General features: G+C 43.6%; 11 protein-coding genes across 20 annotated transcripts in view; 6 read left to right on the top strand and 5 right to left on the bottom strand.

Moving 5' to 3' along the window:
* Window positions 1–27657: 27657 nt before the first annotated feature.
* LOC143528401 (C2 calcium-dependent domain-containing protein 4C) lies at window positions 27658–30127 on the bottom strand. Of its 2 annotated transcripts, none has more exons than XM_077024116.1 (2): window positions 30004–30127; window positions 27658–28957 (listed from the first exon to the last, which is right to left on the bottom strand). In XM_077024116.1, exon 2 carries the CDS (start codon window positions 28915–28917, stop codon window positions 27658–27660), a length of 1260 nt encoding a protein of 419 aa, XP_076880231.1. In that variant the 5' UTR covers window positions 28918–28957; window positions 30004–30127. The 2 variants fall into 2 exon arrangements, with proteins under 2 accessions (XP_076880231.1, XP_076880230.1); XM_077024115.1 differs by lacking the exon at window positions 30004–30127 and adding an exon at window positions 29952–29989.
* Window positions 30128–33789: 3662 nt separating this feature from the next.
* On the bottom strand, window positions 33790–42824 carry cdc34a (cell division cycle 34 homolog (S. cerevisiae) a). Its single transcript, XM_077024503.1, has 5 exons — window positions 41895–42824; window positions 36609–36695; window positions 36278–36375; window positions 35786–35920; window positions 33790–35586 (listed from the first exon to the last, which is right to left on the bottom strand). The coding sequence occupies exons 1-5, from the start codon at window positions 42072–42074 to the stop codon at window positions 35367–35369; spliced, it is 720 nt and encodes a 239-aa protein (XP_076880618.1). The 5' UTR covers window positions 42075–42824; the 3' UTR covers window positions 33790–35366.
* Window positions 42825–44301: 1477 nt separating this feature from the next.
* Window positions 44302–64688, bottom strand: ap3d1 (adaptor related protein complex 3 subunit delta 1). 3 transcript variants are annotated; one of them, XM_077024500.1, is made up of 33 exons: window positions 64368–64686; window positions 60409–60504; window positions 59952–60032; window positions 59769–59849; window positions 59485–59592; window positions 59244–59373; window positions 58949–59088; window positions 57338–57411; window positions 56617–56666; window positions 56432–56481; window positions 55989–56037; window positions 54401–54546; window positions 53890–54038; window positions 53544–53774; window positions 53186–53417; window positions 52877–53022; window positions 52520–52661; window positions 52165–52236; window positions 51998–52073; window positions 51578–51774; window positions 51399–51472; window positions 50645–50801; window positions 50342–50488; window positions 49498–49551; window positions 48626–48748; window positions 48183–48356; window positions 48036–48083; window positions 47196–47385; window positions 46613–46701; window positions 46428–46513; window positions 46190–46311; window positions 45879–45958; window positions 44302–45654 (listed from the first exon to the last, which is right to left on the bottom strand). In XM_077024500.1, exons 1-33 carry the CDS (start codon window positions 64461–64463, stop codon window positions 45559–45561), a joined length of 3786 nt encoding a protein of 1261 aa, XP_076880615.1. In that variant the 5' UTR covers window positions 64464–64686; the 3' UTR covers window positions 44302–45558. The 3 variants fall into 3 exon arrangements, with proteins under 3 accessions (XP_076880615.1, XP_076880614.1, XP_076880616.1); XM_077024499.1 differs by lacking the exon at window positions 49498–49551 and having other exon boundaries at window positions 64368–64688; XM_077024501.1 differs by lacking the exons at window positions 44302–45654; window positions 45879–45958; window positions 46190–46311; ... (1 more) ...; window positions 46613–46701; window positions 47196–47385 and adding an exon at window positions 47392–47776 and having other exon boundaries at window positions 64368–64688.
* Window positions 64689–64816: 128 nt separating this feature from the next.
* Window positions 64817–72086, bottom strand: hdgfl2 (HDGF like 2). Its single transcript, XM_077024502.1, has 16 exons — window positions 71867–72086; window positions 71039–71115; window positions 70625–70763; window positions 70067–70237; window positions 69818–69940; window positions 69317–69385; window positions 69050–69230; window positions 68813–68894; window positions 68261–68552; window positions 68042–68157; window positions 67885–67952; window positions 67689–67759; window positions 67454–67555; window positions 66968–67118; window positions 66423–66546; window positions 64817–65888 (listed from the first exon to the last, which is right to left on the bottom strand). Exons 1-16 carry the CDS (start codon window positions 71936–71938, stop codon window positions 65792–65794), a joined length of 1935 nt encoding a protein of 644 aa, XP_076880617.1. The 5' UTR covers window positions 71939–72086; the 3' UTR covers window positions 64817–65791.
* A 648-nt stretch (window positions 72087–72734) lies between these two features.
* ubxn6 (UBX domain protein 6) lies at window positions 72735–80365 on the top strand. The gene is made up of 11 exons (XM_077024498.1): window positions 72735–72920; window positions 73314–73468; window positions 73561–73625; window positions 73722–73850; window positions 73929–74026; window positions 74107–74182; window positions 74264–74348; window positions 78053–78272; window positions 78791–78921; window positions 79264–79412; window positions 79555–80365. Exons 1-11 carry the CDS (start codon window positions 72838–72840, stop codon window positions 79678–79680), a joined length of 1317 nt encoding a protein of 438 aa, XP_076880613.1. The 5' UTR covers window positions 72735–72837; the 3' UTR covers window positions 79681–80365.
* A 61-nt stretch (window positions 80366–80426) lies between these two features.
* chaf1a (chromatin assembly factor 1, subunit A (p150)) lies at window positions 80427–103624 on the bottom strand. Its single transcript, XM_077024495.1, has 17 exons — window positions 103470–103624; window positions 103248–103340; window positions 102465–102515; window positions 101361–101974; window positions 100695–100745; window positions 100266–100507; window positions 100115–100175; window positions 99838–99906; window positions 99417–99646; window positions 86874–87045; window positions 84834–84914; window positions 84492–84590; window positions 83969–84209; window positions 83319–83457; window positions 82603–82918; window positions 82356–82437; window positions 80427–81665 (listed from the first exon to the last, which is right to left on the bottom strand). Exons 2-17 carry the CDS (start codon window positions 103315–103317, stop codon window positions 81547–81549), a joined length of 2637 nt encoding a protein of 878 aa, XP_076880610.1. The 5' UTR covers window positions 103318–103340; window positions 103470–103624; the 3' UTR covers window positions 80427–81546.
* On the top strand, window positions 89696–96238 carry LOC143528675 (uncharacterized). Of its 2 annotated transcripts, none has more exons than XM_077024497.1 (11): window positions 89696–89887; window positions 90819–90907; window positions 91064–91213; window positions 91374–91528; window positions 91616–91752; window positions 91864–91957; window positions 92304–92415; window positions 92511–92734; window positions 92828–92999; window positions 93143–93270; window positions 93366–96238. In XM_077024497.1, exons 2-11 carry the CDS (start codon window positions 90826–90828, stop codon window positions 93681–93683), a joined length of 1572 nt encoding a protein of 523 aa, XP_076880612.1. In that variant the 5' UTR covers window positions 89696–89887; window positions 90819–90825; the 3' UTR covers window positions 93684–96238. The 2 variants fall into 2 exon arrangements, with proteins under 2 accessions (XP_076880612.1, XP_076880611.1); XM_077024496.1 differs by having other exon boundaries at window positions 93140–93270.
* Window positions 103625–106314: 2690 nt separating the features above from the next.
* Window positions 106315–113601, top strand: scamp4 (secretory carrier membrane protein 4). 3 transcript variants are annotated; one of them, XM_077024493.1, is made up of 7 exons: window positions 106315–106435; window positions 108459–108475; window positions 108610–108738; window positions 108943–109099; window positions 109190–109291; window positions 111942–112059; window positions 112295–113601. In XM_077024493.1, exons 2-7 carry the CDS (start codon window positions 108469–108471, stop codon window positions 112469–112471), a joined length of 690 nt encoding a protein of 229 aa, XP_076880608.1. In that variant the 5' UTR covers window positions 106315–106435; window positions 108459–108468; the 3' UTR covers window positions 112472–113601. The 3 variants fall into 3 exon arrangements, with proteins under 3 accessions (XP_076880608.1, XP_076880609.1, XP_076880607.1); XM_077024494.1 differs by lacking the exon at window positions 106315–106435 and adding an exon at window positions 106493–108056 and having other exon boundaries at window positions 108463–108475; XM_077024492.1 differs by lacking the exon at window positions 106315–106435 and adding an exon at window positions 106495–108056.
* Window positions 113602–113856: 255 nt separating this feature from the next.
* Window positions 113857–123121, top strand: pias4a (protein inhibitor of activated STAT, 4a). Its single transcript, XM_077024491.1, has 12 exons — window positions 113857–113996; window positions 115005–115159; window positions 116180–116564; window positions 116682–116766; window positions 116933–116974; window positions 117062–117152; window positions 117736–117864; window positions 118456–118561; window positions 118733–118806; window positions 119159–119319; window positions 119431–119579; window positions 119702–123121. The coding sequence occupies exons 2-12, from the start codon at window positions 115133–115135 to the stop codon at window positions 119971–119973; spliced, it is 1521 nt and encodes a 506-aa protein (XP_076880606.1). The 5' UTR covers window positions 113857–113996; window positions 115005–115132; the 3' UTR covers window positions 119974–123121.
* Window positions 123122–124156: 1035 nt separating this feature from the next.
* On the top strand, window positions 124157–133546 carry map2k2a (mitogen-activated protein kinase kinase 2a). Its single transcript, XM_077024490.1, has 11 exons — window positions 124157–124865; window positions 124951–125161; window positions 125254–125400; window positions 125745–125822; window positions 127026–127077; window positions 129731–129855; window positions 130046–130259; window positions 130706–130770; window positions 130906–130967; window positions 131176–131221; window positions 131455–133546. Exons 1-11 carry the CDS (start codon window positions 124780–124782, stop codon window positions 131563–131565), a joined length of 1197 nt encoding a protein of 398 aa, XP_076880605.1. The 5' UTR covers window positions 124157–124779; the 3' UTR covers window positions 131566–133546.
* A 1848-nt stretch (window positions 133547–135394) lies between these two features.
* The window catches only part of zbtb7a (zinc finger and BTB domain containing 7a), a 15069-nt gene continuing 13111 nt past the window's right edge, over window positions 135395–137352 (top strand). Inside the window, exons 1-2 of one of the 4 annotated variants that reach the window (XM_077024488.1) lie at window positions 135395–135601; window positions 135845–135953. The gene's annotated coding sequence lies outside the window, so the exon portion shown is untranslated. Of the gene's footprint in view, window positions 135602–135817; window positions 135954–136644; window positions 136787–137352 lie in introns of those variants that run through there. The other 3 variants (XM_077024487.1, XM_077024486.1, XM_077024489.1) reach the window with 3 other exon arrangements.

Genomic DNA, 137352 nt, shown 5'->3' with positions numbered 1-137352 from the left:
GGCACCACACGCGTCTCAACCTCCCACCAAGCAACAGCCGGCTGTGGCAGTAGTATTCATCCCCACCAGTGGCCCCGTCACCAGTGGCCCCGTCACCAGTGGCCCCGTCACTGCGCCTGTCGTCTAGTTAGAGGTGTGTGCCATCCTGCTCTGCAAACTCAGCTACCCTTCAGCGTTTTCATTTGATAGCAAATCAAAGTTAAGATAATTGTGTTAACAGACGGACAGGAAGAAAACAGAATCGAAGTTAAAATAATAGTGGAAAAAAAAACTGCACAGTTACAAATCATAATGACAATGGTCTTATGGTGAAAGTCCTGTTTTAGTGATGCATAACATTTCTAACCAGGCAATGCAGACATTATTTTTTAATTAAGGAAATTGTTTCACGTTGTTTTTTCAAAATTGGACTTGCAAAATTTTCCGACCCTGATATAGACTGAAGAATATTCACGGCAGACAGATGTCTGACATTTGGAAAGATGGATTTGCTTTCCTCTTTGCATGAGAGGCATGATTATTGTTGCGACTCCGAAGCTAGCCCAAAGTCACACAACTCATAACCATGCGTCCATCCACATCTATCGACTTCTCACCAAACACCGTGCTTACCAAATATCCTTGCACAGACATAAAATGCATGAAATGTTCGCTTTATCAATGCTAATCAAGGCTATTGAAGTAGCCTGCATGTAGTTATGGGGCCCAGATCCTGTGGAGATGGTACCAATGTGTTCAAAGAAGCTAGACGTCCATTTTCTTTACCCCACCGCCTTTACGTGTAAACAGTTGGTAAAACTACAGTAGGTAAAAGACCACTGCACAGTAAAGCCCCAATATTCAAGCACAGAAACCCAACTGTCAATGAACAACATAATTAAGGAACGAGATCCTAAAGACGGTTCAGCAACAGTCTGTTGTGGTGTACAGCATTAATAATCAGCTTTTGTAGTGCAAGGGACGACAGTCAGGTGGCTGTGCTGATGAAGGCATTACACAGGCCTGTAGTGGACCTAAGACAGCAGGCTGCCCCGCGCGTATTGAGCCGCATACACGCATTGACGAGGTGAGAGTCTTTGTCCACTTCAGCTGGGACACAAGAAGGAAGCAGCTACCCTGCAGAGTCCCGGGGAAGGAGCGAGTGTTCAGAACACCTAGATGAACATGGATTATCGATAATTCGACTGACAGCTCTACCCAGTGAAGGGGAAGTGGAGGAGGGGTCTTCAGATAGTCCAACCTGGTCAGATAGTCCAACCTGGTCAGTCTATGCTGACAAAAAACACAAAATGATCCTCTTTGATAAAAAAAATAATAATACTAATGCACTGTGATATTTCCACAAAAAACATATTTGTTTTAGGTCTTGTGTATTTATCACAGTTGAGACCTCTCTCTATCTCTCTCTCTCTCTCTCTCTCTCTCTCTCCTCTCTCTCTCTCTCTCTCTCTCTCTCTCTCTCTCTCTCTCTCTCTCTCTCTCTCTCTGAAACACCTGGTTCTGTATCCATTTATTAGATTTAGTCGAAACTCCTCAGAGCTTTTGGTTTATTAATGCTGATAAACACTGAACATAAAATGTTTGCAGTTAAAATGAAGATTAATAGCAGAGTTTTGGCCTGATGATCCACAGCGTCTGAATTATTACCATGTAGACAACATTAAGCACTGTCTCTCTCTGCCTGTCTCTCTCACTTTCCCATTTATCTATGTGGTTGGCAAGGCGGAAAAAAGTAAAAAGCAACAGACAGTAACCCAAATAAGACACACTCCTCTAGAGTATTCAACAGTTTTTAATTATCAGTGCCTATCACCTCATCAACTGCTCTATGACATCTGCATAGTGGGAGTGTGAACAAATATTACATGTGCTATTTTTGTTCAAATAATGAAGCAGTTCATTTGCTTGCAGAGCAGTTTGATTGAGAAGTCAAGTCACATCCACTCAGAAACCAGAACCTGTCAGGTGCCGTACCTTGAAAACGCACTTCTGGCCCAGAGATGTCAGATCAACCAAAGCTCACTGACCGAGCCGAGGCACAGATGGCTGCTGAGAAGAGCCCGGTGGCCAGGACAGAGCTGAGCTGGACCTCACGCTGGCCGGCGGCCCAGACGACACTCTATCTGGCTCTAGAACAGCGAGGCGAGACCAGGCGGGTGGAGAACGAGATTTTATCTGCAGCACTGTTGCCCCGAGGGGAAAGTGTCTGTTTCTGCGATATTAGTCCTAACATAACACTATTGCTCCCCTAATGTGGGTGTGGACAAAACTGAAGGCAAAGAAAAAGGCTGAGTCACTCCACTGTTTAATGTTTCCCAGACACGGAGGTGTTGGTCCGTTTCAGTTTGCAACCTCTAGGTGAACGAATTTTCACATTTGGCCATGCGGGCCGGACACGTTAATAAGTCCCATGGACCTGCAGAGGAACTGTGGCATCAAATGTAGAAGCATGTGAAAATGTGTGCATCTCTCCCTGTGTGTGTGTGTGTGTGTGTGTGTGTGTGTGTGTGGGTGTGTGTGTGTGTGTGTGTGTGTGTGTGTGCATTTGGGCGATAGCATGTTGTTATTGTGTCTGTACATCTGTGTCAGTAACATTTGACAAGAGAACGTTTTGGTTTGTGAAAGCCCAGTGAATGGTAACCGTGGAATACTACATACAGTATTATGGCAGGAGGGGACACAAACCAGCCTCCAGAGATCAATAACAGATTTAGATTCAGTTCCCATCCATACACGAAGGGTTTTCATTGTGTCCAAAAGGAATGTACTCAAAATAAGTGTAGATAAGAGTAACAACGCTGCATGCGACGACGTGGAATTCAGTACAGCCTCTTTCATCCTTACAGGTAAGCTAAATTGCAAAGAAAGTTATTTCACAATGGGATTTTTCTCGGTTCAGCGAAGCTCCATTTGATGGTGGCTGTAAGCAAATGGGATGAAGGCTGGGCCGTGAGTCCTGGCACGTCATTGGCTGGAGAGATTCACCTCTTTGTTTCCATATTGCATGTTAATGAGAAGTTGATTTGAAGGGCTGAATGAGTCTGCCCTTTTCCACCGTGCTAAAGCTGTCACAAGATTCACAAGAAGTGCACACTTGTTGATTGTGTTGGAGGCATCCAGTCACACACACACACGCACACGCACACACACACACACACACACACACACACACACACACACACACACACACACACACACACACACACGACATGCAAGCATGTCCAAAATGCACTTTAATCACACACAAACAGGAGAGCTACCAAATGTACTCATAAATGCACAAAACACACATTACTTAACCAGGCCAGAAGAAAACTGGTCAAATCTACAGATTAGAAATAAGTTCAGAAAGTATTTTTCTCCTTGACGGAGCTGGAGTGGATAGTGACGTTTCTTTAACATATTTCATAAACTCATGGCTTTGTCCACCATTGGTGTAGCAATGACTGATAACAACCTGCCTGACCTTTCCTATGAGATATTAGCCAGCACTTAGCACGTTATGCTATAATATTAGAGTCCTTTATAGACAGAGAAGCAAGATATCTCTGTTAGCCTTGGGGAAGAGGAGCATGTGACCTGGACAGAGTGGACTGTGTGTGCTTGGCTCATGCAGGGAGATGACTGTTGTCTTTTCTAAATGTTAGCAAACACATTTGCATTCTGCTGCTGGACGGTCTAGGGGTTCCAGAGGTCAGGGTTGTCTATCCTCATGATATGAGCAGCATGAGATTGCTTTGGGCGGAACGTGAGCCCTGATCTAAAGGACAATGGCACAGCACAGAGTCACAGGCGCTTCCCATGAGACGGTCGAACTCAGGTCTCCTAGCAAAAGGTCGTTTTACCAAACGTCATCCTCTCCCTGGGATTTCACCCTTCCTTTGACCACTTCCATTTCATGGCTTGCAATTAGACATAGAAAAGCATTAGTATTCGGGCAGTATGACTGTGTGCGTGTGAAACAAACATGTCTGGTATTACATAGGATTACGGGGGGGGGGGGGGGGGGGGGGGGGGTCGTTCTGGAGGCACAGTGGGTTTTGTTCACTACTAACTGCCATCTTGGCAGAATTCTGATGTGCATTGTGCAAAAAGAAATTGTTCTAAATAAAGATGCAACTTTTGGCAAGCATTTCTTCTCAAAGTCTAGAAGTTCTATGATATGAACACTTTAATAAATTGTAACTCAGAATTGATAGCTTTATTTGGGGCACAACCCGAAGCATAATGGTGCCGATTTTCAAGAATAAGGGTGACGTTCGGAGCTGTAGTAATTACAGGGGAATAAAGTTGATCAGTCACAGCCTGAAAATCTGGGAAAGAGTAGTGGAAGCTAGGCTTAGAGGAGAGGTAGAGATCTGTGAGCAGCAGTATGGTTTCATGCCAGCTAAGTGCACCACAGATGTTATGTTTGCTTTGAGAGTGTTAATGGAGAAGTATAGGGAAGGACAAAAGGAGTTACATTGTGTGTTTGTTGACTTAGATAAAGCTTATGATAGAGTACCGAGACAGGAGCTGTGGTATTGTATGAGGAAGTCAGGAGTAGCAGAAAAGTATGTGAGGGTGGTGCAGGATATGTATGAGAACAGTGTGACAGCAGTGAGATGTGCGGTAGGAATGACAGATGGGATTAAAGTTGGGGTAGGACTACATCAGGGATCAGCCCTGAGTCCCTTCCTGTTCGCAATTGTCATGGACAGATTTGAATACCCCTCTTGAAAGTGTGCGTTGAAAGAACGTGAATATGCACAATTGAGATTTTAATGATCACTAAACCTGCTATAGCAAATCAAATGTAACAAACATAATAAAAAAACCCAGATGAGATTCATGGTGGACCGAACGTGGCTAACTAAATTAAAAAAAAAAAGAACAGTGGAAGAAAGAAAAGAAGAGAAAAAGAAAACTGTTGTTTACATTACCTGTAAGAGTGAGCCGGACAGATCGGACTGCTTATCAAACCAAACACAACAAACAAAAGTACAAAATGATCATTAACCAAACTTGATTGATGGTGAAATGAGTATGACTATAAGCATAACAGGAAGACTTAACGACTTGTGAGGCATCCTGGGGGAATTAATAGGACCAAGTAGGCTTCATAGCAGATGGAAGGAAGGGAGGAAATAACTGATATAGTTTTGATGTATCATTTAAATTAACTATTAATACTAGCTGGTAATGTCAATTCAAAAGAACATGCCCGTCCTTGTCCATGTTAAACATGGATGGTACAGAGAGTCCATTTTCCATCGTGTTGCTGGTTCATAATGGATCACAAGTTTTTTTTCTGATAAGCGGGAATGGTTTAGCTGAAATAAATATATGCATACATATGTGAAAAATAGCTATCTCTGGGATAAGAAAAGTTTGCTGTCCTGGAAAGTTTTGGAGTCTGATGGAATTTAGGGTGATAGTTCCTTAGGGTAAGAACAGACTATTAGAGGGCTAATGCATTTCCAATCTGTGGATTCTTGACAGTCTTAAAAGAAAAGCAGGGAGGGCCCAATTGGTTGGCAAGACTGATAAGCCGATCAACTACACCATTTTTATGGATTTGTTGCTAGGCATCATGGTGTCATAGTGGTCCTGGTTCTCACCCTGACCAGACCGAAGTTTTATTTGAGAAAAGAGCTGTAGACTATCTTCACTACAAAGGATTTTAAAGTATGAGAAATTGACTAGAGAAAGGGAAGAGGTGCACATATCACCCAAATGAAAAAAGGGTTATATGATCTTAAGAAGACTGTGCTTCAAAGCCAGCCATATTGAACAGGGACCCCCCTGTCTATTGTATTAACGTTTCTCTCTGGCTTCGACAGCAGACAGGCATCAAGGAGTTGGGCAAGACTAGAGCAATAAATCAATATTTTGTTCACAAATACCTCCTTGTTCATATCTGCCCATAGCCCACATAGCAGCAAACTAGAACTGTAATGCCCATAATGCAGTTAATTATACATCAAATTAGATTCATGCCATTTCTGTGGTGAAGACAATTGCCTATAAAAATTTGTCAACGTTCATTTTTTTTTTAAATCTAATTTTCTCTTGTTAGTCTTCTTATTTTCCACAATGATTAAGGTGAACACGCATGCATGCACACACACACACACACACACACACATACACACACACATTCTCATAACCACTAGACTAATTAGTTAAAAGCCGTTGAGCTTTTCCCCTTTCCTTGCAAAGGTTTCTTCACTGTGTAAATGCTGCACTGTCTGGACTAGAGGTGAAAACAAGGCTGGAGAATGAACATTTCCACTTTAATTGTTGAACAGAGAGACCCACTGTACCAAGAAGAGACCCACTGTACCACGAAGAGCCTTCAGCAGCAGTTCAGCAGTTCAGATCACTGCTGCAAACTAGCTGTGCATCCTTGACCAGCTTCTGTGTCTATTTAACATGAACTGTCTTTTTTCCACTCTCTCAGCAGACAGCTTGACTGAAGTAGGTAGAGCTGTCAACATACAGAATTTGCAGGGTATACTGCAAACTACGCCATTAAGAATCTGCATAATAATAAAAGTAAAAAGACATTTTTATTCCTTTCTATACTTCCAAAGTCAAACAAGGGGATGTAAGAAAGTTACGTGACCCTAACCAATACTGTAAGATTATCTAAATGATAATGGTAATGAAACTAAATTGGCTGTTACTTCAATAATCTAAATACTCTTCTCTGATCTAGAACCCCTGGGTCCTTATTCTTCTCCGATCTAGAACCCCTGGGTCCTTACTCTTCTCCGATCTAGAACCCCTGGGTCCTTACTCTTCTCTGATCTAGAACCCCTGGGTCCTTACTCTTCTCTGATCTAGAACCCCTGTGTCCTTACTCTTCTGATCTAGAACCCCTGGGTCCTTACTTTTCTCCGATCTAGAACCCCTGGGTCTCTGCTCCCCTCTGCTGGTTATTAGGCACAGAGGGAAGTTGAAGATAGAGACATGGGGCTAGACAAGCCAGCCCACCCAGTAATTCAATTATAAAGACCCACTGACCTGCACTAACACATGTCCAGCACAAACATGCCAGCCTGCAATGGTGCACACTGGGAAATGTAGTCAGATGCCCTTCCTCTCTCGCTGTTGGTAATGCTGCTTTCATCAGAGCACTATGACGGTTAGTTCGGAGAGGGAGAAGGAGAAGGAGAAGGAGAGAGGGTGAGAGGAATTTCATGCTGCACTGACTATTGACTCTCCTCTTCCTTACACAGCTCAACTTTTCAGTCATGGCGAAGTCGCTGCCACTTAGCGTGCGGTGCAGGAGGGGATCAGGAAGGAGAGAGAGGGAGCAAATGAAGAGGAGAGGGAGAAGGTGTGGAGGGATGAGAGAGAGGGGGTGAAGAAGTAACGGTTAAACAAGATCTGAATCTATCCCAGCGTGATATTAGACATCTCCAAGCATAGTCAGATTATACGTTCATGTTATACGTGGTAGATTTGTTATAAGTTAATAATATAGATTACATTTCTTTATAATGTAATCTCTGGCTCAATTATTATTAGGTTATTTGACTTAACTAATGAAGACTGAAGCTGATCCTGAGGCATATAAAGTGCATCACTCTGCTTTCATTCTCTGCTCTCCTGTCTCCAGTCTTGAGAGACATTGCTTTTTAATCGTTCTTTTCTGCTCCTCCACACCTGACCAATCCAATTGGATAATTAGCAAGCGGTTGTCTTTGGGTGCCGTGAGATGTGTTGCGTCAGAAACTTTCCAGAACTGTTGACTGTTTACTTTGATTTTCAGGTGACTAAACACGTTCCAGAATACCCCTCTGGCACCTACAGCGCTGGATTACTGTACCGTGCCACAGTGGGTCTCCTTTTTGTGATGTCGGGGTGGGAGAGAAAGCAGGGGGGTTAGTGACTGAGAAGGTGATGGAGACTCTGAGATAGAGAAAGATTAAATGGCTTAGTGAGTGAAAAGCACAAAGAGGATTTAGGTGCCAACCATGAGAACCTTCATTTAATCAGAGAACGGATTAATACAGTATCTGTAACTAAACAGCGAGTAATTTGCCCTACAGTAATCAGGTTTACCCGACAGTAATCAGGTTGCCCCACAGTAATCAGGTTTGCCCTACACTATTCAAGTTTACTCCACAGTAATCAGACTAACCCCACAGTAAACATATTTAACCTACTGTAATCAGATTTACCCTATATTCAGGTGTACCCCACAGTAATCAGATTTACCAAGACCATAAACCTTAATCTTCTGCCCAGCCATCTGATTTTGTTTTAGGCGTACTGAAAATTCCAGGCCATTATTGGCCGTTATCACGTCACAGAATGAAATGGAAATCAATACAGTGTCTCTGGGGATCTCCAGATGCCAGTAGATGAGGAGTGAAGTGAGGCTAATCTGCTCATAGCCTTCCCAATGTTGCTAATGCTAGCCAGGAGATTTGGGGGTGAGATTTCGGCTAACACAAGAGAAAGCCGAGATAAGAGAGGAAAATTAAAAGGAGAAAAGCAAACAAGCGAAGGCAGCTTGTGACTGGGAGAATTATCTCCGAACTTTAGAAGATAAAAATATTTCTAAAAAGCAATACAGCGACAGGACACATTCAATAAGACATTTCCACAACACAGATGAATTCCTTCATATTTCTTTCATGTTCAAAGCAAATCTGAAATGATTGATATATAATAAGTTCATCATAAAAGGCAAAAGATATCATCTTAATCCTGTTTAGCGAATAGCTGTAAAGCGCCTTTAGACATTACGACAAGAGCTACAAAAGAGCTTGATCACTGCAGGACTCTTGGAGTAAGCGAAGGAATGAGCTGGACTCGTATCGCTAGTTTATCTTGAGTGGCAAGTGGCACGGAGAGTTGTGTCTGGTGACAGCAGGCCTCGACCCTGCACTAGCCAGTCGATTGCAGATTGAGTAGACTACATACATCTGACTACAGCATACAGGGGGTCGCATAGACATAGAGGTAGAGAGACAAACCTGTGACCAGTGATGTCAGTAACGCGTTACTCTAATCTTACCACTTTTTTCAGTAACGAGTAATATAACGCGTCACTATTTCCAGTCCAGTAATCAGATTAAAGTTACTTATCCAAGTAACTGTGCGTTACTATTTTTATTTTCCTTAGTAAAAATATATATTCTTGGCTCAGTTCTACTTTTGCGTCTGACCGTAGCGCTCGACTCCGCACGCTGCGCGTGACCCTGTGAGAGCGCAGGCGCGTTTCTCACGTCATTCTTTGCAGTGTTCTCCGTAACAATCAGTGGCGGAGCCAAAGGGGGGGCAGGGGTGGCAATTGCCACCCCCAACAGAGCCCTTGCTACCCCTAGTGCCACCCCACTGGAAATGGTCATTTTAAGAGAAAATATGTGTTTCTTTTCATTCATCATTTTTATATGGACCCCTCTGATAAAGCCTTGGTCACCCTTTGGCCACCCCTTGAAAAGTCTAGCTCCGCCACTGGTAACGATATGTGGTAGTGTAAAGAAATACCCATCAAAAACAGGGGAAGGAACATTTACAACATTTGACGAATTTTAATGTTGCATTGTGTTTCAGGTTTGAAAAGTGCTGGAATTTAAATGAACTTAAAATGCTTGAAATTGTAATGGTATTTCGTTTCACAACAAATAGCTGTCTGACTGAATAGTTAGCTTGTATTACGTTTACCGCGCAGCAACACAAACGTAATGTCAGGAGATATATTATTTAAATGTCAGGAAGTACATTGTTACTGTTAAAAATGCACTTCCAATAAAGTGAGCATTGGAAAAACTCATTTTGCTGCTGAATGTAACTACTAAAGTAACTTGTAATCTAACGTAGTTACTTTTAAAATCAAGTAATATGCAACTTAACTAAGTTACTTTTAAAAGGAGTAATCAGCAGTGTTAGGAACGTTACTTTAAAAAAGTAATTAGTTGTAGTTACTCACTACTTGTTCAAAAAAGTAGCTCAGTTAGTAACTGAATTACTCTATAATAAAAGTAACTCGTTACCAGGGAAAGTAACTATTTGCATTACAGTTAAAAAAAAAGTTATATGCCAATGAATAAGGATTTTTTGAAAAAGCAGTTTTCACAGTCAGTTGAAATGAGTAGATCAGAAAGGTGTTTAACTTTTGATATTTATTGCACATCAACAGACCAGTGCAGGATAAAATCCTTTAAAATCCCAAATCTTTGTAAAAAAAAAAAAAAAAAAAAAAGTAAACAGTTACACTATATAAAGTGCATTTACATCTATCAAATTAAATTAAATTCTCTCAACCTGAGACAACTGGTTTGTTCACAACAGAAGTAAACTTAAAAATAAAACCTCTATTCTTAATTAAATAAATCAAATACCTTTTAAGTATTTTCTTAAATAATGTTTATATCGCCACCTTGAAAATGCTAATTTTTCTTCGGCTTGCTCTTGACTTGCCTTTTCTGCCTCTTCTCCGTTTGGTGTGTCACTGGTGTGCTTCGGCACGCGTGTAAAAACACTGGCTCTGATTGGCTACCATAACGCTGCCTTAGCCAATCTCTTACTGACTTGTTAAGTTAAACAGGTGTTACACCGAGAACTGTGACCTATCGAGATCTGTTACTCCTCACTAGCCTGGGCAGCGGTCCGCTCGCATTAGTATATCAATATATAGTAACGCACCGCTTTTAATGACCAGTAACGCCAACGGCATTGTAATGACAGGAAAAGTAATTAATTATATTAGCCCGTTACTGACAAAATGACATCGTTACCTAACGCCGTTATTTTTAACGGCGTTATTCGCAACACTGGTAATCAGTAATCCGATTACTTTTTCAAGGTAACTAAGCCATCACTGCCTGTGACTCTGGGAGCGACTAAGAGCAGAAAATGTTCCAAACAGTCGCTCCTCTGTCCTTCCTGCATTAAGTGTATGGATGGCTGGTTGGTGTCTGCAATGCATTTATTTTTATAACATATCATAATAAGGAATGCGACGGCTATATGCAGTCCTGCGATGCAGAAATATTGCCTTAGTTGGTAGGAACCGTTTAAGAAATAAAACAGAAAAACCCAATAGGATTATAAGAGTCATCTGTCTGATTCATAGAAGGCGAGGTTTATGCACAAGTAGGGAAATGAGTTACCAGTTTTAACGCTGCAAATGACTAATTTATTTCTGAACATGTCTTGTTCAGAGGAGGATTGGAAAGCTTTCAGATATGGAAAATATGTATTTCAAGTTTTCTATAAACAGCAAAACCAATTTTTTTTTTGCATCATGGCACTGTGGGTGCTTTCAATGACCTGGTACCTCTCAACAGTCCATCATTATTTTAATCTAAGAGCTACAGCCAGAGAGTCTCTGACATTGTAATGAAAAATGCACCTGTGGCTTCAGGCAGAGAGAAGTACAGAGCATTTGATATTGCATGTCAGTTGCTATGGAAAGCATTCATTACCCACTTCTTGAATGTTTGTCCCTTTCTTCAACTAGAAATGCTGCTCGGTCTTGTATGTGGGTCACGAGTTGGGTGTAAAGAGGTGTTGTGAATGAACACCTAGAGAAAACGTCTGATGTCTTTGTCAATCAGCATTCTCTTTGTTGTGTTAATCATTCTCTGACTGCAGACAACAACCTCTCTCTCTCTCTCTCTCTCTCTCTCTTTCACATACACACTCACACAAAATATACGTACACACACCCCCCTGCCATGTTATAACCAAGCAGAAAAGAAATTTGAGGCTGAATGCTGTAGAAATAATTTCATTTATAAACGGTCATGGAGTGCTTTGTGTTGCCTGTCCTCATGCTGATGTAAGATTGCTTCCACAGCGTCGCTTTTCTGTTTAAATCTGATGTTGAGGAAAATGTTCATATAAAAGGACACTTTTTCATGCACTCAGACATAATAAAGCCTTAAAGCATGTACATTTAGACTGATGTTACTTTCATCTTACTGGTGTCATTAATGTCATTTCAGGTTCAGTCGCACCGCATGGGTGCTTTGGGTCATTTTTGGAAAAATTAAATATCTAATTTATGTTTGGGTGACTTGCCAGCGTGTGCATGCACAAAGGAAAAAGGTTTGTGACATGATTTTCTTTCTGTCTGGGATTTATAATCACTTTGATTTGCATTCTGGACACTCGTTTCCAGTGATGAGTAAGAGCTCTGGGTTATCACCAACCAAGTGATCACATTTTAAATGTCACACCACTTCATCATCTCCAAAACCTTTATGTTTATGTTAGGAGCTTTCAAACTCCAGATAAGCAAAAACATTCAAATACATTTTGTAAAATGAATTTCACAGGATATTTATATAAATAAAATGGTTTGTCGAGAGACTTGAGATCATTTAAGATAAAACAAATCTTATTGGCTTTTTTATACAATAATTAGATAACCTTTTTTAATGCAACATGTACTTTGTTTGTGAAATAAGAATATTTTGTCAATTATGTTTCTCTCATTCAAAATGCGGTGGTTTAATGGAGATATATGAGACCGTGAGTTTTTCATGAGTTACATTTCCTGTATAGTGTAAGTAAAGTAAATAACCTTGTAAAAAGCTCTTAGGTGGTGTGTGTGTGGGGAGGGTGGAGGTCAGGTGTGAGGGTGTCTGAATATAAAGAGCAAAGCCATCTTCCGGTTACTCACTCAAAGACACCATGCAGGCAAACAGCAGTGAAGTAAATTCACTTAAGAAATGAACCTCTACATGAAGAAGAGAGGATAGTTAAAGGAATCCAATAAGAAATAAAAATGTAATGAATGCAGAAAGGGCAGCATTGTAGTCCGGTTATCATAGCCAGTGATGTGGCACATTGCGCTACCTGTAGTCTGAGAGGCTTAATAACAGCTAATGATGGTACATGTTTGTGCTGCTCAGCCAGATATCTGGGTTTGGACTATCTGAGAATGGTGTTCCTCTGCCCGCTCAGCAGGACGAAACAGCCCGAAGACACAGAGCAGAGCCACGACAACCCGATTACTCAAGGCATCAATCATAGAAGAGGAAGTGGTACCTCAGAACCCAATTCTTCAATTCCCGGCAGTAATTCAGGGATGTTGGTTTGCTAGTATGCATAAAGCTACCTTTCCCTTCCCACCAGCCCAGTGAGTTAAACACCTGTTGCTGATGCATGTGCAGGGTGATTACATGTGGTGGCTGCCATGGGAAGGTGGGTCGCTTACACTCTTTTGAATTGAACCTTGGGAGTTGCCACTGCAGTAAAGCTTCCTGGGCCTGTGTTAATGCATACCTGACAACCTGCTCCGCTGAAACGGTGATCTTTTCGAAAGGTTATGGATGGTCTTGATGTTCAGAATGACATTTATTTAATAAACACGGACCCTGATGGTAATGAACTCTCGTCGGAAGCAGCAGAGATCAGAAACCCAGCAAAAGGGGGACAAAGGCAGCCTGTCCCCCCGCAGATTGCCTCCCAATCCCTTAATCTTGCGGCAGAATGGACACTGAAGACCAAAAAACCCACCTACACTCAGAAAGGCTGAGCAGAAATGGCCTCTGGTGTCTCAGGTCCAGCTCTTCCCCCTTAGACACCTGTTCAATTGTGCGATAATTCTCTTTGATTTTATGGAAGCAGTGCATTAAAAAGGATGTGAAACTGGATTACTGTGCACATTGTACTCCTCGCCCTCTCTCCCTCTCCTCTCTGACTCTAATTAAAGCTGTGCTTGGTGCCGCTCTGCGGCCAGACTAATGTTAATTCACAGGTGTCCGCATCGGCCGTGTCTCCATAGCGACGGCAAGGTATCCCATTAATCCCCAGGCATTTTATTGATGCTGATTAATCTGGGCCTGCAAACAATGTCTTCCAAAAAAGATCTCATTGTAGTTTTAACATAAATCAACGGAAACTGTTCCAGGTCTAAAAGCGTGTTCCTCTGTTTGGATCCCGTGACTGGTTACAATCCGAGTCGAGACCCGAATTGAATGGCGTGGTTTTTGTCGAGCGGGGGATTCCAGCAGACTGCGGAGGGGAAAAACATCGAAACGAGTCAAGACGGAACAGTAAGACACATGGAACAGTAAGACACGTGGAACAGTAAGACACGTGGAACAGTAAGACACATGGAACAGTAAAACACGTGGAACAGTAAGACACGTGGAACAGTACGATACGTGGAACAGTAAAACACGTGGAACAGTAAGACATGTGGAACAGTAAGATGTGGAACAGTAAAACACGTGGAACAGTAAAACACGTGGAACAGTAAGACATGTGGAACAGTAAGATGTGGAACAGTAAGACACGTGGAACAGTAAAACACGTGGAACAGTAAGACATGTGGAACAGTAAGATGTGGAACAGTAAGACACGTGGAACAGTAAGACATGTGGAACAGTAAGATGTGGAACAGTAAAACACGTGGAACAGTAAGACACGTGGAACAGTAAGACACATGGAACAGTAAGACACATGGAACAGTAAGATGTGGAACAGTAAAACACGTGGAACAGTAAGACACGTGGAACAGTAAAACACGTGGAACAGTAAGACACGTGGAACAGTAAAACACGTGGAACAGTAAGACACGTGGAACAGTAAGATGTGGAACAGTAAAACACGTGGAACAGTAAGACATGTGGAACAGTAAGATGTGGAACAGTAAAACACGTGGAACAGTAAAACACGTGGAACAGTAAGACATGTGGAACAGTAAGATGTGGAACAGTAAGACACGTGGAACAGTAAGACATGTGGAACAGTAAGACATGTGCAACAGTAAGACACGTGGAACAGTAAGACATGTGGAACAGTAAGATGTGGAACAGTAAAACACGTGGAACAGTAAGACATGTGGAACAGTAAGATGTGGAACAGTAAAACACGTGGAACAGTAAAACACGTGGAACAGTAAGACATGTGGAACAGTAAGATGTGGAACAGTAAGACACGTGGAACAGTAAGACATGTGGAACAGTAAGATGTGGAACAGTAAAACACGTGGAACAGTAAGACACGTGGAACAGTAAGACACATGGAACAGTAAGACACATGGAACAGTAAGATGTGGAACAGTAAAACACGTGGAACAGTAAGACACGTGGAACAGTAAAACACGTGGAACAGTAAGACACGTGGAACAGTAAAACACGTGGAACAGTAAGACACGTGGAACAGTAAGACACGTGGAACAGTAAAACACGTGGAACAGTAAGACACGTGGAACAGTAAGATGTGGAACAGTAAAACACGTGGAACAGTAAGACACGTGGAACAGTAAAACACGTGGAACAGTAAGACATGTGGAACAGTAAGATGTGGAACAGTAAAACACGTGGAACAGTAAAACACGTGGAACAGTAAGATGTGGAACAGTAAGATGTGGAACAGTAAAACACGTGGAACAGTAAGACATGTGGAACAGTAAGATGTGGAACAGTAAGATGTGGAACAGTAAGACATGTGGAACAGTAAGATGTGGAACAGTAAAACACGTGGAACAGTAAGACATGTGGAACAGTAAGATGTGGAACAGTAAAACACGTGGAACAGTAAGACACATGGAACAGTAAGACACATGGAACAGTAAGACACATGGAACAGTAAGATGTGGAACAGTAAAACACGTGGAACAGTAAGACACATGGAACAGTAAGACACATGGAACAGTAAGATGTGGAACAGTAAAACACGTGGAACAGTAAGACACATGGAACAGTAAGACACATGGAACAGTAAGATGTGGAACAGTAAGACACGTGGAACAGTAAGACACATGGAACAGTAAGACACATGGAACAGTAAGATGTGGAACAGTAAAACACGTGGAACAGTAAGACACGTGGAACAGTAAGACACGTGGAACAGTAAGACACGTGGAACAGTAAAACACGTGGAACAGTAAGACACATGGAAAGTGTGTTTCGCTGAAACGAGCTCCCACCATAAACAGTGCTGTTGTACATTTCCCAAACCTAAAAACCCCCCACCCCCACCTCACCCCCCCCCCACCCCCTCCCACCCCACCCCCGCAGTCTTGCTTCTTTGGTCAATTCAAACGCCATTTATGAGCATTTTAAGGGCAAGCACATGGACTGACATTTTTAAATGGCAACACCAAGTCTTAAACCTTTCATCAGCGTACCGCTCCATTTCAAACCATAAATATTGTAATTACGCATAATGATGGCAACTGGGTAGAACACCAACCTGACAAACACAATTTATAGATACATCAACATTTGTCATATGCAGAGAATAATTTCCTACTTGTGCTATTAGTATTGGTAACCAGGTTGCTGAAGTGAGTTATTGGGAGTGCCCAGAAGGTCAACTGTCTCCACTGGGTTGTTGGGCCAGTAGAATCCAGCAGTAAACATTATCATTTGGTTTCATATTGCAAATAGACAAAAATTGTGTATAAGCTCATGTTGCAGTTATGCAGATGTGGTAATGTCCCTGCTGCGCTCAGTGTCACACACACACACACACACACACACACACACACAGATCTTGATCTTAGTGAACTACATCTTCAGCAATATAATGCTCTAAAAGACTACTGAAATTTTTTCTCCAGAATCCATTATCCCTTTACTATAAGTTGATATTGCACTGTGTAAAGTATGATGTTTAAGGTTTCGGGGCTTCAGTGATGCTTTAAATTCATGGTGCATTTGATTGCACAAAAAGATGACTGTTAACAATTATTAATAAATTATTAAAATCAAATAATTAAAATCAAACCAAAAAAATTTGAAACGTCAGGTTGCATTGTGCTGGCTATGCCTAAAGTGGGCTGTTCAGACACCTGAATCTCCAGGGGCTCACACCCGCATAATGTAAGTTACATCACTGCTAATAATGCATTATTATGTTACAGTTTTATACTGCATTACAGCATTTTAATCCTTGCTGTTGGGATTTGCAGCACAGCCATGGCATATTTGATTAGAACAGAAATCTCCAAACCACAGAGTTGTGTCATGTTTACATATGATGATGCTGTACCTATACTGCCTCTGAAATGTAGGTGACATAATGTAAATGAATGATCAAAAGCTGATGTTACCATTTGGCAAATGATCAGTCTATACAAATTTGGCAACCATCCTCATAGTCAGAAAAATTGCAAAGCTGAGATACAAATGACTCGGGTTCCCTCTTAAGCAAATACGTCTTCAGAGATGGCCACTCTTTCAACTTCATGAAGAGCTGTGTCTCACCTGGCCTGTGTTTCATTTTGATTTTCTGCAGGGAAGACATTTGATAGAAGTATACAATGTTTGTTCCTGAACATTGATGTAGATTTCACCTGATCAAGGCACTGGGGTAATTATCATGGAAATGAGACAGTAAACAGAATAACATCAGAATAACTATTGTGAACCTCTGGGGGGTATAGATTACAAAGCCAGAATACAAGGGTTAAATTGTTTAATTAACAAGCTAAATTTCAATTGAGCTGAACAGAATGAAATAAAGGCACACGTGTAAGGTAAGCTATGATACGCTTTACTTTTTATGGAAAGGTATTTTGTATTGTTTTTTTTATATATAATTGTTCTGCAGGACATACAATAGTAAAAACTGAATGAACATATTCAAAGCACTAATATTAAAATACATAGAGATATGGAAAAAAGAGAAAGAAATAACAAGGACAAAAAATGAAAGAATACAACAATTGCTCATCGGTGACACCATCCCACTGGAAGCAAAACATACAAGTGCAGATATATGATTACAATATGTAATTATGCAATTCATTACATTGTGTAATTACAATGTGTAACTACTGTTATTATGATTAATGTTATTAATGATTTATCACAATGTAGTTACAATGAGTTATTACATTATAACAACGTGGAATTATAATGTGTAAGTACAATGTGCTATTACTTCTGGGGGTGTGAAAAGATGCAAGTATAAGAAAAGGAAAACCTCTGCTGAATGAGGGTCTTACTGGTGCATCTGATCACACCTCTGACCTGCACAGGGAACTCCAACTTCCTCTTTGTGGAATCAGTCCACGCAGTTCTTCAGTCACGGAGGTGAACGACACCCCTCCCCCCCCCCCACCCTCCACTCTGTCCAGCCAAATAACCCCTTCACCAGCACGGACGGCAGAGCTCCCAACAGCGCTCAGTACCTTCCCACAGCCCAGCTGCCTACTGGTCACCCCAGCAGTACTGGTCACAGAGTCTCACGCAGTGTTATGGTAAACCTCCAGCCTGCCTTCTCTCATTCCCTTAAGTGAGTCTGATTTCTTTAAAGGAAAGATGTGTAGGCGAAAATCATTTTGTCAGTCTTTGTAAGGTTCTTGCTCGTTAAACATCCTCTAACACTCTTACATTTGAGGACACACTCACGGTTGCTGTCAATGTTAATTACTGATTTTTCACGTTTCTTTATGAAACTCAACTTTCTTAATATAATAAAACTATAATAGCTAAAAGCAAATTAAAGTGAGAGTAATTAAGTATTTAAGTCATTATGTGCTTCATTAAGAATAACACTACTTAGAGTTTGGTGCTATCTTCCTTTAGAATTTGCATATTGTATGCTTAATTTTCCTAAACTTTTAGATTTGACTTTTGTCTTTGTACTGAGCCTTTTGAGATTCTTGCACCTCATTCAGCCATATGCACATGCACAAACACACACACACACACACACACACACACATGCGCACACACACACTGAGCATACATACAGAATCAGACCTTAATAAAATTTGAAATCTTCCCAACAGGGAAGCATAAGCAACAATATCAGATAACTCACTATGTAGAGATAATCTGTGATAAATCAATAAAGTATTAAGTTGAAGTGGCTCTAGTATACCAGTAAAAACAGATAGATATTCAAAATGTGAATTTAGAAGGGCGAAGTATGGGATCGATGTTAGGAAAGATCCTGTAACAATTTGACAATATGCTGAAAACTACTGACAAACAAGCTACTGTTTGTTGACCCTGAGTAACAACTACCATCCCCTGTTAGTAACATTTCCTATTTTCAACCAACAAGAACAACACTTATGCACAACTTGATGGATAAGAAATATGCACTGTGTATATTAAAAAAATGAAATGCAGTTTTTATTAGTTCTACTAGAAGTACGTCTACTAGAAGGACGTCTACTAGAAGGACTACATTTACATTTACATTTACATTTAGCAGACGCTCTTATCCAGAGCGACTTACAAAGTGCTTTGCTTCTGATCACAGAATACATCCTAGGTAATAGTACGGATAGGCCAGAATTCAAGACACCATTGAGTCAGACTACTACTAAACTACAGGAGTCAATATCATTACCTAGTGTTTTGCAAGTTAGATGTTTGCCAAGACAACGGCAAGTGGTATCAGCTGAGTTAGTGCTCTGGTAAGAACTCAACAAACAGGTGAGTCTTCATTCTACACTTGAAGATAGCAATAGACTCAGCAGTCCTAGCAGCTAATGGAAGATCGTTCCACCATCTTGGAGCCAGGACGGAGAATAGTCTGGAACTTTGTCTTCCATGAGACTTTAAGCATGGAGTTTCAAGTCGAGCCAAGCTTGAGGTTCTGGGTGTTCGCTGTACGGATTGGCTTTTTACCATGGACCTCATGTAGGGAGGGGCCAGTCCATTTTTGGCTTTGTAAGCAAGCATCAAGGTTTTATATCTGATGTGTGCCGCTACTGGAAGCCAGTGAAGAGAGCGTAGCAGAGGAGTCACATGTGAGAACTTGGGTAGATTGAAGACCAGTTGTACTGCAGCATTCTAAATTAGTTGTAGAGGTCTGATGACCTGTAGAGGAAGACCTGCAATTAGGGAATTGCAGTAGTCCAGCTTAGAGATTACTAGAGACTGCACAAGCACTTGAGTAGCTTCCTGTGAAAGGAAGAGTCGTATTCTCCGTATGTTGCAGAGGAGAAATCTGCAGGATCTGGTCAGCTTTGAAACATGTGTTGAGAAGGACAACTCGTTGTCCAACGTTACACCCAGGCTTCGAGCAGTTTTTGATGGTGTTAACAAGGTGTTCTCAAAGGAAACTGTGAGGTCGTTGTGTGGGTTTGGGGTTCCTGGAATGTACAGAAGCTCAGTTTTGCTAGGGTTGAGCTTCAAGTGGTGAGCAGTCATCCATGAAGTAATATCTGCTAAGCATGCCGAGATACGCATAGAAACCTGGGTGTCAGAATGAGGAAAGGAAAGAATTAGCTGGGTGTCATCAGCATAGCAATGATAAGAGAAACCATGAGACAAAATAATGTCACCAAGGGAACGAGTATATAAAGAGAAGAGAAGAGGGCCTAGAACCGAGCTTTGGGGGACTCCAGTGGAAGGTTTACATGGATTGGATGTAGATCCTCTCCATGTTACCTGATAGGAACGGTCTTCAAGATATGACTGGAACCATTTCCAAGGAGAGCCAGACACACTGAGGCTAGAAAGAACAGAGAGGAGGATGTTGTGGTTGACCATGTCAAAGGCTGCAGAAAGATCTAGAAGAATTAAAACTGATGATAGCTTGTTAGCCTTGGCAGCATGGAGCTTCTCGGTCACTGCTTTGAGGGCAGTTTCTGTTGAGTGTGCCCGTTTGAAGCCAGACTGATTAGGATCATTGAGTTGGTTCTGGGTGAGGAAGAGATTGGTCATAGACTGCTTGCTCCAGAGTTTTTGATAGAAAAGAAAGATGTGATACTGGTCTGTAGTTGTTCATGTCAGAGGTGTCAAGTGTTGCTTTTTTCAAGATTGGTACCACCCTTACCATCTTGAACACGGTAGGTACATGACCCGAAACTAAGGAGTTGTTGATAATTGCCGAGATGAACGGAAGAAGTTCTCTTGACATATTCTGGAAAAGAGTGGAAGGAATTGGATCCAGTGGGCATGTAGTAGGATTGCTGGAAGTCAGAAGTTGATGTATCTTGTCTGAGGAGAGAGGGGAGAAAGAAGCCAAGGAGTTGAGTGTTGGGTTAGGGGTACTAGTAGGAAGGTTGGGAGCTGGGGAGAAGAACTGACGGACTGCTGCAATTTTCTCTTCAAAGAAGATGACAAAATCCTCAGGAGTGAGAGAGGATGGAGGAGGGAGAGAGGGAGGGTTAAGGAGAGAAGAAAAAATGCTGAATAGCTTGCGTGGATACTAGAAGTATGCCCTGCACTACAGACCAGGGACACAGTGACTTGTGTCTGAAGCTCTGTAGAGTAACTGAAGAGCAATATTCCTCATGACTGATAATGAGGTTCACGATAAATGTATAAATCTTTGATCTTATTTTTCTGTCTTAACATGTTTAACACTGACCAGTATCATTAAGAATCCAGAATCACTCAGATCCTCACTAAAGGTACTGAACACTGGCAGTTCCATCATATGTTTCCTCCTTCCTGTTATCATCAGGGACAGACATCCTGGGGTTACCATGGGAACGTGTGTCACTCTGATTTTGATTTGCACAGTCTGAGCCCCCAGGTTCCCAAGCCATGAGGACCTGTGTTCACTGGAGCGTGTTGCATCAGTGGCGATCTGTGGGAATTAGATGCTGCAGGTATACTGGGAAGCCCACTGTTGAATCACTGCTAAGCAACACCGATGGGTGGTATAATTGCAAAAGATTATACTAAATCTCCAATAACTAGCCCAGGCTCCAGACTGGTTTAGCACAGCAGACACACATGACCGATTCCAGTACAGTTTATTTAAAGCTTTCATGCAGTACGGTTATCAGCATTAGAGGCTATTTTATGTTGTTCAGCATATTGGCAAATCTGCAAAACTGAAGTGCAATGGAGGAAGCACAATTTTGCCATCACACCAATGACCCGCACCTCCATTTTCATGCACCAAACACTGTAACATATCGGTAATAACACATATGTTCTTTCCTCAACAGAAACCTCACTGCAGTAATGGCTGGTCATTCTGTGATTGGTCGTCTCCTCTCTACCAAGTTCATTCCTTCACGCAGTGGGCAGACAGAACCCCATTCTCCCTGCTCCCCAACTCAGCAGTTGCCATAGCAATCCCCTGGCCAATAATAGCCCTTACATTTGCACCCTGAAGCCAAGAAAGACAGATGAAAATGTGCACACACACACACACACACCCCCATACCCCCCACACATACACACCCTTTGGTGTGTCTCATTCTGAAAAAGAGATTAGCCGTGAATGTCTCTCACTCTCCCAGAATTGACTGCAGAATATAAACGAATTACCTGAATGAATGATGTTATGTAGGGCCTGTTTTACAGACTCATATCTATGTAGTTCCAAACCAAAAAGGATTTTAAAATAGCAAAACACCACTGAAAGTATAATTGGCACCAGCCATTGATGAGTTTAAAAAACAATATTATAAAAATATTAAATTCATGAATGGCTTTAATGTTTTGTGATATTTTTCAAGATTTCTAACTACTAACTTCATTTTGATATGTTACTCACACACATACACACACACACCATCTTATTTTAATCCTGGTTAAAATCTACTGGAAGGTTGTTTTGCACATCAGAGAGTTTGTAACTAAACATATTTTTCCCCTTTGCGTCCTACGAGCTGGGCATACCGCTGAAATTCAGTTGCCAAACTGAGAGAGACAGCATGTGGAGAGAAATATGATGCGACAAGCCTGAAACGACAGCAACAGCAGCGTCTCCCTGGTGCCAGTAAAGTCGCAATGTCTTCTCGCCAGGTCCGTCCCCACACTGATAACGGACAGAAGACATAGAGACATGAAGAGGAACATTCAGCAGCTTTCTGCCGGCTCTCTATTTGTGGCATTTAGTTTTATTTCGTGGGATTCTACCAATCTACTGTATGTTTATCGGATGCGGACTAAAATCCGTGCTGCCAGCTGAAGTTTACGAGCTTACATGGAGTTTTAGTTTTAAGCCTCAGGCGTGAACGAACACGTTTAATAAATATATAACGTATGGTGGTTCAGATTGTCTACTCTCATAGATTAACCTTAGCATTGATGTTACAGATGACATCAAAATTAAATGTTACTGTGAGTGCCTGTGATACCTGATAGTTTTCCCTTGGTGGGGGTGTGTAACGGGCTGAGGGGCAGTGTAACGGGGGCTGAGGGGCAGTGTAACAGGGGCTGAGGGGCAGTGTAACAGGGGCTGAGGGGCAGTGTAACGGGGGCTGAGGGGCAGTGTAATGGGCTAAGGGGCAGTGTAATGGGGGATGAAGGGGCAGTGTAACGGGCTGGTGGGGCAGTGTTACAGGGGCTGGGGGGCAGCTCCCACAGCTGAGGGGCAGAGCTGGGGCAGATGGTGGACTGAGCAGTGAGGTTTGTAGACCTTGGGCTTTGCTTTCTCTTTCTGTCTCTGTTATCCTCTCTTTCCCACATTATTTTCCTACCATTCTCCATCACTATCCATCTACTAAGTAAATTTTAGGTAGATTTTTGTAAGCTGTATTTCTATTATTTTTTATGTGCCTCATTAGAGTATCTAGCCACTTGAAATCAATTGGCTTGTTAATCCTGGTATGTTGAACTTGCTTGAAGCTCCTCAGATAACACATAATGCTTAAAATACTCACTAACTAAAGAACTAGCTTTTTATATACACTTCACAACTTCACACCAATTCCCTGTAATGTATCCTGCAGTACATATCTAATAGATCAAACCATAAATTACGCTAGCCAAATGGCAAACCTCTGACAAAGCAGGCTGTTTCACATGTTTGCCTATTCAATAGAACTTGTTCTTCTTAACATATTTTTTAGTTAGAATTTGGAATCAGAAGAATGTATTAGGTTTTACATGCATGAAACCTTCACCTTTGGTTGTTATTGGTTGTAGTGTAAGTGGGTATTTACTGTTGCAGTATTTATTGTTACAGTATTTACTGTGCACTGTGCAGTTCAGTTCATGTCGGGTGAAACAGGGGCTGGGGGTGAAGAGAAAATTTGTTTGGTGTGGTGAGTCACAGTGAATTGCAGAGAAAACGGCTGTTAAATAAAATTGAATGAAAGGATTAAAGTGGAGGAAGAGAGAGAGAGAGAGACAACAGTGACAAGACGACAAAGATAACGAAGGAGAAGAAGGAGAAACAGGGGTCATGAGGGTTGACGAGAGGCTGTATGATGGAAGTGTGGATGGCTCATTTGGAGTAACAGGTGTGCCATCACTCTCTCCTTCTGCCCTAAATGAGCTATAGGGACCATCCTGGTGGAAACAGAAATGATTCACAAGGCACCCGAGCTTCCTCGCACACTTCTGGTTGTTTGTGCTGATAGGAAGTGTTGAAAACCATTGAAAAAAGTTTTCTTTCAGTGACCATGGAAATAATTACTGCCCTCTTTTATATAGTACAAGTTTACATTACATTGTGTTGTCCTCTGTGAAATTATTCTAAACAGGAATGAAATAGCAGTACTTTAAGCTTTTTTCATAAATTGTATATATTCTAAAGCACAGCATAAAAAACCTAAATTATATAATTGAAAGAAACACTGATAAAAATGAGAGAAGACTTAAAGATACCTCCAAGTTATTGGTGTTAATCTGGTACCTGGTGTTAATTTCCATTATTATCTGACAAACCCTATGTTACTGGCACCCAATTTAATCTTCCAGTTTTCACTGACTTTGTGAAAATGGTGAGTCGTTCACCAGAGTGACTGAAATCCTCCGGCAGCAGGTTGTCCAGATGAAGACCAAAAGAGTGAAACTATCAGACATACCAAGAAAAGTTGGTCGTTCAAAGTCTGAGATTTCTAGAATATTACATCTTTATAACATCACAAACTCATTCAAGTCCCCCAAGAAGGCTGATCGCCCACAAAAGACGAATGCAAGAGAGGACAGGACAATGCGGAGAGTCTCCGTGGGTAATCAGCTCAACGCTGCAGCTGGAATTGCTCACCAGTTCAGCACTGAACAGGGTAAGGAGAGAGTAACAAGGTAACAGGGTAACAGGGTAAGGAGAGAGTAACAGGGTAACAGGGTAACAGGGTAAGGAGAGAGTAACAGGGTAACAGGGTAACAGGGTAAGGAGAGAGTAACAGGGTAACAGGGTAACAGGGTAAGGATCTGTCTCGTCATACAGTGTCTCAGTGTTTAAGAGCATTTGGACTGAAAGTCCAATCTGCAGTAACCAAACCTCTCATTAGCAGAAACAAAAATCTAAATCACCTTTGCTGAGGAGGATGTTGTGTGGACAGAAAAACACATGGTCCAGAGTCCTACACATGGTCCAGAGTCTTTTTTAGTAATGAAAGCAAGTTTTATTTATTTGGGTCTGATGGGACATTATGTTCGTTGATAAACTGGGGAAAGACTGAACTCAAAGTGTGTAAAGACATGAATGCGTGGATCAGAACCTTCTCCAAAAACATGGGGTTCCTTCCTTGTGTTCATCACTCAATCAGCCAGCAACTTTTATGCAGGACACAGCTAAATGGTTAGAGTGGTTCCTTGAAACTAAAAACAGTGAAACAATAAAATGGCCAGCCCAGAGTCCTGACATAAACCCAATAGAAAACCTCTGGGAAAATCATTTGTGACAAAGTTATGGCCATGTAACCCTCAACAGTCACAGAACTGTGGAAGAGACTGGAAGATGTGTGGACCACAATCACACCAGAGAAGTGTGAGAGTCTAGTGATGTTCTGTGTCCACAGATGTGCTGAAGTCATTCAGAGCAAAGGCCTGTACACTTCCTAATGACTGCTATTACCTTCAGAAAATGTAGTTGCAATCTTACTCTCTGCTACAGTCATTTCTGTTCTCTAATTATGATTCTCATGTTTTTCGCAACATAAGTTTTATGTTGATATAATTTGGTTATTTTGTAAAACACTGTTCTAGTGTAATGGTGGAATTATTCTCTCATTTTGATCTCCTGTGTATATAGAGTGTTCAGAGGAATGATGATTAACATTTAGACACCTTTTACATACCGTATATCTTTATTTTACTTACGTTAACAAAGGCGCACAGGAGAAAAACCTGGAATTTTCCAGCATATACATCAGACGGTCCAATACCCACACATGCAGAACTCTGCAGCGCATGCCACAAATAGCACATCGAGTTGCCATCCAGCGGTTCACAGCTCCAAACACAGCAAATCGGTCAAACACGCTAAAAAATACCACTTTGCAATTGAACTACCGACACCGGAGTAGACAAAATCCAGCGTTTACGAATTTCAAACAACAATCACGTCAGTAAAAACATTGTCTACGTCAAGTACGTTGGATCGGCACTTCATAAACGTGTGTGTGCAGGAAGACGAGCGGCTCTGAGCGACAAGCGTCTGAAGAAGTGGCCAGCACGCGCATTAATGGCTCGGGGACGCGCAGCTTCTCACCAAGGGAAAAATAGAAAGAACATCTAGCGGTTAAAAACCTTTCACCTCTTGTTTAATTAAGCAGCATTTCATGATTTAATAACGAGGGATCATTTGCACTCTACAGGCGTGATCAAGGTTATTCGGCCTGTCTCCTGGGGCAATGTTATGAGCACTCTAACCACTAATATGGGTATCTACATTTCGTACATTACATTTTTAAAGCCGTTGCTCCATATGTGATTTTCCTGCAATTATCGTAGTGTTTAGACATTAAGAATGCAGGAAATGAAACCAAAGTTTCAGACCAAAGAGCTGGCCTTTCCATTTGCATTAACATTAGCCAGGTCGTGACTACAGCGTTGCTCAAATTATTCATAACAGTTACTTGCATTAGTACACATTGGCTCCCACACAGTGGTGGGCTAAACAAATAAGTTAGGGCTTCATCCATCTTCAGATGTTGATGCTGTGGTGTCTTTTTTGTTTATTTGTTTGTTTTTACTAAAATTGATTTTACTTTTACAAAAGACGTATATTGTACCTACTGCCTCATCTACTATGTCTACATTTCCTGAGAACTTGGGGTGATGATGTCTGTGGGGAAGAAATCAGACCACTAGCTACAACTTAAATGTTTGGACCGAATCATGATCCGCTATGTTTCGCTCTCCATTTAGCTCTCAGGAAAAACGGTTACAAACTGTTAAACTGATCGTGTTTGTAGGATGACGATTTCATCAAAGATAAACGGTATATAATAACAAACACATTCACCAGAAATGACAGTTAGTCCGAAGAAAATGAACAAAGTCATGTTGAGCTCTACGCCGTCCAGTCTGAGCTGAAAAAGACAAGCTATCTCCTCCCTCTTCAGTAAGGCTTCTGGGTCTCGCAAAGCTTTTTACGAAGGTGTGCATATGCCATCATATTCCATATTCACGCCATATTCTTTCGCTGAAACGAAATGACGTAACCTTTCCAGGGTGCGTTATTTCTGTCCCACATGAGTTGGCCAGTGCGTCCGTGATCAAAGCAAACATTTGCATCTGCAGACTGGGTCACTGAGTGATTTCAAAGCTACGGGGTTCCCAAGGGGAAAAAAAATACTAACAAACAAGTTTTTACCGTCAAAAGGCAAATGCTGTCTGCACATATACACGTACAAATAAATACAAATCAAAATACATGAATTGTATCTCCTATCCACAACATAGGCCTACTCTAATTTAAACATACTTACTGTTAATACTAAGCTCTAGAGTGTCATGGTAGTTATGAGTTATGAAGTAGATATGTGACTGTCCAATTAAGTGCTAGCAGATGCTATATGGAAACAGGAATTTTACATTATACTTATATTAGCTCACTAATAACCCCCCACCCCCCCACCCCCAAACAGGCTTAGAGCCCTGCCAGCAGCTTGCCCAAGGGCACCTCCCTCTCCCCCACCAAGCTGTCCCTTTTCAAACTAGTGCCCTTGTTCACCACCTTGATCTTCAGTGCCAGGGTTTTCGCCTGCACCGGGCTGATGGCGTCGAAGAAGAAGTCCTCGTTGAAGACGGGGTTGCGGCTGTTCTTGATGATGGTGCTCCTCTGCTTCTGCAGTTTGCCGGGGTTCAGGTAGAGCGACACGCAGCAGTTGATGCTCTTCGCGTCCACCGCCTGGTCGTACAGGTCCTCGGCGGCCAGGACACGCACGCGGAGACGCGCGGCGCCGGCGTCGTAGTCGGCACAGAGGCGCACGGCGCCGCCCTTGTGGAGACCCACCGTGTGCTCCCGACGCCTCTCGCGGGCATGCGCGTGGCCGGGCGGGCCGGAGCCGAGCGGACGGTGGACGCGCCTGGGCACACTGGGGCTGGGCTCGGCCGAGCTGCACTCGTCCGTGGAGAGGGAGCTGTGGCGCGCGAACGTCTTCTTGGCCCTCACCACCTTGGCCTGGGTCTCGTGCGTGAAGATCTTGAGCAGGGAGGCGGAGCGGGACAGGAGGGGCGAGCTGAAGGGCGAGGACTCCGCCGAGGAGCACGTGTCACTCTCGCCGCCGCTGAAGTAGCGGTACGGGTTGATGTGCGACGTGTTGAGGTCCATCGGGTTCAGGTGGTTGCCTTCGGCGCAGCTCCTCGCCTGAGTCTTCCGCGGCGCGCCGGGCGAGGTGACCGGGCTCGTATGGTCGGAGTGGAACAGGGACTCCTTCCGTCGGGTGTGGGGGCTCTCCATCAACGTGGCAAAGCCGTAGGAGGTCTGAGTCTTTGGGATGTACGGCAGGGACATGGCCGTCTGGGACTGAGGGTCGGCGTTGGTGTCTCCAGCAACAACGTCATCCGCGCTCTCGATCTGGATGACGTGGCGGTTGGCGGCCCTCAGAAGGTTCTTAGTGTCACCCGCCAGCTTGCTGACCAGACGGGGGCTGCGGGGGGCGCTCTCCGCTTTCGTGCCGATGGTCTGCTCAGACGCCGACGGACGCAGGCTGTCTTTGGGCTTCACGTCCAGCGACTCAGCCTCTATGGGGCAGCTGACAAGTTTGGGGGGGATGAAGAAGTCTGGGATCTTGTCAGGGGTGAGAACGTTGCTGTAGGCAGGTGCCTTGTCCTGTCTGTCACCCGCCTCTCCCTGACGGGCCACGTTGTTTTCCACCGAGCTTCGGATTTTGTCCAGAACCCACATGATTTTTCTGGGAGTAACCCACTGATGGACAGTTTGGTGTCTGAAAATCAGAGACCGTGGTTACTTAGCATTTGCATATGACACACGGACGTAGTTTTGGGGGGGGACGGGGGGGACATGTCCCCCCCACTTTTTCAAAAGCCGGTTTTGGTCCCCCCCAGTTTTTACAGTTAAAACCAAATATTTAAGTAGTGACGAAGTCATGTCCCCCCCACTTTTTAACGGTAAAAAAACCAATATTCAAATAGCGACAAATGTAGCACTAGGATCATGCAGCACCCCCCCCCCCCCCCCCCGCTTAACAGTTCGCCACCCCAGGTTGTGTCCCCCCCACTTATGAAATCAAAACTACGTCCATGATATGACATAACATACATATAAATCAGCATTTTCAGAAGAAAATGGTAAAAATCTGGGTAAATGCTTTCCTCTTTGAAAAGGTGATATTTAAGATAACCGTTTAAAGCGCCATGTACTGGACGTTTGATTACATTTTGTGGGAGGCAGTCCACAACAAATGAAGCAACAGGCAGTTCCGAGACCACAAAAACAATTCTCGAGATGTATTTCCAAACAGCGTGATCTGTTTATTCTTAGGGAATTGCTTAAGACAGAACGGTACTTTCAAACCACGCTGAAGTCTTTCCAAGAGCATCAAGCCAAATTGGACCGTTTGATTGACGCTCTCCAAGAGGGAAGCAAACGCAGAGGTATCGGCAGGACAGTAGTGAAACTAATACGCAAATTATTATAATTACGTTTAACGTTAACAACACAATGCCGATTTTTCCTTTGATGTAAACCGAATTTAGAAGACTTAAACTACCGTAAATCGAACGATGCGAATGTTTTTAAATAAATCTATTTGTAATGCAAACATTTCTCAGGCATCAAAACATTGCAGCTACAAAGAACAAGTGAAATGTCTTAATCCGAGTTACAAAGCTACAAAGTTGAGTTTTAAAAAGATTCAGTTAATCCTTTGATGAGGAATAAACTGCACAGACTTAACCAATTACCTAACAAAGACATACCGTGAATCACAGCGCGAATATAACACCTGTTGCATCGAAGTAGGTTACTTACTGTGAGATACGGAATTGGTATCTTTTTGTTTTTTTTGTTTGTTTGTTTGTTTTTTGCTTTAGCCCCTTAGCAACTTAACATTTCCTCAGTGGCTCATTTTGTGATGAAAATGAGCATCTTTGCCTCCGGGCGCGCGCGACTTAACGTACCAAGAGCGCATCTTGCCTTTTTATAATCCCCATCAGTAGCGCTAGGGGACCGGACCAATGAGAGGCACCGGTGCGCCTCCACAGCCAGCCGTCAGAATTTGAGATCGATTACTGCAGACCTCCAAGAAACCAACAGGTTATTCTAGGTGTCAAGAACAGGTTATGGCTTACATATGAATGTACTTTGAAAAAGTATGTATTTTTTTCCCCAGAATGTCATACATAAATGGAGTATATTACATTAAATATAAATTAAAAACATGCATGTGGTATAAAATGTTATTTATTTATTTTTATTTACATGTATGCTTGTCAGAAACAGCATAATGCTTTTATCGTGAGCTAATTCTGAAATGGAAAATTTGTAGCTACAGGGATTCTGCTTGATAAGGACATCCAGTCATCTCACAATCTGTTCTCTGGCCCTGGAGACTTTTACAGGTCATATCTTTATCAACAAATAAACTTTAACAAAATAAACAAAAAAATAATCAAACACAAAAGCCCCACAATTGAGAGCCTGAGGGAAATTGAACTACCGCTTGAAAAGACAGGGGGGGGAACTAAACCCTTTTGTTGCCCAACAGAAACTACAGTTGGAGCACATGTGTGTGTTTGCTTTTGTGTGTTTAAATACTCTGAAACATGGCTGTGAAATCAACCGTCTCAACAAAGCATAACAATGACTATTAAAGAAAGCACTGTGAACTCAGCTGAAGATCATGGCTGTGATTCTGTGCATAACCATAGTGCAAGTCTCTTTAGACTTTTACAGAGGATACCGAGGATCATTCATTGCACAATGAGGACTGGAAACACTTTAATGGTTTCCACCGCTCAATAAGTCCATACAATATGAAAATCGTATTCCATATGACCCATTTCTGATCATTTAGATGTGCTTTTAGCATCGTTATTTATCTCTTCCTGAAGATGAGCTTCCATAAAGGACTCTGACATACAGTATGTCACGTTCATCTTCCTGTCAAAAGCCCTCCTGTTACATATTCACTAAATTGAACATCATAAATTGAACAATAAAAAGTCCATAAGATTATGGTGTCAGGCTACTTAAAATTGTGTACATTTCAGCCTAAATTTCAGCCTGGCCTCAGAAAGCTGAAGGCAAAACTGTTTCCCTCCACAACGTCCATTACTATGAATGTTCTGAGATACGGTCTACAGTCTTATTAAGAACTGAATTTACATGCCAGTCATTTAAGCATATTGAGAGGCAGCATTGAAAAATAAACAAGTCAACACGAGCCAAGTCCAGCACAAGAGTCACGTGTCCAGGGACGGCAAATCACTGGCCTCCTTCTCTAAACAGGCTGCGTGTGTCTCGGCACTTCAGCCTTTGTTAGAAATGTGAGTCACACAAAAATGATTTAATGGCTGCTACTTCGAGGTTTGAACACACACACTGATACAGTATGACGCCTATCACGCAGATAACAATTAACAGTCTATTGCAACGAGGAAAGGACTCATCAAATGGATGTTCACATAGTGAAATGTCAAGAGAGCTCTCGGAAGTCACACCGATGACAGCCAAAACAGGACAACATAGACCTGATCAGGAATAAGGGGGAAATGAGTTTGACCTGATGCAATTATCCTGAGGCACAGCGGTGCGCCTACACGTACAACACGAACATGTGAACGTCGTGTTCCGCCCAGTAATGCATGGAAGCATGTTTAAACTGGGTCATAAGCTTTAGGCTCCTGAATAAAAACGTCACTCATTTCACAGTTAGGTTTATTGTTACCCCCCCCCCCACACACACACACACACACACACAACTTGTTTCCTTGGCAACTGACTCCCCATACCCCGTTGTGGGGCGTGCAGCCTGCCAAACCCAAGCAGTCGTGGACCGCCTGACCCTCTGGATCCGAGCGGACTGGAGGACGAGGCCAGGGAGTTTATTCCTGAGGCCATGTCAGGAAGCTCCGGGCCTGCAGTGTGGTGAAGGATTGCAGCGACATCCTTCTAGCCTTACGGAGGCCTGGGAAGAAGACATTCGTCTTAGATCTCATTCCTCCGCAATGAAATATGCAGCACCAAATTGTCTTCACAGGCCTCGTCTTAAAACAGAATGTCTGGCTCTGTAGCAGGTCAGGGCAGAGCTTAAAACCGCTGTATTTGTTTAGCTTTGAGCTCTAAACTCGTTGGCATGAAGTGGAATTATTGACCACTTTCCCACTGTTTAGTTCTGATAGTGGCAATAGGCCCTGTGGGCATTTAACTCTGTGCATTTACTGTCCCTTTGAATGCAGTAGACCTTAAAGTTGGGATTATCGTAGAAGTATTTCTGTGGAAAGATCCATTTCTGCTTGGAAAGCCCACAGGTTGCTGGAATGTAATGAAATGGAACACACGTTTTTTAAACAACATAGTAGATCCATGAGTCTTCCAAATAGATAATACAGGCCTGCATATTACCACAATTTAATGAGAGAGTGGTGGAGGTGATTTAGCCTTTACTTTATGAAGGATGTCATACTGCAAACTACACTGGGGAACGGAAGACTAACACAGAAGAAGACTTACCGTAGTATAATAAGGCAAGAGTGCCATCTAGTGGCAAACTGGCAAAATTGAAGTTAGGAATTCAGAGCAATATATAATAAATAAATAATTTGTATTTTTTTTATATTCATGATAAATATTTTGGATGTATATAGTGTATAGCCATAGGTATTTAGGCGTTATCATTTAGACATTTCAAAAACCTTACATAACTTATATTTCATGTAGACAATAGACACTTGAAACAGGATAATACAATCACCACACTTTAGGAAGTGAAATTGAGGAATGAAACACGTTGGAGCTCTGAAACACCAGAAGCTATGCCCACAATTTTGAGGTGCTCAGTTCAGGGCAGATCTGTGCGTTAAATTGTGATTTCTTTGATCGTTTGCAATTGTTTTACATACATTCACATACAAGCGTCATGTGTTTGCAGTTACTTTTAAAGTGCTTTATATATAGAGGGGAAGTAAATGTTGTGGTACAGTACACAAGATTTCCAGGGAAACGGGCCATTTCCCATTCATCATGAGCTGTGAGTGTTTCTGGGGTTTTATGAGATGGAACCAGTTTACATTAGAAAAAGTAAACGTTTAAATCACAATATTCACTCCATTCTAAAGTTCTGGGAAGTGTAAATTAGTTATTTTTCCTTAAGCCTCCAAATTTACTTGTTGTCATGGTAACTGGCAATGCACATACATCACTAATGTAGCTAAAGTCCATTAGCATTAAAATGCCTCGCCTCTAGAGGAGAAATTGTGCGTTCATTTATGCAATCAGAAATCCTTCTCTCGGTCTCTCGCAAAACTTCCAACAGATAATCTGTTGACCTTGATCATTGGAGAAACTAAGACAAATGGTTAATTTTCTAATCACACTGATAATATTTCAACTGTTAGAATAAAACAATACTACAAGCCATAAGACAATCAAAATCATAGGACTTTTCACTCAAAAACTGAATTTCTTCTAATTGATTCTTGAAATTAAGCCGATTTATTCTTGACCCCTACTAAAATATTTTTTAAATAGGGAATTGAGGTGAACACAATTTTAAACAGCTACCACCACTGCATTCACACCAGTAATGCTACGCAATTGCAATAAAGATCTTTATTCTGATTTAAATAGATTTACATAAGAAAAAAAAAGATAGAAAATACAAAGAACACGAGAACAATCCACATACGTATGACAATCCCCAAACAGAAGAAACCATCATACCTGCAAAAACTTTTTTTCCATGAGAGTGAATGATATTTCCCCTACATTCAACCGTCATGGTGCTCAGAAACGTCTGAAGACACTGCATGCAGAGCATCTTGCAAAGAAGGGCTTCACACTCTCACACGCTGCACACGGCGCGAGTGTCCCCCCCATTTGCCCAGCTGCCTGCCGTAGCACGCTAGGGGTTTGCAACAGGAACCGGCTACAACCGACTACCAGGCTTATTTAGGACTCACTGCGTTTTCTTTGGACAAGAGCCATACAGTGTCCAGATCTGTAAACAGTGTGATGGCTTGACATCTGATTATTCTGGTTGGAGGTTTTTAATTGGATGGTTTGGTTCCCAAATATTGAGCTCCTACATATGAGCCATCGGGGAAGTTTGGGATCAACTCTTAAAATAAACTTGTGCAGCAAACACAACCTTTAAACCACAGCTCATAATCAACGTGTTGGGGAATTAAAGCCCCAGACCGTCCCAGTAAAGGCTGCTAGTGATTTAAAATAACTGATGCAACAGTGTAGGGTTTTATACCAAGTGAACCCCCACACAGTAAAACCAGGCTATGAGCCCACACTACTGAACTAATAAAAGGCAGACTCAACGTAAATGAATCAAAGACATTTGCTTTCCTCCAGTAATTTTCAATAATTTCAAGCAAGCTTGCAATGCACTTGAGACCCTGTTTACATTGGGGTGAGATTTCCTCTGCCTTTAGCTCTTAGATGTGTGCATGTGTGCGTTTGCATATTTACCTTAGACGTGCGTTTGTGTTACAAACGTTCACAGGTTGAGCACTTGCACAGGGATTTATAGTGTACACACTTGCATTCATTCATAAACACAGATGCACAGTGAGGTGTAGTGACACAGCGGCACTGACACCCACACAGAGCTGAAATGCATCTGCTGGAAGGAATTACTCGTTTTGTTATTAAAGAGAAGGAGCCCTGAGTCTTTGGTCCTGCCTATGATTTCGTTGATGTCGAGGCCAGTACCACTGACATTGCTGATTAGTACATACACAGGATTAGAAAGCTAGCTACAAGAACGCACCACACAAGGCCAAGTTACTTCCAACCAAACCACATACGGGAGGCGGGGTCACGGGATTTAAATCTGACCGAGCAGCTTTCATTGGTTAAGAGCGACAGGAAGGAACACTTAAAGTAGATATGCAGGAATGGAGAGGGTGCATAGAGGTGATGTCTTGGTTATAGTTCAGATGAGACAACACACTACCCAACAACCCAAAACAAAACAGACACAAGATTGTCGTTTATGGGGACTGTGGAGTTGTATTCTTGTGTCATGTTCTTAAAAAATCCCAGCAAATAAGAAAACGTTAGATTAAAAGAACAAGGAAAAGAAATCTAAACAAAACAACTTTGTTTTCTGAATGGGTTTAAAAGCATGGGTCAGAGTTCAGGTCGGTAGTGCACTGGGGTCATGAGTCCTCGGCCCCGGAGTCGTCATCGTCATAGCAACAGTCGTCTGCCTCGTCGTCCTCCTCCTCTTCCAATTCCTCGTCGTCATAGTACTCGTAGAAGAGGGTGGAGCCCTCGTCAGGGGGCGTGGCACGTGTGCGGACGCAGTACTCCGCTAGAGTGGTGGGAACTTTCACCCCTTCACGCTCAGCATCAGCTTTGGTGGCTAGAACTTGTTTCCTACACACACACACACACACACACACACACACATATATATATGTATATAGATATATAGCAGGTTTAGCAGGTTGAGGAGTCAAACAGTGTGCAAAGACAGTGATGTCTGTTACAGTGCAGTTTGGGTTGAACGGTGGGTGAGTAGGTGTGGTCTCCACCCCCATTGGGCGTTGTGGGCGGGGCTCAGTCTCCAGCCAACCTGATGATGTCGGCATACTCGCGGTCCCGCCCCTTGCTGTCCCTCCACTTGCGGTACATGACGGAGGCATCCACGTTGGCCGGGGAGAAGGTGTTGGGCTCATTCAGCAGAGAGATCACACTGAGCAGGATGGTCCTGTGGAGAGAGAGGGCCAGAGTTTAGACACGCCCCCCTGAATGAAATGTCAATGAAAAAGTCTCATGTTACTTTTTCTAAGATAAAGAGAGACAAAACATGACTGACAACATTGCTGATTATGAAATAAGCTGAATTATATGGACTGTGGACAAATTGTCAAAAGGAAAATAAACCACTAGACAACAAGTGAAATGTAGATGAGTGCATTTTACCAACGTTTAAGCCCAGAAAAAAATGGTAACCACTGTATATGTAATTGTAATCTTTCAGATTTCAGGTGAGAAATGACTGAAGGAAGCGTCACTTGAACTATTTGTGAAGTCTACGGATAGGAGAGTGTACGAATGTGTGTACCTGACATTTTGGGTGGGGTTCCACCTCTCTGAGGGCAGCTCTCCACTTTGGGGGTCATCTACTGGAGGGTGCAGGATAGAAATACACACATCTCCATTCTACAAACACACACACACACACACACACACACACACACACACACACACACACACACACACACACACACTTCCATTACACCTTCCTAACATCAACATCCTATTCATCTTTCTTCAGTAGTGAAGACAGCAGAGGTGTTCAAACAGTAAGGCAGCGAGGCAGGAACGAATAGTGTGTCATGACGGGGGGGGGGGGGGGTGTTCAGTGTCCTGGCGTGGACACTGAGGGACTTTACCTCATAAATATTGGGGTGCCACATTTTGGTGAGGAACCTGAAGGTCGGAGGCGAGTACGGGTAGTCGACAGGGAATTTGATACGAGCCTGAAAACACAAGTGAACACATTCAGTAATGAAGGAGCCACAGTGACAGACACAGTGACCCCAGCAGCCACAGTGACCCCCCCCCCCCCCCCCCCCCCACCCCCACTGGGAAGGACAGGGGGAGGTTGCCCGTCTGAATTCGTAGTAACAGCATGTGAGCTTGGGTAGGACTCCGTTCAAACTGCTCATCCAGCTCCAAAGCATTCTGGGGAAAAAATAAACCACCAACCAGAGGCATAAGAACCAAATGGTGGCTATTCGTTCAGGGGACGAGGCAAACACCGCAGCCCACAGAGTCATTATCTCAAACCCAAATGAGACAAATATTAAAACCTTAGTAAAAGAAGTAAACCAGAAACACTTCCCAGATACACACAAATGTGAGCAGTTAGGGGCTCTTTATTGACACCACTGAATCAAATAAGGGGTTGAGTCATTCCAGCTTATATATCTGCTCCTACAATATTCAGTGTCTTTAAAACACCACAGGCACCACATGCAACCACACTGGCATCCTTGCAAGGAGATGACTTGGTGTGATTTCTGGAATAAAGCCACTGCATATATTCCATCAGAGCTACTTTAGTAAGTGCGGAGGTTTAGGAGACCTTCATCTCCACTCTCATCTACATACAACACAAGCAAAGGCACTTCAGTGATGACCACAGTGATGTCGGTCCTGCTTTCTTAAATGTCACACGTATATATAGTTTGATACGCCTCCCATAAACACCTTCAACTGTGTAGTCTTCGTAGCCTCTGGTGACGGAGATCCATTTTGCGGTGTATTCCTCCTCCACCAGTACAAGGACAAAGTCCTGACAGACAGCCTGGCACCGTGACACGCGTGTGCTGAACATCAGATCTTTCAATAAAGCAAGAACACATTCACACGCAGGCAGTCAAGGACAACGCACAGACAAGTTCGCTCTCACACACACACACAAGCTATTTGACTCCTGTAAGCTGACCAGTGTAGTGTAACATTTAGTCCAGCGGAAGCATTGCTCCCCCTGGGTGTAGAAGAGCTCTCTGCTCTCTCTGGGTGAAGCCAGTGGCCTACAAGGCTCTTCAGAGTCCCAGCTGGGCACAGTGCTCATCCCAAAGGTTCATGAAATAAGGGCAACTATACAATGCAGAGAGCAGGACCTTAGCTGGCAGAAGCCCTGTGTATGTGTGTGTGTGTGTGTGTGTGTGTGTGTGTGTGTGTGTAGGGGGGGATAGATGGGGGTTAATAGGCCACAGCAGCAGCAACAACAACTTCAAAACAGGACACCACCTTTCCATGACATAACAGGAACAGAGGTTCAGTGGAAAGACCCACGGCTGAGCAGAGACTAAACCAGCTGAGGACTACGGTCATTCTTCAAAACTGCCCAGACACGTCCGTAGTTACCAACACCCTTCATAGATGTATGACGATTCAAACGCTGAGGTGAAAGCTCTCTAAAAGCCCCCCAGCTCTGGCTTCCCCTCACTGAGCATGCTGGAACTGAGCCCTTTGCCTTTAATGTTTAAAGACACTGGGGTACAAATCAGGAGTGATTTTGTCTAGAGTTACCTGGCAGCATTCATGACAATGTTGACACGGCACCACTGTGGTGAAACAATCCCCCAAACACCCACAACCCACTAGTGCTTCTCTGCCCGCGATCAGCCTGCGTTCCTGATGTGCAAAAGGGGTTTAAAGGGCTCCGGGGGCTGGATCCCTGCAGCACAGAACCCCGAGAGACCTCAAGACCACGGCAGGCACCGCCACAGGTGGAGGCCCCCGCGTGTGGGCCCCCCACACCTCGCGCTCCCACCCCCCTTACACACTGCCCCTCTCGGGCTCCTGGCAAGCTCATTTACTGCTTAATTGCAGCAAGGGTTAAATGTAACTTTCTATGCTCTTTTTAAAATGTTGTTAGAGGCTATGAGAAGGGTCAACAAAAGGCAGGCCCCGCCCCCTGGCCCCGCCTCCAGGCGCCACCCCCGAGAAAATGCGGCCTCCACTCAGCATTCCCCACATGCCGCACACTTTACGCTGTTGTTTTGCTAGACAGCCTCACACAGGAAACCTGGCGCTAACTGTCTAAAAGCAAAAAGAATCATCTGTTTGAATTCCGTCCTTGACGTAGAGCTGTGCTGGATGAACCAGGCCAGAAACATTAAAGCAACAGGGAGAGATGCCTGGAGCCGATTCATCTGTAATGCCCTTGAAAAGCCACAGATTTTCCTCAGTCTTGAGACATTAACATCCCCCACCCCCGTCAAGAGACATGAAAGAAGATGGAGAACGAGTCTGAGGGAGAGACGAAAGCAAGAGAGATTTGGAGACAGAACAGGTAAAGGAGGTCGTCTCAGTCTCCTGGAACAATCTGTACCCTTCTCCTGGACCTCACTCAGCACAGAGCTTACTAATGAGATTTTCTTTAAACACCCTGAAATGTGCAAGCAGAGAAGAAAGAGAAATAGAATTAGAAAGCTAGTTAAAAAGTTCTTCACACTCAACACGTCTTCAGTTAAGGCTGCAGTACACAGAGAGATCATTTGCTGACGTTTTGCCTTCCCCCTAAAAACAGCAAGTTTCTGCCCTGGGGAACTCAAGTGCTGGTATGACATTATAAAGAAAACGTACGTCTGCCATGTTCCTGAGCACACAGCTAGTTTGAGAAGGAAGGTGTAAAGTAAAATGCCACGTAGCATTACTTTTAAGAGTTTCACTTGCAACTTCTGACCATCGCAAGTTTCACCAATCACATACTAGTATCTGCAGGAAAAAGTGTGAGGCACACCCATCATTTTGTCAGTAACAGAGTCCGGTCCAACTATTATGCAAACAAACATGAAAGGTCCCCCCCCCCCAAAATAACAAACACACCACACCGCCGCTGGCTGTTGAGGCGATACGAGTAAGACGTCCCCGCTGTGCTTCTGACTCGCGGGAAGACGCAGACTGAGGTGAGGTCAGCTCCCAGGGTTGTGGCTGTAGACACCTGCCTTTTCCTCTCTGATGCCACTCTTAGGATCTGGACGCAGGGAGACAGAGAGCCTCTCCGGTCCATACTCTCCACGCAGGATCAGCTTTCCTCAACACCACCCCATCGCCCCAGAGGACGAAACCCGAGCCCCACTGTCCGGCCGACCAGTCCGGCTCACATCACCCAGGAGGGGGGGGGGTGTCATGCATGCGTGGTCCCCGGGCCCAAGACGCTGCTCTGGTACCAAACATGCCAGCTGACTCACCTGCCACTTGTAACACCGCAAATCTCTCACGGCACAAACAAACACATTTTTATAACAAGCTGACGCTCACTAGATGTTTTTGGTTTTCACGCTATTGTGGCGACACCCTAGAGACTTCGGTGTGTGCTACACCCAGAAGATCAGCAGTTTCTGAAATATTCAAACCAGCCTGTCTGGCACCAACCACCATGCCACGGTCAAAAGCATTCAGGTCACATTCTTCTCCATTTTGTTTGCTGTGAACATTAACTGAAGCTTGTTTGTGTAAAAAATCTCTCTCACCCACACACACACAAACACACTTCTAAACACCCCCCCCCCCCCAAAAAAAAAGTCTGAAAGCATGATAAAATCTCTTCTAGATTTGTGCTAACCACTATTTTACAGGCCCCAGCATATACTTCCATGCTGAAGTATAAGATGATGTCAGGGCATCACTTTGTCCTGCCTGACAGTACCGGACTTACAGTACCATGCTGACAGTTGTACTAGTACAGGTGCACAATAGCATCCCAGCTATTTCTGGCTTTGCCGTCTTCACATTGCCAAAAGGTTAACCATCTTAGCTGCCAGTCCATTGAAAAGAACCACGACATACACTATAAAACCTCCTTACATAGATTCAGAAAGCCACAGGGGGCAGCTAACATTACACTTCAGTCCTTTATCCTCATGATCCGAGAGAACAAATCAGGGCAGAAAGGTGATGAACACAAGTGTGAACACACGGTTCTGTACCCGGTGCATTCAGGTGTCTTTTAGGGGATTCTGTTCATTTAGAGTGGCAACAAGCCAACTGAATCAGATTGTGGCTACTTATCCAAGCACAAAAGACCGTTCATGAATAAATGAAACAAACTATCCATGTTCATTTTACACCATTGATAACACAGCAAGGTTATGGGAGAACCCGAGTCAAACTGAAGATACAGACGGAGAGGGGAGACGATGAGAGACATCTGGACTGAGCTACAGAACAAACATGAACAGCAATCTTAGTTATCATCGCATAATATTTCATATTCGTAAATAGAAAGAAATTTAGGAGGTGGTAAGGCTGGATAACAACCGTATTTACCCCACTTCCTTTACGGTGACTTAGACGTGGGGTTGGAGATCCATGGACAGTCGTTACCTCAGGTCTTGGTACTTTGGGGAAACCAATGAAGTGTTACAGTAAAACTTGTAATCAAGAAACCCTTTTTAGTGGGAGGGACACGGTTGCGCCCAGTTGATTTAGCCTAGCTCCTAATCCTGAGGAAATATATATTAATAATAATTTAAACAAGAAAATATAAATTACTTCACTTGCGTTGAATGAAAACCAGTAAAACTGCCTTGAATGATTAATGATGTCAGTGCCTTAGGGAGAATGAAGGGTACGTTTAAGTAATCAAACACTTTGGTCCAATATGGTCCAGTATGGTCCAGTATGGTCCATTGTTTGAAGCGTGCCGAGTTTAACACCGAGAAATGCATAACTGACACCTGCACGATTTCATTTACATGGTGTTGCGGTTACTAGCCCCAATACATTAAAACATGGGTTCAATGTTACATTTTGTGCTTAAATTGTGTAACTATCACACAACCGCGTATACAGTATAGACAACAAACGGAGGACAATGAAGAGGAGACCCAGGGAGTGAGGTGAAGGCACAACACAGGGACCCAAAAGGGCACATATATTAGCTGAGCAAGTCCAAGATGCTCAAGTTTGAGCTGAAAGGTCCCCAGCTAAACGCTGCAGAGGAGATAGATGGGTCAACGGTGTCGTTTTGGCCCGGCTGTGTTGGCAGAGGCTGAATGCGACCGGAACAAAGCTAGTAACGCCACAAGCAATGGAGACAAAACGGAGCTGCTTTCTTCAAGGTGGCCATCCTGCTCAAAGACATGAAGATGAAGTACCCAGAGCACTAACCAAAGGTAAAGTAAGAGCCACGCTGTCAAACGAATCGGCTACGGACTCACCTTAAAATAACCGCCCTCATAATGTGTGTTAGGGGGTCCAAAGATCGCTACTTCCCAGTTGTACAAGTCCGACTCGTCCACTAAAGTTATTTTGAAGCCCTCGACGGGCTCGTCTTGAAGACTTTTCATCTCAAGCATCAAAGCCTTTTGTGAACTCGCAACATGTCCATGGTGAGCCATTTTCAGGGAAACCTAACTGGATAAACCTACACAAGATATACTCGAGTCTGTGTGTGTGGGGAGAGAGAAACAACTATATTCTTCCTTTCAACTTTGGTCAAATGTGGCTAGTGTCATAGGTAATAATCCGTGTGTATTGGGCTTGTGGTCTGTCCACCACTGCGGGTCCAGTCGGTCCTCTTTCCAGTGCTCCCAACACAAACCCAACCAGGCCAGTTAAATCACTCCGTGACAACTTCCAGTCCCAGGCTGGTAATGGCTGCACCTCCTCTGGAGGGTTTGTCGCTGTCGCGAGGTCGCTAGCTCGGTAATTTGAGCGACTTTGTTCCGTCGTGAAGCAGTCGAGTGGCCACCGTTGAACGTCCGCGAGTAATAAAGTAAGTGAAGGCGGTAACACCAGTGTCCCAGCGGGAGGTTAGCGCAGGAGACACCCGATAACACACCCCGGTCTTCTCACTCCTTCACAGCAGCTGCCTTCACACTCACGTCCCCTGCAACGAGAGTTAGCGACCAATGGAGAGGCAACCTCTCAGCCTGGGACCTGGATAAATACATTATACATTACTCCCTCCCTCCACTTTTTCAACTTTCACAATCCTGACTACAAATATCACAGCTCTTAATTTGATTTTTGTCATCAAGCTCCACGGGAAATCTCATGCAAACATGTCACTCAGTGTTTTAAAGGGTTTTGCCTTTAACGTGCCATGGTGCTTTTGAACCAAACAAACCACGGCCAAGTCTGAGGTATATTAAAGCGTCACCATTTCCATCCTAGTTTATTCCTGGTGGGAAACGTCATTTCTAAATTAACCTTTCATGTCTAAAATAGTTGTAATATAGAATACTGGACACAACATAAATGAAAAGGAAAGGCATGACTTCGAAGTGTGAATTTATTGGTACATTAACTTCACACCCACTCGCTCAGGCACACACAGACACAGCCTAAGCTTATGTTTTTCATAATTCTTTAGCATGAACCTCTTAATTAAAGGGAACATATATAGTAAATTATTGGTCATTCTCTTCAGTCATTTATTCTTGAAACATTTTTGTACATCATACAGTCAGAAAATACATAGTGAAGGAGTCGGACAGTACCTTCAAAGAGCATTGGGAGTATACTGAATGATACAAGCAAAACCCAGCAAGATCTGCACTACAATTTGCCAGGAGGAAAATCTTGGAGGAAGTAGGCTGCTTCACTTCAGCTGTGTGCAACAGCTGGTTACTCACGTTCATTTGGACATCACTATCTCAGCATCTTTGACACCAACAAAACCACCCCTTCTACCTTATTAAACGCAAAGTGTAATTTCTAAAATCATCCCAGGGCTTTGTTTTTAACACATAAAAATGCATGATACCATCAAAGGGGAAGTAGCATTAATGAAGCTAACTTTTACTGAATGTTCTGTATATATATATATTTATATATAAAATAAAACTAGAAAGTGTAACAATGAAGGAATGATAGGGAGATTTTTTTTATGCATGTGTCTGTATAAGACAAAAGTAACCAAAAATGTATACATTCCTACTCATGCAAGGTATAAATTCCAAATCAACTTTACACAGAAAATATTAATCTTCAGATTTTTTAAAATAATAATTACAGTTGCTTCTCTCAGTATCTTGTGGTTTACCCTGTGTTCATAGGGATGACGGTCATCCATGAACAAGATGTCTAATGAAAGTTGCATTCACATGCTCGGTAATAAATAAAACAGGCACCGTATGCTTTTAGACAGACCACATTTGGAAATCTGAACAATACCTTGTGGTGGTTAATTTGTATGAACACATCCTTGGTCTCAATAAGATCTCAGACTGTCCCCATGGTCAACATTCATCACTGTATTGGAAACTCCATATTTTAAACCATATTGTCTAGTCTCTTAATAATTGACTAATGCTTTTTAATTGAGAAAAAAAAAAAACACACTTGTGCACCAAACCATAATTAGAGAGTTTTAAGGAGAGAAGACTACTACTTCCATTAGATGTTGTAACTGAGTGCTACAGCGTGCTGGACCAGACATACAAAATGAGGAAATTACATTTAAGCAAGTTCCTCCATTCGTCAGCACATATACAGTAGTGTGGGAATGGTATGGGCATTTTGGAGAGGGAGGGGTAAACAGATGCAATTTACCACAATTGCCAAATAAACAAGACAGCAGCTAGAAGAGAGGACAAAACACAGGTGAGAATCAGACCTCTGTCCAGATTACAGGAAGTTTAGTAGATGAGTGACACAGTTGGAGGGGTACAGAGTGCACATCTCAGGATATTCCGATATTCAGTTTCCTCATGAACTGCAAATCACCAAAGGAACCACAATACTGACAGTGGGGAATTTAACCCCCCACTTTTGATTTGGTCGCAAAATTTCATATAACAGAAATCCTTCATAGCTTTCAAAGGGGACACGTGTTTCTGGGTTCCCGGAAAGATGTTAATAAGCTGTACTACCTGCAGAGACAACATCAGAGTAATAACCCTGAACTACTTATTTCACCAACTGCTTAGTCTTACTGTTCATTACATATATATGTCTTAGTGTGCGGTAAACCTTTATGCTTTACACTTGTGTGAAAAAAGGCCAGTGTACTGGTTTTAAGTCAGCAAATCACAGACATCCGAACGAGGGATCTCCGAATCTGAAAGACATCTCAATTTGTATGGGAAACACCTTCAAGTGGTTTAGAACACAGTCCCAGAACCACCTCTTCTCACAAAGTCCAGAAGTTACATATAGTACTAGTTAGCACTAGCACTAGTTACATATTCAGAACTATGTTTAAGGGAAGGTAGCCAATCCTAGGCCAAGCTGGGCCAAGGAGGTGGGCGTGGCTTCTTGCATAAAATTGAGATATGAAGTTCTGAAACTTTACAAAAAGGTTGGAGAGTAAGAGCGTGACACGCACACACACACACACACACACACACACACACACACACACACACACACACACACACACACACACACACACACACACACGTGAGGAAATGACACTAAAGCTTAATGCAAAGAGAGAAGTGTGCAGAGAGAATTCAAAAATGAAAAAGCAGCAAACAACGCAAAACATTACAAAAAACATCAACCGACAACATTCACAACAACAAAATCCAGTTAATTAAATGAATGTCAGACTTTTAAGACACCAGGAGAGCCGGAGGTTGGTGAGACTGAAGCGGTCACAGACAAGCAGACATCCAGGTGGAAAAAAAAATGTTTGACAAAAACATCCCACCAACCAACCAAAAGGAATGTGCAGAGGGGTATAGATCCGCACAGCCTAAATACATCAGCCGTGTTCTCTGAAAGAGGACAAACAAATAGAACTGGGGATTGAATAAATACAAGGAAAGTGGAGAAGAGGGGGGAAACAGCCTCAGTGTGACAGATATGATTCTGAGTGTTGGATTCAGCTGCAGGGCGTGGGGAGGGGGGGCACCGTTGGTCTCTCAGACATGATCAACACTGTGAGAAGGTCTGCTTTATCTCATCCAGTACGTTTGCCAGCAGCGATGGCTCGTCACACTTGGCGTCAATAGAGACTGTCTGATTAGCCTGAGAGACGGTGGGGCAAAGAGGGGGAGGGAGGGAGGGGGAGTTGGAGAGACCATATTAGAGAGTTACGAGAGGACAGCAAACAACTCACCCTAGCCTGCCTGTAACTGCAAACTCATTTAATAACAATCTGCTCCTCTCTCTCTCTCAGTATTTCACTTAACTGTACAGCCACAAAAAAGTGTGTAATCTCTCACACACCCACACGGAAATCAAGAACTTACAGTTTTGACCAGCAAACAAACATGGTGACCCTGGATTGACCTGCTGTACATAGAGGCACAGGAATCGATCCTCTCCACAACTGCCAGACGGCGTATGCGTCGTCCAAGATGGTGCGAGCGTCACACAGACAGGGCGAGAGAAAGAGAAGCACGTGAGTGGGCCACACCATCACAACATTGGCTCTCGTCAGCTCTAGCATCCTTTTGAATGAATGTACAAGCACTGTTCCTATTGGCAGTGACTCTTGTTAAACAGTGAGAACAGAGAGCAAAGAGGCCTCTCATTGGCCAATGGCTTTCCTGATATGTACCAGAGAAATGGTGGTGGAAGCAGATCCTGGCCAGGAGGTGGTGGAAAGGCATGTTGATCCCCTCCAGCTTCAGGGAGCTGCTCTTCAGGTCTCCAGACTCCAGCAGCTTGGCATACGCGTCACTGTTCACACAGTCACAATCAATGCCAATTCGCCAATGAATGCAGCCTGTGTGCTCCGAGCTCTAAAGGCTCCGAGCTCAAACTACAGAGCTCTACTCAGAAGGCTGGCACCTGACCTGTAGCAGGGAGTGGTGATTAGGTATGACGTGCAGGTGAAGTGCAGCTTAAAGTCCAGTTTCTCATGAGTTGAAGAATCTTCTGACTGTAACAGAACACTTCAGTCACCTTTAAGCCACACAAAACTTTGTGTGTGCGCGCGCGTGTGTGTATAGTATGTGCACTTGTGTTTTGAAGGCCCCACCTTGACTATGAAGGTGAGGGTTCCTTTCAGTTTCTGAGGCATGACGATGCTCTGCACTGAGAAAACGAAGCGGGCCTCATTGGACACCCCTGCAGAACACCACATCAAAAACCACGAAGACCAAAATGAATGGTGTGTTAGGAAGAAAAAATAAATAAATCACCAAGACGATCCGTTTTGAAAGATGCCGAACAATCCCGATCACATCCTTCGTACATCAGTGCAATAAATAAACAAAACTATACTCATATTATACTTGTGTTCGTCCATCCATCATGTATAAATAATGCGTGAAAAGTTTCAATTTTAGATCCATGTAACTGTGTTAGAAACCCTTTGGCAATAGAACCCCATACCCATTAATGTACTGAAATGCTAAGCGTTAACTGTTGTGTCTACGTTTGGTGATGACAGCGTTGCACAATACTGTTGCTGTTTGTGTCATCATCTCTTCCAGTTGCTTCTGAAGTTGGTGGAAAATGCAATCGAGCTACAACGGGAACAGCGAGTCAGCTCCCTCCCTCCTGCTCTAGGACAGCGTCTACAGACGGGACGTTTCTAATCTCGGGTGGTCGTCTAGTACCTGGGGGCAGCTGGAACGGCACCACGAGGCCGTCGTGGGGGCCGGCGCCCTCTGGTCTCTGCAGCTTGGAGTTGAGGGAGTCCAGAACGTTGAACTCCATGGACTTGAGGAAGCCGCCGCTCTTGTTCTCGAAGATGACAGACACCACCACCTGGCTGCCGTCCTGGAGGTTGCCCTGGATGTCGTTGACCTGGAGGGGGAAAAGCAGAACGGCGGGTCTGTTGAACCGTGGCGCCGTGGCGCCGCATCGCACGCAACGCAAAACAAACTTCGCTTTCTAAGAGACAGGAAAGAGTCCTGAATGCAAAAAGATCAAACTTGGAATGTGACAGCAGTGACAGTGAGCATCAAAAGAACTTATCTGTAGCACTATAGGTAGTACTTTGTTTTTTTTAATCCGAAAACATCTTTTGTACTTTTTTTCCCTTTACTTTATAAAATCGTTTGGAGCTCACTGTGTATGCATTTCAGGTTAAGCACAAACACACTAATACGCTATCCTGAGGCAATCCACGGCAAACTAGAGAGGTCCTTCAGAGAAGCTACATGTCTGCCATTACCTGATCAGCATCCTCCATCATCTTTAACGCGAACAAACAGACAAGGGAACAGGGCAACCATTTAGACAGCAAAAATCACGGCCAGCTGCATTAGCAATGAGGCTGCTAACACTAGTGACCGAGTCATCATATTTCATCTCCTGTCACGGGTGATGATTAGCAGATGATGAGCAGAACTAATCGTTACAGGAACATTTTACCCAAAAGTGGAAATGTGCCCGATAATGAATTCACAGAATACATCCTTCAGAAGCACTGGGTGAGTCCTCGTCACTCTTACCATCTTGATGAAGGAGTTCTCAGCCAGCAGGCAGTAGTTTGACATGGGCTGTAAAGACATGAAAGAATATGGCCAGTGAACACTTGGGTACAATTAGATAATGCTTAGCACCGTATTCTCTTCTGTGATTGGCAGAAAGAGACTTACCGGAAGAGGCTCCTCCTCCTCTTCCACAGTGCCGTTCTGTACAGAATCCTCGCCCCCTCCGTCGCCATGGTGATGGTGGTGGTGGTCACTGTGGTGGTGGTGACGCTTCTTTTTCTTTTTGTCCTTTTCATCCTTCTCTTTTTTCTGCTTCTTCTTCTTGTGTTTGGAGGATTTCTGAATGAGGGGCGGGAACAGGAAAAAAAGTGCGCTTGCCATTGGTTGACCAATCGTGACGTCACCTGCCTCAAATGTAAGCAGCAGGTACACCGTGTGGTTGAAACCAACGGATACATCTGAAATCTCATTTCAGATTCTGCTACACGAGAAGCCACTTGCAGTTGAGAAGCTTTGGAGAAGGAACTCACGTCCCGACAACAAATTACCCAGCAAAGCTGGCAGACATAACCCACAGACGTGTTCCTTTGAAGCTCCGCACAACCCACCTCCTCATCAGGTTCTGTGTCTTTCGGCTCCTCTGGTCCGGAGTCTGGGGCCACCTCTACGCTCGTCTTCGGGCCCGGAGTCGGGGTGGAGGTCGCGGCAGAGGTTGGGCTCGCTGCTCCTTCCTGAAAACACCCTCCATCTTAGCACGTGTGACTACAGGAACAGGGTTATTCTTACAGCCTATACTACGTACGAGTATGACATGGCAACAGATCATGCACACACACACAGGATTAAAAAACACCACACACACACACGGAAGCGAGTGTGATCTTGCAGCAATGTCCCTGTCTAGCTGACGGACTGCTTCTGTGCTTGGGAAGACCATAGTGAAATAGAGGTAAAGGCAGCTGCAAATCAACCTGAAGTGAGAGACACTGAAGAAAGAAACAGGAAAGTAACAGATCTGATGTGCCTACCCTTGCATACAAGTTTGGCTGTTATCTAGTATATAATTTTGAAAAAAAGATGCTTGGCTAGAAAAATTTATCGGTATTCAGGTGGCCTGTTACAAGGAGTGTGAGCCGCAGATACTGGTGTTTGCGCGCGTGAGTGTGAGAAGACTTGATCAACAGGAACCGTCAGCAAAAACAACTAGGAACAAAGCAGCGCAAACGCTGCTGGTTATCCAAGAATGTCGGATATAAAAACACACGTGCCAGCACACTGACCTAGCAGCCAGGAACAAATGAAATATCATGAATCCTGTCAGGTTTGACAGCATGTGTGACCGAACGAGACAGTGGCACATGGGAGAGAAGAACAGACTGAATGGAGAGGTTGTGTTAAGAGAGAACAGAATGGACGTCACCAAGAGAGGAGGAGGAGGAAGAGGAGGTAGAGGAGGTGTAGAGGGGAAAAAGAACCGGACCTTGGTGGGTGGGGGAACAGGAGCACTAGACAGCCAGAAATCCAGATCGGAGGCCTGGAAAAGAGGGCAAGGCAGTGTGGGTGAGTGGAGGGCCAGGGGCCCCCGTCACGGTCGTCCCACTGCACCACACTTCACACAGCTCAGGAGACAAAACATTTAAACAACTGTGATCTTGGGAATAGGACACGTCAACCTCCATCCTCCATTATGTATCAACATCTGCGTGAAAGATCAAGGTTTTAAATGACTTATGGTGCTATACTTTGCCTGATGTTTGGTCACATGCACCCACAGAAACAGGCAAATCGGATCAGGCTCCGGGCACACGGGGCCTGACCCGACAGCTCAACATGGGTTTCCACACAGCTAGTGAAGATGTGGAAACCATAAAACACCACCAAGGGCTTTTATTTCCCTCGCATGCTGTTTGTTTAAGTAATGTCAACATTTACTGAAATTCAACTTTATGATAAAATACTCCATAGCAGCTTTACATGGTGGCAAAACAACAGCACGTTCTAGATTTACATGTTTGTAATAAACCAACACAAAAGATCAAGGTAATTAGCAGGAAAGTTTTGGCACGTCGAACCCTGTGCAATAAAGGAGGAACATAATAATATAACAAATATAAATACAACATAATAATAGTATAAAGGAGTCTGACTCCAGTACTGGAAGATCTCAGAGCTCACGGAGCACCAGGCACATTCCCAGTAACATACACAGTTCTATCGATGAGCTAATCACGGAGACGGTGAGGGTAAATATCCTGCAGCGTGCTGCCTGTCCAGATCATAAGATGATACAGCTGCACAGGGTCTGCTCAGAGGCCTCGTCATACCTCAGCAGACGTGGAGGTAGGCGGGGCTGCCCTCTCAACGGTCTCTTCCGATTGGACGGGTTCCTCCGGCTGGTGCTCCGGTGGCTCCTCCTCCACATCATGTTTGTGTTTCTTCTTTTTCTTTTTCTTCTCCTCCTCTTTGCTCTTCTGCAGCAATGACAAAGACAAACGCAGGGTTGCGCACACCTAATTAGAATGAAGATTACTACACCGATGTGTTGGGAAGGAAAGCCCACAGAAAGCCCACAGACTGGGCGTTTTAACTCCGTCTCTGCTCCCCCTGTTGCCGGTGAGCCGGCGTACCTTCCTCTCCTTCTCCTTCTTCTTCTCCTTCTTCTCCTTGCTGCTCCTCTTCTTGGCCTCCTGCGAGATGCTGTCTTGGTCTTCGTCGTCCGCCGGGCTCTTCAGGGCTTCACGGCGGTGCGTTCTCACCGGCAGCTTCTCGCTGTCCGCCAGGGGCCTGGATCACACGCAGATACACGGCTTTCAGTCGCCTGCACCATGCGGGCACCCTCCGCTTAGGGGCCGTGTGTGTGTGTGTGTGTGTGTGTGTGTGTGTGTGTGTGTGTGTGTGTGTGTGTTTCGGAGCACAGGAGGGAAGAAGCTATGGACTGCACGCACACCAAGAGGCCAGAGCAGAAGCGAAAGCATCAAACTGGAGGAAAACGCAGCAAAGGGGCCAGCGCAGTGTTAAACCGCAGTCAAAAGCTTTACTCATTCAGAACGTGATCTGTTGTGTGCCAACTTACACCAGGCCCAAAATCTAGGCCTGAGAAAACATGGCGCTTTCTTCCCAGGGGGATTAAAGGTTCTCCGATGACACCCTGGTTTCTGAGGATTGTTAAAACATCCTGAATGAGTGATTTCCTATTGCGAGAGACCGAGGGCTGGGAGACGCCATCATGAAAAGAAACGAAGGACGTGGACGAAAACAAAACAAAACGACGAATGCACTGGGGGGGGGGGGGGGGGGGGGGGGGGCAGGAATGGCCTGCGCGTCACGCGAGGAGGGGGAGGTTTGACGGGCATGGCAACCGGCTTCCCAGATGGCACATACTTGTCCAGGTCTATGTCCAGGGCTTTGTGCGGATCGTTGGGGTCCTTGTCGTCGTCGTCGCTCGGTAAGGCATTCTGAGGAGGAGAAAACACGACTCTGTACAGGATGTTGAACGCAGGAGCGGCCCGGTTGGGTGTGTGTGTGTGTGTGTGTGTGTGTGTGTGTGTGTGTGGTCTTACCTCCGGCATCTCCTCGGTAACGATGTCCACCTGCTGAGCGGGCGTGATGTCCTCCTCGCTCTCGGGGCCGGAATCGCCCCGCCTCCCTTTCCCACGTTTCTCCCTCTTCTTCTTCTTCTTGTCCTTCTTCTTGTCTGCCTTCTCCTTCTGTCTCCGTTCCTCCTCCAGCTTCAGGTACTGCTCAGACATGGGCATCCCTGGTGGGGGGGCAAACCAACATCTCAATGAGCTTCAACAGAGCTTTAACACCACCGTATGAGAACCAAAAGGGAATAAAATAATCTAGGACGGAAAAACTCAGAACTATTGTTACAAATGTTGGCATTCGTGCTTATTACTAGGTAGTACAGCAGACTAAAACATCATTCCTAAGGAGGATCATGTAAGAAGATGCAGCTGTGGTCACGTTCACAGACTCACCTGGGACTTTTAGAGGCACGCTGAGGTCGATCTGCACCACTGGAATGTGCTCTACACCTGGCGCGTCCTGATACACCTGTGTGAACACGTGCACGGTAACGTCTCTGCCCGAGAACAACCGTGTTCCACGCGTGTGGCCCCGCGGTACACGGGACGCGTGCGCGTACCTTCTGAGAGGACGGGGAGGATTTGATGTAGAAGGGGTTGTTTGCCTGCTCCTGCTTCCTGGCTTCCCTCCTCTGTGTGGGATGAAAACAGGAGGAGGATTAACACAAGACCCAGTGTGTGCGCAGAGGATTATGGGTAGATGGTAACCATACAGAATGCTAAAAGTGGGTGCTGGTGTTTGTGTGGGCAAATGAGCGATCTCCAAATCCCAGCCCTGGAGACCCAGCAGGGCTTTCACAAGCTGAATCGGTTCTCCACAACTAACAGCATGGAAAACATTGACTATACATGGGAGCAAATCTCACCGTTAGCCTGTCTGTGTGCGTGCGTGCGTGTGTGTGTGTGTGTACACACCCGTGCGAGCTCTTTCTCGTCCACCTCAACATGGCGAGCTCGAGACTGTTTGGGTTCTTCTCTAGCAAACACGGCTTTGGGCTTCTCATCCTCAGACTCGCTCTCAGACGGAGGCTCGTTGATCCAGGCGTCAAGGTCCAGACTGCAAAACAAAACAGAACACACGGAGTTGCAGCCCTGGTGACCTTCACACAGATAAATGAATACAATACAAACGAATACCGTAAATATCGTAAACGGATGGCAGGGTTAGATGCCAAGATGAATAACAGTCCTTTGACTGACAATTAAATGGACTGAATATGGACTATTAACGGTGGGATTTGGTGGATTGGTTCTTCAGGCTTGTTGACTCACCCTTCAGGTACAGGCACTTTCTTCTGGGCTTTAGGGGCCACGGGGTTGAGCTCCCCTGCGAACAGCGCGGAGACCTCCTCAGCCACCTCCACCTCCTTCTGCTGCAGCTTCTGGATATACTTGACCAGCTGCAGGATACAGGAGGCCTGCAGGGGGCGAGAGTGAGGCACGGCGTGATGAAGCATGCTTTAATAGATTAGTGAGTGTGTGTAACCAGAAAGATGTAGATAAGTAGGACGAGAACCACAAGATAGTGTGTGTGTGTGTGTGTGTGTGTGTGTGTGTGTGTGTGTGTGTTTCAGGACTTACCCTCTCCTGCACTTCCAAGTTAGCGCTCTGGACGAAAAGTGGCAGCCTCTCGACGAGCAGCTGGCTGGTGTCCTGCGCCGCTTGGCTGTCCGTGTCTCCCTCGTGCTTCTGCAGGACCGTGGCGAACAGCTTGGCGGCGTTCTGCACGTACACGGCCTGGATGTGTCCCGGCAGGCTGGCCACCTTGGGCCTCAGCATGGCCTCCAGCGTCTGCAACGGGTCGTCCAGGTGCCTGAGAGAGACATTTACTCCGGTTTGCTAACTCATCACGGCACCCGGGCCCACAAGTCCCAGCCCACCCAAAGCCCATAACCCCTGGAGGAGCCCTCCCTCCTCCTCTCCCGGGTTCTGCTCGTACTCTGAGAACTCGCCGCAGATCCACGCGGCGGCGTAGAGGACCTCGCAGATGCCGTTGCGCTGCATGTTGCCCGTGAGCAGGTGTCCGCTGTCCAGCAGCGTGGCCATCTGGGCCACGGCGAAGGCGCGGATGGCCTTCACGCGGATGGCCACGTCCAGCATCTGCGAGGCGATCAAGTGGCCGTGCCGCGTGCCCTCCAGCCGCGTCAGCTCCACCAGGATGCTGATGTACCTGAGGACAGGTGAGGGAGGGGAGGGGTCAGGTAAGAGCTAAAGGGGCGGAGCTAAAGTCTAAAATGTGGTGAATGCAGGGTCTGAAGGAAGGGCAGAGCCGTGCGTGTCCGTACCACTCAAAGTTGGTGATGTACTGGTAGTTGCTCTGGCTGCAGATGTCGATGATTTTGGTGAGGAGCTCGTCCCTGTACGTGGTGCCCTCAGCCTTGTCCACATGTAGCATCAGCTTCTTCACAATCTCCATCAGGTTCTTCTTGGAGACCTACACACACACACACAAAATTGGAGAAAAGGCTATAACTGCCATTCCTGCGCTTCTGAAGGACAACGGTCAAAATCTCTTAGTCCGCGCTTCGCAACAGAAGTCAATACGCTTTCCTCAAGAAACAAGCTGCCAACCATGAAGGAGATTCTAAACTGGACAATACCAACTACCAGTGCAGAAATGATCATTCCCAGTCCGATTGCTCATTGTGCCAATTTGGTGGATAACCTTTCAGTTCATATAAATCAACACAAAAAAGATTTTAAAAGGTGCATTTAATCCAGCAAACAGCCCAAACACAAAAGCTCAAAGCAGGTCCCCGAAGAGTGGCGTGGCGATACAGTGTGAGCGGGCCGTACCATGCCGTAGAGCAGGTCCAGCGCCCTCAGGCGGATGGACTCGTCCTTGTCGTCCAGGCACTGCAGGATCAGGTCCTTGTGCGACTGCACAGACTTCGGGTGTGTCTTTAGGATCTTGGACATGGCCAGCAGACCCAGGTACTTCACTGTAACCGATGGGACACACGGCCAGTGAGGGACAGAGACAGGGGGTCAATGTCTTCTCCTTGCTTACTGGTAACTGGCACACATGTTTAGACTCAATGCCAAATGTATCTCTATGCCAAATACATGATGGAATTCATAGATAGAAACTAAGTGACTATATACACTGACTGCATTTTAATAAAAGGGAGGGGGGGGGGGGTTGGGGAGGATGGGGAGACGGGACAACACAGACACGACACACAAGCACAGACACAGAATCACAGACACACAAACAGTGAAATCAGACGAGGACTGCCGGGTCACAGCGTAGACGGAAGCTTTCTGAGGCTGGTTTGGCCGATCAATCGGTCACGCGTGACTCTTCTCCGCATAGACGTGATTAAAAAACACAGTGCAGGACACACGGCTTGCAGAGACCTACACACCATGTGCACTGTTTCGCACTGTTTCACACTGGTGCTGCTCTACTACAGTGAATGGCTTAACCACACATCACGTTTTCCCCTCAAGGCCACATTTTGATTATCGTCTGTTCCACCAAAAGTGAACAACTGGGCATGTTCTACATCTACAGATAGTGGAGACTTTACAGTATGACCCCACTGGATCCGCTAGCACAGATTTCACCATAAACCATCATTAAGCCCTGAGGTTTTCACAGGAGTGTTTTTACAACAGCCCTCACGAGCCAACATTGTTTTTGTCCAATGAGAAATAAAGAAGATGTGACATCAGCCTCTGATTAAATTCTAAATAGAATTTTGTCTGGCAAAGAAGTTTAATAACTTCTGCATGGGAGTGGGTTGCAAAAGTAAAGCTCCAATATCATACAGGTGTTATAGCCTAGCTAACCAGAACCAAACAGGTGTAATAACCTAGCTAACCAGAACCAAACAGGTGTAATAACCTAGCTAACCAGAACCTAACATCCAACATCAGGCTGTCAGACCTACACACCTGAACCCTTACCCAAGTCATGACTTTATAGATCATACTTCTTTTAAAATAATGTTATTTATTCTAATAACTGAGGAATGGGGATGTGCTAGTAAACCACACACACACACACACACACACACACACACACCACTGCAGCAAACATTCTCTACACACTGCACTGCACAGTGGGAGTCTGATAACTCGAACCCTCCTGAAGCAATGCTGAAGCAGCAATCGCTAATGCCAACCCAACGCATCCAAACTGGAGAATATCAAATAGTCTTCATCTTTTATCATTACAAGTTCTGAATAAAAAATATGTCAGGAGCCTGGGATTATTTTTTTAAGTCTCAGCAACTGAGGCAACTTCGAGTTATTCAGGATGGAGGTCACGAGGTCACATCCATCAGTGTGGGGGGGGGGGGGGGGGGTTTGTGGGCGAACACACAAACACGCGGACAATGAGAGGATGACACACTGCAGGCATTGACAGAAGGCTCACAGTTCTGGTCCGAGTCTTCGATCAGGATTCGCAGTTTCTGCACACACAGCTGTGAACAGCAGGGAGACCGAAAATAAAAGCAAAATAAAACAAAAGAACAAGAAAGAAAAGGAAAGAGAGAAAAAGAGAGAGTCAGTCAGCCATTGTTTCCACAGTACAGACCAGTATGCACCAGCGCTGAATCTTCATTTTAATGTCAGCGTCACAGACAAAGACCTTTCATCTACTGACCCTGTGCTGCACTTATCAACCTTCTCAGAGCAAGAGAGCTGATCCAGGATCAGCATGCGTCTCGTCATTTGCCAGATGAACAAGTACGCTCGATACCCATCACGCCATTAATAACTCCACTGGAGAAAAGTGAAGGATCGCTGCAGGAAGTTACTAAAGGTGCTGTGGTTTGACTGGAGAGGAAAGAGTCGACCTCGTTAGGCCACACCCACCTGAATGCTGGCACTGTGATTGGGCATCCCGGAGGACAGAGAAATCAACACTGCGTTGGAAACACACACACACACACACACACACACACACACACACACATATATATATACAGTAGGTAAAACAAGTCCAATGACGCACACACATTTTTCCCCCCACTGAAGCCCAGAGTGGAGAGAACACCAACCTGCGATCACCGTGTTCACACATTCGTACAGCAGCGACATAGCCGAGGTACTGAAAGAGAAGACATGGAGAAGCCTTTTCAATCTTTAATCTCCACTGCACAATCCCTTTATAAGATACACTCGGTGTACAGCAGTACCCAACTGGGCTCCTTGCGATCACAGTGAACAGACTACCGGTCCTGCCACCACTAGTACATGAACATTGATATTAATCTTGGATACTGGACTCATCGGTTGTGATTGGAATTTTTTTTGTAATCAAGTTTTTATTGAAGATTTTTTCAGACAACAGATGAAAGACAGTGCTTGGTATTTTTATATTTGTCTGTTATTGTCTTGTCATGTTGTGCCCAATATTAATTGCTCCTTGGGGATGAATAAAGTTGATTCAATTCAATACTATTCTATACGGCAGTCAGCTGAGACTGACAGTGCAGAAGTACTACATGTTGGATATGTGACCCTTTAATCGACCTCTTCCATGAGCGTCCTAGTTTATACAGACTTCACAAAAGAGGCTACTGCAAACATGGCCCCATTGTGCAGACAACAGGTGACCCTCAGCCACTTATCTCCTGAGTACACATAACCGATGAGAAAAGGGCCGGGAGTTTACGGGCACCGCGTCACAGTGTCCCAACTACACTGGCAACTGGGTTCACAGTGTCTCCCTTCAGAACCGCCCGCCTGCAGTCACGGGGCCCGTGCTGGTCGTGTTACCTGTGGATGAGGTTCGTTAAGGGCTCAATCAGCTTCTTCCCCAGACGAGGTTCAAGTGGAGTGAGGGCTCCAAACTGGAGAAAAAAAACAAAACACACATGTACATCACACACACACACACACACACACGTACATCACACACACACACACACACACACGTACATCACACACACACACACACACACACACACACACACACACACACACACACACACACACACACACACACGTACATCACACACACACACACACACACACACACACACATCACACACACACACACGTACATCACACACACACACACGTACATCACACACACACACACGTACATCACACACACACACACGTACATCACACACACACATCACACACACACACACGTACATCACACACACACACACATCACACACACACACACACACACACATACACACGTACATCACACACACACACACACACACACACGTACATCACACACACACACACACACACATCACACACACACACACGTACATCACACACACACATCACACACACACACACGTACATCACACACACACACACACACACGTACATCACACACACATCACACACACACACACACACACACATACACACGTACATCACACACACACACACACACACACACATCACACGTACATCACACACACACACACACACACACATCACACGTACATCACACACACACACACACATCACACACACACACACACACACACACACACGTACATCACACAGACACACGTACATCACACAGACACACGTACATCACACAGACACACGTACATCACACAGACACACGTACATCACACACACACACACACACACACACGTACATCACACACACACACACACACACACACATCACACACACACACACGTACATCACACACACACACACGTACATCACACACACACATCACACACACACACACGTACATCACACACACACACACACACGTACATCACACACACATCACACACACACACACACACACACATACACACGTACATCACACACACACACACACACACACACATCACACGTACATCACACACACACACACACATCACACACACACACACACACACACACACACGTACATCACACAGACACACGTACATCACACAGACACACGTACATCACACAGACACACGTACATCACACAGACACACGTACATCACACAGACACACGTACATCACACAGACACACACACACACACACACACACACACACACACGTACATCACACACGTACATCACACACACACACACACATGTACATCACACACACACACATGTACATCACACACACACACATGTACATCACACACACACACATGTACATCACACACACACACACACATGTACATCACACACACACACACACACGTACATCACACACACACACACACACGTACATCACACACACACACACACACACACGTACATCACACACACACACACACACACGTACATCACACACACACACACACACACGTACATCACACACACACACACACATCACACACACGCACGTTCTCACACACACACGCACACGCACGCACACGCACGCACGCTACTGGTACCAGCTTAATGATCTTGATGAGGACCCAGTTGTTGGTGGAGGAGGTCATGAGCTTGAAGAAGAGCGGGGCCAGGGACAGGTAGTTCTTGGGGTTCCTTCTGGCCAGCTCACAGATGACGTTAACTGCTGCCGACTGCACGCCTGCTCCACGGAGAAGGGAGAGCTGGGATGAAAAGGCAGACCTACACCAGCGCTGTGGCACCGTGTTTACTGGGAGCTCTGGTGTGTACAAGGAGAAGGTCTGCCCAGTGTGTTCTCCACGCGTCCTGTTAGCAGCGGGATACGGCAGGACTCACCGGGGTCAGGGTCTTCCAGCTTCTCTTTGAGGCGGGGAAAGGCAGGACGCAGGGACTCGGGGTATTTCAGGAAGACTTTATACATGATCAGGACAGCCTTCTTTCTGATGTAGGGCTTAGTGTGGGACATCTGGGGGGGTTCCAATTAAATCACCACAGATCAAGACTTTTGAAACTCTGGACAAGTATATATGAATGTGTTTGTTCAGCTCATACTTTACAAAATCACAATTGGACTCACCAAAGTCATTATGTCATTGGCCAAGTCACGGGCCAGGTCAGAGGTCACAAAACAGGAAAGGCCAGTCAGGGCTACACCTGTGTCATACTGATTTGGACTACTGAGATCCTGGAGAGACAGAGGGACAGAGAAACGGTGGAAAATGACGGATGAGGCAGCGTGACGTGACCCCGCCCCCTTTCTCTGTGTGCCGATTGGCCAGCTCTTGCTCCTCCCAGCTGTGCTCTGGAGTCACGGACACCAAGCTTTGCACTTCACGAACGCTCGAGACTGGAGAGACTTGCCTTTCGAATCTGATTGGTTGTCAGCATGATGACGTCAGTGCCTTCGTGAAAGCACTGTGAAGCAGCCAGGTAGCCGATTCGCTGGGAGAAAGAGTATAAAAAAACGTCAGGATATGCAAATGTGGCAGGGGGCTTTTTCTCTGAGCAACATCAGACCTCGGAGTGAGGCGTGACACTTCTCACCTTATACGTGAACTTGGACGAGCTCATCACCTCCACAATGTTGAACGCCGCCCAGCTGATGTCATAGCCCAGCATCTGCAACTGTGAACACGTGTAGCAGGAGAGGCAGTCAAAACCGTGTATTCACATCACGAACAAACGGACGAACAATCTAGGGGCGGCTAACGACGATAATCAATAATCACCGATAGGGCAAGTCACGATGCACCTTTCACATCTTTACTTATCGTGAATCATCAGTACTTGTAAAACACTGACCGACGTTTTTCTTTAAACGTGCCACCATGACACCTCCACGTCACGGTGCGTACTATGCTTGGGGAAAGTCTTCACTACAATATTGCAATATCACTGTAAAGCGAGATCATGCAGCCATAGAAGGAGGCAGGAAGCAGATGGCATTCTTCCGCTGCGATGAGATCGTGTCCGTGCGTGTGAGGACGCGTCAGGTCCTTACGTAGGTGAGCTTGCACACCGCGTTGGCTTTGACGGCGATGTTGTCCTGCTTGAGTTCCTGCTTGATCTCGTCGATGCAGGTGGAGATGTACTTGGCCTGTGGGGAGACGGCGAGCACACACTGGGTGAAGGAAGCCAGCAGAGGCAGGACAGATCAGCTCTGATCGCTGCACGACTCGGGGCAGAAACATTCTCATTTGTGTGGACACCATATGCGAGATTCATGAACTTGATCTATGGGGATTTTTCATCAGACACTCCTTTGATAGTGGTGCGTGTATTCCACACTGATCCATTACCGAGTCAGTACGCGAGTCAAAACTTTGTAAATGGCCCACATTTGAATGGCCAAGACAGTAAAATGAGAGGACTAAACACCTTCAGCACATTTATATGATCAGCTGGAGAAGAAAAAACGCTTTACATGTTTTACGGTGTTTGCCAAGATGTTCCCACATCTGCATAATTGATGGGACCCACGATCATTAACAAGCTTTGCCTCCAGAGGTTTGGGCTCATTTGTCTTATAATGGAAGTGCACTGGGGCCTAACACAGTTGCATCGCATTAGGAATTCTTTTCAAAAGGCCCCAGAAAGATCCTCACACCCACCTATTAACCAGGCTCAACGGGAGTAAACAACCACATAAAATTCGCAGAAGAGTAATAAACGGCTTTAACTCGCGCGACTTAACTGGACACGTCAACCATTCAGTCGTCGTGTCACTGGGCAACACTTCCCCCTTTTCAGTAAAAACGTCGAAGGAAAGCAGGAACGGTTATATGGACAAGGCACAACGTGACGTCAAGGCCGGCGGCTTTATTGCTGGGAGCATTATAGAACAAGCCACTGGTAAGATACCTTCCGTCAGCACTTAAGACGGAAGACCTTGAGCGCTCGCACAGAGAGGAGCTGTGTGAAGACTGTGTGCTGGTCATGTGTCTGCAGTCATGAGACAGGAGGAGGTGCGGGAGGAGGGATGGTGAGAGGAAGGGTGCGATTGCGTTAGCACACGAGGAGGCCACGGCAGCTGCTATCGTGCGCTACAGACACATCACAGCTCTCTCGTTCAACAGGCATTAGATGCAATTTTAGCCCATCAGCACGACTACAGAATCTGTCAGTCATTCAGCCTGACTGACTTAGCAGTCTCCCTGTGAACTATGGAGGAAACACTGAATGTCCTATTCAGGGGCAGTGGTGGTGAGCGGTTAGAGGAACTTGGAGTTGAGCTTCTTTCTTCGTCACTGTACAAACAACCTGGGCTGGGTCTCTTGGGCCACGTCACATGCAGCCGTGCACACCTCAGACCTTCGGGTCATAGGCAAGGTGAGGAAAGTAGCACTCCGGCTAGAAACACACGCGCTTCTCGGCGAAAACAGAGTTGTCTTCGACGGAACTGCGGGGGGAAAAAATGACACACACCCACAGATGCGCACACAGCCTGGCCGTTCATTTGTGAGGACATGAATTTTTCAAAGCTCTGTCCACTGTTGGCCGGGTAACAGACACCGGATCTAGGTACTCTAGGACAGGTTACTTAGAGGGAGCCTTTTGTGACACCCGACTCCAAATGTCTCTGGATCAAACAGAGCATTAAGAGCACAAACAGGTGAAGAGACCTCGAAACACCTTCAAAGATGATGAGTCCACACTACGGTCAGAAAAACCCTGACGCAACGAAGCTCGCCAACCTGTAGCGCGGTGTAAAGGAAGGCCGACTGCAGGTGAATAAAGTTGGAAAAGAGCCACGCAGCAATAGCCATGTATCCAACACAGCTGGGTCCTGAATGGGCAATTACAGTTACACGCTCCATCAAGGGCTCCGATCGACTCTGCTACTCACTGGAGAATAACATGCCAGCGTTTCACATCTCAAGCTTTGTGCCTCGGCCTGAAAAACGTTAAAACCGCTTTACGCAAACGTAACAGCAGCATCTCGCACACGGTCCTGCTCATTAACACAGGGAATAAGAGACCATGTCGGGTTCTATAATCCACTGCCATTTCAACTTTTGCTAACGTGGCCTCTGAATACTACTTGTCAAAGCGGTCTGACCCTGCACTTTAGACATAACTGGTGTAGTTCCTATGCTAGGACATTATCAAGATAGCGATACCATTCAGCATCCCAACAGTTGAGACAACGAGGGGGGGGGGGGGGGCTTAACCAGAGTTGTGGAATGATGGAGACAAGTCTCCTTAAACAGTTTTGACTGACATAGGAAGAACCCAGACGACTATTCTGCTTTCTGTCAGGATTTCAAACATAAGCCAGTGTGCTGAAAATGAGCAGCACTTCAATATTATCCAAGTAACAGACACTGAAAGTTCAGAGAGAGTAACTAAAACCTCCATTTTGCAGAACAAGACTGAGCAGAAGCTGAATGCATTAATGTTATTAAACTCCTATGGATACATTATGCAAATGAGCGCATACATCGAACCACCTAAATTATGTTTTCCAGTTAGATCACTTCCTGTAATCTGCTGTGGCTGCTGACAGAGTCAATGGGCAAGTACGCTGCAGTGTGTCCGCGTCAGACCCTGTGGGTCCCCTTTGAGCACAAAGTCCTTCCAATGGACACCACAGCTGAACAGTGACAAACGAAGCAGATAATACACATGCATACGGCTGATACAATTAGGGAGCAACCTGGTTTGCATTTACTGTCACATAGTCACAAAACAGAATGACAGATACAGCACTGGTGGTGGTTTAACATGGACGACTTCTACACTAAACTGCCTAGCACTCAATAGCTGACATCCATCTGTAGCTATTTATAGTAAATTTCATCTTCATTTGGAGAGGAAACAAATGGCCAACTTAATCTTCTTTGCACTCAAAAGAGATCTGTGCTATAAAAAAAAAATCCATTGTACTCCGATACGTTTTGAAATTCATTCGTCAACCGAAGAAGTGTGTTACTTCAGATAAGATGAGATCTAACCCACCAGTGATCGTTTAAATCACTGAGGGGGAGAGGGGGGCTTACAAAAAATAAACAAAAAGGAAAATCAGTGGCTTCAGTGTAAAAGTTGGCGCAGATTGTGAAATGTCAGACGTTACCTGCTACCTAGATCACCCAGGGCCACGTTTCCCCAAGCTGCTTTTGTGCGAGTAGACACAGATGCAGGTAAGGGCAGCATTAGCCACCTACCTACATGCCCATCAGGCTTGTAGCCATGTTTGATTTTTCATATGCTGAAGATCCATCTGCAGACGTTTAGCTGGATATAGTTTGTGATCCCCCCCCCCCCCCCAAAAAAACCCCATTGCCTCCCATTTTGAAAAAGTTATCTAACCAGCTATCTTCTTTGGAGCCTTTAATGACAGTCAATAACGTTAGGCCTGCTACATATAAAGGGGTATTGACAACTAGCTAGCCAACAGGGAAATGACACATCAGTTAAATTTCCAATTTAAACGTGGCAAATAAGCGAACTACTGACACACAAACTGTCACTCGATAGAAAACGTGCCGACTTATGGGCAATAACTAAACCACAAGCAGGCGAGGCTGCTGTATCTAGCCAGCACCAGCCCAAGTTCGGATAGAGATTTCAGGACTTGGGCTGTTATTGCGAGATAAATGCTCGGTGACCAGGACTGGGTAGCCGAGTAAGAAGCCGGGACAGCCAGCTAGCTACCCGGCCAAGCCCACAAGGACCTGGTGGTACCGAAAGCAGCCCAGCCACGTAGGTGTCGGTCCTAGCTGGAGGACTAACGGTCACCTGGACGGCCAGCAAGGCGCTTGTTTGAAAAAAACGTCAGTTAGCCGTGAAGCTAGTTAGCATAGCCAGAGACAAAGCTAGTTAGAGCTAGCTTAACAGCCAACTAGCTTCCTATAATAGTTTAAATACACATATGACACGGATGGAGGTTAATTTATAACGAAGAACGTGTGTATTTATTTTTTCCCCGCACCGAAGTTGTTTATTTATTTATTTTTTTACCTCATCTTCCTTGTGGTTCCTAATGCCACGTACTAAATCTTGAAGGTTTTTATCGAACATCCGATCGATGCTCCCTTTAACGATCTTCAAAGCCATGGCTGCCGGCGCGCCTTTCGTCGCTCCTGTCCCGGGAAAACAAGCGGCGAGCGCGGTGTTCGCAGAGCTGACAGGCCCGCCGGACACCGTTTCATCCAACCGAGCTGCACACGCTACCGTTCGCCAAGATCCAAGCCCGACGGAGGCGAGGCGAGGCCAGCTGGGTCGTCCTCCCGCAACTGCAAACTCACTGGCAGCGTAGCCGTCTAGAAGATGGCTGACAAAATGGCGCCCGGGTCAGCTGACTGTTACCACACGGAGTCCCTGCCTGAGGGATTTCAGGATAAGGCGGCTCGTAGTTTTTGTTTTAGTGGGGTATTTACATTTTTACAAAACGCAGTGTCCCAATAATATAGCTTTTCATACAATGACTTTATTTTACATTTGAATAAATCTGTTTCTTAACTTCATAGTTAACACAACAGAGAAGAGAAAACCCTTAAAACATTAATCATTATTGTCTATATATAAAGAACAATCGTTTGGGCCACCATGCTGACGTTTATTTAATTTTCCATTAATGATAAAAAAAATGATTTGACCAATTTACATAGCACTAAAACATGTCTATAATATGCAAGACAAGCAAATGTTTAATCAGCTCCAAGAGAATGTTGTTTGTATACCGTTAAGCTTGAACACAATGTAATTCGTCCTACTCCGTGTGAATTAGGATTAGGAAATCTGACAACAGGTACAGAATTCCTCTACAGCATCTAGCATTAAGCCCAATATGACACTATTACTTTAAATCATACTTCACATAGGTTAAAATCCAGGTGCATTACTGTATGAAAATATTTCATTAGTCCCTGTTGTAGAGTTGAATTTACATAGGGTTTTGATTAATGAAAAAACAATGTCTTTTTTCTATTTTCTGTTTTATACAAAAGGGAGAAGAAAATTCAGGGAATCTTGCTAACAAAACGTGGCCTATTCAGTACCAACCACAGTTTTCACACTCATCAGGGCCTTGGCATTGGCTTTAAATATCAGTGTTATTTTTAAATAATGCTGACTCCTTTATGGTGACCAAATATCACTTTCTGCAGAAGTACTGCCACACTGAACGTGTACAAGGCGCTTGCTGACCTCATGTCACTTCATGTTTAAAACATGAATAATCTCCATATCATTTTATATACAAAACGACAAAATGGTGTTCATAAATGGACAAAACCAACACAAATGTAATAAGAGTCAGTGTGTGTGTACACGTGTAAAAGAGGGACGCGGTCTACGTTAAGGACAACATCTGCACAGAATACATGTATCTATGACAAAAGTTCGCTGTTCAGCTGAGGAAAAGACAACTGTGGTTCCGATCTTTAGCTCTGTGCTGTCTGCTCTGTCTCTGCAGTGGAAGTGTGTTCTGTTGCATCAGGTGTGTGTGCAGGTTGCTCCTCAGGGCTGTCTGGTCCAAGTCTGCAATGAGGCACAACTCAGTTGATCAAAACGGATCACATGGATTCATATGAAAATCCTCGACATGTGCTACTATTGTTGACAGCGTAGTGTATATATCTGGTTCTAGAGATTTTCGTTTCGTTTTTAATATTCATAAAAAGATGGCAAATTACCCATCACCCCATTTGTATTTTCTTAACATAATAATGGGGACAAAGTGTTGTCTTCCATACATCAGAATCATCAAGCACACAACTTTTGTAAAGTGTTTAATAAACTGCAGCAAAACATTTTAATTAAGGAATAAAACATACATGCATCACATGTGAAATTTCCACTGTTACACTGTGTAATGACCACATTTTCTTTGGTGGATTAAAAATGTTTTACAAAACAGTTGTTGTGGAAATTAAGGAATTACATAGATATATGCTTTATTCATCCCAAAGGATACCAGTCTAGCACCAATGTCACAATGCTTCCGTGTGAGCAAAGCCATCATGAGCTGCGATATAAAAATTGGGGGCGAGGGGGAAATTAAATATCATTTACCTGTCAGTGTTCTGGGACTTGTGGTCCTCTAGCTCCTGTTGCTCTGTAGACTTTGGGTTACATTCAGATTCAAACACTACATCCTTTTTCTCACCTTCAGACTCTCCATTCACCGGTTTGGAATCTAGTGGGAAATCAACCACAGTGGTGTGAATCCAAACTGAACCCAAGCAGTTAAACCGTCAGACAACAAATACCAGTTTTGTAGTTCATTATTACATCCATTTACAGATTTTTTTTTTTTAAGTTTACTGGGAACCAAGTATAAAGCCACAACAGAGTTTACAGTCAGAAAGAAGCATAATATAATGGTCACATGGTCAAGACAAATCAGAGGTGTACACTTGAGGATAACAACAGTGGAAATTGCAATTTGAAATTCAGCTAAAACCCAAAGACTTTATAGGAGTCAAACATCTTCATGACATAGGCTTTGATGTCTTATGTCACATAGCTGAGCTAAACAAAAGCTGGTGGATGAATGAGGTCTGTGTAGAACAGCAAAATCATTCAAGAATCATTCACGAGTTGTGCTGGAGGTTCACCTGTGATTGGTGTGTCTATTTTATCCTCCTGGACCTTTTCATCCGGTTTGGGCTTATTTATCTCCAACTTGCCAACAAACTGAAGTTTTAATTTGTTGTAAATCTCTGTAGCTTTTTCCATGACTGCACTGCTGGCCTTGTATCGGCGGATCTGAAGGACAAGCAGAAGCTGAGGTAAGATCATGGTGAATACTTCTGACCAAGTCAGGTTTTACAGTACACTTTACCCTGGTGTAAAATAATTTTGAATGAACCAATTGTGCACAGAATCAATTGTTCCATCAGCACCACATTTAGAAAAATAAGACAAAATCAAAGTTTCCTTCAGTATTTCTGTCTCAAAGCTCTAAGAATTGATCAATAGTCTACAACAGCATATAGAGCATTTGAAATGTATTAACTGAATTGCTTAATACAGCATACATATAAATACTATAAAACACATAATAGTTCAAAAATATTTCAAATCAAACATGTAGAGCTGACCTTTTTGAGTGTTGTGATGACATCAGAGTTCTTTTGTAGGATTTGACTGGTGACTTGTATGGACCCGAGCTCCTCCAAGGCCTGTAAACATTTCTCTATGTCCTGAGATTTGAAAAGCAGAAAATAAGTCATAGATACAAAGTGTTTCAAACGGGAAGGTAAACACACACACAGTCCTACTGCGTGCTAGTCAGAAATTTGGCATCTTTAGCATCAAGAAATAGCATCCACTCACTGGGTTGTCCACCTTCAGTGCAAACTTAATGTCTGTGTGAAGCTTTTGCAGTTTCTCTTCTGGAGATGGCTCTGCGGAGACAGAAAACAAGCAAGGCACAGAACGATCAGAATACCAGACCATCTACACTTGAGAAGCAGGTGTAGGCATTAATAAGCTACTACAAGTCCCGCCTGATAGGGCTCTGTGTAGTTACCTTTCTTCTTCTCCACCTTCTTCTCAGGAGGACGCTCAGGTCTTCGTCTCAGCTTCTCAGGCCTAGACCTGAAGAAGAGAATAAGCGGTTTCCATCAAAATGAATCAACAGCCAAGCTCTGTGCTAAAGAGACCGAGCACCCAGCCAAGCTCCTCACCTCGGCCTGTGTTTCTCTTCAGACCTCTGTGCCGCCTTCTCTTTCCTCTCCTTCTTCTCCTTCTCTTTCTTTTGCCTGCTTTTCTGGCTGTCTTGACGTTTTGCTGATTTTTTCACCTAACAAATAAATAAACAAACAAATAAATAACGCTAGGGTTTTACGCGGCAGAATGCTAGGGGCGGCGTAAAACAAAATCACACTTCCTGGAGCCGGCCTTGCCTCAGCGGGCGAGTCGGAGTCCGAAGGCGCGGGGATGGGGGGCGGCGGCGGCTTCTTGGACTTCTTGAGCGGGTGCTCGTCCACACCCTCGTCCGAACTGCTGCTGCCGTCGCTGCCACGCTGCTTCCCCTTGTTCTCCTTCTCCTTCTTCCTCTTCTCCTCCTCCTCCTTCTCCCTCTCCCTCAGCCTCCGCAGCTCCTCCGCCTCCTCCTTCTTCCTGCGCTCCTCCAGCTCCCGCCGACGCTGCTCGTCGCGCTTCTTCCACTCGCTGATCCGGTCCGGCTCGCTGTCGCTGCAAGCGACCAGTTCCGGGTTTTACAGTGTACACATTAAAAGCACTGCTGTAGCCCGTTTTAAGCCAGGGCTTCCCCGTATTGCCTATTTGGATCAAACAGGTGTTCGAACAGGTGCCTTATTACATGTTCGAAACAGGTGCCTTATTACGTACTGGCATTATTCTAGCTATTTTTTAACGTATTCCTTCCCAAACTCCTTCACTTTTGTCAGCTGCAACACAACAAGAATCGGTAATGATAGAAGCTTATGGTGCACCTGTCACTGTCTGAGGAAGAGGATGCCACTCTCTCTGGTGCTGGCTTGGGTTTCCTTGCGCGAGGCTTTGGCGGTGGCTTGTCTGAAAGCAAAACCAGGTGAGAGTCATACCACATGCTGTCATGTTCATCTGAACTAACCTTATCAGAGTTATTACAGTCCAATAAAGGAAAGGCTGTGAACGTCACCGAACCATTAAGTCAATCGTAAAATTAAGACGACCACAGCTGGCCTCACCTTTCTTCCGTGCCTGTGGGCCCTTCCGGGGTGGAGGCTCCGATTCAGAGTCTGACTTGGACCCGGACTGAGATTCAGAACCGGAGAGGGCTGGTCGTGGCTTCACATCTTCCGAATCACTCCGGTTTCCCTTCCGATCAGAGTGGGAGCCTGACTCCGAATCGGACTCTGTGGATGCTTTCTGAAACGACCCACAAAACCCACCAAAGTAAAGCATTCCACTGTGAATCTAACCATAAGCTTCGAACATGACCATGCGGTCCCGACCTTCCGCCTGCCTCTGGCCACGGGCTTCCTGCCGCCTCGACCACCTGAGTCCTTCTGCGGGGTGAAGTCCTGGGGAATACACACACAATATAATGGAACGTACACTGTGATGCTAAAAACGACTAAAATACAACAACTAATTACAATTAATGCTCCTGTTCTCTTCAAACAGTGGCAATGGCTAACTGCTGGTTGAAATGTCAGCAAACCAATTTTGTTTTGATTTCACAACAGGACATTTGATATAATCAGTGATTTTTGAGACAGGAGGAATTATGTAGCTGAGCGTAGTGAAAACAAACATCCCAATATTGGGTAAATAGAAAGATGTTTTGCATCTACATGCTAGAGGAATTATTTTGAGGTGTGGTCACAGACATATCTAAACTTAATCTAGGTCGACCTGATGACCTGGGACTGCAGATATTTTGCTGCATTGTGGCCTTATGGGACTAGAACAGGCCAGTCCACAGATTCTTAGATGGCAAAAAAAATAATTACCTGGTCGCTGTTTTTGCCTGAGTCCGAGTCTGAGCTGGGTGAAGGTTCTGGCTCAGAGGGTGAACCGCTCTCCTCTTCATCTCGGTCACTGGACGACGCTTTCCCTCTCTTCGCTGGGGGCCGCTACAGAAGAACAACCCAAGAAGGTCAAGAAAAAAAAACAAAAACACACGAGCTTTCAAGCAAAATCATATAACACGTCTGCATAACAAATACTGTAGCTTGGTGGAAGTGTAGAGTGGCAGCTACCTTTGCTGCTGGAGTCTTCCTCTTCACTGCCACTCTCCTCTGATCTTCACTCCCTGAGTCAGAGTCGTCACTTCCTGTTTCTGCCTTTCTTGGTACTACTACTTCCTCCTCGTCTTGTGCGTCACTTCCTGCTGGAGCTTCATTGTCTTCACTCTCAGATGAGCTCGCAGCCTAGTGGAGAAGCAAATTTTGACATGGTGAAAAAAAATTAAGACAAAGATTATATATTTATTCCTGCAGTGAATATTGGACATTTGAAGTATACATTACAAAAGACATTCCTAACAGGTTCCTTAAATTATTAGGCAAACAACTGGACTAAATTTCCCAATTGTAGTTGAACGACCAAATTTGCATTGTATATATTACAATGACAATGAAGAAATTCTAAAAACAAAAAGTTAAATAAATTCATTAGCCACTACAAAAAGTCATTACTACCCCACAAATTTTATTGCACATGGTACATTCTTGATTATTCCACATGAAAAATCAACAATAACAAACATGCAGATGATGCAGTTTGTGATGTGTTCAGCAGAAGAGAGGAACATTTACCACAGGTGCGCTGTAAGAAGCATGAGGATTGTTTTGGATTTCCCACAATCCCTCATTAAATCCTTTCCTTTTGTTTGGCTTCCCATACCGATCCTGGTACTTATCATAGGCAAATAGGTCTTTTGGTGCAAGGAAAGCTCTATATTTAGAGAAGCAAAGAAGTTCTTGTAGTGCCATCTCATCGCACTTACATGCAAAATAATAGTCCTATCTACCATTTTGCATGCATTTACTGATGAAAATAACTTTTACACAAGACATTTCCAAAACTAGGCACCATATTAACAGCAAGAGAAACAAAAACAAAAAACAAGCTGGCTTTGCTAATTGAAGTGTTAAAGACTCAGAATACCCTCAGAAACATTTTTAATTCACCATGCTAAATTAAATTAGTATTAAATTATGAGTACTTACGTTTCATGAGTCCCAAAGAAAAAAATTGGGATTTTATTAGGTGGAGGTTTCACAGCGCCTTCAGCAACTTCTTCAATCTAGAAGTGACAGTTAACTAGGTGATTAGTTAACTAAATGATTAATTAAGAAAAAGCACGTATTAAGAGAATATAACGAAAGTCACAATACACATCAAAAGATAATCATCTGTAACAGCATGACGATTCACAAAAATACAAGAAAACGCATAGCTAATAGCGCTGCAATAAGAGTAAACTAAGGGTCACGTTTATTCTGGATCGGAGGTCTGAGTAAACTAAGTGACATCATCTTGAAAAAGAGAAATTAGGAAAGTAAGCAAAAAACAGAAAATGCATAAAGAATGTGAGAATTTACATACAGATAGATGAACTGAAAACAAACACAACTTCACAGCTACGGCGACTCTCCCTTCAGACTCCAGAAAAAACAAAATGTAACCATGCTAATGACCCCCAATATAACAAGACAAAGTAAAGTGCATTTCAAGATGATGTTAAACGTTTTTTAAACAGTTTCATCCCCACTGAACGCAGCAGTGTTGCTATCTGAGGAGTTCATTACTCAGGCCAACCAGCCATCCTACCTGTTAGTGGCGACCTGCGGATATTAATAGAACAATGTTCTTAGTCCAAATGAAAGTATGCCTGGTTAGACTACATAAAAGGAGAGGAGCTGCAGATACAGCAGCACCAGGCGTGGTGTAACAGTTAGAGGAGCACAGCAGAACCTGAGGGGGGTGTGAGGGGCGCCATCATCCCGCTCACACCGCTCACCCAGCCCGCTCACACCACCTTCTGCTGGGCTTACCCGGGCCGGCCAGTGCGGGTACCCCTTCATTTTGGCGAAGACGAGATCCCCGGGCCGGAAATTATGTGGCATGTCCTCGCTTCTTTGTGCACCGTCTCTATTTTCTTCTTAATTTTAGCGCTGTTTATCTCCCTGCAGCCCGTTTTCAACCCGACACAGGACCTCTACAACGCGAGGTTAGGCGGTTGGTTCCAGCACCAGCTTCCGCTAACTGAGCGCAAGAACGGATGTCCCGCCCGCCGCTCACCACCCATAGGTCACATTGTCTGTCAATCTTTGCCCTGGACCAATGAGAAATTACAATGTGTATACACCGTGGACGTGCTCGGATTATTATCATAATTAAGTAATATCATTTCAAAGCAACGAAATTCAAGAAAAAAATTGCACTAAAGGTCAGTGATTTTTGTTAGCAAATATAAGAACTCTTAAAGATGAGATTTTAAATTGTTACAACAATGTAAAGATGTCAAGTAATATCTAACTGAGACTACATCCAATAAATATCAAAATCCCTGACAGTTGTGTGTCAGGAAGTAGTCGTACACGATGGTTAATAAAGTTTAGTTCAGTGGCGTTTGGTGGACTGAAACAGTGGCCCTCCACTTCAGATCTGGGATACCCATGCACTTTACGATTGGGAATTGTTCTCGCTTAACTGATTCAAAGTTATAATGTCATTATATAATTCTCAATAATTACACATTTCTGTAATGAATAAGATGTGCTGACTGAGGGGGCGCGACCTACCTGTACAGAGAATGGACTCCTGGGACTGTGTTGAGAACACGACCAGGCGTTTGTATTCAGGTGTGCTCGTACAGCCCGGCCGCTGGAGGGCGCTGTTTCCACTCACGGGGCGCTCCATTTCCTGCAGAGAAGGCGCTTCTTCCCATCGATGTAAACAGATTACTATACGTTTTGTATGACTTACAAAGCATCTGTTTTCTTTTCACACTACCAGAATAAAAATGAAGAAGTTTTTCGAAGACATCAAAAAGGATATGAAATTCAAATCAGCGGGGCCCGGGAAGAAACTTACAGATGACACAAGGTAAAAAAAAAAAAGTAATAACGGCTGTCGGCCAGCTTTGACAGTCCCTGTCTCGCTATATTAGGCTGCATCGCTCAGACTCTTACACCTCAAATTATTTGTATTTGACTAGATCACATTTGCCTAAGACTTTTTGGAATTTGATGCATTAGGTCATGTCTATATTCGTCTAATATTAATAACTGCGTTTAGCAAAGCCAAGAAAGAAAACAACACTTTACATAACTCCTTCCCTCGGATTCTCTCAAGTATATTTTCTCCGTATAGGCGATTATGTCAATGTCATTTATGTCACTTATATCGCATGTAGCTACTAGTTCCAAAGCGGGTTATGTTATTAGGCATAACAGTAAACCAACAGCACAGAGCTCTGTTTGGTGTTGACATTTCCAGCCCCAAGCCCTCGGCCCAGCGGACCGGCAGCCAGGAGAAGCCCCGCCATGCGCCCACCGACAGCGCGCAGAGGGCCGGTGCTGCAGCCCTGGAGAGAGTGGAGCAGCACCACCGCCCTCGACCCCACACGTCGCAGGATGCCATCAGGACCCAGGGTGAGTGGGTCTGGTGTTGGGAGCATCACTGCAGCCCAGCTTACCTTCGTGACGAAGGAAAGGTTTTTGGTAATCAAGCTCTTTGGTTTCAGTGAGGAGGGAGCTGGAGGCAGAGGCAGCTGCCACTGCAGGTGGACATCCGACCACAGACACTGAGGCAAGGGTCAACCGTCGTGCTCGTTTCTCTCTTCCTTCACTTCTTTCACTTTACGATCCTGATCAGTTAATCTGTTGTTTTTTTGTCCTTGTCCAGGGTTCCAAAGTTGCGGCGAGGGACTCCCAGTGTTTCTCTGTATCGGGAGTGTATTTCATCTGTCCTCTCACTGGGAAGACTTTGACAAAGAGCGAGAGAGAAGTTCACATCAAAGAGGCCATTCTTCTGGTGGGTTTATTTACAGTGCCTGTACAACTCTGGAACCACTCTGACTTATTCCTGAGGATACTTCGATCTTTCTTGTAGAGATACTCGGAGAAGCCAGTGGAGGCATCCATTATGATGATCCATACGTTCAACAGGGACAGGGAGAAGGTGAAAGCGGCCGTGGAAATCATCAGCAAGTGGGTACCAGAAAGAAAAAGCTCATGATTCTGTACTGAACCAGAACGCTGCATCTCATTCTCTCAATACAACACTGCAGGTACATTGACAACATCTGTAAGAATCCATCAGAAGAGAAATACAGGAGGATTAAAGTGAGCAACAAAGTGTTTCAGGTAAGTAAGTCTGAAAGGGAGATCAGGAAGCATGGCTTTGACTTATTTCATCTGATCTTTCATGCAATGTGTGTCCTTCAGGAGAAGCTCAAAGGGGTGGAGGGTACTCGGGAGTTCTTGCAGGCTCTGGGATTTGAGAGCATCATGCTGCCGTTGGAGGGCCAAGGTAAACAAATCAACACACTATCGTGGAACTGAAAGCCTTGGTAATAATAATAAATTATATTTAAAAGCGCCTTTCAAGTGACCCAAGGACACTGTACAATAGATAATAATAAAATAAAAAAGGTAAGTGCACATACAGCTTAAAATGACCATAGAGACAGATACATAGTATCATCCATATGCTAGTTTAAAAAGATGAGTTTTGAGTCTGGTTTTAAAAACATCTAAAGATGAACAAGCTCGCAGTGCGTCGGGAAGACTATTCCACAGCTTTGGACCCACAACACAAAATGCTCCATTTCCAATGGTGCTTAGCTTAGTATGTGGGACCTCGAGCAAATAGAGGCTTGAGGACCGAAGAGTACGCACTGGAGAGTATGGTTGCAATAGACTACTTAGGTAAGAAGGGGCAAGGTCGTGCAAGGATTTAAACACCAACATAAGCAATTTGTACTGTATTCGGTACTTTACTGGAAGCCAATGAAGACGACTTAAGACTGGAGTAATATGCTCCCAAGATCTTGTATGGGTCAGTACCCTAGCAGCAGAATTCTGCACATATTGCAACCTGCTCAAAGCCCGAGCAGAGAGGCCACACAACAGAGCATTGCAGTAGTCAAGTCTGGAAGTAACAAATGCATGGACTATAGTCTCTGCGGCAGTGAGAGAGAGGAAAGGGCGAATCCTAGAGATATTTTTGAGATGGTAGAAAGCTGTCCTACATGTGTGGTTGATACAGTGGGGAAAATAAGTATTTAGTCAGTCACCAATTGTGCAAGTTCTCCAACTTAAAAAGATGAGAGAGGCCGGTAATTGACATCATAGGTAGACCTCAACTATGAGAGACAAAATGTGAAAAAAAAAAATTGAGAAAATCATTTTGTCTGACTTTTAAAGAATTTATTTGCAAATAATGGTGGAAAATAAGTATTTGGTCAATAACAAAAGTTCATCTCAATACTTTGTTGTATATCCTCTGTTGGCAATGACAGAGGTCAAACGTTTTCTGTAAGTCTTCACAAGGTTGGCACACACTGTTGCTGGTATGTTGGCCCATTCCTCTATGCAGATCTCCTCACGTTTCATCTTCATTGCCCTTGCTGATGGAAGGAGGTTTGCACCCAAAATCTCACAATACATGGCCCCATTCATTCTTTCATGTACACGGACCAGACGTCCTGGTCCCTTTGCAGAGAAACAGCCCCAAAGCATGATGTTGCCACCCCCATGCTTGACAGTTGGTATGGTGTTCTTTGGATGCAACTCAGCATTCACTGTCCTCCAAACACGACGAGTTGTGTTTTTAACAAATAGTTCTACTTTGGTGTCATCTGACCATGACATTCTCCCAATACTCTTCTGGAACATCCAAATGCTCTCTAGCAAACTTCAGACGTGCCTGGCTTAAGCAGGGGGACACATCTGGCACTGCAAGATCGGAGTCCCTGGTGTCGTAGTGTGCTGCTGATGGTAGCCTTTGTAACGTTGGTCCCAGCTTTCTGCAGGTCATTCACTAGATCCCCCCCTTGTGGTTCTGGGATTTTTCCTCACCGTTCTTGTGATCATTTTGACCCCACGGGCTGAGATCTTGCGTGGAGCCCCAGATCGAGGGAGATTAGTAGTGGTCTTGTAGGTCTTCCATTTTCTGATTATTGCTCCCACAGTAGATTTCTTCACACCAAGCTGCTTGCCTATTGCAGATTCAGTCTTCCCAGCCTACAATTCGGTTTCTGGTGTCCTCCGACAGCTCTTTCGTCTTCACCATAGTGGAGTTTGGAGTGTGACTGAGGTTGTGGGCAGGTGTCTTTTATACTGTTAACGACTTCAAATAGGTGCCATTAATACAGGTAATGAGTGGGGGAAAGAGGAGCCTCTTAAAAAAGAAGTTACAGGTCTGTGACAGCCAGAAATCTTGCTTGTTTGTAGGTGACCAAATACTTATTTTCCACCATTATTTGCAAATAAATTCTTTAAAAGTCAGACAAAATGATTTTCTCACCTTTTTTTCACATTTTGTCTCTCATAGTTGAGGTCTACCCATGATGTCAATTACAGGCCTCTCTCATCTTTTTAAGTGGGAGAACTTGCACAATTGGTGACTGACTAAATACTTATTTTCCCCACTGTATACGAGTCAAACGATAATGTAGAATCAAAGATTACTCCGAGATTTTTCACTAGTGTTGAGGTAGAGACAACAAAAGCAGGGATACAGACAGTAGTGTCACTAAGCCTCCTGACAGTAGCAGGAGAAGCAATTATGATGGCTTCAGATTTATTATTATTTAAGCTCAGGAAGTTCTCAATCATCAAAGCCCTCACATCAGTTAAGCATTTCAGCAAGGCACCAGGTGGTAAGCTGTGGGATGGTTTTGAACAATTATATATCTGGACATCATCAGCAAAACAGTGAAACTGCAGCCCATGATGTCACCAAGAGCAAGGATATACAAAATAAAGAGCAGGGGCCCGAGAACAGAGCCCTGGGGGACACCATGTGACAAGGAGCATGTGTCAGATCGAAAACCTCCCATTGAAACAAACTGCTGCCTACCAGAAAGATACGATTGAAACCAAGCTAATGCAGTGTCAGTTATACCAACCGGGTTATTGAGCCGAGTTAGTAAAAGGCTATGAGACACCGTATCAAAGGCTGCAGTAAGGTCCAACAGTACAAGAAGACTCAGCAGTCCTTGGTCAGCTGACATCAGCAAGTCATTGCCAACCCTATCAAGATCAGTTTCAGTGCTGTGATTCCTCCTAAAACCTGATTGGAAGACCTCAAACAGATGACATGATTGAATATGTTGTTAACTGAGCAGCCACTGTTCGCTCCAACAGTTTGGCAAGGAAAGGGAGATTAGAGATGGGCCTATAATTTGCGAGGTTCTCAGGATCTAAGCCAGGCTTCTTGAGAACTGGAGTAATAGCTGCCAGCTTCAAAGAAGCTGGGACCATTCCTGAACTAAGTGAAGCATTGATAATATTGGTAATAAGAGGACAGATAAATGGAGAACCTTTCACCTGCTGTGTAGGAAAAGGGTCTAATTGGCATGAAGTTGCCCTTGGGAATTTAATATTTGAAACAAGCTGTTGATTTACCATATTGAAGGTAGAAAAATAGCTGCTGCTGAACTGAGGAGATAGTTGTGGAATGTTTAGCCTGGTTGCAGAGGGCTGGAACTGGGAGTAAATTGTAAGTATTTTGTGATTAAAAAGTCCATGAACCGAGAGCAGAGTTCAGCTGAAGGAACCATAGGGAAACTTTTCACAGGTTTCAATAGGCTATTAACAGCAGAAAAAAAGAGCTCTAGGGTTACTGTGGGCACCAAGAATAACACCAGAATAATAGTGTTTTAGCTTCCTGAAGTTAATGTTGCAAACACTGCTGGGACTGCATAAGCAGATACTGTTTATGTGGGGATAGTGTTGAGAGATGTAACAAGATCTCACATTTAATTGGTGTTTAATTGATTGATGTGAACGGCGCACCATATGTCATCTGTACTTGTTAACAGTTTATTGCCCTTGCTTTAGCCAGGCTTTATGGTTAACAGTTTATATATACTGTTCCTGCTGGTAAACATTAAACTTAATTTCCATTACCCATTTAAATCCATTGGCAAAAAGAACTAAAACAGTACTTTGAGAAGTTATAAACGTGGCCCTGTTGAATTTGTCTTTGTGGTTTTCTGTGTTCTCTAGAGGGCGATGAAGAGTTCCTGGTACTGCCAGAGCAGGATCCTGAAGCTCTGGAGGAGATGAAGGGGAAGAAGGAGAAGCTGCAGAACGGAGAACCCGTCCGAGCCAGGCTGGACCGCCAGCCGCAGGCCTTCAGACCCTCCCAGCACGCCTCGCGTTTCGAGCTGCCCCCGGACTTCTACAACCTGACGGCAGAGGAGCTGAAGAGGGAACAGCAGCACAAGTATGGACGCAAAACTAATAGTTCTGTTTACATTTCTCAGGGAGCATCAGTCAGCACAAGGTTTTATGTTCTGGTTCCTTCATTAAGGATTACAGAGCTTTTAATTACCAGCTGAAGATGTGTTCCAAGATAAAATAAACATCTGCATAACATTGGAATCCCCTAACAATTTGAAAGTAATTTTATCACAAAACTCTTGGTTAATTCAGCCAAACAATCTGGTACCCAGTTCATCCTTTTAGGCCACATCTTCAGTTATTATTCCTTTATTTGATCTGTATTTATGTATTGACACCAGCTTTATGATTCTCTAATGGCTATAGTTGCATTAACCTATAGTGTTCGTATCCAGAATAAGTGTGCTACTGAAATCTCATCATGCTCTGTGAAGGACCGTCACCCTTGTCAGGATAGGTTCCTCGTCTTGTAACCCTGAAGTGCATGAAGGAGTTTAGATTACAACCGAACAAAGAACTTGCACTTACCCGTTTCACTTTCTCCAACACATTTAATTTCAGAAGTGATCTAGTTGAGAGAAACAGCATGCTAAGAACAAAAGCTATGCGAGAAAAAGATGAGCAGCGAGAAAGGAGGAAATACAGCTACACCCTCCTGAGAATCCGGTTACCAGACGGCAATTTACTACAGGGTGAGAACTACAGGCCTGTTTACTGTTTTGCTGTGAGACTAACGCGATTTTGAAAAAATACATCAAGTCCATGTAGTTATTCTTAAGTCTCAAATTTATATTGTAACTTTTGCAGATAAGTTTTTACTTACCATCAGAGGTGGGTACTAGCTATATTTACCCAGGGACTTGTACTTCCATGGACATAGAAATTTCAGTGCTTACTTTGATAAAGTGTAGTCATAAGGACTCTAGTTTGACACTTAGCTGAACTATTCTACATTCTTTTATTCATTAATTGAAGTAACACTTGCACAGTACTTGAGAACACTTTTAGTATACTGTAGTCACTTACACATACAGGGACTTTTCTGGCTTGGGACAAAGTGTCAGCGCTGTACGAGTTTGTACGCGACTCGTTGGAAAATGGCTGGCAGCCCTTTGAACTCTTCGCTCCTGGTGGCCAGAAACTGAGAGAGGATGAGGACATGGCACTGAACGAATGTAATCTTGTATGTAGAAACCAGCAGATCTCCACTCACTTTGACACAATAAACACTACTAAGATACACCCCCCCCCCCCATTCTTAGCCAGGCCGACATCAACCGACCGGTTCGTCATTTACTGGACGCGTTTCCTCTCATTTCCCCCAGATCCCTGCAGCTCTCCTCAACTTTGCATGGGACCCTGCGGTCCAGGCAGACGTTGAAGCAGCCGGGGGACGTGGTGGTTCGGTGTTGAACCCCGAACTTCTGGAGAACATAACGACCCTCAGCTGAATGCAGGCGCCGTCCACCCCCCCTCTCCGCACGCTCTTCTGTCCTGGGCCTTTTCCCGCTCTTCTGACCGCACCACATTTCTCTGCCGGAAGCCCATCCCTGAGGTGCCCGAGCATCCTTGAACGCGCTGATGGGGTGATGAAGCCACCCGGGTTCGTCAATGGGCTCCTGTGCGCACGTGCAGCTGCTTCTCAAACAGAGCAAAGCACGGTCACGTCGTTACCTAAGCAACGAGTTTGCCTTTAAAAGAAAACTTAAGTATTAAGTTTATTGTATATGTACTAGAGAATAAATTATTTTCTGCACTGTGATGCTGCTGTACAAATGGTCCATTATCTTTATTTGTATTTTACCACACCAAATGCTGTTCCAAATATGTTTTTTAAAACAAGTCCATTAAACATGGAACAGAGTAAAGCACTGCTACAAAAAATAAAATGTAAAATCTACGTTCTTTTTACAGGCAACAACTCCAGCTTATGTGGATGTTTCAGAAAGAGTTTTAAGTGGAAAACTTTCATGTGTTTACCTCTTACCATTTCAGAGGTGCATAATTTTAAACACACCCTTGATCACACTGATCTGACAAAACCAAGACAACTGCCGACCTCCTCACAAAACACTAAATGTCCATTCCTTTTTTCGAGAGAGCGAAAATAGAACACTAAACTGTCAATTATAAAAATTTTCCCAAGTAGGCATTACAGTATGCATCTGTCCCTGGGTCACAGCAGTAATAGAGGACCACAAAGTAACAACTTGCTTGCTAAAAAGTACTGGTTTGTTTTCACAATGATGAGATTTTCGTTAAAACTGATGGAAGGAACAGAAAATATATATTTGTGCTGTCTACAGTACCACTGTTGTGCTCTGTTGCTTAAACTAATCTGTTGTATGTAATAAAAGTTAAAGGATGCACCATCGGATTTCTGTTGTGAAAATGTGCAGATAAAGGACACGCCCCCCACCCTTTTCACTACTCTAATCCAATCTCAATCCCTTTAGCACACCATGTCTCTTGTCACCTTATAGCTCACATTAAATTTTTAGTTTTTAAATAATCCTTTATTCAAAGAAGTATTAAGACACCAATCAATTGTAAAACTATGCTGCATATTATCCTGGAGAATGTTTTCTAATGCCAACACAAATGTCCAGTTTATAACCTTTTTGATTCTTACCCATTTCCACCACTAACAAATCTTCAAGTGTTACACTTCATAGATGTTTGAAATATAATTTACACTTTTAGCAGCTTGGGGAACATAAAGCAATTGTACGGTATGTGGTTACAAACGCCCTACTAAACTAACACAGGCAGGTATAGACATGAGCCAAGATGACAGTAAGAACAATAAAGGCATATAAAAGTGCGATACATTTTTCAACAATCATTATTTTTTTTTAATGAAATAAACCAGTTCAAGTATTCTGGGAAAACACAAATATATATATACTTTATGTATATTTTTAAAAAGGCCGACAGTGAGCTAGCTACAAGTCCAGCAGACAGCTACGACTCCTGGTCAGACAAGGGTGTGACATTTGAAGACTTGTTTTAAGGGCTTCACCACTGTATACCAGAGGAGCCCGGACACCTATAGTCTGTTCACAAGCCTTACCACCAGTCAGCAGTGGTGCTAAGAACAACAACACAGCTGCCTCTTCAAAAGAACCTTGTTACTGCTTAAAACTGCCCACTGCTCATATATTATATATTACAGTGGACTATCTAAAGCTTTATTTAACATTTAAATGGCATAACTGCTCATTTGAGGGGCCTTTAATACTGTGTATTGTCTGTGACTGTAAGTCACCTCACCTACCCCACAGAGAGAGACACACACACAGATGAGGTTTTAGGCCTCAGGCTGTAGCTGGTGTGGGGCAGGGGAGGGTAAGAGCAGCATCACATGGGTTTGTGTCCATTGGCGTTGTGCTCTTCGCTTCCGTTTTAGGGGTGGAGCCATCTTGTTCGGGAGATCCTGGATCAAGAATGAAAGTCAGTCACTGTTTTGGCTCTTCTCCGTGTAGTTGATATCTGTACATTTACAACTGGCCGTGTATATAAATGGACTGAATGACAACAGGTGAAAAGTGACGTCTCCGTCTGCAGTACTTTAAACCCCGCCCATTCCCCTGTAAGTGAATGGCTCAGACCATAAACTAAATTTTATTACACATCAAATAAGTTTATCGGGCAGTTGTTACGTCAACTCTTTCAGAGCCCCTTCCATTACCACCTCTTCCAGTGTTTTTCGTTACAATAAACATATATCGTTATCGCAAGTTATTTGGTGTTATTTAAAGGGGTGTGGCAATGACGTGATCGACAGCTAATGGCTGCGATGATCGACATCTAATAGATCAAACGTCTTGGATGCGCTTGACAGCAAATTCGAGCTAGCTGACTTGAAATGCCCTCATATTAGGAATCTATGCTAGCTAGCTCACATTAAACTTCCTAATAGTCCTTTGACTTTTTAAACTCAACGGTGACGCATCATTGTATATAGTCTATGGTTCCAAGCCGGGTTCCTGGTCATGGATCAAGACTAGTTGTAAACTAAATCAAAATGCCCGCGGCAATTCCTCATCACTGAATGTCCCGTTTAGCCTGGGGTTAGGACTAATCTTGGTTTCTGAAACACTTGGATTTAATGTTCTGGACTTACCAGACTGTTCGCTCAAAATAATGCAGTCGTCATCATCATCCTCAGTATCTGCTTGAAAGCCATCAGTTTCCATAGTCTCAGCCTATGGGGCACAGGGCAGACCTCAGGACTTAAGCTCCACTCTCTTTAATGCCCATAAAAATGGCAAATCGACACCAACACTAAGCAACACTGCCAACTACATATATGCATCAAAATCTACACAGAGCCAAACAATCTACATGGTGCATAAAAATAAAGTCTCCACCTGTTCAGGGTTGCCACATCTCTTCATGTACTTGGTGATGGAGTGGTTGCTAGCACTCTTCCTCTTGTTGGAGGGTGTGGAGGAGGCGGACTGGGGCGTGGTGGGCGAGGTGCCCTGCGTCCCCGCCGGCTGCCCTGCGGGGTCGTCACGGGCCACATTTGCCCCGGGGGTGAGGTAGGTCCACCTGCAGGGCACGGGCAGGGCCTCCTGGCCGAAGCGAGCCAGCACATCGGCGTGCACGTACCAGCAGCAGCGCCTGTAGGTCGAGCGCTTCTCATACACCGCGTTCTCCTTTATGAGACGCTTCACGTGAGTCCTGAGTGAGGATCGAAACCACGGTACAAGTTAAAAGGCCGCCGTGCTGCGTCACGGGAAGCTACAAGGCTATGTCACCGTGTTTATTTTCACTCTGCACTGGCGAATGAGCTACAAGCCACATTCATGAGGCGTTCGACACCCAACAAGAAGAGACGATACACACTGGCCAGGTATCAACAGCCACTACAATCCTCTTGGCGTAAAGCCACTATAATCCGTTCTGACTTCTTGCTAACTCGCCAGGCTTGGACACCAATGGCGTACCCGCCTCCCTTCAGTCCTAAACTTTTAACATCTATGATGGACACGCAAGAACAGACTTCATACACACAGAGACAGACACAGATACACACAGAGATGCTTTGGCTTTTCTCTAACAGTGGTGTGGAGCGCCTCACCGAGGGGGGACGACGTCAGAGCCCTGAGGGCTGCCGCTCTGCGAGGCCGTGCGCTGACGACAGGACTCCTGGAACTCCGTGATGATGACCTTACTGCTGTTCACGTTGCCGTGGAGTAACGGCAGCAGCTGGGAGAGAACTGAGAGCCAAGCAGGGAAACATTGAGAGATCCCATCAGGACCGAGCAGTCAACAGAGATCGCCGCGGTCATATTTATACCAACAGGGCACACGTTTCTTCAAATGTTTTTGTCTGTTATAAAGAAAATGATCTAAAGTCAGTAAATGAGGTCAGTTGGACAGCTACATCAATCCCATCATGAAAATCACTAAAATAAAACTTAACAGCAACGCTAGCCTAGGGCTTCAGGACTCAAGTGTAGTTACTTAAAATATAAATCGATTTGCGCAACACTTGAGGAAGTGTAAACTGTCGATTCATTTTGAAATGTGCTCATTCACACTACATTATAATCGCTGTTAGGCAATAAAGACACTTTTTAAAGTTTTAAACCTTCCAGCTACGTGAAAGTTTCGTTGTCTACTCAGCCAGATTTAATCAATTACAGTGATTCAATGATACCAGGCACATACATTTTGAGAGACTGGACACCACATCATCTCACATGTAGCCAGGACCAATAAACTCACGCTGCTCTTTTCTCTGCTGACTTGAGGCATCATCCTCAGGCGTCCGAGGCTCCTCCCTTGGGAGGGGCTCCAGCATGCATACCGCATACGGCAGCAGGTCTGGCAGAGGCTCCGCCCCCTGCCACACACAGCCCACCACCACTGGCACCAGCACATTCAGCTTCCTTTCAGCCATCAGCTCATCCCACTCTCGAGCCTTCAGTCGCTGTCGTACCTTCTGTTTCTCTGGATCACCGCCCATCTAAGCACACAGACCACACCCCCACACAGAGCCACACCTCAGTGACCATAGCCAGGGTACTGTCAAACCAAATCACACCATTTTAAATCAAGAATAAACTACAACAAACTCATTACCATTAAGTACAAACTACATCAAACTTAGAAAAATACATTCAATACACTTGAATGAAAAAGTAATAAAACATTTGAACGAAAATATACACATAATTATAAGCTTCAGCAGTTAAGAGATTACTATATGACATTTTACTCTAGTCAGAAAGAGGTCAGCCAGACAGACCTCATCTTGAAGTGCTCCTTCCCCATCGGACAGGTAGCCATGTGGCACAAAGAATCCATCATCGTCGTCGTCGTCATCCCCTCCTTCATCGTCCTCATCCTGGTACATTAGAGTCATCATTACATCACTACACTTTAGTACTGCTCCAAGCCATAACAAAATCAAGACCAACACTTTACTGCAAAACAATAAAAGCTCTTGCCCATAAACACTGAAGACTTTTCATTCTCCTAAATACACATCCATCTTTTGAAAACATTTTTCAAAAATCAAAACCATTGGAGTCATCACGTTGAATTAGACTTCTTGCAGTATTGCCCTCACGGACACGATATGACTCACCCCCTCACTGTGGGACAAAGACTCCCCTGGCTCCTCTTCCTCCCACTCTTCATCACTGTCCACCTCGTAGTCCAGCAGTTCCTAACACACACACACACACACAAACACACACTCATTCATGTCTTCTGTGCATATATACGACCTCAGCGCAATGAACAAAGTCATGTTTGCAGGGTTCATACACCTTTATAAGGTGGAATTCAAGCATTTGTACGTCACTTTAAAGGTCCATTTCAATATTTCCCAGCTCGTTAAACTTAATTAAGTTAAATATTTATGCATATACTCAAAATAATTCGCCTTTATCACATTATTTAATGGTTGTTTATTTTCAAAACGGCCAATCTTTAGGTCTTCACGTTCTCTCACGTTTCGTCCTGGAATTACAAGAGGCTCGTATTTATTAATTTAAAACGAGAACTGTTCAGTCAGACAGCTAGTTGTTGTGAAACAAACTAGTTACAATTTCAAGCAATTTCAAGTACTTTAGCCTAAATTCCAGCACTTTTCAAACCTGCAACACAAAGCAACATTAAAATAAAAATTTAAATTTTATTAAAATTAAAAATAAAATACTTTTAAAAAATAGAGGGAAAAAAACCATCCAACCTTGAAAAATTATAGAAAATTCTGCCCAAACCTTACTGATGCCATCTGTGGCCCTGCTTGAACAAACCATTTGAGGGATATGGAGAGGGGGAGGGGAGGGGTCAGTGGACTAAACCACTGTGAGGCATATGAAGGGGGAAGCGATCGTTCCCACTTACAAATGAATTTTGTAGCCATCATTAGCACCCACTTTTCTGTCTACACAGAAGCATTCCCTCATTCTCAAATGCTTATGCTGCATGTTTGTCATCCTTCCAGATATTAACATGAATAAACAATCATATTTTAACTGTCCTACTAGTCAACATAATAAAGAACACACTATTATTAATGAGAAAACAAACACAGGGTTCATACACTTTTTTGACAACTAATTTCCATGACTTTTCCATGACTTTTCCATGACTTTCAGACAAATGCGTGTGGCGTGTGCGGAGGTGTCCACCTCAAATGCGTGTGGCGTGTGCGGAGGTGTCCACCTCAAATGCGTGTGGCGTGTGCGGAGGTGTCCACCTCAAATGCGTGTGGCGTGTGCGGAGGTGTCCACCTCAAATGCGTGTGGCGTGTGCGGAGGTGTCCACCTCAAATGCGTGTGGCGTGTGCGGAGGTGTCCACCTCAAATGCGTGTGGCGTGTGCGGAGGTGTCCACCTCAAATGCGTGTGGCGTGTGCGGAGGTGTCCACCTCAAATGCGTGTGGCGTGTGCGGAGGTGTCCACCTCAAATGCGTGTGGCGTGTGCGGAGGTGTCCACCTCAAATGCGTGTGGCGTGTGCGGAGGTGTCCACCTCAAATGCGTGTGGCGTGTGCGGAGGTGTCCACCTCAAATGCGTGTGGCGTGTGCGGAGGTGTCCACCTCAAATGCGTGTGGTGTGTGCGGAGGTGTCCACCTCAAATGCGTGTGGTGTGTGCGGAGGTGTCCACCTCAAATGCGTGTGGTGTGTGCGGAGGTGTCCACCTCAAATGCGTGTGGAGTGTGCGGAGGTGTCCACCTCAAATGCGTGTGGAGTGTGCGGAGGTGTTCACCTCAAATGCGTGTGGTGTGTGCGGAGGTGTCCACCTCAAATGCGTGTGGCGTGTGCGGAGGTGTCCACCTCAAATGCGTGTGGCGTGTGCGGAGGTGTCCACCTCAAATGCGTGTGGCGTGTGCGGAGGTGTCCACCTCAAATGCGTGTGGTGTGTGCGGAGGTGTCCACCTCAAATGCGTGTGGTGTGTGCGGAGGTGTTCACCTCAAATGCGTGTGGTGTGTGCGGAGGTGTCCACCTCAAATGCGTGTGGTGTGTGCGGAGGTGTCCACCTCAAATGCGTGTGGTGTGTGCGGAGGTGTCCACCTCAAATGCGTGTGGTGTGTGCGGAGGTGTCCACCTCAAATGCGTGTGGAGTGTGCGGAGGTGTCCACCTCAAATGCGTGTGGTGTGTGCGGAGGTGTTCACCTTGTCCTGTCTGAACGGGCAGCGGGAGGAGATGGACAAGCTTTTTTTTCTCCAAGTGCCCCAGTAGGCGGGGCGATAGTTTTCATGAAAATGCAGAAGCTTCATTCGTCCATAACGTTTGCGATCAGGAACTCCGTCTTGTTTTGGACCATCACCGACAATCACACAGTCCCTGATGACGAAGCACAGCAGACTTACCAGGTGAGGGACCTTTCACTGATCTAGGGTTTTAGAACTAATGTAAATCAACAATGAAATGAATTAAATTTTTTAAAATTATAGTTCAGAAAATTTGAATGTTACATAAGACCAACTGAAAAGATTTTTAATTCAGAAACGTTGTCCTACTGAAAAGTGCCCCGTACAGTAATGTACAGTAAATCCACTAAATACTTGGTCGGGGCTCCTTTTAGACGAATTACTGTATTAATGCGGCGTGGCATGGAGGCAATCAGCCTGTGGCACTGCTGAAGTGTAATGAAAGCCCAGATTGCTTTGATAGCAGCCTTCAGCTCATCTGCGTTGTTGATCTGGTGTCTCATTTTACTCTTGACAATGTCCCATGGATTCTCTATGGGGTTTAGGTCAGGAGAGTTTGCTGGCCAAACAAGCACAGCGATACTGTGGTTATTAAACAAAGTTTGGTACTTTTGGCAGTGTGGACAGGTGCCAAGTCCTGCAGGAAAATGAAATTTCCATCTCCAAAAAGCTTGTCTACAAAGGGAAGAATGAAGTGCTCTAAAATTTCCTGGTAGACGACTGCACAATTTTGATCTTGATATAACACTATCAGGCATGAAAATTTTATATATATATTTTGAGAGAGAGAGAGAGAGAGAGAGAGAGAGAGAGAGAGAGAGAGAGAGAGAGAGAGAGAGAGAGAGATCGAGATCCATATATATATATATATATATATATATATATATATATATATATATATATATATATATATATATATATATATATATAATCTCAGTGGGGAACCGTCAGGGCCCTATACGCCCTCTCAGAGGGCCTAAAATATTCTTAAAACATTATATATATATATAATTATCCAATTTTATTTGATCTACTTACAGTTTTACAATAGACATCTAAAAAATTACAAAAATGTAAGCAAATAAATTATTCACCCGTGTCTATTCAATCTGTGTTGGAAGGTGAGGGGTTAAGTGGAAGCCTGTGAGCCTGTGTCTCCCCCTATCAGCACTGTGATGCCCGCTGTTCATTTACAGAGGGCCTGGCAGTAATAATTCAGTGCAATACCACTTTCAAATGACAGTAAAATTGACCAATCATATTTTCCCTCTTAGTGGGCGGGCTTAACTGTATGATAATTTCCGCCCGCTGTGGCGATGCTAGCTGTCGTTAGCACCACCGCTAGTTAGTTTCGATTTAGTCCTTTGACGTCCTCATTTACATATTCCGCTTCAGAGAACCACGGAGCTGTGAAAACTTATTTTGTTTGGAAACTTATTTTGCTTAACAAGTTATCTAGTACAAATGTTATTGTTTATTGCGTTTCTAAAGCTATACTGTCATCTCGGTTTTTTCTTTATTGCAGTTTATTAGGAGAGGAAAAAAAAATTTCCAGGTTTAATGGTCACGGTTTGCTACTGGTATATAATATATGCCGAATATAATAAAATCCATAATAGTAAAAATACCAAAATTAAAGCAATTAAAGCAATACTGAAAAGTGGCCACTCTATATACAACCAGCTTTGTTCACTCACACACCACATGCATCTTGTGCTGTCCATATTTTATTAAGAAGTGAACAATAATAATTGAACCATTGAACATAGATATACTAAACATAATACATATCAGACATGACATTCAAACACTGTCAGATTCTGAGATAAAAAAAAAAAAAAGCTTTTAACTTGGAGGGGTGCGAGTAAGAAGAGTAGTCCATTGGAACGCAGAGTGCGGATTAGTTTACTTCTCACTTTAGACCTGCAGGGACGCTAGCGTAAAATATTGACCTGTCTTGTCAATGGATGGAGGCAGATCAGTAAACGCGAGATGCCGCTTTCGCCATTCCAGATGGCTCAGTTAAAACCATTACATCTTAATGAACCAATAAATACATCAGTGGCAAAAATGAGTGTAAAACATACCAGGGTTCACGTGTTTTTATTTTCTTACATGGGCTAAAGCACAGGGTAGGCTATCAAACGACAAGAGTTTACAACTTCATCTTCAACTTTTTCAGCCCTGGCGCGAATGTTATCCTCACACGTCCCTGGATTCACCAGTAAGAACTACAGAGACACTAGAAAAAAAATCTTGTTTCTTATTTGATGTCACCGTTAACTACACGGGGTTGATGCAAACTTAATAGGCCCATCTATCTACCTACTCAGAGCTTGTGGCTAGCTCTGACTGTGTTCAACACTGTGGCGAATGGCAGTAACCAGAAAATATGAAAACTATTGAAACCATTAATAACCCAATTAAATCCACTGGTAAATGTACGATCTGGTAAATCCACTGGTAAATGTACGATCTGGTAAATCCACTGATAAATGTACGATCTGGTAAATGTACAATCTGGTAAATGTAGTGGTAAATGTACGATCTGGTAAATGTACGATCTGGTAAATGTAGTGGTAAATGTACGATCTGGTAAATGTAGTGGTAAATGTACGATCTGGTAAATGTACGATCTGGTAAATGTACGATCTGGTAAATGTAGTGGTAAATGTACGCTGTTCTGCCTTGTCCCCGGTGTAGATAGTAGGGGTGGGCGATATAATATCGTTTACAAAAATACCGGTACACAGTAAAAAATGGAGTGTTAATACTTCAGAGTTAACTTATTTAAATCCAGAATGAGTACTTTTTACACTATGTAGTGTAAATGCAATCTAAAGGTGGAGTTAAAACCAAGTGTTAAATTCATAAAATGTACAATGAAAACCTTTACTCTTCAGAGTGTAAAATTCGCGCCTGAATGCTGAATGTGGTCTATTTGGTGCTGCTTCGAGCTTCAAGCTGCAAAACTAGTAAGTACTGTGTTTTTCTGTGTTTCGAACAACAAATTGTAGCATTTCTTTTCTATAAGAGATGAAGTTAGCTTTCCGTTTAGTGATGCTGAAATGTGAGAGTTTAATTACCAGTTAGCTCTAAATTTTAGTTGGTTGCTTGGAAGTTAGCATAAACAATTCGGAGCTTAGGCTACTTACTATATAGACCTATAGATTGTCAGTTGGTATGAGTTTAGTTTTGTAATTGTTTGTCAAGGAATAAAAAATACACATTTGATTAATATTTCCGAGTTTCTTCATTTTTATTGTCGACTCAAACATAAAAAGTAAGCAAATGTAAGCTATATTTGCTTGTTCAAGAGTCATATCGAGGACATACAACCAGTTATCATCCTCCAATAAATGTACAGTAATCCCTCATTTATCCGAATGATAACCGAAAATCGTAAAGAAGTATATATACACTATATTAAGGCTTTATAAACCCTCCCCACACGTTTATGCTACATAAAATTTGCGGGTTTGTTCTGTAGTCACTTGCGTTTAATCTAGCACTGGTAAGGCACACCGTATTCAGGTTGTGTTGAGGGAGTGATGACCTAGGTTGAACGGTGTATGAAAAAGGTCAGAACAAGGGAGTTGAGTGCATGTATAACTTCTCTTTCTCTCTAAAAGTGTTGGAAAGATTATGCAAAACCTGCGTGGCATTCTTACTCCCGCCGACACGCTACCATATATATATTTTCCGCCGATCGAATTCATTAATATCTTATGAAAACCAGCGAAGCCACTGAAGCGTGAAGCATCGAAGGATCACTGTACTTTACTTATAATCTCGCTGTGCTGTTCCTCATTACGTGGGGTAGCAGTTAGTGCAGGTGCCACCTTAAACTCTTAAATGTTAAATTTTCGTTGGTTTAATTGTTACTCATTGTTTTTTTTTCTACAGATTCAACATGTTAGTACGTGTTCGGTTTGGGGGAGAGCAAAAATATGTTAAGCTCCCCGAACTCACATTTGAGGCTTTCTTGAAAGAAGGTGTGTCAATGAAGTTTCTACAGTTTTATATGTCTAAAATCAAGGCTCCATATGATACTGCCGTCTTTTTCTTGCATCAGTATTGTTTTTAAAACTATAGGTTAATTAAAATAAGTGTGCTCGTTTTGTGAATTAAATGTTTGTATTTTTTTACAGTGCATTCCAAATTTAACATACCAGAGGATAGACTGCCAGACATCAAGGTGTATGACCAATCAGACACAGAAATTGATGCTGAAGTCTTTGAAGACATTGCAAAGGAGTCACCTGGAACTTTTCGAGTCACTCTAGCTAATGAAGAACTTGGTAATCATGCATCATTACTACTACTACTAAAATGTTATTATAAAGTGGAACAGCTACTATAAAACCAAGTACTTTGATACAGGTTTTCTTTATGTCTGTATTGTACTTTTTTTAAATCCATGTCATTTTACTGAATGTTTCTGTTATGTTTATATTTTAGAATTCACAGGCGCCTCTCAGTCATCCTCATCATCTGTAAGATCTGATGACACCATTATTCTAACCGTAACTTCCTGTGACCCGGATGCAGAAGCAGCCACTGGCGAAAGTAGCCAAGCTAAAAGACCATGTCGAATAAACTGTGAGGCAAAAGCGGTAGGTATTTAATTTAATTTTATTTTATTTTTTGGATGGGGATTGTTTTTGAGCTAATTATTTTCCAATTTTACTTCCAATCCAAAGTTGATTGAAAAAATCCTAGCATCGAAACCTGGTGGTGAACGAATTATGCAAGAGTATGCAAAAACCAAAACCTTGACAGATCCCACCAGAAGACAGATGATAAATATACTTGCCGCTGAGATGACAGAAACACATGGGTAAGCACGGACATATGTTTATGGTGAAGAAATTTTGTCTTTTCTATTTAGTAATCATTTTTATTTTTGAAGTTAAATTTGCTTGATTGAGTTTATATACCTTCCCTACAGGACATCTCCTCCGAAGAGTGTTAGGGTGATGTATGCACAGGGAATAGTTGGGCTGTTTCCTTATCTGGAGGATCCATATTCCCAACATGGATATGTAAGTAAAAGTGCAATATTAATCACATATTCACACTTTCATGTGTAAATATATTAATGTATTCAGCCATTCTGTGCAACTTTAGAATATTTTTCACAATTTTTCATAATCTGTGATGCAACTTCTCTTTTTTAAAATAGTTTGGCAACTATTATCTCATTGTTTTAAAGTGTACAGATATTTTTCATTTCTCTCAATTCACATGCTTAAAATATTTGTACTAAATGAAATAGAGGTTTATTGCCGCTTTTGTTTTGTTGCTTAGGTTTCCCAAACGTCATTCCACTTTTGCCACCTTGAATATTTTGTAAAAGATGCAGTTATGCATTAATTTTTATTTATTTAGGAACATTACTATGATCCAGAAAGTGGATCTGGATATCTGGCTTGGCGATTGAAGACCATACAAAGAAAAACAGCAGAAGAAAGAGGTGCCACAGGATGCAAATCGCCCAAAAGTAAGTTCAATAATGAATAATATATTAATGATTAATATAAGATTATAAGCTGAGAACTGTGCATTCAAGAGGCTATCACATTGTTTTGTCTGAAGTTGGTGGACCAGGTTGTGGCCGACAACCCTTCACCAGTGATGAAGTGCCAACTGATGAGGACATGGAAGCAGCCATTGCTGTTTTGAGATACTCTGCTGATGAAGGCACTGTCCGTTCCAAGATGAAAACTACCTTCTCTTATCGCCAAGCAATGATTAAAGATGCAAACAAATCAGCAGATGTCTTTTCTGTCTTCCCACGGTTCCTGGACACACCAGGACTGGTATTTAAATTATTTTAATCACTACATTGCAGAGATCACTCATGAAATCGTGTTTGTTTTTATTTTAGTTTGTTTGTGTTTGTTGCATTTCAGATAGAGCAAGACTTCAGACTTCTGTTTGGTGAGGTAACATCTAACAAGTTCCTGGAAAGGTGGCCAACAACCTTTAAAAGAAAAATAATGGAGGAAAGCCATGGACTTGTAGCAACCTCAGTTCTACTGGATTTATTGCAAAATGCTGAGTCTGCTAATGAAGATGAGCATGGTATGTGTGCTATTGTATCTTGACATTAATATTTCTTGTAGGTACACAATTTATTTTTGTAATGGTGCAGGTTTTTTGTTGATGTCTCATTTTAATGTAATTGTGATATTATGTCAACTTGACAATTCTTTACTGATCAGTAGCCTGGGACAGTGACATGTCTGCAATCATGCTGTTGTTGCATCTATTACCACCATCTGCACAAGGAAAAAAACGCCCCGGAAAGATGTCTGCATCTCAAGCTGTAGATCAGCTCATCAGATTTCAAAAGGTAAGTTGTTATTACAACACTAATGTAATGCACACTGCAAGGATATTTGAAATAATAAACTGGTCATATAACATTTCAATTTGTTTCCATTATAGGTTGGAACCAGTGTGCAGCAGCACCTAGACACCATCAAAGTAAGCTGTCAGCCCTATCTGCTTGCCCTGGGACCCACAAAGAACAACATTCACGCCTACTTCATTGTGATCGACAAATATGCACTTCCATGCAAGGCAACAGCTTCAGTGGGAGCTTTTGACGAACTCTTTAAGGCACATTTCGTCTTCGGTACGTCTTACAGTTCTTGCCTGAACAACTTTTTCACTTTTGTCCAAACAACTATCTACAACATTGACATGGGTGAAACAAAGGAGACTCCTCGAGTTGCAGAGTTAAGAGCCAGAATGTTGCATTAAACAAAAGTTAAAATATGAGGTGTTTCCTTTGTAAAAGTGACCATGGAAGTCCGAACAGCTTGGTCAAACATCTTAAGGTTATTCATGGACTCTGTACGGGAAGGACACTTTATCTTAAATGTGGTCAAGTGGGATGTTCACGTTCTTTTGGTAGCTTTTCTGGTTTCAGAAAGCATCTTAACAAGTGCCATGTAAACAGTTTATTAGATATTGAACAGATTGGTGATTTTGCAAGTTCTCAAAGTGACCTCAACATTTGTAATGCCATAGATGATGTGTCAGCTGAAAATGTAGAGTCCGAGTCAGGGCTGTCTTCTTTTCCTGACCTTGTTAATAGCTGTGCATCTGTAATAGCTGATCTGAAGACAGCAGGAGTTAGTCAAAGTTTAGTGAATTCCGTTGTAATTTCTATGGAGGATATTGTCCAAGATATTCATCAACATGCTAAAGAAAAGGTGATTAAGGTTGTCTGTAATGATGACAGACAACCTGAAATGTGCAAAAAGATTGAAGCATGTTTTGATGAGATAGAGAATCCTTTCATGGTTCTAAATTCTGAATACAAGCAATCTAAATTTTTAACAGACAAGTGGGAAACTGTAGAACCAGTTGAATGTGTAATTGGCTCAAGATTTGACACAAGACTAAACAAAAAAACTGGAACATATGATCAAAAAGTAGTTCAAGACAAATTCATGTATGTTCCAATTTTGTCTACTTTGCAGTTAATATTTAAAAGCCAGTATGCCCCAGAAATGTTGCAAACAACATGTCCCAACAGCTCAAAACTTGGAGATATTTGTGATGGATCTTTTTTTAAAAGTCACCCTCTGTTCTCAATAGAAAGACACACTCTTCAAATCCAAATTTTCTATGATGATTTTGAGGTGGCAAACCCTCTTGGTTCCAAGCGAGGTATTCATAAATTGGGTGGTATATATTTTACTTTGCGAAACTTCTCTCCAAAATGGAATTCTTGTCTAGCTAATATACACTTGTGTGCCTTGTTTCATGTTCAGGATCTTAAAAGGTATGGTTTTAATGCAATTCTTGCTCCTGTTGTTCAAGACATTAAAATTTTGGAGTGTGATGGTATTGACATTCCATTTTATGGTGGTCATATTCGTGGCAGTGTTGTACAAGTTACTGGTGATAATCTGGCTTTACATTGTTTGTTTGGTCTGGTGGAGTCCTTCAATGCAAGGTACTGCTGCAGGTTTTGTTTAGCAGAAAAACATGACTTTCAAACTGAATTTTCTGAAGATTCTCCTAAGATAGTACTGCGCACAAAAGAAATTCACAATGCTCACTGTCAAGAGATGACAATGAATCCATCACTTCCTCATGTTTTTGGTGTAAAGAGTTCATGTTTGCTGAACTCATTGCAGTATTTTCACACAACTGAGAACTTCTCAGTTGATGTGATGCATGATGTGTTAGAAGGGGTTGCCCAGTACGAATTAAAGTTGTTATTTGTCTATTTGAAGGAAAGACATATAACATCAGGAGAACTGTATTTACGAATACAAAGTTTTGATTATGGATTCATGGAAAAAAATAATAGACCAGCAACTTTAAATTTATGTGAAAGTTCTAATGATCTGGGCTTGAATGCAGTGCAGTCATGGTGCTTACTCAGGAATGTTCCTCTCATCTTTGGAGATTTGTTAACTTCCACCGACAAACACTGGGAACTTCTTCTTCTATTACTCCAGATTGTTAACATTGTTTTCTCACCCAAGTTATCTCAAGGTCTGAGCGTTTATTTGAAGCACTTAATTGTGGAACATCATAAGCTGTTCAAGCAGTTGTTTCCTCAGAAAAAACTTTTACCAAAACACCATTTTCTTATCCATTACCCTCGCTGCATCCAAAAAATTGGACCTGTCCTTCATAGTTGGTGTATGCGGTATGAGGGCAAACATAATTTTTTTAAAAAACAACTTAAATCATTTAAAAACATTACCAAAACATTGGCAAAAAAACATCAAAATCACATGGCAAACAGTTGGCAGTCCTCAACAACATTTAGACGTTTAGACATGGGTCCAGGAAAAATGGTGTCTTTGAATGTGGTAAAAGGAGGTTCTGGAATTGCCACGGAAATGCAGGTGCCCAGTAGCACTCAGGTTTTGAAAGTGAGTTGGGCTAAATATCATGGGTTTGTTTATCGCCCAAACTTGGTTATCTGTGGTAAAGTCGAATCTGAAATGCCTCTGTTTTATATAATTGATTCTGTTCTGATAGTACATGAAAGATTGTTGCTGCTCACTGTGCCTTTAATTACTGTAGCTTTTCGAGAACATTTCCATGCATTTGAAGTGAATAAGTCAAAACATGATTTTTGTTTTTTTCATGTTGATAGCCTGTGTTATCATAGGCCTTTTGACATACAAAGGTCATATGAAACAGATGACACCGCACTGTTGATTGTCCCATACTGTTTTCTTTGGTAAATTAGTAATTTTTCATTTGGTCACTGATGTATTTATTTTAAGTTATTTTAGTATCCAATGGCACAGGATAAGCAATGTTTGCACATGTTTGTGCAGTGTTTTATTATGTCATTAAATGCTGCATTACTTTCATCTTCAATCAATCAAGGTTTATTTGTATCTTTGAGTTTATTTGGATCTTGAGTTATTGTTTTTTGTTTTTGTGACGCTGGGCGGCGACAGACGGACGAGACACAGAATCCGTATTTCGTCTTGACAGACGTCACTTTTATTTTTACAATTATTGCGCAATCGGCGCACGAATAATAAACAGGTACACACAACGTGTAGACTTAGACAACGACGAGCACAGGACACTGCGCGAGCGCACATTAAATAGACAAATCACATTAACCCCACGTGATTACGAGACGATTCACAGGTGAGACGGATTATCACATGACATAGCCATCACCACGGAATATCCACAGACGCAGACGATGCACGTAGACTACGTAAACACACGCCCAAAAGGGAGGGGCCGGGGTCCTCAACGTGACAGTTTTTAGAAGATAATTACAGTAATGGGCAATTTGATCCAATTATTACAATTAAATGTAGCAAATACTAAATGCAACTCCATTAAGGTTAAATGCAATTACACAATAAAGTGTAAATATTTTACCTTTTTTAGAGTTAAAGTAACTCTGATATAATGTTATTATATTGCTCTATCCGTGTTATTAAATCACAGTGTTAAATATTTCAACACATGTTGGAGTTAATATTAACTCAATTTTTAGTTAAATTTACTCTGAAAATCTAACACTGTCTATAGAGTGAAGTTAACACTGTTTTGGAGTGGGACCAAATGTTATCTGAAACGGAGTTAAATTCAACTCTGTAGGTGTTAATTTAACACTTCATTTTTTACTGTGTACATTTCTTTATTCGATAGGATTTCGCTATATCGCGACATTATGACGCAAGGACGCAGGTTGTACGTGCAGCGCGCAAAATAAACAAGGCCAACAGCGGAGAGAGCAGCAGTGCTCACACTGTGAATGATTTAGTTCCTAAACGAGGAGCTACATCAGTAGTGTGGAAGTATGTCATGAACAGTTCACGTTCAAAGTTCAGTTAATTTTACTTTTTTCGTGAGATATTCAAATACTTTTTTCACGATTTGGCTGTTGCGCAATCAAGGGGCGGACACAAATGCGAAGTAGATAGTACAATCTCATTAGATTTTATTTCACATCTTACAGTTGCAGACGACACGCGAGTGGACCGCGAATGACGTGGGATGATGAATAGAGAACTAACGCTTAATACACTAAAAACTAAAAAGCAGCGGAAATGACAAGGGCACAAAACTAGACCAAACACAAGAGTACAACTAATTGTTACATACACTGACATGAACAAACACACGGGAAGCAAGTAACGGCCATACATGAACATGAAGTCTAACAGAACATACATGTATTGCCAGGCACGATATCACGTTAGAGAACACGGAGACCAAACATGAACTGAAAACCTAAAACACTACGAACCTGAAAATGGAACAGAGACTTTAACCATACACAAGTTAATACACGAAGCTAATCAAAACCACGAATCACAGATAAGGCGTGAATACCGTGCACATCCAACTAGGAAATAAAGAAACGACAATGATCCCCGAAGGTATAGTCTGGACATATACACACCAACTAGGAGCTAAAGAAACGACAATGATCCCTCAAGGTATAGTCTGGACATAGGCAATACACACACACACACACACACACACTTGTAAAACTAAGACAAGCTAACACAGAACAGCTGAAACAGAGGGGCGTAACAAGAACAAGGAAAACATAAAAACGACGAGACTAGAAGGGGGCGGAGCCAGACGTGACAACTACAAGCTAGAAATCACTATACGTTCTTATAAGTGCTATGCCTACCCCGCTCTGCTGCAATTCATCACGGGTAACGTCGTGCGGAAGCCAGTATGTTATTAACTAGCCAGTATGTTAACTATTCTCATGCGGACACTACGTTGCCCACAATGCATTGCGCACACAACGTCAAAACCATCTGATGATGGTGATGCATGATTTAAGCGGCACCAGCGAGAATACAGGAGGGAGGAACTTTCTCTCGTTGCGTTTCAAAAGAGAAAACAGATGTCACTCAGTTTTCAATGGAAACAAATTCCAACGTTCATTTACAGTGATGTCTACCGTTCATGACACATAATGTGAACTAATTCATGTTCAAGTTATTAAAAAATGTGTTTCGTTCAGTTCAACGTTCACGAAAAAATGAGCGTGTTCAATGAACGCGTTCTTTTGAACTCGTTCACGCACAACACTGAATAGTGAATTTACTTGAGTTTCTCTTTTAACAACTTCCACCCTGTCCTGCCTCTCTTCTTCGCGCAACTCATTTGGGACGTAGATTTGACTTATTACTGCCTCTTTGTTATTACCTTTTGGGAAGAAAAAATAGAGATATATATCGTATATCGCCATTCAGCTAAAAAATATCGAGATATTATTTTTGCTCCATATCGCCCAGCCTTAGTAGATAGCACTCGGTCCTGCTTCACAACATGAATGAAGAACGTTCGTATGATTGGACGCAATTTGAACTCAATGATGGTTCTGGGCGGAAATTGCTGGCCACTGTGTCATTGATATTGCCGATTTCAGAAGTGCTCTGTTTGCTTATCAAGTCTATATGATTATATATTTATATATAAATATAAAATATCTCCCAACCCAGCCCCCCCCCCCAAAAAACTCCTCTGATTCAATTCTCTGATTCACGTACAATTCGTGTACGTCACCCTTTTCAACTTCAAAAAGGCGAATTTCGGCGAAAGGTGACAGATTTTCATGTCCGAGGTGTTGTTTTCAGATGAAAGTAAATTTTGCATTTCATTTGGAAATCAGGCTCCTAGAGTCTGGAGGAAGAGTGGGGAGGCACACAATCCAAGCTACTTGAGGTCTAGGTGAAGGTCTAGCTCCTTAAGGTGAAGTTTCTACAATCTGTGTTGTCTTGGACGAGCCCCATCATGATGTGTTTCACATTTTTTTAAAATACTTGAATTACTGAAATAAATTACATTTTTTGATATTCAAATTTACTGAGCACCTGTATATGTATGTATATAGTTTACTGGCTGCCAACACTAAATTTGCTTCTTCTGTTCATCATTTGTAATTAGCATAATTTGAGTAACTTGTAAAATGGCCATGTACATTTCACATGTAGAGCTCATGCTCGATTTGCAAAGCTTTACCTGTGTTCCGAACTCATGGTGTCACTGTGTCTGGCCTTGGTGGCACCAGACTTGCGGGGTTTGTGTTCTATCCAGTCCTTCAGGCAGTCCAAACTGCTGTCAGGTTCGGTCAGGTACCGATCGAGCTGCTCCAGCAGCAGGTCCTCACACTGAACTCGTCTCAGGGGAGCCAGCGTCATGTGTTCTTTGATCTCAAAGGGTGCAAACTTCCCACAGACAGACGCCAGGGTCTGAAACACAATGGCATTGAACTCAAGTTGGATAAACAAATGTACATCCTATATGCAAAACACAAGATATTTATTGGAGTGAGAAAAAAAAAGTAAAATATAGCATTATAGAATGACTAGGTCTAGACATGTTTAGATATACATGTCCAATGAACAATATAGGAGGCCACCATGTGCAGCTGGTTTCTCACCTTTGGTGCTAACTGAGTCTTGGGTTTCTGCAGGAATCGGGTAATCACAGCCTTTTCAGCTTTGAGTCTCTAAAGACAGATTAAACAAGAACCGAGATACATGAATGCTAGATTTGACACATCTATTTTAAGAAACTTGTGATCTGAACAGCCCTCTGAGGCATGATGTATACATCAAGCAAGAAATGCTCTCCTACTGAAAGTTCAGCGTACTTAAATTATACACAGATAGGCCCAAGGCTTTCATGGAAGCTCAAAAGTGATTGTGGGAACAAACCTCTTTTTCTTCTTTCAACCGTTTCTCCTCTTCTTTTTTTCTCTTCTCTTCAAGTTTAGCCCTAAAATAAATAAGTAAAAATATTTTTAAACAGAAAAGCACACAGGACACCAATTATGACACTCTGGTGCATGTTAAGAACCCGACTCACTCCATCTTCACTTTGCGCTGCTCTTCTTTCACCCGCAATCTCTCCGCTTTCTCCTTGCAGTCCTTCTCCTTCCTCTCCCGTCGCTCCTGTTCCTCTTTCTCCCTCTTCTCCTTCCGCTTTCTCTTCATGTCCTCCTTCTGCTTGCGGGCCTCCTCTCTCTGCTTCTCCTTGGCCGCCCTGGCCTCCTGCTTCTGACGCTCCTTCTCATCGCGCTGCCGCTGCCTCTCTTCTTCCTGGGGGCTCTGGTGCACACGGGAAGGAGGTTCGCAGCTTCACAACAAACGCACAACTTTATAAAGCTGTATATAGCAATGGTTAATGGTGAAGCCACTATTGCCAGATGTTGTGTAAAGGTAGGGGGTCAGGTCACTCACAACTACGCCTAACTAAACTTGTCAATGCCCTGATGAAACTCGGCATTAATCTTACCTTTAATGAACGTCTTTTTATTTGTTTCTGCTCTGCATTCGAACTTGATGCCTATGTGAAGGAAAATACTTTTTATTAAACAAGCTAGTTATATTAGTCCTATTACCATGTAAATGCATTAGATTGCAATATAATGTCAAAATTAACTTTCATACTGACTGCACCCCTAGTAGAATTAGCTTTATCAAGCATTTAAAAACAAATTGCATGCTTCCAAATCAATTATATTAAGAAATCAGCAATTTTAACTTAAGTTACATGAGAAATATTCATGAGCCTAATACTTAATTTCCTACAAGACATATACAGGTCTGTACTGTGAAAACATCATTCAGTCACTTCAGCACCGTCCTACAGATGATCTTAAAGCAGACTTGGTTAGCAGCTGGACTGAGAAGTGAAGGTAATACTGCTTCCCACTTTAAAGTATTTCTCTATGCACATGCTTTAACATCAATTAATAGCAGCAAGCACCAATTTGATTTTGATTATCATTTGATTATCTCTGCCCTAGCTCTACTTAATCACTTTTCCCACACTTTATATTCAACAGCAACTCATCAAGAGCAATTAATCAGCCACAAGATACCGACCATTAAACCCCCAATTAGCTGGAATGTTTTGGAACGCTCAGAGGATGCAGAGAAACCTCATACTTGAACTCACTGAGGCGGGCGTGGTCGGTGTGCTCTTGCTGGGCTCTGGTGAGCTCTCAACCATTGAGACGGAGCTGGTGGACATGGGGGAGAGTGCAGAGACGTTCTCCTGACTCACGTCTGTCTCCTGGTGTTGTGGTTCTGTCTCCGGTTCAGACTCCAGAGTGCTGTCCATCGTCGGGAGAGTGACGCCGTCGTCCGCCTTGTCTGTTTCAATACTCACGACTGACGGCGAGCAGGTGACGGGGGACGTTTGGGGTTCTTTCTCCTGTGTGGCAGCCAGGGTAGGTCTTGTGGCCTCACCCATAAGGGGGCACGGGGCAACTTCAGGAGCAGGAGGCTGACGCTTAGAGGCATCGGTGGAATTTGAGTCCTCTGTTAGGTCAATCATGACTACAGGAACAGAGCTTACCGGAGGACACTTGGCCCTTCTCATAAAACCATCAAGAGGTCCGCAGCCGTTAATCAAACCAGGTCTAGGCTTCAGGAGGAGCGTGTCTTCTTCGTTCTCCCCATCAGAAGCACTGGGCTCATGAGTAGGTGGACCAGAAGCCTTTGTTTTGGTCCTTTTGGTCTCATTTGTTGCCTTGGGTTCTGGGTTAAGACGTTTGAAAGGAAGACGGGCTGGAACGAAATCATAACAATTTAGATAGAAAATGAGACCAAGTTCAACAAATAATTAGAAATGCACAAAACAAAGCCATCAAAAATCGTTAGAGACTCCATACTGATTAATGGCTATGTAATGCTATATTTTCAAAACATACAATTTACATTGCAGATAATGTGACTACTGGATTCTGTAAACAAAATCATCTAAGGTCTTAAATGTACAGTCATTTCCAAAATATAGTGGTTATATAGGAGTGCACTGTTTGACAGCTCCATTTCGAACTGAAGTGGTTATGAGCTAATCCAATTCAAAAACTTGCGTAGTCATAAATAGGTTTAAAATACTAAACGCAGTTACCAATACATTACATACTTAATTTCATTCAAAATTCACACGTTCTGCTCTTAACATACTGACGTAAACCATTAAAAAATTCTTGCAAAAATGAAATACACGACACGGTAAATGTGTAGTTGCGTCGACATTGCAGGCGCTTTTTACCTTGAACAAGCTTCTTGGTGGCAGTATTTGCTTTGTCCACGCAATCCATACCTGTACCGCAAAATATATTGAATGAGCAGGCTTTGTATGACCTGTTTAACATCAAGTTATAATGTTAAACGGTGGCACACGCTAGGTTAAGTGTAAATAAGTTATATGATGGAAATTAAATACGTCTTTTGATTCTGACTACAGCGAAAACTTGCTACTTAAAACTTACTAGTGGATAGTTTCTTCTATTTGAAACAGACAAGCGTTTCCCGCGCTAAAATACAGTTTACAATCACATCCAACAAGGTTTCAAGATACAAAAGGCGACCAAATGTTACAGCAGCCCGTCGGCACTAATCGGTCTATATAATAAACTGTTTGCTTTCGCTCTCCCGCCATTCAAGCAGCACCGGAGTGTGGAGGTGCTGTTAGCAGGCCCGGGCCAGGCTGCGCTTAGCTGCCAACAGTTGAAGTAAAAGTTCACGCAGGCACCCTAAAGGTCTGTTGTAAATTATGTACCCTAAACATCGACAGCCAGGTCCAAGAGGCATTTATTCTGGGACTTGACTAGTTAGTGGTTCAGCTGCCGAGGGAACCGGTTACCAAAACTGTCGAGAAGATTCAACTGTTCGTTCACAACAATTAGCCAACTAGCTCGCTAGAAGAGTGTATTGTTCTACAAAACCTAATCCTGCGCCCGTATGAACGTGTCGCGGTGGTTAGCTCGGTTATATCTCGACGTGAAGGTCATAAACCGCTGCGGTGTGTGTATCAAACTGGTCCCGCTCACACCTCTCCGTGGCGTGGAGGCTAAAGGCCCGTCCGCCGATGGGTCTTCGGCCGCAAGCATCACCACCACCATCCGTAGGTTAGCGCTTCGCTAGCCTGAAGAGTTCACAAGTAAAGTGTTTACGTGGAGATTTTTTTAAAAGATAAAGCTAATGAGATTTTTCACTTCAAACGAAACCCCAGTTTTTCGTTGACTCGGTACTCCTCGAAGAACACAAAACCAACCGTCGTTTCGTGTTTCGTATAAACGGTGTTTTCTACACCTCCTCGCGACTCGAACTTCACGTCCCCGCTGACTCCCTCGCGCTCTAGTCAGAATTGGCGGGAGCTTGTTGCGAACCTTCCTCAGCGCTGCTGATTGGGTAATGGCACAATTCGTCAGCAAAGACGGAAAATCAAGCGATTGGTCCTCGTTCTTGTCTTTTTTAACGAAAAAAATATTACGTCAACAAATACGCTACACAACAGCGACGTATGACAGTTTATAATAAATAGACATCTGGAGTCTCCTTTCTCCTCATGAGTCATAAAGGTAGAATACATTAGCAGTAATACAGTAGTTGCTTTGAGTATTGTCAAAAGTGTTCAGAATATTATGAATATGATATTTAGCAAGAACATATTTCTTTTAATTTTCTTTCTTGTAAGTAAACATAAAGAAGAGATGTTTAAAGCAAAAATAAAAATAAGTACAGAACTATCTGATCTATAAAAAATTGCACACACATCCAATAAAAGTATACAAAAGATGAAGGGATTGATCCCTTTGACTGAAGAGATGTTGTTGTCAATTGAAAGACAACAACCCCAACAGCATATTCGAGCCAGATGGAATAACATGACATTTTGCAAATCTTGTTAACAGTATGGCTTGTCATTTGAGTCTAGAACTAAATTGTTTCTAAACCAGTTTGAAATGGTAATCACTTGAATCCAGATATTCAACCTGTGCAGAGAGAAGTTATATAAGAGACCCAGCCAATAGCTTCCAACCAATTTCTTCTCCTTCTTATTCTTTTCCTCCTTCTCATTCTTCCTCAGCTCCTTCTTCTTCTCCTAGTTCTCCTTCTTTTTTCTTCTTCTTTTCCTCCTCCTTCTTCTTCTTCTGATCCGCCTTCTTCTCCTAGTTCTCCTTCTTCTCCTTCTTTTTTTCTTCTTCTTTTCCTCCTCCTTCTTCTTCTTCTTCTCCTCCTTCTCATTCTTTTTCTTAGTCTTCACCTCCTCCTTTTTCTTCTTCTTCTTTTCTTCGTTCTCATTCTTCTTCAGCTCCTTCTTCTTCTGTTCTCTCCTTCTTCTTCTTCTTCTTCTTCTCCTTCAAAAACAGCTTGGTGTTTCCCACAAATTAGCTCATCACAATATGTTTGCCAGCAATTGTCATTCCATCCAAATCACCAGTAATATGATAACTAAAAAACTGTGAGCCGGTGACAGTCTGTTTATTACAGTGTGCCACTGAGTATTATATCTGTCACGTTGAGGACCCCGGCCCCTCCCTTTTGGGTGTGTGTTTACGTCGTCTACGTCTACTCGTCTGCGTCTGTGGATCTCCGTGGGTGTGGTTGTGTCTTGTGATAATCCGTCTCACCTGTGGTTCGTCTCGTAATCACGTGGGGCTTATGTGGTTTGTCTATTTAATGTGCGCTCGCGCAGTGTCCTGTGCTCGTCGTTGTTTAAAGTCTACACGTTGCCGTGTCAGTTAAATGTTCTACGTGCGCTATCTGTGTGTGAAAATAAAAGTGACGTCTGTCGCCACAGAAGGATCTGTGTCTCCTCCTTCACGCCGCACCGAACGTCACACTATCATTCACTCTAAGTTGTTCAACTATGTTGTGCAAATCATTAGCCGCATTTCCCGGTTTTAGAAATAATATAACCACCTCTGTGGCGAAGGGTTTTCTCAATCTTTCAAGTGAATTTCAATGTAATTAGCCAAAATAACTGAAACATTCTGTTTTGTCTGTGGTTTTTGGTGGTATCACTGATTAGTACTTGAAATACACCCAAACTCCACTGGGTGTCGCTATCAATCCGTAAAAAATGCCCGCTCGGAAAGCAGCATTGAATAGAGGAGGGTATTGGGTAATGTGGACAACAACATTTTTCTCGACTATTCCTTTGCAGACAAAACAGAAGGAATTCATTTAATTCTTACAGTGAGAAGTAGCACCTTATATAGCTAAAAATCTACTTACATTTTATTGGGGTTGCTCTGTAAACACAATTTCCTGCACCAGGAATGCTCAATGAGCTCATACTATCACCACAGTAAAATCTTGTTTTTTTTCAGTTTCATTTGAGCAATAAAATAATTGATAAACATGTATCTGAGTAGATGCCTATGACCTGTGGCCCCCTCAGTCTTCTGTTCTACTGACTACTTTTATTAAATGTATATATGCTTCCATTTTCCAAATTCCACATCAAAACATACAAAACTAATAATAATAAGCTTGAATTATATTGTACTCTTTAAAAAGGCTTGCAAAGTGCACTACAAATAGATGTAATATAAATGAATTAAAAATAAAATTATAATGGAAAATCAAAAAGAGAAATACCATAAAGGCCTTTGAAGATCACAAATTAACATAAAATTTAATTATTTTACAACAAAAAGCTAACTAGTGCTGCCGTTTGAAAACAAATGAAAATATGCTCCGGTTATTTTGCATGTCAATCTCATTTGCTGTCTTGAGGTGGAGTGCTCTGGTAACATACACATTCCAGTAGTTCCACTCCTCATGACATGAGTTATGTGTATGCATAAACAGTATGTAAAAATAGCATGTATAAATATTGAGAGCACATCATGCACCTTGAGTATAATTCTCAGATGACAGAACACGGTTTTGTAAACACATAAGGGCTTAAAGCTTAGGTCATTACTGAGTGCAACACACAGCCTTTCGTAATAGCCTCTAATGTCCCATCAGATGTCTCACTACTGCCATCTGTTGGCTGCAAAGCTTAACACATCCCACCAAAAGGGAAAGTCCCCTTACACAGGTGTATATACCTGTAACCCCACCCTCAGTTAGGATCTCGGTTAGACCATTCTACATGGTTTGTGAAGAATATTTCTTTATTTATATGTTATTTATATGTTTTGATGGTCTCCCTCCAGGATAACTAGTTCATTCCAGCCCCTAGAAGAAGGTGCATATCTTGTTCTCATTTCTATAGGCAATAAGGTAAGATCTCTTATACATCAATATCTTGTGTTTTAATATTAAGTGTTTTAATGACATTTGTGATGGCCTCTATGGTCTCTACAAATACGTTAGATGCTTCTTGATTCACTCTGTATAATGACGAGCTTCAAAGTCTGAACATCCACTTCACATTCAACACAAGGACTGCAGGCTTTACATTAGAAGGGGAGAGATTCTGTCTAAATCAATTGGTGACTTATTGGACTTCATAGAATACCTTATTCATAGAATACATTTTGTAGTTTTTGATGCTCATTTTGTGGCCACAAAAGCAAGACTTAACTAAAACTGTATCCCTGGATCATTAAGAGCCACTAATAACCTCTTTAAAAGTTGCAAATTATGCAAACCAACCAACCAACCAACCGTGGGTCATTTATGGAATAAGAATAAGGCTATTATAAGGTCAAAGGTCTTTTGTGAAACTAAATGAAGTCTGATTATTGTGTTTGCCTCTGCTCGTGGGACCACTGCTTAGTTGGAATATTGTCTGAGTGTAGTTTAGCAACTGGGAGAGGATGTAGCGCAAAACATGGTGGAACTAATTCTAGCACACTTTCAACTAACTGGAATTCTGCAGAATACTCCCCAAAACCATTTAGGGAACTCCACTTTGTGTTGAATGAAGCAAGAAGACTGAAAACCGTATCCCACGACCCTCTAAAATATGTTCTGATCATAATACTATATATTTTTGGTCGTAATATCATTCTCTGCATACCCTAGATACCCTGGATACCATTCTCTATACCCTTAGACAAATTACTCAGGCACATAACTATATAAATTCTTAATGTACTTCTACAATGGCAATTTTAACATCATACCCAGATAGCAAACATGTAATGGTCCAGTTCTCACACATCTCTTTTCATCTGGGCCACATATCGCCGTTGTCCGAATCCGAAAGCACTTGAACACAGCCACGTCTCGAATGTGGCCGTTTACAAAATATAAATGCCGTACTAGATATTTCACATTGGTATGTTGCATATGGGCCCAAAGTCCAAACGCCGTGCCAAACCTCAACTTTACCTCCTGCAGGCTACAGCTAGGGCGGTTGTAGCCTACAGTAGTCTTACCCTTCCCATAACAGTGCCATGAGTACACCATGTTTGGCCCAGAATCTTGCAGAACTAGTAAAGCAATAGTTTACCCCAATCATTTAGAAATGTGATGGTGCTTTGTATGATAAAATGTCCTCAGGGAATGTTTTCCGAATATTGCACTGAAAAGCTGTAACGCAAAAGGGACCAAAACAAACGAGAAACACAAAATATGTTGGTGAATTGATTATTCAGTTAATTATTCATATATGGTGTTAGAAAGATAGAATGAAACGTTCATATGAACTATTGGATCGACGCCAGCTTTAAAATACAAAATAAGCAAACTTTCTAAGAAGTCACAAGTACTGGGAATACGCCTTTTTTTTATCACGGCCTGGGATCTGTAGTTTCGTGCATTGTTTTAGTGAGCGGGACAAAGCTATTTTTGATGCATCTTAGAACTACATTTCCTACAAGTATGCCGAAACAATTTCCCGTTATCTACGGGACCGACCGGACCGCATCCTTAACGTTAGCCAGCGTCCTAACAGGTAGGTGTTATATTTATCTCTCTCTCTGTATAACTCCAGTGAGAATGATAGTCGCAGTAAAACATCAGAGGTATGTTTTTTGGCCGTGTATTACATGGCCTCGGTGTGCAGTAAGAAGGAAGTATTTGATATTGTTTCGCTTCGTCAGCGCTGCAGCTCTGGGGGGAGCTGGTTAGCACCAGGCTAACGTTTAGCATGTTGATTAGTAGCACAGCATCTGGGAGCTTTGCTGGTTGTAATGAGCTAGATTCGCTGCCATTGGTATTATTATATGTTGTCTTGTTAGATAGATATCTACCCGAAATGATAAAATACTAACTTGACATCGATGAAACCTTGGCCATCTCACTATAATTATTATTCCTTCCTTTCTCATTTTGTATTTATTTCATAACGGTGAAGCAAGATCGAAATGACGGGTGAGTAACCTGGTGTGATGGAAACATTGATTTACTTTAGCTAGTGGTGTACTTTACCTCTGTTTTTAAGACTAAACGCGTATTAATGAACAACTTCCTTCAGTCTGCCTGAATAAGGTCTACTTTTCTCTCAGAACGACCCAACAACTTTCCACCTCTGCCTGGATTTGTGCGAATTAAGCCATGTTTCTATCAAAACTTCGACGAAGAAATCCCTGATGCTCATCGCCAGATCGTTCGCAGAGTTTACCACCTTTGGATGTGTAAGCAACAGAGATTATATACAAGCAGTGGCATAGACCATACACCAGCCAACCTAATGCATCATATGAGTAGTGTGAGGGGTACATGCGTCCCACCCTCATGCACAGCTGCTGAGCAGGACTGTATCCTCCTGGATATGGCTGTGAAGCTTATCTGTTTAGTATTATGAACAATAACGATGTTTCACATTCCTTTCTTCCTAGTGTACTCGATTACATTATGTGTCAACGTGGTGTCTTGCATAGCCTGGTGGGCTGGAGGAGGTGGAGTGGAAAATTTTGGCTTTGCTCTTCTCTGGCTTGCGCTGTTCGGCCCCTGTAGTTACATCTGTTGGTTCAGGACGCTTTACAAAGCATTCAGGTAAAGCCAGAGGGTGGGGAGAGCTAAAGTACACAGTCATTATGTCTAAATAAACACTATTTAAACTCATTGGTTTGTGTTCTTCTGCAGGGCCGACAGCTCGTGTAACTTCATGATGTTCTTTTTTATTTTCTTTCTTCAATGTGTTGTTGCCGTTATTCAGACCTTAGGATTTAAAGGCTGGGGTGCAAGGTGAGTTTCCTCCGAACACATTAGGGATACTGGTTGCAATTTTTGTTATGACCAAAGCTGTGAGTCTTTTTGCAGATAAGCCTCCTAAATGTATTTTTCAGAATGTCAGAGGTTTTGTCCTTTGAATCGTATTGTCTAGCACTAGTGTATGTTTGCTGATTATAATATGGGCTCACGAGAAGATTGACCTGCTGTGACTTTCAGGAAAAAAGTGTTTTTATTAGGGTTCACACACATAGTGTGGGAAACCTATTGTTATTGCTCGGATTTTTCTTTCTTATTATTATTATTATTTTTCTCCGCATAAAACGCATACTGCAGCCTAAACCGTAAGGCGCAGGGAGACCAAACTTGGCAGACTGGTGTAGTCTGTTTGCGGGACCGTGCTTAAGTACAGACACCCAAATTGGCCTCATGGTGGCGCTATAGCGCAGCATTTTGCGTTTGGATTCATATCTCCCACCCCGTAGGTCCTAGACACAAAATTCCACTTCAGGTGCATTCCTTGGCTCCAGACAAACAAAAAAGCCTCAAGAACCATTAAGCTCCGCCTACTTAGATTTTTTGCTAATTTGCATAATATGCAAAACCTACTTTTTTAAACTAGTCCCTGGTTTTTCATCTGATCACCACAATCTTGGTGTCAAAATATTCACAAGAATCTCATTATCAAGGAACATCAACAAAACTGTGACATTGGTATACCGTCTGGTTGTCACATGTCAATCAATAGCTCTGAGGCGTGGCCAAATTGACTTCAGCAGCTATATCTCAGCAATGCTTTGACCTATCTTTATGAAAATTTATCAGTTGTTAGGGCACATGACTCAGAGGTCACAGGTCAAAGCTGGCCACGATTGTCCAATAGGGGGCGCTATAACATGGGGAAATTTGTTTCTCAGAAACCATTAGTCACATCAAGCCCAAACTTTACAGGCATCATCAGGGGCCCAAGTGGTATCAAGGCACACAATGATGACCTCATCGCTCAAAAAACATGGCCGCCATGAGCCAATTAATTTTTATTTGAATTAATTGGCCATTTGACAGACTTACCATTGGCCAATCAACATGAAACCTCATCACTGTACATATCCCAGGACTATGTGTCATACTGTGCAGTGTTGAAACATCTGGCCACTAGGTGGCGCTATTTGTGAAAATCATACATAACTCCTCCAAATTATCACTTAGGAACATGCAACTTGTTTCATTTTATACCTTGCAGTAGACCTGACAACTTTGCAATTACAAGTCCTATTAAAAAATGCATACTTTTGTCACATTCATCAATTGTTTGAAAATAGCTCTTTAAGAACTAGTCCTGGGAATTTGATCCAATGATGGCAAAAATGGCATAGGCATAATCTGTAGACACTGTAGTTAACTAAATAAGGAAAAAATGTTGCATTTTTTTTGTCTGATTGGTCAATTTTTCCATTATATCCTTCTGGCCATGCCATAAATGACCTTTATTGCTATAACTCATAAACCATGTAAGTGATCAACTCCCAATTTGAAAGGCTTTTATAGACTGAGGTCCTTGTGAGGTAGGCCAAGTTTGGTTCAAATTGGCCTGTCGGAGGCGCTACAGTACCCAAAAACCTGAGAAATCATAAAAACTCACGCAGCAATCTTGTTATGCAGAATACAGACAAGTAATGGGGCTTGTATGATTCAGATCAATGAGGTCTATAACATTGCAATTACATCTCATAACAAAAAGTGCACTGCCTGACCAGAAATGAACCTTTTAATTCACCAAAATGTCATTGCATTACTGAGAATAATGAGATATCAGTATGATAGTACTTGGGCTCCATCTAGTGGCCAAACACCGAAACTGACTGAAAACAATTGCTCACATGAAACGCACACAAAGCTGATCTCAGCATGTGATTTAGTTCTGTGATCTGAATCATTTTGCCAATACACATTATTTTGATCCTTTTGGGCCTTTAGTGCCTCAGTTGAATTGAATGTTTTGTCACATTGATTTACTTATGCATTTTTTCCACTCAAACAGCTTCTATTCACTTTTGGGTCTAAAGGACCTATTGGGGTTCTTTTTGCCTATTGAGGCCAAGAGGCCAATTTGTTGGTCTAAAAGACCCTTTGGGCTTTTTTGCCTTTTTTTGTGTGAACCCGCCAATCGCCGCTTGCGGCTATATTTTTTATTATTATTATTAAGGCATTCCACAAGGTTTAGTTCAACCTGGGAAGTTTATGAATTCTAATAGTCATCGTCACAAGATTTGTGTAAAGGTTATGGCAAGGTAATGACTAACCTGGGTTATGTTCGATATAGCCTCCTGCATACTGCACTCAGAATACTTTGTACCAAAAGCTGGTATGCTGTAAAGTATCAAGTATGCAACAAATGCAAAAACTATAGTGTCAAACTAACATATGAAGGTACCAACTATTGAAAGATTTTCTGCCACTGTTGTTAGGATGTGGTATACCACAAAGATGGTCATGAACTGGAATATTTAACTGGAGTAGTACATCATCTGGGTGTCTTTCATGTACTGTACAAATTTGTTGGTTACATATTGATTTGGGGACCAGTCAGTATGTGAGTAGTATATAGTAGGCCATTTCTAACACATCCCCTGTCTTCTTCTCCCCTCCTTATACCTCCCTCTAGTGGCTGGATAGCAACAGTGACGTTTTTCAGCACTAATGTGGGGTCAGGTGTGATTATGCTCTTCTCAGCTGTGCTATTCACTATTGTCTCAGGACTTATGGTACTTGTTCTGATCAGGGTGAGATATGCCAGACATTCTTTAAACATGGTCCTTCCTGTATTAAATGTCCAAAGTACATAGTCAATATATATTCTTTCCTATGTGTAAATACACTGTAATGGGAAACAGTTAAATTTTACCAGCATCATAATTTAAAATGTCCTGTGCAGCATTGTTTAGTATTAGATGTCTGTGCAGAATAATAAGTTCCAGGTGTGTGGCAGAGGTGACGTTTCTGTATGTGTCCTTTCAGATTCACCGGCTCTACCGTGGTGGGGGAGGCAGCCTCCAGCGTGCCCAGGATGAGTGGAGCACTGGGGTGTGGAAGAGTGCCCCTGCCAGAGAAGCTGCCTTTAAAACCGTTGCGGAGAGCGGTCCCAGTCTTCCCCAGGCCGCTGTGCCCAATTATCCAGACAGCAGACCATGGTAAAAGTGAAAGCTAGATGGTGCCAGAGTGTACCTCCCCCCCCACCCATAGTGGGTGTCTCTGCAGCCCCCTATCTCAACACTAAAGGCATGAAACTTACAGTGATGGCAAACCGACGGCAAGAAGACGGTCCTACGATGGACAGAAGTAAACTTCTGTTTACAATTTGCATCACAGAAATGTTGCATTGCCCACTTCTCAATCATACCTGCAGAAGTAGAAATTATATTACTGGATGAAAGTCATGTTGATGAGACACTGCTCACACTCAGGTGGTGGCAGCTTGCAAAGTCTTTATTCAAAATGTTGACATTGTAACACTATGTAAAGCAGAATTGCACCCTTCATGTTTCAGAACAGAAGCCATGAATTCATATTTTTATGTTTTGTTGGAACTATGTAGATTTCCAAACCATTTAAAAATGTGTATCTTGCGTTTAAGAGGTATTTGACATTCATCGGGAACTGTCATGATTCAGTTATTGAGTCCTTTTATGCATTGGAGATGTGCATAAACTTGCATGTTTTTAAGATGACATTGGCTTCGTTTCCCCTCTCAGTGATGTTCATGTTACTGTTCAAAATTTGTGCCTAATCTCCAAAATGGAGATGCACCTTAAAATGCCTTCTGCTATCGCATGTCTTAAAGATCTTTAAATGCATGAGGACACGATCATGCATATCTAGACAGAATTGCTATTACTATTTTTGCTTCATTCTCACAATTTCTATTTCACAATTTCAATTGCTCAGAATTCTCACTTTGCTCAGTGCTGCTGTTCTCCAGGACAACCACCGTTTTTAATGTTGGTGCCATGCTGTGAAAGTGTACATTCCTTTAGCCAGTGTTCCAGCTCATTTTCATCAGTATGTTACCTGGACCACTGTGTTTACAGAATAGCTGCAGATTCTTGCATTTGAAATTTTTTTGTTAGTATAGGGCTGGATCTTTTACAACTTCACCTTTTTTGTCCTTTGTCGGATCACAAGAGTTTGATATTTTTTCAATAAATACTCTTCTCATCTCTACTCTTAATGTGTAAGTCAGCAATTGACTGAATATATTTGATGAGATTGTACATTCATAAGTAACATGTTACTGTTTTACTTTAATAAAAACATTCCTTTTCAGACTCTATGCTTTCATTTGTAATATGTTAGCATGTTTTGACTTGGTTGGCTTCCTAATCTGTTGCCAGATGCTGACTTGAAATGTATAAAAAGTTTAATAATTTGTCACTTGTGTTCACTCCAGTGAAGTCTCAATCCAGTGAAGTCTCACTGTATTATTGTATCATACACACGAGAAACAAATGGCAAGGTCCAGGTATGAATGCACATGTGGCTTTTCCATCACAGGTTCACTGCCTTTGGCTTTCAACATGACTAAAGTGGGGATACTACAGAGATCTTCACAGGGATGATAACTGAGAGGAAGGCAGTCTCACAGCCACAGCAGTCTCACAGCTCATATTAGGTGTGCCCAGATGAACTGTGCGGTGCACTGCTAAGAAATACTAGCGTGCTGGTAAGTGTACTAAAAGCAAAAATCGTGGCACATTGAGGAAACTGAATAGGAGTTTCTATTAAGAAAAAAACTTGACTTCTGAGATAAAGTCTTAATGAATTTGCATCAGAGAAAAAAGATAGAAAATGTTTTCACGAGGCCACAGCTTGGGCTATTCCTTTGCCACAGACAACATCGTGTGTGGCGAGATCGTCAATCACCACCACAATAGACATTTAAAATTTTAATGAAATGTACTGACTCTTCTCACACAATGCATGATCGTTTATCACCCAAGAACTGCAATATATAGCAGTATGTTTGCATTTACATAATACATTACTGTTGTTGATTATTGGTTAAGATGACTTTGTCGTTGACCTGCAAATTAAATACAGGAGGTTTTCCCTTATCAGACCAATGCTGACAATTCATAGCCCTGATTCTTTTACACCAGTGTTCTCAACATTCTTCCCCTCCCCCACCACCGGCAGTGGGCAAGTAAAACACGAGATGGAGTTGGTTGAGGAATGTGTAAAATTGATTTTTCTGTTCTAAGCTGTTTTTATCCACTGCTGTCGCTGTTAAGGAGTTCTGTCGTATCTTACAGTATTCTATAATGTGTAAAGATCACAACTTATTGATGAATCCTATTTGGTTGTCCAAGTGGGGATTCAAAATAACTGAACGTAAAGATTAAACAAAGCATTTATTCCTCATTGTTTGGCTTCCTACAACTTATGGAATGGATTTTCCTGCCACGGAATGGAGTCGACGGAGCCACGCGCTCTTTCCCGCTTCACGCGGCATGCACTATGCTCGTGTCGAACATGAATTCAAAATATGACGTGCTTTCGCCCTTACACCAGGCTATTAAAGTGGACAAGTTAGACTTTGAGGTTCAGACAGCACTGGGCAGCTTTACAGGAATGAGAGGCCTAACAGGAAGGGAAGACCTAGCTGTGAGCGTTCTTTTTTTTAAGCGCACTGTCTTTTTAAACCCTTGCACTCACGCCTCTTTCTCTTTAGCCCCGTCCATTTTGTGACGTTGACGTACGCCGATTGGTCCGTCCGCGCTGGCACCGAAAGCCTTCTGTGCTTTTCATTGGTGCGCTGCCGCCTTTCGCTTCTGGCTCTCGCGGGGCTGCTTTGTGAAGATGGCGGCCGAACTGGTAGAAGCGATGGTGAGTAAATGAGATCTTTTTTATGTGGAAAATAAAACCGGTCACAAGGCCAAGAGAGACTCGTTTCTTTTCATCTGAATACAACTAAACCTGAACTGGAGGTTGTGTAGTGTTATCTTAATTTGTTTTCACTGGTACTCCCTAAACTGCGTTGGCAGTTGTGTCTGTGCCGGGGCAAGGGACGTAAGCTAACTAGCTTAGCATAGCTGTCTCACTTGTCTGCTAGCAGCTAGCAGGCTAACGTTGGTGGAAATGAATGATGGGACTGTTAAAAACAGTAGCACACGATCTAGGCGCGAAACTAAGGCGACGAGGTCCATCTTTTGAACATCACGCCTATTTGGGAACTTGAAAATTTTCCAGATAGACGCAACTGTCATTTTAATAACATAGTCCTGACATGTCAGGTTGGACGTTCTCACAACAAGAAGTGAAGCTGCTTGCACTACAATAGTACTCGTGCCTCTTGGCTAGCCGTCTGCTAGTGCATGATGTATAACGTTGGCATGTGTTTATGATGGTGCATGGTTGTCTAGTGCAAGTTAACCTACCATGTGGCTGACAACAGACATGGGTTTGGAGGCAGTTGGCTATATTTGGGTACTTTGACAGTCGATGCATAATTTGCAACACAGGCCTTTTAAATACAATCACAAAGCTTTGGTTATTTGCAGGCCAGAAGAAAAAAAATCACATAAGCAGTTTTATGTACTTGGTTAAGTGAGTTAAGTAATATTTTCAACATACACAATGTTAAAGTCACGAGATCCTACGGGATCGTGGAAGTTCACACCGCAGACTGCTTTTCATTTCAGTCAGTAACTTTATGAGAAAGTAATAGTTTTATGTCATTTAGAATATAATATGTAATTTTGGTCCCTTTGCAGCACCTTGTGAAGACGTCACCATGGATCAGCCAAGTCTGTCTGGTTATTTAAAATGTCATTGCACAATCTGAAAGCATCTAAACATGCACTCCATTTGTTTCTGTCCTTGTCTCTCCGTCGGTGCTGTGGACAGAACATGGTGAAGAGCTTCCGGGTGTCTGACCTGCAGACGCTGCTGGCCTCAATGGGACGCAGTAAAAGTGGGCTAAAGCAGGACCTGGTGGGCCGAGCGCTGCGGCTGGTACAGACGGAATACAGCCCAGAGCTCCTGAAGAACGTGCGGCAGCTCTACGAGACGCGATTCCCCAAGGCCCCCGGGTGGCTGGCCGCCCGCCGCCCCGAAGGAGTGCAGGCAGTGTCCTATCCGAGCCTCAATTCCTCCCCTCGAGGCGCCACACAGGGCACAGACTACCTCAACGGCATGCCCAAGTTGGCCGCTCCTCCAGCTGCCGAAGTTAAACTAGTGGCCTTGCCTTTCTACCACAACTTAGAAACATTGTTACCACCCACAGAGCTAAGTATGTCACGTTTTATTAAGAACATGTGACAGGTCCTCATTGTCACTCTTGTTTGTTGCCAGGTTAAAAAATCTGATCCAAATTTTTTTTTTGATCCAATCTTGCCATGCTTTGCAGTTGCTCAGAACAGTGAGAAACTACAGGATAGTCAGTGTGTTTTTGAATTAACACAGAGCCAGGTGGACCAGATCCGAAACTCCAGGTGAGAAATGGCAGTGAAAGGGCAAAAATAAGATATGGGTCTCCTCTGGGCAGTTTGCTCATAGTGTTTAATTGGCTTTTATGTTTACACATTTACAATGTTAAATGATGAGGCAAAATGGATTGGTAAAAAGTATAAACTTTATTCTCTACCCTTGTGTTCTTAGTGAACTTCGCCCAGGAGTGAAATCAGTCCAGGTGGTTCTTAGGTAAGTCTGTCGGAGGTTTGGATGAACTTTTTTCTGTTGGATTTGGAAAATGGCCGTGAAATTCTTGTTTTTAATTATCTTTTTCAGAATCTGTTACACAGACTCTAATGGTGTCCAGGAGGATCAATACCCTCCCAACATCGCTGTCAAAGTGAATCAGTCCTACTGTCACGTTCCGGTGAGATTTCCCTTGGGTTCATGAACTAGTGATTTGGTTACTTGCATAGCAAGACTGCGACATTTCATTGGATGAATACAATTGAAACTTGAATCTGGCCTGTGAGGACCATGTAATTATTACTTCCTCACTCTGCCTAACTACTTCTACCTCATTTGGTGGGAGTAAATGATCATTGTAAAGGCTATTTTCCTGAGCATGGATTATGCTTGTGGTGCCAATGCTGTATCATTAGGAATTTCTGGGTCTGAGAAACTGTCCCTCAACTCATTCCAGTTAAGGCCTTTTATTTCAAACTATACTTTGGATTAAATTATAGACACATATATGTGTGATTTATTATATATATATATATATATATATATATATATATATATATATATATATATATATATATATATATATATATATATATATATATAATAAAAAAAATGAGGAAATGGTTGTGATCTATGTCTTTGGAATAAAACCCTTAAAGGTGTCCTTTTACTGTGCTTAAATTAATATTGAATGTTAACAAGATTGCTTAAATCTACATTTGCCTATTTATTTATTTTGTCGTTTCTTCACTTGTTGTTGCCAGGGTTACTACCCATCCAATAAGCCAGGAGTGGAGCCTCGCCGACCCTGTCGTCCAGTAAACATCACCCCCTGGCTTCACCTCTCCACAGCCACCAACCGCGTCACCATCACGTGGGGCAACTTCGGAAAGGTAGTTTGCTAAAAGGCACACTGAAGCATTTGAACGGTCTTGGTCCACCTCGTTTGTAAGACGACACACTTCATTTGATACAAAATGTATTTTTACCACTGCAAGTCTTCTCAGGAGCTACATTGGACGTTTGCACCCAAACCTCGAGGCTTTACAGGCTGAATGAAATGCCTGTTTCAACACTATTCCTAGGATAACACTGTGTCTATGAATATTCTGTTTTATTTGCTTTGTAATTTTAAAATGGACACATCAGGTGAATCTTAAAAGATTGATGAAGCTGATGAGTTGGTTAATATATTAGAACATTGGGCTGACGTAAAAGCCTTCTCACGGTGTTCTTCTGAAGAGGCAAACCCATAAAACTATGATGGAGAGAAATCAAACTCTAGTTCTTTACTTGGTTCCTCGGGCTATTGTAGCATGACCTCATTATTACCGAAAAAATTAATTTATTTATTTTTAACCTGGCATGAACCAAAATAGCTTGGCAAAGAGGAAAGCAGGCCTACGAAATGTCATTGTGCTGCAGGAATGTGAACGTTGTGGTCACTGAGTGGGTGTGGCTTCTTGCTGTGATCCCATATGCAGAGATACTCTGTGGCCGTGTACCTGGTGAGGGTCTTCACATCTGCTGAGCTCTTCAACCAGCTCAAACTTTGTTCGGTGGAGAATGCGGAGCGATGCCGTGAACGCAGTGAGTCCCCGGGGCGCGCGGTTACCCCTGACCCCTCCCTCACCCGTGTGGGACGGCAACCTGATTCAGATTTGGACCAGTGTTTTTCCGTTCTACTCCCATCCGCTGAGGTTGGGGTGATCGGACTGAGGTGAACCCGTGCAGATCATGGCTTTGTTTGCTTGCTTGCAGTCCAGGACAAGTTGCGTTTTGATCCTGACAGTGAGATTGCCACTACAGGACTCAGAGTGTCTCTCATCTGCCCGGTATGTTTTCCCCTTTAATACGTTTCCTTTTGCAAGGTGAGTTTCCTTTTTAACAGCAGTGGTTACAAACCTAAACAAGATTTCAGTTTTCTGCTTTATTGGTATATTTGAATATTTTGGCCTATAAAAATTTACCTTTGGATCTGAATCAGATCAGGATTGTTATTTAGCAAGCCTCACATGTCCACATATGTCCTTGCAGCAGTATGAAGCAGAAGATGGAATCTTTTGACTTCTACTTTAGTTGGAATATTTATATAAAAAATCGCTAGTATGCTGTTTGATACTCTGATGAACTTGCACCTCTGGGGACAGTAAGTGACCCCCCCGTCGTCCCTCCACGTCTCCTCAGCTGGTGAAAATGCGGCTAGGGGTGCCGTGCCGGGCACTCACCTGCGCGCACCTGCAGTGTTTCGATGCCGTCTTCTTCCTGCAAATGAACGAAAAGAAGCCCACGTGGACCTGTCCCGTGTGCGACAAGCCTGCTCCGTACGAGCTGCTTACCATCGACGGGTGAGTGGAGGGACACGCCGTATGTTGTGCGCCCCCGTGGCCGGGGGGGGGGGGGGGGTGTGAAGGTTGGGGGGTGCGGTCGACTATAAGCTGCCAGTTTTCCTGTTCCAGGTTGCTGTCGGAGATCCTGAAGGAGACGGAGGACGTGGAGGAGATCGAGTACTTGACCGATGGCTCGTGGAGACCCATCAGAGACGAGAAGGACAAAGATCGAGAGAGGGAGAGCAGTCGCACTCCAGAGTATCCGCTGGTGGATATATGTACGTGATTTCTTCTGCTACTAAAAAAACCACGGAACTCCCGAGAAATACTTCTACCTGAGCTGTTTTAGATCTCGTAGCGCTCTTGTTAATCCGTCTTCTTTTCCGTATTCCCACGTCAGGTGTTCCCGAGGCTAACGGCCACTCCCCGTCGCATAGCAGCACGAGCCAGACGGGGAAGTCGGTGTCGGGCGGGCCGGCGGTGGGTGTGGCCGGGCCGGGTGGTGCTTCGGGAGGCGGGGCCGTGGTGGACCTTACTCTGGATGACTCGTCGGACGAGGAGGGGGGAGGAGGGGGGGCTGGAGACAGCGAGGACACAGAGGACAGCCAGGACAGTCCACCGCCCAAGAGGGGCCGATACGATTACGACAAAGACCTGGTCACTGCATACTGAGGCAGGCTGGAGTTGCAGACTGAGAGAGACCTGGGGGGAAAGGAGGGGGGGGTGGACGGGTCAGATCTGAGCCCTGGAATTTCAGAAGAGTCCCCTCCCCCACCACCACCTCCCCAATCTCCTGTTTTTTCCTCTCCTAAAACACATTTGCCCCTGAAACACTCGCAGACACCTGAACACATGCACAAACCTAAGCTGTTGACCTCTGGAGCAGATGGGCATCCTCATGACACCACTGGAGACCCACTGAGGCCCTCTAAAAGCCATCTTCTCTCCTCAGCATCTGAATACTGTATTCTCCCTTTAAATTACTATGGAGGAGTTACAACCACCCGCATTCCTTTCTCATTCACTTCCACTACGTGTTGTTGTTTTTGCCCCACTTAGCCTCACAGTCAGGCTTTCCAGCTTTCACCATTGTTCAGTTGTGTGAGGAGATGCTCATTAAAGATGCTGCTCTTCTCCAAATGTTGGCAATATCGCAAGATCAAAAGCAGTGCTGAGTTTTTTTTTTTTTTTTTTTTTTCCCCCCCATGTTTTTTTGTTTGTTTGTTTTTCCCGTCTAACTGTACCACCCACAGCTCATATGGAGGCATTATCACTGGGCTTTGATATAGAATTGCCATCAACATAAAGCCAAAACAACTTTCAGATGTTGCAGTAATTATGCATGGTTCAGTCGGATTTGGAAACTAAGGGGGTTTTGGGTTTTTTTTTTCTTTTTTTTCCTGTTTTTGTTTTTTCCCCTCTATGTATTTATTTCTGTTTCCCCTTGTATTGCTCCTTTGTCCACAGAAATTGACAACCTACCTCAGTCTAAAGGCAAACCTGACTTGATTTGAGTTTGTTGTTTTGTGTTTTGTGCAGTAACACTGGAGGGAGCTCATTCACTACACTTATTTGTGGTGCCCTTTTCTGTATCACTAACACAGCCCTGAAGTTCGCCATAAGCATTGGATTTCCAATCAGGTTTGCTCATAATTAACTAAATATAAAAGGAGTACTTTCTCGTCAAAGGTCAACGTTTGGAACACAAGGATTTCAGTTAGTGATCCTTACTGGAACTGTTGTTCCATCAGGTAAATATTGTACAGTAGGACATAATGATTACATATGAACATTAGAACATTACCGAATGATTGCAGGTCTCTGATTCCCACTCTTATTGGGTTACTCGGTTAAGACTGTGAAGGGGAGCAATGATTTAGATCAAGTAGGACTGCTTTAAATGAGGACTTTTAATTTGTCAGGGGGGGCTGGTGGGGGGCAGAGAGGATTGTGCAGATGCCCACCCCGATGCCAAGAAGCCAAATGGCCATAGACCAGTTTCAGTTCCTGGACTTTTACTGACAGCATGAACTCGAGCAGGCGTGTGACCATGGGGTTAGACGCTGTTTGCGGTGGGACACTTGGTTTCGCTTGTGAGTGATGGGAGAATTAGTTTCCACTGTGAAGCCCGTGATTCAGAAGTGCTGTTGGATGCTATTTGTTCTGATGTGAGATGGGTACATTTTTGCTTCATTTTCTGATGTGAAGTTGGTATTCATATAACATGCAATATTCTTCGAATGTTTGTTTTTTTTTTTGTCATCAAAATGAAACTTCATTGGTTCTATTATTTGTCTTTAAAATAGCCTTTGGCATTACAGATGAGTGCAGTGATTATAGGGCTTTTTTGTTTGTTTTTTCTTCCTTTTTGTTTAGTTTTTTTCCTTTTTTGTAAGGAAATGTTGTTGTCAGGCTTGTTTATTTGCACAGGCTCCTTGCTGGTTGGCCGCCCATCAGTTTTGCAGGTGGGAGATTTCACTGGAGCAGTTGAGCAACGAAGCCCTGACACTCGGCCGGCGTGCGGGCCGTCTATCCGCAGGAATATCACGGAGACACTATCCTGTTCTCAGAACTTGCGTCCCCGACTTCGGTCAGAGTCTGGGATCACTCGTTCCTAGCAAATAAGTGCAGTTACGGAGAGGAGGGGGAAAGGAACTGACCCTTGAGCAGCACTCGTAAAAGCAGACTTTAGTGATCCCCTTCAAAAGTCCTAAGTTATTAGTCTGATTCCTTTCTCGTTGGGTCATGAGTTATAATCATTGATTTAAGCATATTCTTCATAATGGATTTGATTCACACAAAAAAAAAAAAAATGTTTTCCAAAACAAACCGTTAAGCTTCATGCTTTTAATTTGAAAGCTCCAGTCTTGATGGAAACCACTGCGCTATTTCCACTGCTCCTGGTGGCCTGCTTGCCTTGGTTTGATTTTGGCCCCCACCCCTCCCCCCTCTATAAATTGTCCTTAAATGTGACTTGAAGACGCTCAGTACTGTATTCCATTTGTGCAAGGGAATGTCTTAGCCATGGATAAAGTCAATTTCGATATTATTTTGATTTGTGTGCGTCTGCATGGTCTTCCATGTGTTCCTTAATACTCCCCAACTTCACATTTCGGCAGAGAGACATGCTGGTTATGGCATATTTTTCTCTGCACAGGGCCCTGTGGTAGTTTGTGCATCAATTTGGACTACATTTGTGTGGTCTCTCTCTCTTTGTTTCTGCAGCTAAAATGTAGGACCCTCTTGAAATAGATTTCCATGTTAAGCCTCTTATATGCAGATCCATTCTAAGAGAAGTGGGTAGGGGAAAAATAGAAGTCTATGTGTCCATTGGATGTTTGATGACACAAACAGATTTTCAGCTTTGCAACAGTCGGGAAGGTTAGAATGTTTGAGTAACCTGCTAGGTGATGGATGATAAAATGGGTCTGACCTGCAGTTCTTTGGGGCAGGAGTGGAGTCCCTTCTTACAGTGCTTATGACAGCATGGGCAGTGGCTTGCAATCCTTGATGTAAATGTTTTGTTTGTTGTGTCTTTTTATATGTTCATATTAAAAGCCAATAAAAAAATTAATAAATAATATTTTATCAAATTCTGAATTGCCTCCAATTGCTGAAGTGGGTGGAATTAAATAACTGAAATGTTAGTGGGTGGATATTGCCACATTCATAAGAGTTATATAAGTCACTGAAATCCTGTCATGTCCTCAGCGTTGGACTTGGCCGTAGAAACACGTACTCAGATGTCCCTGTTTTGAAAAAGTGTAAACATTCTAAGGAAGTCATACTCTTAACGTGTCATTTGTGTGCAATTAATTAAACTGATTTTAAAAACATTTAACTTTTGTCTTTCACGTGTGTTTTAAGATCTTATCTTTAAATAATTAACCACTTCACATGAAATATATAATCTTATTTGACCATAGGTGCCCTGTTAGAGATTAAATGAGGTTTGAGCTAATTTAACAAAGGCAATTGCTCGATCTGTCCACTAGAGGTCACTGGCTGTGTAGTCGTCGCAATAAACGCATGTCGGGATGTGCTTGCAACTTGATGCGAGCGGAATAGGGACGGTGCGTGGCCCAGTCACGGAACATTTACGTGTGTTCAAATTGCGTACATTTGGAAGCTTTGGCTTTAATACGAACAAGACATTTGTCTATTTCACTACGTACTACACTAACCCAGTGTCATCATATAACTCATCCGTAATAAGGAGAAATCATATTTCGCAGATTACACAGTGTCCCTCGCACGCATAGCCTACCTCAAGATAAATAAAGTTCTAAAATGTCATGTATAAACTGAAATGCTTTGAGACTTGTGCAGTTATTAACATGGGATAAAACGTTTAATTCTCCTGTAATACTTCTAGCTATAATACGTAGATCACCATGTGCCATTAACAACATATAGCCTATTCTTTTTTGTATATTTGTAATTTCGTCAGCAAACCTGGCGCTTTTGTAATAGGCTTCATACACACTGGTGTGTTTGGACCAATGCCATGTGAAGACTGGGACGAAACCGGTTCCTCGTTTGAGTTTTAAAACGTTTTCGCAGATCCTGCGATCTGAATATCGGAGGACACGAAATTCAGGGAAACGAATGATTTGTAGATCAGTGAATCTCTATTAGTCACTTTCTCTTAACTAAACCTATCCATTTAGCATGTTTCTTGGTTTTGAAACGTGGAAACGTGGATTCATCGAGCCGGTCTAGTCGTTGGTTATTTTTGTGAACAGACACCACGTATTTAAGAAGCGGGGCACCCTCCGCTTTTATTCTACCGTGCCGTGAGACCTTTATAACCGTTTTATCGCGATAGTTTGTATTCTGCACGAAATCTCGCGAGACGCTGAAAGCTTCCTCCTGTTGGGAGAGCTGCTTCCTGTACCGGATTTTTTTTTTTCCTGCAAATTTATGAAGAGTTTAAACGGAATTTTGAAAGACAGTCACACATCGACAGCAGACACTCCGACATGCTTTATGTCGCGGTCTCTCGGTGAACAGGAGACGTCGAGTGTCCGAGGACAGGGACCCGAGGACGTCTGTCCGGCGGCGCTTCCTATGTGTGCTGGAGCACCGAGAAGCCAGGGCCGTCACGCGAGGCGCGATTCCTCTTCTGGCAGCTGTTTCTAAGATAAACGTTACAACGATGTATTCTTCTGAAACGTTAGTACAGACCCTAAAATAAACAGCTTTGCAAGTCAGCGAGGTTTACGACTAGCAAATGCTCGTACGTTCATGCGAGAAGCGCTTCTGGCGTCTTCCTGTCATCCGCCTACTCGCTGCTTGTCAGACTGATAGACCTTCAATAAGCATGACGGGCTCTTCCAATTAGGCCTTCGGAAAATTTTGAATTTTTTTTTAACAGCTATTTTGATTTTAGGATAAATAATTCCAGTTGCGACAATTCAGTGGTTCATCTCTCTAAATAAAGTAAAATAAAATAGCCAACGCCTATAATAGTCAGTCATGGCACCGAAAAGAAGGCCCGTCCCACTGAACATAATGCCCACTGGAGAGGGGCATCCTTCATCCAACATGGACGCCTCTTCAGAGTGAGTATGTAGCAATCACACCACTTGGGGTCCTTCTAAACAAACTGCAGAGGCCCTCAGACTGTGTTTCTTCCCTGGTTATCAGAGCTAACCTAGAGGCCTTGCAGAAGAAACTAGGAGAGCTGGAGTTGGATGAACAGCAGAGAAAGCGCCTGGAGGCTTTCCTCACCCAGAAAGCCCAGGTTGGCGAGCTGAAAGACGATGACTTTGACCCCATCTGTGAACTGGGTGCGGGCAACGGAGGAGTGGTGCATAAAGTGAGGCACAAACCCTCGAGACTGGTTATGGCTAGAAAGGTGAGCACTCTGCCTGCACTTTTGTCAGCTGTATCCAGTTGTTTAGACGTTTCTGGATGAAGCTGAATACCTTTACTCGTGTTTCGCCACAGCTCATCCATTTGGAAATCAAACCAGCCATCAGGAACCAGATCATACGTGAGCTTCAGGTGCTGCACGAATGTAACTCTCCCTATATCGTGGGCTTCTATGGGGCTTTCTACAGCGATGGTGAGATCAGCATTTGTATGGAGCACATGGTGAGTGGGAGGAGTCAGTGTAAAAAATGGCCTTGAAAGGTTCTCAATGGCATACAAAAGTCTTTGGGTTTTTGAGTATCGGCCTGGAGCCTTGGAGGGCTACAGTGCTGTACTAATTTTGTGTTTTCCTGATACACACATCTGATCCTACTCATTAGTTAATTCAAGACTTATCCTTAAATAATCATCATGTCTCAGGTTTCTGCATAGGCTTATCAATTGAGCAATATTGAAAAATTAACAATTAATATCCTTAAGGATAGTCCTCAAGATGCTGTTTTTTTTCTAAAAGTTTTGTAAGAGACTTTTGTATATTTCCCCTGCTTTTTTGTCCTTTTTCTCAGGACGGAGGCTCTTTAGATCAGGTCCTAAAAGAAGCTAGAAGAATTCCAGAGGAAATCCTGGGGAAAGTTAGTATTGCTGTGAGTATTATTCTGTTCTTATTGTCAGTCATTCCTGGAAGCATAGAATCACAGCGTTTTGTTACTTTTGACACCTGTCGTGTCTGCTGTGCTTGCCCCGGTCCCCACCACGCTCCACCACCCCCTTATAATACATGTACTTTAACAGTGTCAGTTTAACAGTAACGAAGCAAATCTTGTCTTCTTTTGGTCAGTTGTGGGTTCTTAGTCTGTTTGGCTCTTCACACACTCTCGAAGAAGTCAGACACATATTGATTGTAGATGGGGTTAAAAACGCGTGGCGATTTTATCCTTTATTCTTGCTCCTGTGTTCTCGCTTGATGAAAACGAGGTGAAAGGCTGCAGAGAAAAGATAAATATAGATTTTAAACTGTGCGGGCTAATACGAGTGTGTTCATGCCACAGACAGTTAGCACACATAAGTTGGCACTCAGATGGTATTGCATCATAATAAGCAGTGATCGGAATTATATGACAGATTTATGTCTGGTTATTTGTATATTTGTTATTGTCATAGATGACTATAAAAAAAAAAAAACATAAACAGTTCTCATCAGTTAATTCCGTTATTTCCTAGGCGTAATTTGGCCAAGCCTTCCATTGTGCAATTAATTTGAGTAATTTTCTTTAGCGAGCTAAGTTAATAAGGGAAACGTAAAAAAATTAACTTATATGTTTAAAGATAAAATGACTAACATATTATATACAGGAACAGTGCTTAACCCATAGGAATATGAAATCGCAGTATTGTTGCAGTGTTGTACAGTGTCCAATATTCTAGTATTTTACACTCATTCTTCTATTGGACCCCTGACTTGATCTATGATGCTTTAACGTTCCACTAACATTTTATTGGCAAACGTTGAAAGAGATTTTGCCCACACCCGAAGGTTGCGCCTTAAATGATGTCACAGACTTGACACATGTTTTTGGAAGGCACTGAAATGCCGTGGCAGCACACAGCAGTGTTAGCAAGTCAAAAAAAAGGTGTTACTGCGCAGTCTGCAGTCAGTTTGTTAAGCATTATAAGCCGCAGCTCTGATATTGAGTCTGAGCGGTTAAACTGTTGTCACTTGGGCAGTAAACCTTTCAATAGGCAATGTTAGTTAACTAATGTTAATGTTAGTAATGCGTTAACTAATAATTCCCGACAAATGGGTTCTGATTGGTGATTGGCCCTTTTTTTCCTGTATTTCTCTGCAGGTCCTCCGTGGACTTGCCTACCTACGAGAGAAACACCAGATAATGCACAGAGGTATTTTGCGAGCAGCATTCCAACCCAGTATTAGTGTAGCTGCATGTGTGTGCACGTGTGCACGTTACTGCCACACTGCCAGAACAGGAAATGGGCATATTGATACAGCTATTGAAACCCGGAGAACTGTGGTGTTTCGTAGCTTGTGACTCGAAGTATATGACGGAGATTCCAGGGAGTAATAACGGCGTCCTGTAGGAAATGATGTAGGTTTGGAGGTTTCTGGAAAAAACAACACATTTTTGGACAGAGGTCCTTTATCAGCTGTGCAGGTTCTTGTTTGGGCCTTGTGTATTTTACAGCAGTTTTGACTCCCTACACACACACACACACACAGATGCGTGTATGTGTACATTTTATTATCTTTTCCTTTCTCAGCTGGTACTGCTAATGTTTGTAACTTATGAGCACCCTGTAAAAATAAGTCGACACAAGTTGATTATTTTTTTAAATGCACATTTTCACAATAATCACTGAAACTCCATTCCATACATGGTAAGTACATTGTACATACATGTACACACAAAAGTCAGTTTGTATAATTTACATCTCTAATCCATTAAGCCCATATTAAGATTCCTCATCGCCCAAATCAGCGAAATGTTAGTCTTTGCATCAGTATCAGCTGTGAGTCTGATAACAGAGAGCTTGGTCAATATAAATGCGATGTGACAGTGCGTTAATCAAACTCTTCTGTTATTGCTCTGCCTGTTATAGTGAAACATAAGCACATCTTCAGATTAGATCTGTAAATGATCTAACAGTTAGTACTGCCTGCAGGCGAAGATGGTGATACCCAGGAACAAACATGCTGTTACTTCAAAGAGAATCTGTTTGCTCACATAAATGTATTCTTACAACTCCAGTTAAAAGAACAAAGTAGGTACTTTTGCGCTACATTTTCTTTGTTTTGCCAGCTGTGGTTAAAGATTTCTGGAGGACTTTTATTGTGAAATTCCTGGCCTGCACTTGTTCCAAATTTGCTGATTTAAACCGGAAAGTATGGAAATTGAAGCCATTTGTCAACTTGGTTTTGACCCACTCATACTGCCTATAGGACTTGTACTCATCCCTTTTTTGTCCTTTTCTTTCCTTTCGTCCATTTTCTCCTTATGACCACTACTTCGTTCTACATTTTCCTGCAGTTTTTGTGTCGTGTCAATACTCCACATCTTGTTCTCAACTTTTTTTTTTCTCTGTCAATGTCACTGAACTTAGCCCCCCCCCCCCCCCCCCCCCCCCCATGTGTTGAACTTCCTCTGTGGCCACTCAATACCCTTTATCCAGCAAGCACTTAAACTGCATGAAAACAAACCTGGCAAAACGACTTTTGAATTTTGCTTCCTCACAGGCTTTATTACTTGTATCACTGACATCGACTGCATACCTGAGCCGTCAGTCAGTGTAGGTAAGATCATCTGCTAAATTAGCAAATGGAAAGACAAATGGCGAATTAATGATGCTAATTATGTGACTCACGTTATTCTGGAGCTATTATGTATACCGTGTTACAAACGGCACGCATTAAAGAAAATTAATATCACTAAGTACAAAATGAATGCAAAGTCCAATAGGTGGTCTGCTGTAATCGTCAATTGGCCGCCATTTTGCCTTCCACAACAGTGACATTATGAAACTGAGGATGAGCCCAAAATGGCCGCCTGGATGTCATGGAGGGTCTGAAGGAGCCAGGCTCGGCGTTACAGGAGCTCGCGAGGCGAGACTCGGGGCTGTAGCTGCGCTGTAGTGGCAGGGGGAGCCAGCAAGTGAGCCGTCTTGGAGCCCGGCCGGTAATTACGGCCTCTCCGATGTGATTATAAGGCAGCCGCTCCCTGCAACCTCCTCTGTTCTTTCTCTTCTCACTCTCTCGCATCCCTGCTCTTCCCTATTGTCTCTCGCCCGTTGGGTCTCTCCGAGCACTCCTGCTCTCCCAGTGGGAGGCAATGCTGGGGGCGGAAGCTTATGTTGCAGGACTCATGGGAAGCTCGGAGCCCGGCAGAGGACTTTGCTAACTTCGACTGAAAGAGTTCCCGGGACGACTAGACGGATCGTTCTAGAACTTCATCACAGAGTTGCCGAGCCGCCCGAGGCGCCACGCGGGGTCGCGGTATTCGTAGCGACCCGTGCCGGTTCCTCCCGTTCCGAGCTAACACACAGGTGTCTCGCACGGGAGTGGTGAAGCTTTGTGTCATTCTCGTGCATTTATTTAATCAAGCTTGCCAACATACCTGCAACACGAGATGAAATGAATATATCGTGTGCGATATCTGCACCGCCGATGCCCGCAACGCCGCCTGGTTTGAGGAGCCAATAGCGCGGCTGCACCTCTGGTTGCTTGCCACTTTCTGGGGAGGTGCAAACGCAGGCAGGCGTGTGCGGCCCGCGAGCTGGGCATGGCTGCGGAACGCAGGGCTTCTTGTGAAATGTTTTTCTGCTTGAATACTTGGCAAGGAGGAGCAGCCCTGGAGGGGAGCTGGAGGAGAGAGCCAGGTGGTGGGATTTGGGCCCTGGCACTCTTAGCCTCCCTTATCCCTCTTCATCCCTCTGTCTCACCTGCTCTCTTCCTCTCCCCCTTTCTCTCTCTCTCTCTCTCTCTCTCTCTCTCTCTCTCTCTCTCTCTCTCTCTCTCTCTCATGATCCCTGGCCCCCGCAGACGTCAAGCCCTCCAACATCCTGGTGAACTCGCGCGGTGAGATCAAGCTGTGCGACTTTGGCGTGAGCGGCCAGCTCATCGACTCCATGGCCAACTCCTTCGTGGGAACGCGCTCGTACATGTCTGTGAGTCAGCCCCTCCACCCCACCTCACCCTCACGCGCCCTACCCCTGCCCATCCCTGTGCCCGCACCCGGCAGCGAAGCGCGGGGCGCGGGGGCGGGCGCCGAAGGCCCTGCCCGATCCTCCCAGTCACGGCCGCTCACGCGCTCTCTGCCTCTTCTCTCTGTCCCTCCCTCCCGTCCCACCTCGACAGCCGGAGAGACTCCAGGGCACCCACTACTCGGTGCAGTCAGACGTGTGGAGCATGGGCCTGTCCCTGGTGGAGCTGGCCATCGGCCGCTACCCCATCCCCCCGCCCGACGCCAGGGAGCTGGAGGCCATCTTCGGACGGCCCGTGCTGGACGGGGTGTGCATGGAGACCCACGGCACGTCGCCGAGGTCACGCCCCCCCGGACGGCCCATCAGCGGTGAGGAGCACCGCCGTACCTCACAGCTTCTGTGGTCCCTGCTTTGATTTAGGTGTAACGTTGATTATTACAGAGAAATAGTCTCATCACGACCATAATGATGAGGAATTATTAGTCAATAAAAATAATTAAAAAAAGAAATTTTTATTGGTATAAGCATTATTTGGGAGGATTAGTCTACCCCTTAGATGCCTTTCCAATTTGATCTATTAGTATGTAAATTCTCAGTGGTAGTATTAGTGGAGATAGCCATGAAGACACGTTGTGTCCGTTAGGTCCCTCTGAGTGTCACGATTGTGATCTTTTCTCATCCAAGGTAAAACACCAAAGGTGCTATCTATAGGGTCCGCCACAGAGACCTTCCTACCTTGGAGACTATTATAGAGACTGTGGCTATAAAATATAAGCTGCTTTAGTTGACTCATGTGAAACTCTTTTCCCCAAAGGCCATGGGGTGGACAGCAGGCCGGCCATGGCTATATTTGAGCTACTGGACTACATTGTCAATGAGGTCAGAGAAACTGCTTAGTACACAAGTTTTTTCATGTTTTTTTTTTTCTTTTTTCTTGCAAAGGCTCCTCGATCTCACCTCTTTTTTCCCTTGGTCTGTTTTTTTTTCCCCTCTGTCCCTCTTCATTCTCCACAGCCCCCACCCAAGCTGCCGCACGGCGTGTTTACCTCAGACTTCCAGGACTTTGTGACAAAATGGTAAGTCCCGCCATTAAAGCTTCACTTCACGTGGCTGTAGAGGCAGACGACGTTGCGCAAAGCGGACGCTGCTAGACCCCGGAAGCCTTTTCTTTTTCCTTCCTGTATCGTGCTAATGTCACCCGTCCTCGTTATCCAAAGAGATTTTCACGTTGACTTTGTTTTTAGTTATTTTTTTTTTCTTCTTCTTGTTTTGTTTACCCCACAGCCTCATCAAGAACCCTGCTGACAGAGCTGACCTGAAGATGCTGATGGTGCGTGTTGTTTCTTATCCTTCTCTGGTGACCGTAGATGAGGCCATTTATAACCATTTATAACACAAACCGTTCCCACCCGTGTAGCGAATGCCGCCGCGTTAGTCAGGGTCACCGCAGGACCCGTAACCCTGGCTTCCCCAGTCATGACGCAGCTATTTTAATGGTCATCTGTCTGCGTTTGGACACGTGTGAGGTGTTCTAAGCCCCCCCCCCCCCCCCCTCTGTTGCAGGCCCACACGTTTATCAAGCGTGCAGAGCTGGAGGAGGTGGATTTTGCCGGCTGGCTGTGTAGAACCATGGGTCTGAACCAGCCAAGCACCCCTACACGCAGCTCCGAGTGAAGTTGTTCAGTCCGCCCAGCCCCCCGCCCGGTCTACCCCCCTCCCTTTCCCTCCTCTGTCCTCCTCTCTCCTGCTTGTAAAGTCCGGTCACGCTGCTCTCCCCTCCGTCTCCTCTCCCCTCCGTCTCCTTGACTCAGTACATTCTGCAGGTACCGGCTTACGGGAGGTGTTTCTCTTACGGGAGGTGTTTCTCTTACGGGAGGTGTTTCTCTTAGGGGAGGTGTTTCTCTTAGGGGAGGTGTTTCTCTTAGGGGAGGTGTTTCTCTTAGGGGAGGTGTTTCTCTTACGGGAGGTGTTTCTCTTAGGGGAGGTGTTTCTCTTAGGGGAGGTGTTTCTCTTACAGGAGGTGTTTCTCTCTGTTGTCGGTTCACCTGTCCGTCTGAATTTTGGTTTCAACACTTTTCGCTCCTCTTCAGCAGGTCACCTGAGTTCCCGGGGGAGGGAGGGGGGGTTTCAGGTTTGGCATACAACACCTGGGTGTATTTTGTATAACGCGTATTTTCACTCAAATTTTCCGGAGCGTCCATAAAGTCACATAAGTGACCACTGTATGTCTGCTACGTGGTGGCAACATAACTCTTGCGCTGTAAAAACAAATCGTTCCATTTCAGAAGATGTAAGCCTGTTCTGGTCTGTTCTGCATCTAAATGGTTCGAACAAAACGGGGCTATTGCGGATCACGCCACACTTCAGCCCAGTGTCTGGGCAGAGTTGGACGTGTTCACGAGCAGAGCTGAGTGAGTCCATGAGATCAGCCTCTCTTCTCTCTGCTGCATGCGCACAGATCTTCAACTAATCCCCAACCTTAAAAACGGGCAGACATCGGCCATCCTGAACGTTATACTTTGTGCGCTTGCCTTTGTTAAGCATTCGTTATGTGTTCATTAAGCATTCATTAAGTGTTCACGACTTCCTGTACCCTCCGCCGTAAAGCGATCCTTTCCATGGTAAAATTTTTATAGAGGTTTGATTTGAATATTGCAGAATAATGAAACATGGATAAATGTCCCAGTGTATTAACCTTTCATCTGCTGAAGGAAAGGACTGGTTCACGAATTGCAGCTCTTGCGCTGAAAGCTGTTTGCGTACGATGTATTTCCTTCGGAAACCTTTTTGTTTTTAAACGGTGGCGTTATATTCACAGCTGCTTCAGTTCTGTTCATCGTCAGAAAGTTCTCGGTTTGTTTTGACGCTGTAACTGTTGTCATGACGTATTTTGGGGAATGAAGGGGTATTTTTTTGTGCTTTGATGTTTTTGCTGGGGTTTTTTTTTGTTGTTGTTCTGACTACACATAAAGACTGAAATTTACACTTAAGATAAAACCAGAATTGCACTCTGTTACAGTTGTTCTTTGCATTGGAATACAAACTGCATACGCCAAGGTCTGTTGAATATGAACGAATCAAGGCTTGCCATAGTACATAACCTACCAAGTTCTTTCAGAAGAGACATGTACTATGCGAGAGACAATACAGCAGATCGGAGTGGAAAAGGGGTGTAGACGTCTACTACAGTCCTCTGGGCCTTGGACTGGAGATGGAGATGAACTGGTTGTTTATTTTTCTTCTTCTTCCTATTCTTCAATGTTCAGGGTTTTTCCAGAAAGTTCTGAGAGTCACGAGCGTCCCCAAGTGGACACTCTAGTGTCCCCCTGAACAGTCTCACCTGTAGCGGCGATGATCTTAAACCCATGCGATGCTTTTGAGAAACTCACCATCGTATTGCTTCTGTATACTGCCATTCACCTCTGACCACACGAATGCGTTGCCAGATGTATGTGTGTAAAACTGTTTGTACAGTACTTCTGGTACTGTTTCGCAGTCTTAAAGAATAGCTTTCTTCTGTTTGTGTTTGGTTTTATATATATATATATTTTGTTTTTGTTTTTTGAGCAGTCTAGGAAAAATGCAAAGTAATTTTTATTATCATTTGAAATTTGCAGAATACAGTTCTAATAGGAGAATAAAACTTATTTGTGAATGAAGGTTTACACAGTTTTCATTTAATAACCTAATATATTTATGTTGTGATTGTCAGTGGAGAAGAAGTTTATTTATTTTTTTTACTGCATTGTATCATAATTCATTTATGAGAACGTACTGTGTAAAGCAAGTTTTACAGCCCGTACACATGACTGTTCCAATCGAGTGTCAGGAACACACCTGACGGAGTAATCCCTACCTGACGGAGTAATCCCTACCTGATGGAGTATCAACACAAACATGTACACAGGCTGGGACTCCTTTAGGACTGGATCAGAAAACCCTCACTATTCTATACAGGGGGACCAAACTCTCATCCAGGAGGCCCATCGTCCAGCGTGCTTGGCAGTTTCCCTGTACACACACACACACACACACACACGGCTGATTGTACTCCTTAGTTAATGACCAGGTTTAGAAGGTGAGGGAGCAGGAAGGCCCCCAAGCCGCCCTGGGCCCTGGACCCCCCCCCCCCTCAGAACCAGAGTTAGCCAACCTGCGCTTTGAGCTTTCATTTCCTTCTCTGTGTTACTTGGTTCAAAACCACATTATACCCCTGAGAAACCACAGCTAGACCTGTGGGTTTTTAGGAACCAGGAAAAAATATTTTATACCCAATACAAGGGTGACTTTACAGTTCACATGTCTGCCGTCATCTATTCTTGTTTCAGTTGCTAAACATAAAATGTCCCAGGGATATTTTACATCATTTAAAATGTATTGGTAGTGTTCTGTTGTTTCACATTCATTTTTCAAAAAAATAATAACTACTGATTTCTCTGTTTCCAATATTCTGCCATTAATATTAATGCCAGGTTATCTGATAAACTATTTAAAACTCATATTAAAGTAAAGGAGAATAAAGGGTAAAGGAGAATTTAAAACGTGGTCTTTTCTGAAGGCTCCAATTGTTTGGTTGTAACATTGTTACGATGCATCTGCTATATCACTGACCTGTGCACAGCGCCCTCTGTGGTTAGTGTGTGCAAGTTTTCATTCTGGGGTGCCCCCCCCCCCCCCCCCCTCCCCATCCCCAAGGACACAAGTGCAGAACTCAGAGCTTCAGTGATATGTCAGTGTTATGCCAAATCTGCATCATACTCAGTCATAATGTAATGTCACCAATCGTCTGATTTCTTATTCAGATTGAGGGCTAACAGTGGTGGCAGGTTAAACTATGTCCACATAGACATTAAGATGGTTGGCACAATTACTGCAGGATTCTGTTGGTATCTCACTCGCATGACTTTACAAATCACTTTCAATTTAAGCGGTGTGGCGAAGTATTACTCTGAAAATAGTTCGAAATTTCTGCCTGAGGTAAAAGTGGAGGAGTGGCACCTCACGTTGAAGACCCTTGAGAGGCAGTGCATTGAACTGTGTAAGTGAGACAGCATTGTGTGTGTGTGTGTGTGTGTGTGTGTGGTGGGGGGTGTTGCTGGCAGACCCTGAGTATTTTGGAATGTGCCAAGGCTTGTTTCTGGGGTGGGACTCCATGACCTCAGGCTGTGGGATGGGTGGGTGTGACTGTTCCACACAGCCACTTCAGAAAGAAAAGGACGGTTACAATCATAATTTTAGCACACACGCTTGCTCACTGTAAATGTCATGCCTGGCTGAATAACTTTTTGGAAACGCAGCCAGAGCTTATGGGAAACCTCACTTTGCACTCTGCAACCTGCTTTTATGACAAAAGATTGTTACCACTGTCACATGGTAATATAATTTTACTGTATTCCCCAGAGAGGTGTGGAGGAGACCAGCGAGGGGAGTGCTGTTTCTTTAAGAGAGAGAGAGAGAGTGAGGCAGAGAGAGGGAGAGAGAGAGAGAAAGGGAGGGACCTCTTTGCCCTCCAGAAACCAGGAAGGGAATTGAGTTGATCTGCTGCTGCCTGTTTAGCGCATACGGGGCTCTGAGCAGCAGAGACAGCTAAAGAGAGAGAGAGTGTGTGTGTGTGAGGGAGAGAGAGAGAGAGAGAGAGAGCGCTCCACAGAGGAGGAGAGGAGAGCAGGGAAGAGCTAACCCACAACAAGCAGCACCACAGCCATCGCAGGTGAGCTCACCTCCCCACACGTCCCTCTGCTGTCTGACCAGGGCCCGTCGACCAGAAGGAGTGAAGTGAAGGAGGAGAGGAGAAAGGAATGAGGGAGGGGGGACAGAGAGAGAGAGAGAGAGAGAAAGGGGGTTGGGAGGGGGCTGCTAAGTATTTAGTAGTAGAGTTCCTTGTTTGTCTGCAGCCTAACTCATTGGACTCACCTTGTATGTATAGGTATTGCCTTGCTGAACTTTACCTCAGTTCTTCAGGGTGTTAGTGCTTCAGTGCGGTGAGGGAGCGGGAGTTCTAAAGTAAAGGAGTGAGGCAGTGTGAGAGGAAGGAGGAACCAGAATCGCCACCACAGGACAAGGTAAAGTGGCAGTGTCACAGGCTTCGCCATTTGGTTTGCTGTCGCTGCACGGGGACCCGGCTATGACAGATAACTGTCAGAGCTTTCGGCTCTCTGTATATGTGGATGCTTATTTTTTACATTTATTTTTCTGCTGTCACTTTCCTGTTGTTTCGGGATATTTCAGACTGGTTTAAAAAGTCTTATTTAGGTCAAGAGTGCTTAAGTTGTTCTATTATTTAGTCAGGCTCGTGACATGTCAGCGTTGTGTTGCTGGGTTTTGACTTGGAGAGCTGGGAGTTTTTCATTTTGTTGCGAGCCCTGGCCCTGTTTTGATGGCTGGTCCGTACTTTTAATACCTGGCATCCTGCTAGCAACACACCGTAGTGTATAATTCAGCTCTGAGTGCTTACGTTGAACCAGGCTCTGAGGTGTGGGGGTTGATGAGAGTGGACTGCTTGGGACTTGTAGTTCTCAACAGTGGAACAGAAACAGATGAAGTAGCTCTGAAGAACTCCACATCCCAGAGTGCCTTGCCTTTGGCCATACAGGAAAGGGAACAGCCGGCAGCCTATCCCTGTGGGGAGGTGTGGTGAGTGAGCAGCTGTCAGGCCAATCGCAGAGGGGGAAGTGAAGCCAGAGCAGTGGGCTGAAAATAGAGGGGTGGGGAGGAGGGGGGGGGGGGAGTTAGTAGGTGTCTGTCTGTGTGGGATCAGGCAAGGGCTTGCCTGTGGAACCAGGGCCACTCAGAAGTTTCCCGTCTGCAGTAGCTCCAGAGCAGGTTCCTGGCCAGACACGGAGGCAGGCAGGGCAGACTGCCGGCCCACGGAGAGAGACACGTTTCTGGCTGGCCGGTAAGCACTCAAGGCACTCTCTCACTCTCTCTCTCCGCTGCCCGGTGTGGAGAAGACAGGCGAGTGGAGGACTAGTGTGAGCTGTGAGGGAGAGAGGGAGAGAGGCACTAGGCTTGACTGAGCAGAGAGTGCCTGACCCAGTTGCAGACAGAGATGAGAAAGGGGGCCTGGCGTGCTAAGGTACGGCCCGGAGAGGTTACGTCCTGCTAACTTTAACTTTTGGAGGACTGACTTTTTGTAACATGCGTTGCCATTCTGTTTTAAACTTGACCCATTAAAAATGTTTCTCCGTTGTCCATAAGTGTTTCTCCAACCAATCGCACGCGAGCTGGCTGAGTGCAAGTTATAAACACGTCTGAGTTGTGGAGTTGGATGGCGTGAGGTGATCACTCGGGTCTTCACACATCTGCCTTGTGTAAAAGAACCGTGGTCACCTCAGGCTCACTGCTGTAAAAGTGCAGTTTATTTACGCCATGTGCCACAAAGCGAAATCTCTGAGCTCTGGACCCGCAGACGCCTGGACCCCTTCCGTTGGCAGATGCGGTGGCTGTCTTGCTAACCCCTTC

This window comes from Brachyhypopomus gauderio, chromosome 12 (assembly GCF_052324685.1).
Source record: "Brachyhypopomus gauderio isolate BG-103 chromosome 12, BGAUD_0.2, whole genome shotgun sequence".
Lineage (NCBI taxonomy): Eukaryota > Metazoa > Chordata > Actinopteri > Gymnotiformes > Hypopomidae > Brachyhypopomus > Brachyhypopomus gauderio.
The sequence above is the reverse complement of the archived record's forward strand: the minus strand, read 5'-3'. Positions and strand labels throughout refer to the sequence as shown.

Bases quoted from the DNA above. Each gene is read 5' to 3' on its own strand.
- pias4a (XM_077024491.1), top strand. From the start codon at position 115,133: ATGGCGGCCGAACTGGTAGAAGCGATG. The intron at 116,565-116,681 runs GTATGTCACGTT...CATGCTTTGCAG, and splicing joins GTTACCACCCACAGAGCTAA to TTGCTCAGAACAGTGAGAAA. The intron at 117,865-118,455 runs GTAGTTTGCTAA...TCCCATATGCAG, and splicing joins CGTGGGGCAACTTCGGAAAG to AGATACTCTGTGGCCGTGTA.
- hdgfl2 (XM_077024502.1), bottom strand. From the start codon at position 71,938: ATGCCACATAATTTCCGGCCCGGGGATCTCGTCTTCGCCAAAATGAAG. The intron at 68,895-69,049 runs GTGAGGCCAGCT...TTTTGCTTTCAG, and splicing joins CCCACAGGCACGGAAGAAAG to ACAAGCCACCGCCAAAGCCT. The intron at 67,953-68,041 runs GTGAGGAGCTTG...TCTCTTCTTCAG, and splicing joins GAAGAGAAACACAGGCCGAG to GTCTAGGCCTGAGAAGCTGA.
- LOC143528675 (XM_077024496.1), top strand. From the start codon at position 90,826: ATGTTAGTACGTGTTCGGTTTGGGGGAGAGCAAAAATATGTTAAGCTC. The intron at 91,214-91,373 runs GTAATCATGCAT...TTTATATTTTAG, and splicing joins TCTAGCTAATGAAGAACTTG to AATTCACAGGCGCCTCTCAG. The intron at 93,271-93,365 runs GTAAGTTGTTAT...TTTCCATTATAG, and splicing joins AGCTCATCAGATTTCAAAAG to GTTGGAACCAGTGTGCAGCA.
- ap3d1 (XM_077024500.1), bottom strand. From the start codon at position 64,463: ATGGCTTTGAAGATCGTTAAAGGGAGCATCGATCGGATGTTCGATAAA. The intron at 48,749-49,497 runs GTCCGGTTCTTT...GGGTGTTTTCAG, and splicing joins CTGTTCCCCCACCCACCAAG to GAAGGAGCAGCGAGCCCAAC. The intron at 47,386-48,035 runs GTAAGAGTGACG...TTCCCCCTCCAG, and splicing joins AGAACTCCTTCATCAAGATG to GTCAACGACATCCAGGGCAA.
- LOC143528401 (XM_077024115.1), bottom strand. From the start codon at position 29,986: ATGCAACAGGTGTTATATTCGCGCTGTGATTCACG. The intron at 28,958-29,951 runs GTATGTCTTTGT...TCTGATTTTCAG, and splicing joins TATTCGCGCTGTGATTCACG to ACACCAAACTGTCCATCAGT.
- ubxn6 (XM_077024498.1), top strand. From the start codon at position 72,838: ATGAAGAAGTTTTTCGAAGACATCAAAAAGGATATGAAATTCAAATCA. The intron at 73,626-73,721 runs GCAAGGGTCAAC...GTCCTTGTCCAG, and splicing joins ATCCGACCACAGACACTGAG to GGTTCCAAAGTTGCGGCGAG. The intron at 74,027-74,106 runs GTGGGTACCAGA...ACAACACTGCAG, and splicing joins GCCGTGGAAATCATCAGCAA to GTACATTGACAACATCTGTA.
- cdc34a (XM_077024503.1), bottom strand. From the start codon at position 42,074: ATGGCTCACCATGGACATGTTGCGAGTTCACAAAAGGCTTTGATGCTT. The intron at 36,376-36,608 runs GTAAAGTCCCTC...GTGTGTTTGTAG, and splicing joins GGCACCCCAATATTTATGAG to AATGGAGATGTGTGTATTTC. The intron at 35,921-36,277 runs GTACACACATTC...CTCTCTCCACAG, and splicing joins AACCCCACCCAAAATGTCAG to GACCATCCTGCTCAGTGTGA.
- chaf1a (XM_077024495.1), bottom strand. From the start codon at position 103,317: ATGGTGGTGGTGATGCTTGCGGCCGAAGACCCATCGGCGGACGGGCCT. The intron at 83,458-83,968 runs GTGAGTTTATTG...CTTGGCTCTCAG, and splicing joins TCAGCAGAGAAAAGAGCAGC to TTCTCTCCCAGCTGCTGCCG. The intron at 82,919-83,318 runs GTGAGGCGCTCC...ATCCTCACTCAG, and splicing joins TCTGACGTCGTCCCCCCTCG to GACTCACGTGAAGCGTCTCA.
- scamp4 (XM_077024493.1), top strand. The intron at 108,739-108,942 runs GTAAGCAACAGA...CTTTCTTCCTAG, and splicing joins AGTTTACCACCTTTGGATGT to TGTACTCGATTACATTATGT. The intron at 109,100-109,189 runs GTAAAGCCAGAG...GTTCTTCTGCAG, and splicing joins ACGCTTTACAAAGCATTCAG to GGCCGACAGCTCGTGTAACT.
- map2k2a (XM_077024490.1), top strand. From the start codon at position 124,780: ATGGCACCGAAAAGAAGGCCCGTCCCACTGAACATAATGCCCACTGGA. The intron at 125,401-125,744 runs GTGAGTGGGAGG...CCTTTTTCTCAG, and splicing joins GCATTTGTATGGAGCACATG to GACGGAGGCTCTTTAGATCA. The intron at 127,078-129,730 runs GTATTTTGCGAG...TGGCCCCCGCAG, and splicing joins ACACCAGATAATGCACAGAG to ACGTCAAGCCCTCCAACATC.